This window comes from Musca autumnalis, unplaced genomic scaffold (assembly GCF_047663935.1).
Source record: "Musca autumnalis isolate F117 unplaced genomic scaffold, ASM4766393v1 scaffold_4, whole genome shotgun sequence".
Classification (NCBI taxonomy): Eukaryota; Metazoa; Arthropoda; class Insecta; order Diptera; family Muscidae; genus Musca; species Musca autumnalis.
In genome coordinates this window covers 200564290-200708468 of record NW_027411977.1, presented here as the reverse complement: position 1 = coordinate 200708468, position 144179 = coordinate 200564290, and the positions used below count along the sequence as shown (strand labels likewise).

Sequence of the window (144179 nt, the reverse complement as noted above, 5' to 3'; positions counted from 1 at the left end):
GGATATGTTATAGTGCTTTAATTTTGAAAAAAAAAAACGAATTAAAAATAGGAAAATGCTTTTCCTTGTGCTCTTGGCTGCGTAGAAGATACCAAACTGAGAAAATATGCATTTTTTGCGTTTTAACTTTTTGGTTTTTCACGCAAGTTCGTCCCTCCGTATATTCTCATAGCAGAAGTAGACATTAGCTGGGGTTACTCTATCACCTGGCAATTGCACCTTGAGTGGAAATGTGAAAATTAAAACAAACTTTCATAAAAACGAAATGAACTCCAAATTGCGACATTAACTTCCATCGCCATCATTTGATATATGTAAATCATATAAAAGTTCGGATTATTATATATATAATAGAGGTAAACCCATAGTCTTATCTAGGGTGAACACAGGCATCAATGCAAAACACGACATAGTGTACAACAAGACCAGAGCCAATGAAGACAAAAACCCAAAAAGCCAAAAAATATGAACCATGACTATTTTCACCATTTTTGACATAACTCAAAATGCGCAAAAAACGGCATGGGGTTTTAGCGGAAAATTAAAGGAAACAATCAAGAGAAAAATACAACGAATTTTTTAACGACCTTCTTGACACTCTTTTTTCTATACTCTAATATATTTCAAAATTATGGAAAGTTTGGTCATATTTTGACGACTTTTTAGGCATGTTTCTACAACACTTTTGTTAAACAATTTTTTTCTAAAATGTTGAGAAATATGATATATCCATACTAAAAATGACATTTTTATATATCAAAAAATATGTTATCGCCGTTCACAACCACAAAAATGTATGTTTTTTTACATGTTCGCAAAAACTTGAAAATTTTCTCAACTTTGACACAGTGCAACAAGAAAAGTAAACAACATACGACATTCCTATTTTGTGTAGCGAGCTAGAATTTTGTACTCTTTAATCCTGTCAAGACAGATTATTAAAAAAGTATGTTTTGATTTTTCAATTAAGCGCCGTTTTTCGAATTTTAACCCTACGTGCGTCGTTCTTATTTGGTACATACAGTTGTGCAAAATAATAGCAGTGCGGAACTGCTATGTACGAAAATTGCAATAATGCTGCTATAAATTCTTAAAGCAATTTAGTTATCTGCACCGGGTGCCAGACCTCACGTTCTAAAATATTTTACGTAAATATGCAACTATTAAGAAACACCATTAAAGTTTTCTGGTCAGGAAAGTTTTTTCGTGTACAAAATAATAGCAGGACAAGTAAGCCTGGTAAAATGAGCGTGTTAAAAGCTATCATTTATAACTTTTAAGGGTTGAAAAGTATTTTGGAATGAAAACAAGACGAAATGCGGACAATATGTGTACAAACGTGAATCGTCACTGCTTTTAGTGCGCCACTTAAAAAGTCATTAAATTTAAAAATCTGATTTAAAGGCATGTCTATAATATAAAAATCGTTGATATCGATGTTTAGAGGTAACTAGTGTAATCTGTCTGCACTAACTGCCTGGTCACTTTATGGCTTCATCTACATTCGGCTAATCTTAGTTTATGTTTATAAGTTGTTGGTGTCATATCTCGAAATCCGATTGGATTTTCATTTTGGGATCTTTGGCAAACTTGTAGCTCTTGTTCTGGGTAACAAAAATGAAGGCCATGTCAATCCATAAAAGTGGTTAATTTTCAAGTTTCCAAAAGATTTGGTATTATTCCCACACTTTATCAGATTATTTTACATTAAATTCCAAAAATATGTTGTCGCTGTGAACAGCGACACTAGGAGTACATTCAGTAAAAATTTCCAAAGATACTAGAACACATGAAAATAAATGTTGAACATTTGTGTAAGTGGTACCACAAGGGGTGGACCGATAAAGTCCACTTTTGAACATAAACTAAGTTTGGACACATTATATAGAGATCCCATGTTTGGACCAAATCGGACGGACAGCGTTTATGATATTTCGAACTTTTGTGGGGTAGTTACTGGAAGGAGTGGACCTATAACCACCACCTTCGAATTTCATTTAATATGGAGTGTGTGGACCAACACTGAAAGAAAAAGCTTCATAATATAAACGAAATATAAACGAAATCTTACGTTCCATCAATGAAATTTTTCATTGATTTTGAACCAACGTAGAGCTTCACTGAATAAGCGAAAAAAGTTTTATTGAACTAAAATATACGAATATGTTCATTAATGCAATGAAACTTTTTCAGTGATGCAATGGAACTTCTTTATTGATGCAATGAAATACTTTCATTAAGACAATGAAATACTTTCATTAGTATAATGAAATACTTTCATTAATACAATGAAATACTTTCATTAATGCAATTAAATACTTTTATTAATATAATGAAATACTTTAATTAATGCAATGAAGCCTTACGTTGGTTCAAAATCAAGGAAAAAGGGTTTGAACTTTCTGCCAGAACAGACGTATTTTCTTCAAATAAATTTAAAAAAAAAAATTAAAAAAAAAACAATTTCAAGGAAATATATAAATTTTTCCTAAACCACAAGCTTTTGTCAGCCATTTCGATAATGGACAATCAACTCCCGCCCATGGGCAACATTGAGCATAAGAAGCCGCCGGATAAGTTTTCAAACGGTCGAAATAATCCAAAAATGGCTACAAGAAGTCTAGTTAGTAAAAAGGGAGGCAATCTTCAATTATCATCTGCTTCAAGAAAAGAAGTGTCTGCTATTTCTAAAAAAGCCTTATCCGAACGGTCTGATACTGATAAATTTAAGCTATCTGCAACAAATTCTGGATTAACAGCTCCCAAGGTCACAGAACATAAGCAATGCCCGTCGGTTATTCCTTCTGCACTATCTTCTTCAATGGTGTTTGCTGTAAGTAATAACGAAAACTTTACAGATGCCGAGAACTTAAGAAATCCACTAGATGCTGTTATGGAGATTTCGATAAAGGACAACCAATTGCCGCCCAAGAGTAGCATTGAGCAAAGGAAGTCACCCGATAAGTTTTCAAACGGAAAAGAAGTATCTGCTATTTCTAAAAAAGCCTTCTCTGAACGGTCTGATACTAATAGTTGTAAGCTATCCACATCAAATTCTGGATTAACAGCTCCCAAAGTTACACAACATAAGCAATGCCCGCCGGATATTCCTTCAGCAGAGAATCAAGCACTATCTTCTCCAGTGGGAATTGTCGGCACCAATGACGAAAATTTAATAGAAACTGAGAACTTAAGAAACCCTCTTGATGTTGTTTTGGAATCGTCGTCCGAATTTGACTGCGATGCGGATGATTTTCAACTTGTGAATAACAAAAGGAGTAAGAGAAATCAAATCCACGATCAAATTATAGATTTTACTAAACTGCCTTCCCTAAATATGAATGAAACTTCTGCAAACCTGACACAAAATCAAGGTACACAAAACAGATTTTCTATACTAGGATCTTTAGATTTAGAGAGAGAACCGAACATTTCCGCAAGGGATGTGGGAGTGAATCGGGAACGAGTTGCGCATCCTAAGAAAGTAAAATTTTGTCCGCCAATCTTCTTATTTAATATAAATATAGGACGTATGATTGAGGAGTTGGATTCCAAGAAGATTATATTCAAGATAGTAAATAAGAGTAGATCTAAAAGTAAGTTGTATGTTCAGGACCCAGTAGTACATGCTGAGGTAATGGGAATTTTAAAAGAAAGCAAGTTTGAAGCATACACGTACACGCCGAAGGAATTAAGACATGTAAATGTTATTTTGCGGGGACTATACCATGGCACCGACCCAGAAAAAATTAAGTCACGTTTGGACCAGGAAATTCCTAACACAATTCAAAAGGTAACTAAATTTAACACTAAACATTCCAAAATGAATAATTATGATACCGGACTCTACTTATTATCGCTGTTCCCCGGGAAAACTATATCTGATATTTCACACATCAGGTACCTTTTAAAACAAAGAATTTATTTTGAAGCTCCTATAGCAAATATGAAAGCCCTTCAATGTTGGCGTTGCCAACAATGGGGTCACGTTTCCTCAAATTGTAGTCGAAATCGTGCTTGTGTAAAGTGTGATAAGTCACACGAACCTGGGCAATGCGAGTACGTACAGAAAAATGATAATAAACCATTCTGTGTTAACTTCAAGGAATTTGGTCATCCAGCTAGTTACAGAAAATGTCCATCATACCTCAAATACTTAGAATTAAAAGAAAGAATTCAGACTAACGTTAAAGCTAAAAGAAATCAGGTGGCTAAAGGGGTTTTCAACGCCATCAATGAGGTTAATATGATTCAGTCTGGAAAATCTTTTGCAGAATGCTTTGCTGGTCCCCCGAAAAATGACAAATCCACTGTATCACCAATCATTCAGGAGTTCCTAGGAATAGCAAAAACTTTATGCCAATCTGAGACTCTTTCCCTTGAAGCTAAAATTGAAAGATTTATTAATAGCTACAAAAATACGACTTTAAACGAAGCTAGACAGCAATGTCGAGCTTTATTGAATGAGTTAAATAGTCATTATGATCTTTAAAAAGATGAATTTGTTGACTTTTAATGTTAGGTCTCTCATTTCCGTGGGCCGTAGAATAGAATTACTTAATATATTGTTGGCTAATAGAATAGATTTTGCTTTTATTCAAGAGACTCACTTGAAGGAAAATCATAATATACTTTTAGGAGAATACACACTCTTGGAAGATAGAAGTGGGGTTGGTGTAGCTTTAGCACTGAAGGCTAATATAGATTACACAAGAGTTGTGATTCCTAATCTAAATTCCCCAAATATTTTCATTTCAATTAATACGTCAGTAAATGGGCAAAGGATGTGTATCCTTTTAGGTTCAATTTATTTTGCAAATACCGCTGGAGAGTCTGTGGTATACAATAGCCTTTCCAATATTAAAAATTTCGCAAGAAACTACGATGGGATCATTCTAGGTGGTGATTTTAATTCAAGAAATGTAGTATGGGGAGATACGTACACTAACGTAAATGGAAGAGGTCTTTTGAAGTGGGTAGATGATCACTCACTAGTCAGATTATGCGATTCTAAACCTTCGTTTCCAAATAGTAACTCATTTCTTGATCATTTTTTGATAAGTCCAAACATAGTTAATGTACTCTGTCAAAATTTTAATATTGAAAGTTTGTCAACGTTCTCTGACCACTATGCACTGAAATTGGGAATTTTATTTTATAATGTTGAATTTATTATTAGGCCCCCAGTGGAGTATAGTTCTTATGAAAAAACAAACTGGAACCAATTCCAATCTGATTTAAACAGAGAACTTGAAGTTCATTTTCCACCAATAAACATCAATCTTACTAATGAAGAAATTGACAACTACATTGATGACTTCACTACAACAGTGAATTTTGTAACATCGTTACATTCAGAAAAGGTCAACATTAAAAATAGAAAGTATATGGTTTCAGAAGATATTAAAAAACTTTATAAATTAAAACACCGAATGCAAGCAGATTTGAAGCGATTATATCACAGATACATGAACAGACAAAATCCAGAATATATCTTATTATCAAAACAAATTCAGCTTTTGAAAATAATAATCAAAGAAAAAGTAGAAATGGAGCAGTTACGATTATTGGACGACAGATTGCGGAATATAAATCCGGGTCCCAATGCATTCCGACAAATCAATGGTGTATTGGGAAAAGCAAAAAAATCAACCGATATTAACTTATCTGTGAATGGAGTTCCATTGTCTGACGAAAGAGAAAAATTAGATTGTCTGCAAAATCATTTTGGAGAAATCTACAACGGACCAGCTCCAAATAGAGATCTAAATTTAATTGAGACAGTAATTAATGATACTTTGAGACAGGTTCCCTACAATCTTGTCGATTTTAATGCACTCACAAGCTCCCTTAACACTACTATAGACTCAAAATTCACTACTGCAGAAGACGTGAGCAGATTAGTATCTACGTTAAATAACAAAAAATCATCCGGGCAAGACGAAGTATCAAATTTTCTGCTTCGGAAATTTCCACTTGTAGCAATTCGCTATCTGGTAGTTTTATATAACAACTGCTTAAATAATTCTTATTTCCCAAAAGCTTGGAAGATTGGGAAAATTGTACCGATAAAAAAGAAGCAAAATTCATGTGACATTAATAATTTAAGACCCATTTCTTTATTATCGAATTTGGGGAAACTCTTCGAAAAAGTCTTGCGAGAAAAGATGGACGCTGAAATGCAGACAGACTATATTCCAGCATATCAATTTGGATTTCGGAAAGGTCATTCGACAGAAGATGCATTATCAAAGTTTAGTAATGATATTGTGACTAATTTACGAAAAAAATCATGTACGGTGGCTGTTGCTCTAGATGTTGAAAAGGCATTCGATCGTACATATCATGGTGGTGTGGTTTATAAACTGATTCAATTAGGATTTTCACCTCATATTGTAAAAGTTTTAAAAAGTTTCTTTTCGGACAGACATTTCTTCATTCAGCTTGGTACTTTAAAATCTAACTTAAGTATAGTTTCGCAACTATGGCAATTTTAGCTACAATTTTTAACATAACTAACTGTAATTTGACATTTGAAGGTTGTAGTGGTCACCACACATCCGTACCTTAGCTTTATTTTTTGGACGAATTTTCTGTAATTTGAAATTTAAAAGTCAACAAAAATTGTTCATTTAAGTTCATATTTTCGTATAGCCCAGATACCTCCGAACTAGCTGTTAATGACATTTGAAGTTCCCACGTTATGTACCGATTTTCGATATTTTGAGGATTCTAGCTAAATTTTTTAACCGAATTAGGAGTTATTTGACATTAAAGGCTCCCATCAAAAACTGTCAACATAGGCCCATGTTTTATTATAACCCCTATATAACAGTACCTCCCAATTTCTAGCCCACTAAAATTGTCAACAGTTAGATATAGGCACCATAAAAAAGGGCCTCCCGAATGAAGCATTTTATGTACATTATCTGACATTTTAACGTACTCACTTAAAGTTGGGGACAGGAATGAATATTTTATGGTGGAGGGTATGAAAAGTTCGGCCCGGCCGAACTTAACGCTTTTTTACTTGTTAATATCTCAGGTATTAACTACATACATTAATGATACCATTGGGCTTTGTCATCTGTAATCGAAATTGAATGAATAAACAATTTGTTAACCAACTAACTGGTTTTCTAAACAATAACTTACCGTAATATTTTGCTGCTGAGTCATCCCCTGTGTACGTCGATGATGTTGGGATACAACATACAAAATTCACATAAAACAACTGAACATGAACAACAACTACATGAAAGAGATTTAGTTTAATATTTGTATTTTCTTTTCACATTAAACACTTCATACCTACTTTCAACGAAGGTTATTATCCTATTGTCTTTGAAGGTAAAATTGAGAATCATAAAAAAATGTTAGTGATTTATTTGTCTTTTGTCGCTGGACGTCAAACTCTGGCATTTTCTCCGTCATTCCATTCTTCTTTTGATTTTCTATCGCTTGCATCTTTTACAAAAAAAAAAAAAACAAATAAATGAAAATTCATTTAACTATACAAATGGACGCATAACAAATAGTTTACATACTTACTTTTCTAAGTTAAAAACACGAATCGTAAAATCGCTTTTTATTCATCCACACTTGGTGGTGTTATAATGTCCACTAAAACAATGTTGTTGAAAATTTGCTGATCAACTTAAGCCAGCGCTTATTGTTGTGACAGAGAGAAGGTTTGTTTTGCCTAATCGTATTTTCTGCTTGTTAAACGTAGATTCTCGCCACACAGCTTGAATTTCATTCATAACAAAAAAAATGAAATAAATAACAAAGAACAACTGAGAATAATATACAAAGAGAATTAGTCTTGATACACAGTAGAAAAAATGAGACAAACATATTTTAATGAGAATCAAAAAAAAAAAAAAAAAACAAGTAAGAAAAGCGTTAAGTTCGACCGGGCCGAGCTTTTTATACCCTCCACCAAAAATTTAAGCCATTTCGGTGGATTAATGTGACCACAACCTTCAAAAAACCGAAATTCCGAAGGTACCGTTCTATGGGGGCTATATGGCATGGACCTATACCTACAAATTTCTGGGGGAAAGTTTTATAAGCCTAAAGAAGACTAAATACCAAATGTCAGCCATCTCGGTGTGATACGGAGGCTAAAACCTTCAAAATATCGAAAATCGGTAGATATCGTATTAAGGGGGCTATATCAACACGTGGACCTATATAAACATTTTATGGTAGAAATGTTTCTTAGCCTCTGGAAACACAAATTCGATGGTAAAATGGGACACATATCTTAAAAATTCCTTAAAACGACGACGCGTCACGCGTCATTTTGTATGGGGGCTATACGAAAGCGTGGACCTACATAGCCCGCTTTCAATACCAAAAGTCCTACGTACATATAATATATTTTCCCAAAGTTTCATCAACCTACGTCAATCCGTTCGGACGCTAGAGTGATTTCCACAGACGGACAGACGGACGGACATGGCTATATCGATGTAGAATTGCACGCTGATCAAGAATATATATACTTTGTGGGGTCTACAATGATTATTTCGAGTAGTTACAAACGTAGTGACAAACTTAATATACCCCCATCCTATGGTGGAGGGTATAAAAATCAACGAAACCCGTTCATTGATACAACGAATCATTTTTCTTTCAGTGAACGCAGTATTCAGTTCGAGAGTTGTCGTGGGCACCAGCCAGTACACATGCTGGCCGTAGGGTTTTTTTACAGCTTTCGGGTCATTTTCTCAAGAAGTATGGACTTGCCACTAAAAAAACGTGTACCATTGTAAATGTGGCTTTGATCGCAACATGTTGCAATAAAAACATCTTCTGGGAGGTACCAGAAGATGTAGACACATGTATTCTAACCGGTCTATGTCTCGTGGAAATATTACGATTTTGCCCGTATGAAAGTGTAGTATATACCCTCGTTGGGATAGATGTTTAGGGTATAAAAATGGGTTGAAGCCAACGTGTCTTTGTTTGTTTTCTCTCGATTTGTTATTAAAATACACTTTTCACGATTTTCCTGTCAAAGTAAACGCCAACTAAATAACGATTATCTCATCAATGTATGACATTTTGAAGCAAAAGTTTAAGTGTTTTTTAATGTTCTTCCAATTTCATTCCGCAAAAATTTTTCAAAAAATCACGTATATGTAGAACTCGCGATTCTGAGTTATTTGATATGTGTATCCAAATGCGGAAATTTTGTGCGAACATTTTTCTAAAAATCTAGTTTTTCGGGCCTAATTTCCGCAAATGTCATTCGATTTCGTTGTACTTTAATGTAAATTTTAGATTTCTACGATCCGGATCTAACAAATCTTTACTCGTGAGAATCCATCTACTAAAATGCGAGATATAAGAAAACTAAACTTGTTTTTGAAAATATGCCTAATTTTATCGAGTTTTCTGCGGGTCGTTTCCACTGCAATGAAAAAAAAAAACTGGTACAGCATCTTCGTTTTTGCGGCCGGGCCGAACTTAACGTCGCTCTTAATTGTTTTTTTTTTTTTGCCATAATAGAATTTGCCATAATTTCATCATCTGGATTTAGTAATGTAGGCTATCAGTACACTAAGAACCCACTGTCTTATCCTAATCATTTTCCGTGTTCCAATGGGGGGTTTATTTTCTCTTTTCTTTTCTTCAAATAAGTAGGTAATTAACCGACCCAAGGTGGTACTGGGGCTGCCAGCTCATAGATGATATCGCACCTGTTCAACAAATGTGTAGTAACTCAAAACTTTCTATTTTTCAGTAGAGACACACAACTTTTTATGTTAATGTTAAATGTATATTATACGAAAAACTATACCATCGTAAAGATATCTTGCTGAAAACATTACAACACTGAATGTCGTTTTATATCGTGTTTAGTTATATTTCTAACCAATTTTCGAGTTACTACCATTTTGTTGAAAAAATCTTTATTTTAGTGGAGATATTATTTCGACTTACTACCCTTTAACAGAAAATATGGGCGGCAATTGATAACATGAACAGGGAGAAATTAGAAATACTGCTTTGTTGTTGAAAAATTGCGCTCTAATGCCTGAAACACGTGGGAGCAACCAGAAATAAGTCTCCTTTTTTGATACATAGTACTTACTCTAAAGACATGAAGAGTGACTTTTTACAGTAGGTGAAGTTGATCTATCTATTCTCTGATAAAAATTTAATTTAACATTTTGTACGGAATTAATGTTTTTTGTGGAATTTCTTTGGTTTCAGTCGGAGTTTTGTGACCTTTTTTAAAGAAAAGAATCCCACCTTTGCGCAGATTCCAAAAAGTTTGATCTAGCTGCACACATCTCGGATATATGTCCTAATGATTTGATATTTTGATTAAAACTTATTTTTTTTCAACTGTTTTCTAGATGTCATAACTTCTGAAGTAGCCTGTATATTTTAATAAAACGAATTCATTTTGAAATATTGGATGTTTATCCTTACAATTTTCCCATTTTGATGGAAAATTTACACCAACATTTGAAAAATATATCTATTCATAGGACTGTACGGTGATGGTTAAACTCATCCGATAATATTTCCTTAACCTGACCGTATATTCAAAATTAACATGGAGGCGTTTGAAAGAGGAGATCTTCTGCGTTACGAGTAAGGGTTGGGATAAATTTAGCTGGCAAATTGAGATTACTTATATTTCAATGGATCTTTTGACCCACATTTGTGTTTCTGTTTGATTATTTTGAAAGAAGAACATCCCATGCCTACAACAATGTAAGTTATCGTAACATATGTAGCTGAGACACGACTAAGTCCAGATTAATATTAGGTAATTTTCCTTGCGGCAATTTCCAGTCTGAAGGAGAGAGAGGTGAAGCATATGACATCCCCTTCCCTCTCAACACCCTCTCTCACCGACAAACTCAAAATTGCCTAATATAAGTATGGACTTACACAAGCAAGTTATAAAAATTGACGACGATTTTGATCGTTTGAAAAAATATGACCACCTTATTGGGAACCACCTTCTTCGATAGAACTGACGCTTATATTTATAGTGATTTTAAGGCAACATTTGCACAAAAAGTTGAAAACAGTTTTTTTGGAGCGTTGCATTTTCATATTTTAAAATATCAGAAATTTAGATTCCATTAAAAGTTTCTTTACAAAGGAGGTCATCTTATGAATTCAAAGGTTTGACTTTACATCTCGCGTTCACTTTTAAAATCATAGTGGTGTAGGATATTAAGTGGTCGACCCCTACCGTATATAACCCTTTCTACTTCTTTTTATACCTTTCACCATAGTATGGAGGGTATATTAAGTTTGTCATTCCTTTGGTAACACATCGAACTAATCATTTGCTACCCTATAAAGTATATATATTCTTGATCAGGATAAAATTCTAAGACGATCTAGCCATGTCCGTCTGTCCGTCTGTTGTAATCACTCTAGCGTCCGCAATAATTGAGATAGAGTGCTGAAATTTTGCACCCGAGGGTCTTTTTTCCATAGGCAGGTCAAGTTTGAAAATGGGCTATATCGGTCCACTCTTTGGTATAGCCTCCATATAACGGTACCTTCGGATTTGAGGTATTTTGACGTTCTTCGCCACATTTGCAGACCGAATTAGCTATAATTTGGCACTTAGGGTTCCTAGTGATCAAGAAACTTATATTCCAAAGATATGGGCATAGGTCCATGTTTTGGTATAGTACCCATATAACTGTACCTCCCAAATTCGGTATTTTGAGAATTTTAGCCACAATTTTTAACCGAACTAGCTGTAATTTGCCATTTGAGGTTCTCAGTGGTCATGAAATATCTCCACCAAACATCGTCAACATAGGTCCATGTTTTGGTATAGCCCCCATATATCGGTACCTCCCGATTTTCGGTATTTTGAGAATTTTAGCTACAATTTTTAACCGAACTAGCTGTAATTTGCCATTTGAGGTTCTCAGTGGTCATGAAACATCTCCACGAAACATCGTCAACATAGGTAATTTTTTTGCTACAGCCCCGATATATCGGTAACTCCCGATTTTCGGTATTTTGAGAATTTTAGCTACAAATATTAACCGAACTAGCTGTAACTTGCCATTTGAGGTTCTCAGTGGTCATGAAATATCTCCACCAAGCATCGTCAGCATAGGTCCATGTTTTGGTATAGCCCCCATATAACGGTACCTCCGGTTTTTCGGTATTTTGAGAATTTTAGCCACAATTTGTAACCGAACTATCTCCAATTTGACATTTGAGGTTCTCAGTGGTCATAAAACATCTCCAACGAAACATCGTCAACATAGGTCCATGTTTTGGTATAGCCCCCATATAACGGTATCTCCCGATTTTCGGTATTTTGAGAATTTTAGCTGCAAATTTTAACCGAAATAGCTGTAATGATCGGTATTTTGAGAATTTTAGCTACAATTTTGTCTATTCAAAAATAATCGTCAATATAGGTCCATGTTTTGGTATATCGTCACGGAATTTCTTCACTAAAATTCGTCAACATGTGTCCATTTTTGAGGGTCTACATTGTTTTGATGAAACTACCCTCAATTTGACTCTTGAAGTTCCCTGCAGCTATACAACTTTTTCGCCAAAAAAGGTTGACTCTATGATATAACCCCGTAGGTGGTACCTTTCACCTAGCTGAACACATTTTTTTAGATTAGATTAGATAACACTCTGCAACGAAATGGAGGTGAAAGTCTGGGGCACGGAAAATTCCTCTAGGGGAAGAAAGGCCTTGGTGAGTATATTATGAACCCCGAACTTCCGCGTTATGGCGTGATGAAATTTTTGTTAGAGACCCTGTGGGCCATCAGGAATTAGCGTTATATCTTTGTTCACTATTGCTTAAGTGCTCTACAGAAACAACAAACAAAGATATAATGCTAATTCATGATGGGGTTTTTAATATACACACCAAGGGCTTTCATCTCCAAAAGGAATTATCTCTGCCCCAACATTTGTGTTCACTGTATAATTTAAGCAATAGTGGGAGGCAGTTGGAGTCTATACATTGTCGAAAAGTTCTTCCACATAAAATTGTGAAAGGACCCTAACTATTCCATTTTAATTAAGACTATTTTATGGTGGAGGGTATAAAAAGTTAGGCCCGGCTGAACTTAACGACTTTTTACTTGTTTTATTTCTTTTTCTACAAGATCCCATGTCAATAATCTCACATTAAATCTTCACTCCTAATTCATAAACATTTCCACATATTCAAATTCAATAATGATTTAACTCCATTTATCATTTTTCATTTGAAAATTCCAAATATAACTTCAATTTCCTACACTTCTATTTCTATAATCCTTTAATGGACATTATTTCCAAAATTGTTATAAACAATTTTTGTAATTATTTGCGGTGACAAATTCCCCATTACTTTATGCAACTGTGTGAATGGGGGGGGATAATTACTTTGTGACAGTACAACGAACACATAATTGCTACAAATGGAATCTATTTTTGCTACAACAACAACAAAAACAACATTTGAATGAATTGCAAGAGGGATGGCCTGTAAATGTTCACAGACAACAAGTCATTAAATGCAAAACTAGAGGAGTTCATGTGATATAGTAAATGCAATACTATGTTTGGGTTTATCAATTCAATATTCCATTCCTCCCTTCTTATTTCTTCCTAATTGCAATATCTAGAACACAAAATTACTACCGTCTCTGTGTGTAACATTTAAAAATCCAAAGATTTATTTTGTGTAACATTTTTGAACAAATTATCATCATTTTGTTGGCAACAAAAATCTTCTTGTTGTTGTCGTCGTCATTGTCCATTCGATTGCATTTCGTTATTGTATTGTTTTGTTGGCTTTTTCCTGAAATTTCTGCTAAATTAAACAATTGCTGATGATTTGATTTTAAATCATTCCATAACCAGCCAAACGATTACCATTGAATATGATAAACACACACACACTCACACAGACACACACACACTGATAGTCAAATAAAGGCAAGTGCCAGATGTGTTCCTTTATTCTCCCCTCTCACTCACCACTTGTTTCAAATGATGGCTGCTAAAGTGACATGCCAGCTTTGCCCAGGCAAGTAAAAGACCAGTCACAAGCTTTGTACTATTACAATTTTCCTATTGACAACTATCCTAAATGGAATCCACCTTCTGTAACGTGTGGTATTACGGTAGTTGCTTAATAGGGTTGCTAGAAGTTTATTTAAAAAACTTTGAATTTGACAAATATGAACGACTATACCCACGCTGACGATCGGCAACTGTAGAGCGATTTCTGACGCTGGAGAGGTGTAAAGCCTCAAGGGTATTTGATACGGGTGACAAAAGCGAAATGGGTGTGTACAATTTATTAAAGGTGTAAAAAACCGCTATGGCACCATACATATGTATGTTGTGACTGGAGAGCACGGTAACTCTCGAACTAATCAACTGATCTTGAACAAATTTGGTTCAAACTTTGGATCACCTAATATTTTGTCCAAATTTGGTTTAACTTCTAAAATGGAGATACTTTAGGGTACCTCTGTGATAAGCTATTCGGCGGCAAGTGTGGTATGTAGTTGACGTTATTTGTCAGACCGGGTGACATGATGGTTTTATCTGGCGAACTTTGATACTCTCTTCTAGTTATGGTGTGGGCGTCTTCATTGATTGTGCAAAAAGTAGAGGTATCCATCTGCTCAGTCACCACTATATCCCTCTGGTCATTTTCGAGCACAGAATGTCACAACTCATGGTGAGCATTAAAATCCCCCAAGACAAGACGGTTATGGCCTTCCACAAGCGGGCTAATGCTAGGCTTATAGTCAGGAGTATAGATATTTGCAGCCTGGAAGTATATGTTAAGCAAATCTACCCCGGCATTTCCTCACCTGACTGCTACCCCCATACATTTCATGTACCGGTCATTAGATCCGGTCTCAAATAAGATAGGTCTGTATTGAACAGACTAGTGCAATAGTCTGTGCGTTTAAACTATCACAACGCTGTAAACTGCAGTTTTTGTTGAGCTCGATTTTACCTTGGAGTCCAATGCCTTGAAATTGCAAAAAGGATTTATGTTCAGATATTGGAACAACAACGACAGAGTTAAGTGCTGCGTGCGCGGTTGCTGTTGGTGGGGAGTCGCGCATTCTGATGACGATGATGACTCCCTGGGGGCTGTGTTCACAGAGTAGCAAAATATTCCAAGAGCAGAAAAATATTCTCTGTGCTAGTCCCTCACATGAACGAGTTTAGATCAACCCCTGAAATGTACCTACTCCCGGCATCTATTGCATCACACAGAAGCTTGAGTGTGTTGCATGCGGATGTGACAAATTGAGCACATTGATCATCGGCACGGGCGAGAAGAATCCGGAGCACACATCCCGGGATATGCTGCTCCCAACACAGAAAAACAATACAAACACAAACATGTGTACACTGAGGTGGCAGCCGCTGGTCGGAATCGAAGAAGCGTTCGTGTCGCATCCAAGGATGTTGCCTGGTAAGTCAGGGACCTCGTACGACATGTAAATCGTCTACTTGTTCCCATTTGACAGCGTGTAGGCCTTCCCGCTCCCACTCACCTTATTATACCCTCCACCATCTGGAGTGTATAATTAAATTTGTCATTTCGTTTGTAACACATCGAAATATTCGTCGGAGACCCTATAAAGTATATATATTATTGATCAGCATAAAATTCTATGTCGATTTGACCATGTCCGTCTGTCCGTCCGTCTGTCTGTCTGTTGAAATCAAGATACTGCTCGCAATTTTAAAGATAGAGAGTCAAAATTTGGTTTTAGCTTCATTATCACACCGAAATGACTGAAATTTGGTACTTAGTCTACGTTGGTGGTATAAAACTTTCCCCCATAACTTTGAACGTTGTGGCCTCAATATTCCACCAAAATGGCTGAAATTTGGTATTTAGTCTTCAATGTGATATAAAACTGTTCGCCAGAAATATGTCTGTACATGTCCACGCTTTCATATTGCCCCATTTCTGACTAAAATTCGTCGGTATAGGTCCACGTTTCGATATAGTCCCCATAGAACGGTACCTCCCGATTTTCGTAATACTGAAGATTGTGAAGTCAATATCCAACCGAAATGGCTGAAATTCGTTATTTCGTCTTCCATGAGTAATAAAATAATCCAGAAGAGTATTATCAGTATAGGTCCACGTCTTCCTATATCCCCATAGAAGCGTACTTCTTGATTTTCGGTATTTTTTAAGTTTTAGCCACATTATCTTACCGAAATATATGAAATTTGGTATTTAGTCTTCTTTGAGCCTAAAAACTTTCCGTAAGAAATTTGTCGGTATAGATCGACGTTTTGAAATAGCCCCCATAGAATGGTGCCTCACATTGTTTTACCGAAATTGCTGAAATTTAGTATTAAGTCTTCTTCATACCCGAAAGGAAACAAATTATTCCATTTTACTTCAATACAACTTGTGGTGGAGGGTATAACAAGTTCGGCCCGGCCGAACTTAACTCCGTTCTTACTTGTTCAATCTTGCCCCAACGTGCGGCGCCTCATCCAGCTGTTTCAGCAGTACTATGGAGATTCAATCAGGTCTCAACGCTTTAAATGATTTAGGGTTCCTAATGGTAATTACAACATCATATGTTGTTTTTTTATTTAAAAATGTTGCCTATTAGGGCGAAGATCGTTTCTATACCCTCAGCATTTATGCTAACGAGGGTATATACACTTTCATACGGGCAAAATGTGCCTTTTCGAAATAATGGTTTTACACCCCAAGTTTGTTTGGACGAAATCTGTTTCAGACAATTTGTAGTCGATTTAGCAATGTCTGTCCATCTGTCTGCCTGGCTGGCTGGTGCGCACGATAACTCTCGAACGGATGAACCGATTTGGTAAAAAATTTGGCTTTCGTAATATTTTGTCCAAACTAAGTTTAAGTTCGAAGATGGGTTATATCGGTCCACTCCTTCCGGTACCTCCCCCACAAAAGTTCAAAAATGTTGTTGAAGGGAGTAACTGATTTGGTCCATACTTTTCACATCGTGAAATTTCTACCAGACTTAGATAAGGTTTCAGTATGGACTCAATCGGTGCACTCCTTCGGGTACCTTACTTAGTTACTTAGTTGGCCCATTACAGAACATTTGTTCCATAGACCGATATATTCATGTCTTTGTATAGCTTATATAGCTCGTGGTTCATAGATCTTTCGAAGAATTTTCCTCTCAAACACACCAAGCACTGCCTTATCTGCTTGCGCAAGTACCCATGCTTCGGAGCCATACATTAACACGGGTAGTATCAGCGTTTTGTATAGTGTTATTTTTGTTTGACGAGATGTGGCTTTGTTTTTAAATTGCTTACTTAGACCATAGTAGCATCTGTTGGCCAATACAATTCTTCTTCTAATTTCACAACTGATGTCGTTTGTTGTGTTTACGGAGGTGCCGAGGTAGACGAAGTCTTTTACTACCTCAATATTATAGGAACCAACTTCTACAGTCGGTCCGAGCTCAATGGACGCATTGCGCGTCGACACCATCAACTTGGTCTTCTAACCGTTTACCGCCAGATCCACTTTAGCAGATTCTCCTTTGACCTTTATAAAGGTATCAGTTACTTCTTTTACTGATCGGCTCATGATGTCTATATCATCAGCATAATCAAGTAACATGTGACTATTGGTGTAGATTGTGCCACTTCTTTTGACGTTTGCCTCTCGTATAACCTTTTCTAGCAAGATGTTGAAGAAGTCACACGAAAGGCTGTCTCCTTGTCTGAAACCTCTTTTGGTACCAAACTCTTCGGAGAGGTTCTTTCCTATTTTAATTGAGGTCCTCGTGTCAGTTAAAGTCATTTTACAAAGCCGGATGAGCTTTGCGGGAATACCAAATTCAGACATGGCTTGGAATAACTTTGAACGCAGCGGGCTGTCGAAGGCTGCTTTATAATCGACAAAAAGGTGTCGATCTGCATCTCTTGGGTCTTCTCCAGTCGTTCGCAAAATATCCCTGACACGATCTTGTAGGCAATATGGAGTAGACTTATGCCCCTATAGTTAGAGCTTATAGTGTTATCTCCCTTCTTGTGGACGGGGCACGGGATATTCAGGTTCCAATCGTCGGGTACTCGTTCTTCCTTATCAGCGTGTCGCCTCCGGTTTTGAAGAGCTCGGCTGGTAAGCCATCGGCCCCTGCTGTCTTATTATTCTTCAACCGATTTATTGCTGTCTTTACCTGATCTTGGCTGGGTGGTATACATTCAATACCATCTTCTGGGATTGGGACTGTGGTATCTTCGTCGTCTTCGCTGCTATTGGATACCAACAGATTTGAAAAATGTTCTTTCCATATCATGAGTACACTATCTGTATCAGTTACCAAATTACCTTGCTGGTCTCCACAGGAGGATGTGCCTGTACCAAAGCCATCAGTTTGATGCTTGACTCTTTGGTAGAATTTCCGGACTTCATTCTGGCTCCTGTACATCTCGATTTTTTCACACTCCCGCTTCTCCATCTCTCTCTTTTCCCTGCGGAAAAGACGTTTCTCCTCTCTCCTTTTCTCCCTGTATCTCTCTCGTGCGCTACGCGTTGCTACGGATTGTAAAGTAGCTCTATATGCCGCATTTTTCTCTTCGGTGGCAGCACGACACTCCTGATCATACCATGGATTCCTTGGTGGAGGTCTCTGGTATCCATGTATGGATTTTGTGGCTGTTTGCATGGAGTGGGCAATGCTTTGCCATTGCGCCGATATGTAATCGGGATGAGGAGTGCTTTGATTAAGCAATTGGGCTAGTTGAGTTGAATATGCTGTGGCTATCTGTTGTGATTGCAGCTTACCGATGTCTAACTTTCGTGTTGTGTCTGTTCGTGCTTTATTTGCAACGTTTAGACGGGTACGTACCTTTGCTGCAACAAGGTAGTGGTCCGAATCAATGTTTGTGCCTCGGAACGATCGTACATCCAACACGCTGGATAAATGTCTTCCATCTATCACAACATGATCAATTTGATTACTTGTTCTTTGATCTGGAGACAGCCAGGTGCCCTTATGAATATCGAGATGATTAAATCTGGCACCGCTAACTACCATGTTTTTTGCAGCTGCAAAGTCTATCAGCCTCATACCATTGTCAGATGTTTCACAGTGGAGACTGGAAATTCAGTCTGTTGGGCCAAAGATATTCTCCTTTCCAATTTGGGCATTAAAATCGCCTAGAATGATTTTATTGTCATGGGCAGGGCAACGGTCATATGTTTCTTCTAAGCCCTCGTAAAATATATCTTTGGTCTGTTCGTCCTTTTCTTCAGTGGGAGCATGAGCGCAAATAAAGCTGATGTTGAAGAATTTAGCTTTTATTCAAACGGTTGTTAAAGGCAGTTCCCCAGGTGACACCTCCCAGTGTCAGTGTCCACTTGGGATGAAAGAGGGACCAATATAAATCCTGGGCTTTGCCATGTTAAAACCGGTCAGGATCGTTGCTTGGTATCTTCCATCCCCTACGTCACCCGAATCACTTTGATTTTTATTGAAGCAACTTGCATTCGCTGCCTGAATTACCACGGTGAAAGTTTTGTTCAGGGGAAGTCCATACTTCTTGAGAAAACAGCCCGAAAGGTGTAAAAAACCCGCTATGGCACCATATGTTGCGACTGGAGAGCACGGTAGCTCTCTAACTGATCAACTCATCTTGAACAAATTTGGTCCAAACTTTGGATCACCTAATATTTTGTCCAAATTTGGTTTAACTTCTAAAATGGAGATACCTTAGGGTACCTCTGTGATAAGCTATTCGGCGCCAGTGACATGATAGTTTTATCTTGCGAACTTTGATACTCTCTTCTAGTTCTGGTGTGGGCGTCTTCATTGATTGTGCAAAAAGTAGATGTATCCATCTGCCCAGTCAGCACTATACCCCTCTGGTCATTTTCGAGCACAGAATGCCACAACTCATTGTGAGCATTAAAGTCCCCCAAGACCAGACGGTTATGACCTTCCACAAGCGGGCTAATGCTAGGCTTATAGTCAGGAGTATAGCAATTTGTAGGCTGGAAGTATACGTTAAGCAAATCTACCCCGGCAGTTCCTCAGCTGACTGCTACCCCCATAAATTCCATGTACCGGTCAAATAAGATAGTTTAAGTGCAATAGTCTGTACGTTTTAACTATCACAACGCTGTAAACTGCAGTTTTTGTTGAGCTCGGTTTTACCTCGGAGTCCAATACCATTAAATTGCAAAAAGGGTTTATTTTCAGGCATTGGAACAACAACGTCTGTGTTAAGTGCTGCGTGTGCGGTTGCAGTTTGGGGGAACTTCGGGGGAGTCGCGGATTCTGATGACGATGACGACTCTCTGGGGTCTGTGTTCACAGAGTAGCTAAATATGCCAAGAGCAGAAAAATATTCTCTGTGCTAGTCTCTCACATGGACCAGTCCTGAAATGAAATCCCGGCATCTATTGCATCACACAGAAGCTTGAGTGTGGTGGATGCGGATGTGACAAATTGAGCACATTGATCATCGGCACGGTCGAAAAAAATCCGGAGCAGATGTTCCGGGATATGCTGCTCCCAACACAGAAAAACAATACAAATACAAACATGTGTACACTGAGGTGGCAGCCGCTCTCTGGGGGCTGTGTTCACAGAGTAGCAAAATATGCCAAGAGCAGAAAAATATTCTCTGTGCTAGTCTCTCACATGGACCAGTCCTGAAATGAAACCTCGGCATCTGTTGCATCACACAGAAGCTTGAGTGTGGTAGATGCGGATGTGACAAACTGAACACATTGATTCTCGGCACGGGCCAAAAGAATCCGGAGCAGGCATTCCGGGATATGCTGCTCCCAACACAGAAAAACGATACAAATACAAACATGTTTACACTGAGGTGGCAGCCGCTGGTCGGAACACTGATGTGGTGTGGTTCCGGGTAAATCCGGTATCGAAGAATTCGCCGCCGTGGGATTGCGCCAATGAAAGTGGTAAGCGTTCGTGTCATATCCAAGGATGTTGCCTGCTAAGTCGGGGACCTCGTACGACATGTAAATCGTCTACTTGTTTCCATTTGACTGCGTGTAGGCCTTCCCGTAAGCCCACTCACCTTATTTTTGTACAAATTACGTTCCTTGACTAGGGCAATGTCGATATCTGAGGTCGAGAGGGTTCGCGAGAGTTCGGCAGCAGCTTTGAAAGCTAAACTCTTGCTGCTTCTCTTCTATCGGCGATGTTGATATCTGAGGTCGAGAGGGTTTGCGAGAGTTCGGTAGCATCAGCTTTGAAAGCTAAACTCTTGCTGCATCTCTTCTATTATTGCTTGGGAGGGATTCAGAAGCATAACCTTCCTAATCCGAAATTTGGCGACCCCATCGACTTCTTAGATAGACTTCTGGAGCATTATCGTTGGCAAACTTCATAACACGCCCACCAAGGAATTTAGAATCCTATAAAATCCCATGCGAATATCCACGTTCTGCTTCTCGACTAACTTCAGTATCCTCTCTAGGCACCGGTAATTATACCCTCAGCCTTTAGGCTAAGGAGCGTATATACACTTTGATACGATGAAAATGTGCCTCATCGAAATAATGGTTTTAGACCCCAAGTATGTTTGGACGAAATGTGTTTCAGACAATTTTGAGTCGATCTAGCCATGTCCGTCCGTCTGTCTGTCTGTCTTTCCTGCTGGCTGGAGCGCACGATAACTCTCGAAGGGATGAACCGATTCGGTTCAAATTTTGGCTATCGTAATATTTTGCCCAAACTTAGTTTAAGTTCGAAGATGACCTACATCGGTTCAATCCTTCCGGTACCTCCCCCATAAAAGTTCGAAAATGTTCGGAAAGCTTGTGCGCACGATAACTGTTGAAGGGAGAGACCGATTTGTTCCATACTTTGTATAGAGTAAACCTTCTACCAGAGTAATATGAGGTTCCAATGTGGTCTCAATAGGTCCACTCCTTCGGGTACCTCCCACACAAAATTTCGGAAAAGTTCAGTTTAGGGCCATCTCTCGAATCGCTTTGTTTTTTGTTTTAGCAACTAGTATTCACTGCCCTCCATACGACGGTACAAGTTTCATCAGGGGCAAGTCCACACTTCCTGAGAAAATAGCCTGAAAGTTGCAAAAAACCCTATGACACCGTGTGAGGTGGTTGGAGCCCATGATAACTCTCGAACGGATCTGCCGATTCGGTCCAAAATATGGCCTTAGTAATATTTTGTCCAAACATAATTTAAGTTTGAAGATAAGCCACATTGGTCCACTCCTTCAGGTACCTCGCCCACAAAAGTTCAAAAATGTTCGGAAAAATTGTTCGTACGGTAACTCTTGAAGAGAGTGGCCGAATTGGTCTATACTGTACACATCCTAATATATCTACCAGGTTCACGTTCAACTATGGACTACATTTGTCTACTCCATCTGGTACCTCCCAAACAAAATTTCGGATGAGTTCACTTTATGACCTCATATCGAATCACTTTGATTTTTGTTGAAGCAACTTGCAGTCGCTGCCTCTATTACGATGGTAAAAGTTTTTTAGGGACAAGTCCATACTTCTTGAGCAAACAGCCCGTATAGTGTAAAAACCCCTTATGGCACCATATGTTGTGGCTGGAAATCCACTTCCATAACGGTCAATGTCGATCCATTCCTTTTGGTATCTTCTCCGCAAAACTTTTGATCTTTAATCCTAATCAACATTTTTGTCGGTTCAAATGTCCAAAATTTTCAAAACCACCCATACGTATTTTGGGAAAAAATTTTTTCAATATACACAGGCTGAGGGTATATCTCTGTCGGAAAAGCCGACTGATACTTTTTTACTTGTTTTTTATACATTTTTTGTAAATTTTACTCACAAAACATAAAATTTTGTCCGATGGGCCCCCTCCCCGAAATGGTGTCAAGATGCATATCTGACTACTTCCCTCTGTCCAGCTCTATGAAAGGGGGAAGTATACTGAGTTTATCACCTTAGCAATAATTGCTGCCTTCCCAAAGTGATTCAATGCGTTTAACTGCCCACATAAGAAGATATATTGATTCTTCGACCCTGCAACTAATGACCTTGAGTCCTAACCGATTAACAGCCAATGACTATCAAAGATAGTCCCAATGGGATAAGCCTTGCCAAGGATTGCCATCCTGAGATCACTCGGGACAGTACGCCACTCACCATTGTCAACGTTCTTCTGGTTAGACATGCAAGGCCATTGCTGGCCTTTGAATACGTACAAGGTTTCTGCGAAGATGAACTAACTGAAGAAATTTTGGTCTTTCTTCATCTTTCTAACCATCTTCGTCACCGAGGCATATGATAGAGACGAATGGACCGCCTGTGACAGTGTAAATTTTTCGCTCAGAATGATGTTCCTCGGACTACCCCATACATTTCAATTCCTTCAACATTCCATCCGAATATCGACGTTCTGCTTCTCGATTAACTTCAGCGGCCTGTCCAGTTCTATGAAAGAAGGGGATATACTGAGGTTGTCAGCCCATACAGAATCTTACTATTTGTTACTGCCTTCTGAAAGTGGTTCAATGCTTTTAACTGCCCGCGTAAGATGATCTATCGATTCTTTATTCTCGCATTAAATGCCCTTGAGTTTTTTGTAAAGTGCTGAGTGGCTGATCCGCACTTTGCCCTGAGACTGCCCTCGACTAACAGCCAGACCCATCATAGCTCCGTCGGCTCGCGTAACACATAGGTCCATATTTGTGATAGATGGGGAGAGTGAGGTTGATGCACTTGTGGAAGTGAAGACAGAGGCTGTCGACCACCCACGCCTATATCAGTCGAAGATTAATTTTCGGGTCCTTCATGGGGTTTTAGTAAAAGTTCATATATATTGATTTGTGGAGAGACTGAGGTCGATCGAGCGACTAAGCCTATTACTTTTTGCGGCACTTGGTCACTTAACTCCACGGTGTTAGAAGATCTGAATAACCTTTAGTAGCTTAAAATTTTTTTTAAACCAAAACAATACGTCAAGATTTTTACCCCTGGCGATAGGAGCACTAAATGTTGAGGTGAAGTAGTATATTCAACAATATCGGAAACTCCTATATTAAGGGCGTGTTCGTTCATCCATGCATTTATGGTTCATCCACTACATTGACAATTTGTGATACCTTTTTCGCGGTATTAATACTACTTAAGTTCGCTAAAAGTTATTACTAAATGAGTTTATTATAATATCCCCTACCACGTTCCTACCCATTACACATAACTCATACATAGACATTGCTGATAGCCAAGTTTATTATAGTAGTTGATTTTCCAAATAGAAAATTCAATATGGATTACTCTATTCATTTGAAATGTTAAGCTGCTTGTGTGGCATTTTGTCATTTTGATTCTGTGCCATGATGGTGGTCATGATGCTACAGTAAAGTATAGACTGAGAGGCAGACACACAGATAGAGAGACAAGTACACCTTTACTACAATTCGCAATTGCCCAATTTCAGGCCAACATTTCAACCATACTCCAACACATACATTTATACTTCAAAATTGTACCGAGAAAACTCATTTCTATTTTCGTTATTGCCAAAAGACAATAAATTCCATTTGAATGGTCGGCAAAAATAACAAAAACAATAATGGTTACAAAAATGTGAAAAATAAAATATTCAAATGAATCAATTTTTGGGACATGGAAAAAAAGAAACATCCATACAAATCTGAGGGGTTACTGCCAAGCCTAGTCATTCATTGCATTCCTTTGTAACCGCTTAACCATTCAGGCCCGTCCTTTTGACTCTCGCTCTTGTTACTATAGCTTTGTTATAGAATGCATATGTAATATCTGGACCTCTGTGTGCATGCATAAACATGTTGTTTTTAGAATTGCAACTATTGCATTGCCATGCAATTTTTGTATTTCAAATTCATATAGTTTTTCGTTCGTAACGAAATTTTAGCAAAAACGACTGAGCAAAATGAAAAAAAAAAAACAAAAAACTTTGAATAAATTTCAAAAATAAAATTTGCACAAATTTTTCTCATATTTCCACACCAAACGAAAAAAAAAACAACAACAAATTGGATAAAATGTAAAATGGATTTCTTTCAAATTCACTCAGTGATGAATAAATCTAAAAAGATTTGATGTGTTGATTAGGGACATAAGTCGACATATTTTTTATTTGTTTTATTTATTCATTTTTGGAGGAGTTCTGAGCAAAGTGAAGGTGGTTTCAGATTTGGGCCCTGCATATAAAAACCTAGTTGTTGTTGTTGTCGTTGAATCAGCATGAAACCTACGTAGAAGCATAGGTTTGATACTGTTTTCCGGTCAATCCGGTACGAAAGAACATGCTGCCGTGGGATTATGTCATAAAGTTCCGACATAAAAAACCTAGTAGGACAAGGTGGTTGGCCATGGGGACTTGGAACCAAAATTTGTCATAAACTTTTTGGTTTACTTGCCTGAACTGAATTTCTGGTTAAGTTAATTCATGTCGACGGCATGAGTGAAAAGCCCGACAGAAAGAAATTACAGTGTCAAAGCCACAAATCTTCTTCAATCACTTCAAATTTTAGTATTTCAAATAGAGTATTTTGATTTTTGGTAATTACCTTCAAATCTCGGTGAAGGCAGTCTTTGAACTTTTGTTACAATTACACTGTGTTACAAGATTATTTTTTTTTTTTGGTACAAAATTACGGACAAAACCGAATATGTTATGAGAGTAGATCCAAAAGCATGTGGTATGTATAGAGGAAGCTTGTCGTTACAATAGGAATACCCTTTTGGACTTCTATAAAAAACGTGTCTGTCCTCTATGGCAATAACTGCTGGCCTTCTATAAGAAGACGTACCGGTCTTCTATAAAAAGACTTCCTGTTGCTGTACAAGAAGATACTTTGCTCTTCTACAAGAAAACCATTGGTATTTTACGCTTTGGCCTTATACAGGAAGACCCTTTGGTCTTCTTCAAGAAAACCCTTTGGTCTTCAATAAGAAAACCTTTTGGCCTTCAATAAAAGTATTCTATAAGAAGACCTCCTGGTCTTATATAATTATACCCTATTTTCTTTTATAAGAAACCCTGTTGGTCCTCTATAAAAAGACCTGCTGGTCCTTTATAAGAAGGTATTTTAGTATATCAAATAGAGTATTTTGATTTTTGGTAATTACCTTCAAATCTCGGTGAAGGCAGTCTTTGAACTTTTTTTACAATTACACTGTGTTACAAGATTATTATTTTTTTTTTGGTACAAAATTACGGACAAAACCGAATATGTTATGAAAGTAGATACAAAAGCATGAGGTATGTATATCGGCGCATAGGACACTTACATCGGGAAGTAATCAAAATCGAAGGAAGAAATTCCCTTATTTCTGCATTTTTGGAAATAAGATCGTCTGATAAATCGTCAAATCGTCAGATCGCCAGAGACAAACCAAACTGGGGATTCAGTCGGAGTAAGACCTTTAAACCGGTAAGAACGAGGAAACGATCAGTTAGTGCACAGCGGTCGACCTGGATACCAGACCGAAGAGGTAAAGCGAAGAAAACGAGTGATTTTAATAGATTTTCCCCGCGAAGTTCAAGAACCGCCATTGGTCTGAACTTAAGAATTTAAGTGATTTTAACCAATTTTCCTCACGAAGTTCAAGAACCGTTGTTGGTCTGAACTCAAGAATTTTAATTGATTTTAATAGATTTTGTCGAGAAGTTCAAGAACCGTCGTTGGTCTGAACTTAAGGATTTAAGTGAAGGATTTAAGTGAAGTTTATTTTCCCGCGAAGTTGGTCTACACTTAAGGATTTAACAGATTTTAATAGACTTTGTCGCGAAGTTCAAGAACCGTAGTTGGTCTGAACTTGAGAGTTTAAGTGATTTTAATAGATTTTCCTCGCGAAGTTCAAGAACCGTCGGTGGTCTGAACATAAGAATTTAAGTGATTTCGATAGATTTTGCCGCGAAGTTCAAGTACCGTCGTTGGTCTGAACGTAAGGAATTAAGTGATTTCAGTAGATTTTGCCGCGAAGTTCAAGAACCGTCGTTGGTCTGAACTTAAGAATTTAAGTGATTTTTAATAGATTCTGAACTTAGGAATTTTAGTGCTTTTTCCAGATTTTCCCCGTGAAGTTCAAGAACCGTCGTTGGTTTGAACTTAAGAATTAAGTGATTTTAACAGATTTTCCCCGCGAAGTTCAAGAACCGTCGTTGGTCTGATCTTAAGAAATTAAGTGATTTTGATAGATTTTGGCGCGAAGTTGAAGAGCCGTCGTTGGCCTGAACTTAAGAAGAAAGTGTACGACAACCTGTTCGAGAGCCGTCGTGGGCAAGAACATGAGGAAAAGTTATCGAAATCCCGTTCAAGAGCCGTCGTGGCCAGAAAATATAAATTAAATGATCGAATCTCGTTCAAGAGCCGTCATGGGCCAGAACATACGGAAAAGTGGCCGAAATCTCGTTCAAGAGCCGTCGTGGGCCAGAACATACGGAAAAGTGGCCGAAATCTCGTTCAAGAGCCGTTATGGGCCAGAACATAAGGAAAAGCGACCGACACCTGGTTCGAGAGCCGTCGTGGGCCTGAACATAAGCTTGGTTAAGAGCCGTCGTGGGCATTGACGCCAGTCTTTACCGAGGGAGCTGACACCAGTACCGTCGTGGGTCTGGTGAATCGCCGACTACAACACCGACATAAGCCGCATAGCCGACGTCATCCCCGCCGCCACAGCAGCGAAGCAGCCCACATTCAAGACGATCCAGCCGTGCCTTGCCCAGCGCAATATGATAAGTAGTTTAAGATAGCGTAGCACATTGAGTTCTTCAATAAAGTGTAACCACAGAATTTGTAACCAAAACTCTTTCTTTCACTCTCAGCCACTTCAATATAAATTTTTTGTGACGAACCCTATCCCCGTGGGTCTATCCAAGCAACCAGAGGAAACCTGTCGTTACAATAGGAATACTCTTTTGGACTTCTATAAAAAACGTGTCTGTCCTCTATAGCAAAACTTGCTGGCCTTCTATAAGAAGACGTACTGGTCTTCTATAAAGACTTTCTGTTGCTCTACAAGAAGATACTTTGCTCTTCTACAAGAAAACCATTGGTCTTTCACGCTTTGGTCTTCTACTAGAAGACCCTTTGGCCTTATACAGGAAGACCCTTTGGTCTTCTTCAAGAATACCCTTTGGTCTTCAATAAGAAAACCTTTTGGTCATCAATAAAAGTATCTTTGGTATTCTATAAGAAGACCTCCTGGTCTTCTATAATTATACCCTATTTTCTTTTATAAGAAACCATGTTGGTCCTCTATAAAAAGACCTGCTGGTCCTCTATAAGAAGGTATTTTGTTCCACTATAAAAATACATTTAAGTCTTCTCTAAATAGACCCTCTGTTCCTCCATAACGAGACCCGTTGGTCTTCTAAAAGAAGACCCTTTGGGCTTCTAAAAGAAGACCCTTTGGGCTTTTACAAGAAGACCTTTTGGTCTTCTATAGGACGAGCTTCTGGTCTTCTATAAGAAGTAATTTTAGTCTTCTACAAGAAAACCTAGTAGTCCTTTAATAGAAGATGTTCTGTTTATATCTTCAGCGCGGAACAATTGGCTACGAAACGCGAAAAACGCGCATGTGTGCGAGCACATGGTTTTGGCAACTAATGAATTAGGATGTTCTCTTCGAACATTTGGTGCAGTCAAACTACAACATATGGCTTTTTGTCGGAATTCGCGCTTCTGGTATCGGTAACAATCATCACAATTGACCCCTACAAGGTGAAGTCATCTAACACATTCTGGAGACCTTCTGGGATTGTTTGAGCTTTTCCATCTTTGAACTAAATTTCTTTAGATTCATGCTTGACAGCCACAGCCTGATATTCGAAGCTTCCAAGGTGTTTGTTGCCAAAGTTTATGCTTCACTTATCCAGATAAAGCGTGCTTACAAAGGAGTACTTCAACCCAGCAGCTTCCTTCCAGATATCCCTGTGTATTCCAGACTGACGTGGGGTTGGGATTTCAATGTCTTCAGCGGAAAGCTGCTGGAACATCGCTGTTGCTTTATTGGACGACAGCGTTGAGCTTGTAGAGAGGCGTCGTGCAATGCCTGGTGGGTTATGCTTCCTTTTCCAAGGACTGATGTCGGATGAGGCGGAGCTGTTTTTTGGAACAATCAGGTATCGCTGAGCTGAAAAGCTTGGACACATTCACTCCCATTGCTCTCCTTCGCTCGGTAGGGAATAACCCACGCCGCTTTTACTCTCAATTTGCAGCTTTTAGCAGTTCTCATCCTCTTTGCACATCCATTTGTCTATTACCTTGGTCATGTTTCGTTTTTTCTACAGCGCTCGTATACTTCCAGAAGTGTTGTTAGCTTTGGCTGAATGGTTTTGTTCGATATATGCGGGAAGTTCAATATTTTACTCAAAAGGACTTTAAGCTGTATAACTCTATAGCGATCCTAGACGACCTTTGACAGTGGACTGTAGTAATTTGAAGCGTCCAATGATGTGTATCTTCAAGGACAATCGACTCCGTTCACTCAGTGATTTTTCCACAATTCAAAGTGGTTTGTGCGTGATCTTTTTATACACTCAGCCTTTACGCTAATGGAAATAATAGTTTCCAATTATGTTTAGACGAAATCCGTTTCAGACAATTTAGAGTCTATTTAACAATGTCCGTGTGGCTAAAGACATTAAATCCACAGGGGGCTATCTGCAAGGAAGTTGTTCGGTTAATGTACTCCTTTGTAAGCATGTTTTATCTGGATAAGTGAAGCATAAACATTGGCAGCAACACCTTGACAGCTTCGAATATCAGGCCGTGGCCATCAAGCATGAATCTAAAGAAATTAAGTTGACTGCGCTCAAATTGAAAAATGGGAAAGCTCAAACAATCCCAGAAGGTCTCCAGAATATGTTAGATGAGTTTATCTTGTAAGGGTCAATTGTGATGATTGTTACCGATACAAGAATCGGGAATTCTGACAAAAAGACCTACAAAGCATGTCTTTTTGTCAGAAAATCTTCTGACAAATGTTCTCTTTTTGACTGCAGAAAATGTTCGAAGAGAAAGGTTAAAGTGGGTATAATTTCGGTAATTAACGAAAATTTTCGGTAAGTTAACAAACCAAAATAAAGCTGTTGCTAAATACAACCGATAGCAACAGTGCTGTCAACTTTTATTCATAATATTGCGTTAAAATGTTACCGATTTTTTGTCGGTAACTCAAAAATGAGTTAGAGAATTCCACTTCTTCTTAGAGAAAAACATCACATTTTCCTGTGGAGGACCGGTACGTCTTCAGAACTCACTCCAAAAAATGTATAAAACAAATATAACAAGTGAGCCAAGGCTATAGTCGGGTCGGGGCCGACTATGTGATACCCTACACCACTACCCCTGTGCATAAGCTTTTGACTGGTAAAATTAAAAATATTAAAATTGAATAGCTTAGTGCCTTTGCTCTGAATGTCTTCATTAATACAGGTCAATTTTGTTAAAAAACAGTTAAATGCATTGTCAGTACAACTCAAATAAAAAATGGAAAAGTGGGGATGTCCGCTAACCATCAATAGGCTTCTTTCCCTGTGAGACCCCCATCAACCCCCAAAATTTCGTGAATTTTTCTCCAAATAGGTTTTGTGCCCATTCCGACCCCTGAATATTATCCGATCATTACCAAAACCATTTCCACTGTAGGACCCCTAATAACCCCCAAAATTTCGTGACCCCTGAATACTATCAGACCATCACCAAAATCAATAAGCTTCTTCCCCCTCCGGGACCTTCATCAACACCCAAAATTTGGTGACGAACGGATTAAAATTGCGACCTGTAGCGTTATTACAAGGTTTAGGTGGATAGGTGGACGGACACACATAGCCAGATCGACTCAGCTCGTCGAGACATTAATTTTGGTATACATATGTATGGGTCTACGACCATTATTTCGATGCGTTACAAACTTTTTGGCCAAAACCAACTTATAATACCCTCGTCACATAGTGGTGTAGGGTATAAAATGTACATATGTCCCTAATCTGCACATCAAATCTTTTTAGATTTATTCAACACTGCGTGCATTTGAATAAAAAACCATTTTGCATGTTATCCAATTTCGTTTTTTTCGCTTGCTGTGGAAATGTGAGAAGAATTTGACAAATTTTATTTTTGAGAGACAGTTACGCAGACAGTACAAAAGAGTACTGCATCGCCAGCAAAGATTTTTGCTCAACAAAGATACATCAATGGTCACGAAATTTTGCACCGGGTAAGAGTATAGGTCGAAAAAGATGCCTACAATTTTGAACGATGATCTGATATTCTTTAGCGGATGAAATGGACCATTACCTTTGTATGCAAAATATAATTTTTTTTTGGTCGATATTTTAATTCCTTGAGGACATATATATTTCGCAAAGTATCCTACATATGGAAAAAAACTACTGACCTTTCCTCTGATGTAAATTGCAATAAAGTGTTTGCTAGATAATGGGCCTACTGCCTAATATATAATGGGTTCTGTGTAGAGAACCACATTTTTATCCCATGCTACATATTGTCTCTCCAAAAGTTTATGTAACACCACGAAATATTCATCCTAGACCCCTTATTTGGTATGCCATTATTCATATCTCGACGAGATAAAGACCGATTGTAACGAATTTTTTAAGGAGGTTGGGTTCGGGCCAGAATAGAAATTATTAGTTTTTGGTGATGATCGTGAAATGTTCAGGGGATGAAATGGATCAAAATAATAACCCGCAAAATTTTAAACAAAGTTTGAATTTATGATGAAGAAGAAGCGTACAAATCAACGTGAAGATCAGATAATACTTAGCGGGTTAAATGGACTGAAACTTTTGTGTGAAATTGGTAAAAATTTAGCGGTTAAACAACGGAAGTAGTAGTACTACATAAATGTGTTTCATTACATTTTAGTTTGTGTGAACTAAATTTTCCATTCCTGCTACAAAAATGTCTTTGTCATGCTAAATAAATTTTTGGTTTTGATCATAAGTATTATACATTACATCTCGGATATTTGATAATTAAATTTTCACAATCATTGAAAAGAAGTTCCGTGGAGAGCGATTGTCCAGGGATAGTGGTATAGGGTATCCCATGGTCGGCTCCGTCCGACTATAGACTTTTCTTACTTGTTTTAGGAATAGCTTATGTTCTTCCGTAAGAAAACCCGTTGGTTTTCTTTAGAAACGTCCCTGTCTTCTATACGAGTAAGTAGACTTTCAGTTCCTCTATAAGAAAACCTTTGGTCTTCTACAAAAAGACCCTTTGGTCTACTATAAGAAGTCCATTTGGTCTTCTATAAGAAGACCCTTTAGTCTTATATAAAAATACCATTTTGTACTTTTATGAAAAACGTGTCTGTCCTCTATAGCAAAACCTGCTGGCCTTCTATAAGAAGACGTGCCGGTCTTCTATAAGAAGACTTTCTGTTGCTCTATAAGAAGACACTTTGCTCCTCTACAAGAAAATCATTGGTCTTTTACGCTTTGTTCTTCTACAAAAAGACCCTTTGGATTTATACAAAAAGACGCTTTGATCTTGTACAAGAAGACCATTCGGTCTTCTACAATAAGACCCTTTGGTCTTCTACAAGAAGACCCTTTGGTCTTCTACAAGAAGTCCCTTTGGTCTTCTACAAGAAGACCATTTGGTTTTCAATTAGAAAACCTTTTGGTCTTCAATAAAAGACCCTTTGGTTTTCTATAAGAAGTCTATTTGGTCTTCTATAAGAAGCCCTTCTATAAGAAGATCTTCTATAAGAAGGTTTTTTTTTTGTTCCACTATAAAAATACCTTTTGGTCTTCTCTAAATAGACCATCTGTTCCTCTATAAGAAGACCCTTTGGGCTTCTAAAAGAAGACCTTTGGGCTTTTACAAGAAGACATTTTGGTCTTCTGTAAATAAACCTTCTGTTCCTCTATAAGAAGACCGTTTGGGCTTTTACAAGAAGACCTTTGGTCTTCTATAAGACGAGCTTCTGGTTTTCTATAAGAAGCAATTTTGGTCTTCTACAAGAAAACCTAGTAGTCCTTTATTAGAAGACCCTCTGTGTCTCTATAGATGTTCTGTTTATATCTTCAGCGCGGAATAATTGACTACGGAACGCGCATGTGTGCGAGCACATGGCTTTGACAACTAATGAATTAGGATGCGGAATACCAAGGTGTTTTTTGCCAATGTTTATGCTTCACTTATCCAGATAAAGCGTGCTTACAAAGGAGTACTTCAACCTAGCAGTTTCCTTGCAGATATCCCTGTGTATTCCAGACTGACGTGGGGTTGGGATTTCAATGTCTTCAGCGGAAAGTTGCTGGAACATCGTTGCTGCTTTATTGGACGATAGCGTTGAGCTTGTAGCGAGGCGTCTTGCAATGCCTGGTGGGTTATGCTTCCTTTTCCAAGGACTGATGTCGGATGAGGCGGAGCTGTTTTTTTTGGAACAATCAGGTATAGCTGAGATGAAGTTTGGACACATGCACTTCCATTGCCCTCCTTTGCTCGGTAGGGAATAACCCACGCCGTTTTTGCTTTCAATTTGCAGCTAGTATCAGTTCTTATCCTCTTTTGCACATGCATTCGTCTACTACCTTGGTCATGTTTCGTGTTTTTCTACAGCGCTCGTTACTTCCAGAAGTTTTGTTAGGTTTGGCTGAATGGTTTTGTACGATATATGCGGGAAGTTCAATATTTTACTCAAAAGGACTTTAAGCTCTGTAACTTTATAGCGATCCTAGATGACCTTTGACGGTGGACTGTAGTAATTGTGATGATTGTTACCGATACAAGAATCGCGAATTCTGATAAAAAGACCTACAAAGCATGTATTTTTGTCAGAAAATGCTCTGACAAATGTTCTCTTTTGACTGCAGAAAATGTTCGAAGAGAAAGGTTATAGTGGGTATAATTTCGGTAATTAACGAAAATTTTCGGTAAGTTAACAAACCAAAATAAAGCTGTTGCTAAATATAACCGATAGCAACAGTGCTGTCAACTTTTATTTATAATTTTGCGTTTAAATGTTACCGATTTTTTTTCGGTAACTCAAAATTGAGTTAGAGAATTCCACTTCTTCTTAGAGAAAAACATCACATTTTCCTGTAGAGGACCGGTACGTCTTCAGAACTCACTCCAAAAATGTATAAAACAAATATAACAAGTGAGCCAAGGCTATAGTCGGGTCGGGGCCGACTATGTGATACCCTACACCACTACCCCTGTGCATAAGCTTTTGACTGGTAAAATTAAAAATATTAAAATTGAAAAGCTTAGTGCCTTTGCTCTGAATGTCTTCATTAATACAGGTCAATTTTGTTGAAAAACAATTAAATGCATTGTCAGTACAACTCAAATAAAAAATGGAAAAGTGGGGATGTCCGCTAACCATCAATAGGCTTCTTTCTCTGTGAGACCCCCATCAATCCCCAAAATTTCGTGACCTTTCCTCCAGATAGGTTTTGTGCCCATTCCGACCCCTGAATATTATCCGACCATTACCAAAACCACTTCCACTGTAGGACCCCTAATAACCCCCAAAATTTCGTGACCCCTGAATACTATCAGACCATCACCAAAATCAATAAGCTTCTTCCCCCTCCGGGACCTTCATCAACACCCAAAATTTGGTGACGATCGGATTAAAATTGCGACCTGTAGCGTTATTACAAGGTTTAGGTGGATAGACGGACGGACGGACACACATAGCCAGATCGACTCAGCTCGTCGAGACATTCATTTTGGTATACATATGTATGGGTCTACGACCATTATTTCGATGCGTTACAAACTTTTTGGCCAAAACCAACTTATAATACCCTCGTCACATAGTGGTGTAGGGTATAAAATGTACATATGTCCCTAATCTGCACATCAAATCTTTTTAGATTTATTCAACACTGCGTGCATTTAAAAAAAAACCATTTTGCATGTTATCGAATTTCGTTTTTTTCGCTTGCTGTGGAAATGTGAGAAGAATTTGACAAATTTTATTTTTGAGAGACAGTTACGCAGGCAGAACAAAAGAGTACTCCATCGCCAGCAAAGATTTTTGCTCAACAAAGATACGGATGTTGCAGTCGTCGCAATTCGTATTGATCTCGCATTGGCAGCACCATACGATACGCTACATTTGTTGATCAGCCTATCTAAATTTAATCTATTCTTTATAGATTCAGCCAGTTCAGGGTGCAGAATTTTTGAATCCAGAACCAGAACAAGATAACTAACACTATGTACTACACAACAGTATAATCCACAACGGAGCGTTGTTTAAAAACGCTATTTTGTTGATTGCAGATTTGAAAGTCATTTAAAAAAATTAAGAACTAAACTTCATGTTTATCTCAAAAACTATTTTTTTTTTTTTGCATAACAACCCTACTTTTTCACAACTAATTTGTTCTAAACCTAATTTTGTTTTATCACATTTTGCGAATTTTTTCATGTACAAAACCATTTTTGCAACTCCAAGGTCAGTATTTGGAATAAAATTTGGAAGCAAACCATTGCTGTGACCAAAGGAAGTGCGGTGATAAAGCAAAGCATTTTTTGCGAAATTAACTAAGCAATGAATTTGAAATTCTTTGTGTTTTAGAAATAAATGAAATGTAGTTCAAGCTCAAGCTCAATAAGAAAAAAAAAAAAACAACAATAATAAGCTAAACTTAAGATAAACACAAAATTAAAATGAGAAATAATTTTTTAATCTAGACTAAGAATTTGTGTGCAGTGTGGTTGAGAGAGAGTGAGAAATGTTTGAATTTTGAAATATACACTGGACTGTGTTTTAAGTAAATTTTGAATTTTGTGGTTTTTGGTCATTTGTATGAATTTTCATAAGTGGTACGTTTCATTGTTTCGAAATGTTCTTCTGAGACCTTTTTATACCCTCAGCCTTTAGGCTAAAGAGGGTATTTACACTTTGATACGGCCAAAAATGTGCCTCATCGAAATAATGGTTTTAGACCCCAAGTATGTTTGTACGATATCCGTATCAGACAATTTTGAGTCGATCTAGCAATGTCCGTCCGTCCGTCTGTCTGTCTGTCTGTCTGGCTGGTGCGCACAATAACTCTCGAACGGATCAATCGATTCGGTTCAAATTTTGGGTATCGAATATTTTCTCGAGATTTGATTTAAGTTCGAAGATGGGCCATATCGGTCCACTCCTTCAGGTACCTCCCCCACAAAAGTTCAAAAATTTTCGGAAAAATTGTCCGCACGATAACTCTTGAAGGGAGTAACCGAATTAGTCCATACTTTGCACATCGTGACATTTCTACCAGACATATATGAGGTTCCAATATGGACCCTATTGGTTCACTCTTTCGGGTACCTCCCACACAAAATTTTGCTTAAGTGCAGTTTAAGGCCTGCTCTCGAATCACTTTGATTTTTGTTGCAGCCACTTGTATTCACTACCCTCATTACGACGATATAATTTTTTTTAGGAGCAAGTCCATATATCCTCAGAAATCAGCACGAAAACTGCAAACAACCCATATAATACCATGTGTCGTAGTTGGAGTGCACGACAACATTCGAACGGATCAACATATTTAGTTAAAATTTTTGGGTCTTTCAATATTTTGTCCAAACTTAGTTTAAATTCGAAGATAGATCATATCGGTCCACTCCTTCCGGTACCTCCCCCACAAAGGTTCAAAATTTTTCGCCAAGATTGTGGGCATGATAACTCTAGGAGGGAATAACCGAATTGAGCCAAACTTTGCTATTGGTAACATTACTTTCAGGCATAGATCGAGTTCTAATATGGACTATATCGGTCCACTCATTTGAGTACCTCCCACACAAAATTTGGAAAAAAGTATAGGTTAACAACTCCTCTTTGATCTTATTAATTTGTGACGCAGCAGGTTGCACTTGCGGCCCCTGTTACGACGATGTAATTTTTTTTTCGTGGGAAAGTCCATACTTCCTGAGATAATGACCCAAAAAGGTCCAGAAAATCCTACCGGCACCACCTAAACTGGCTAATGTGTGAAATAACCCTTTAAGAGAGAAATCGATTTAGCTCAAACTTTGTAAATTGAAAAGTAAAATTGTAATATATTTAAATTCAGAAAATTAAGTACAACATATTTAATTATATAGTCTGTAGGGAAAATATCCATAGACTAATAAAGAAAAAAATATTTCCTACAAATTTGTAGTAGGTCCGAATATGTACTACATCGGATCACTCCTATGGGTACACCCTACATAAAGTTTGGAAAAAATGCACTCGTCTTGGATCATTCTGAATTTTGTTGCAACATGTAGTTTTTTGCGGCCCTTTCCATCCTGGAAAATTTTCCCAACAGCTAAAAAACCTACAGAAGTATTGTGTTAACTTTTTTTGTTCGGGTACGTGGCTGAGGGTATATCTCTTTCAGCTCAGCTGACTGATACTTTCTTACTTGTTGAAATAAATATTTTTGATCAGCAAAATTCTAAATCCACCCACATGTTATGTACCTGATGGACGGAATAACCACCATTCAATTTCGCAGGACATAAATGTTCTATTAAAAAAAATTCTAAGTAAATTAAATCATAACCGCTTGTAGGTCAAGCTTGTGTCTCTATTTGTGGAGATATTACTCCTAGGATATTTTGTATTGCAAATTTTACATATCGATTCATGCCTTGATATAGATCCCCAATAAAGTAACTAGCCAATTTTATAATTACCTCTCTATGAATGAACTGAAGACTACCCGTTTGTTTCTTCTTTCATTGCTTCAAACAATTCTTACAACTTGAAATTGAGAACATCTGAAAATTAATGTTTACACATCAGAGGTCCGCAAAATGCCACTCGCTTTTAATGCATATTCGCGATTTCGTGCTTTTTTCATTGCTTGCTATTGCCATCTCTGTTTAATGCTATTGCTTGCTTTGCATTTACTTTCATGAGTGTGTGCCAATTGCACACACACAACACACTACAAGAGCTCGTTGCCTTTTTTTTTTGCACGCTGCCTTCGAAAAAGCACGTTGCATTACAAAAAGCAGTAGATATTTCTGGTCAAATTTACATGTTAATAAACATAAAAAAATTAATGTTGAGACAATAAAAACAATTACTAGTTTAGTTTATCCTATTATTAAAGAAACTCAAAGAAAAAGCGAAATTTAGCAAATGTATTCATTTATTCAAACAGTAGATGGTACAATACTGTGTGGTGGTATGCAGTATTGTGCATACTGCATTTGCGAATCGTGTGAATACAAATGTAAAAGCAAGCAAGCATGCACTAAAGCAGTGAATCATTTTTTGGGGTGAATCTGCTTTTTGCACATTCATATTTTTTATATGCAAGGCACTTCACTATTCGCTTTTGGGAAAAGGCAATAGAGTGTGCCTTTTATATGCATTTTGCGGACCTCTGTTACACATATCAAGAGAAGAAAGTTAATCATTAAATGTGAACCCCAACAATTCGTTGATATCTAATCCGAAAACAAAACACTTTCATTCATTCATTCCACCCAATTTGAGTTTTTTAATTATCAGCTTTTTCATCTAATTGGCCTATTTATTTAGTAATTAGTCAACATTTAGTAGACGATTGTAGAAATTGAAACAAGTGTTTTCTATTAAAGAGTAAACATAAATGACGTTTAGATATTCTGGAAAACAAATAATGGAAGACATTAACCTTTAAATATGCATCACCATTTAAAATATTTCGTCACAGTATTTTGATGATATGAATTTTCCCATCATAATACGTTTTCTATTATTGAGGTCAAGACTTGTTGGCATTGACATTCTCACATCACAAGGTCGGAATTGTATAATTACCGACGAAGAAGAAGAACCCGCCATTTGAAATATTGTTCTAATACGACTTATTCAGCTGACTGATTGGTGGACATGTAGAATTTTTTTATGTGAATGACACGCAAGGCCTAGAAAATGCACTCGTTAATAACCTAAAAACGCTGCTCTCAATAAAATCACACAGCGTTATAGAGTTACGAATCATAGGCATACATTCAAAGGAAACTGAAATTCCAAACATTTCAAATATAGATTTGTCTCATTTTGTATGATGTCTCCGGAATACTATAAAATCTACTTTCTGCTAAATAAATCCCTTATAAAGTATTTGAAATTATTACCAAGATTAGATTTAGTTCTTATTGTCAATATGAGCTACAGGATTTGACTTTCTTCTAGACTACTCTGTCCAGTTAAGCGCAGAGCACATCAACGATTCTTTTTACATTTCGAAAAAAAATTCTGGTTTAAAATCCGTTCGCGTTCACAAAAGTGCTTGATGCGCAAAAGTTTTAGTGGTTTGTATTCACTTATAAAGAAAAAAATATTTTAAAATGTATTTGACAAAAATATTTCTAAAATATTTACAGTGTTTTATATATAAATAACTCGCTTTGGTGTTTGTTTAGATCAAATCTAGTAACTCATTCTTACCACAGTTGCAGTTAACCAATCGAACTGAAACTTTGATAATTTTCAGATTTGGATGACAATACATGAATATGAAACCAAAACCAATATGGGTGATTTTTTCCAACAGCCCCCATATAGCGGTACTACCCGATTTAGTTCAAATCTAGTAACTCATTTTTAACACAGTTGCAGTTGACCAATCGATCTGAAACTTTGCACACTTTTCAGATTTGGGTGACAATACATGAATTTGAAACAAAAACCAATATGGGTCCATTATTCCTATAGCCCCCATATAGCGGTACCACCCCTACCAAAAATTGTGGACATGGGTCAGATTTTGGCGTAGCCCCCATATAACGGTACCACTCGATTTCAGACAATTTAAAGTTTTTATCTACATTTTTCGGCCTAAATTGACTGTAATTTGGTTGTGGTAAAAAAATGGTAAGTGGTCAAAAAATTTATTTACAAAAAAATTAAAAATAAAAAATAATTAAAAAATTAAGTTAAAGTGTTTTATTTATAAACACACTTAAAAAATTATGGAATCTCTTAAATAAAACGCTCGCCGCTTAACATTGTCACAATTTTTAATTCAAATGCAAGCGTTTTATTTGAGATATTCCACCATGAAAAATTATTTTCTAGTTTTAAGTGCATTTATAAATAAAACACTGTAAATTATTTTTTTTAATTATTTGTTATTTTTTCCATTAATTGATCATAAAATGTTTTTTAAAAAAATGCTTTTGTTAAAACAAGATTTTGATGTATTCAATAAGCCCACAAAAATAGATGAAGACTAATTTCAGTCATTTCGGTTGGCTAAAACTTTCAAATTCCCAAAAATCGGGGTGGACGGTTTTATGGGAGCTACATATATTAAAATGTGGACCGACCATCACAATTTTTTGTCTTCGACAACTCTTTTTACATTTGCTCACAGTCAATGGCTTGGAACAGTGTGACGCTTCACTTTATATGGAAACAAAAAATACCAAACTACAAAAAAATCGGAGTGTGGACTGGTCTAATACCTTCAAAACTACTTAAAGTGTCGACGCGTCACTTTGGATTGTGGCCATACCAAAACGTAGACCTATATAGATCATTATACCCTACACCACTATGTGGGGAGGGTATTATAAGTTGGTTTTGGCCAAAAAGTTTGTAACGTATCTAAATAATAGTCGTAGAGCCATACATATACACTCCACGTCAGTAGAATAGAACACCTAAATTTTTGTTAATGTTAGCTTATTAACCCAAAACGAATGAATCTGCGTTTTTAATCTTGTGGGGATTTAAAGTCAATGATGTTCCGTATCAAACACAGAGTTCTAGTTCTTCGCGAAATGATTTTCTGATCATTTTTCAGATAGTACTATGAAAAATAGGCATTTATTTTTGGTCATCAGGATAGAACATTCATTTTATTTTCCCGAATTTTTGAGATATTAACGCCGAATTTCCTTTCAGTCGATAAAACAAGGCTTTCTAATCATTTTTCATCAAAGAAAACCTATAAATAATTCCGCGGACGCCAAAATAACAGCGTAAACGGGTTTAAATTGACAGATAATAGAAACATCTCGGAATATCAATAAGAGTCGCGCAGCTTTGTATTATTTCTTCACAATAAGATAGAATATGACACAGACAACCTCGACGGATACAATCGAGTGCTTCGGATGCTGATAAGATGGAACATTTTCAAAATAATTATGAAAAACCTCAAAGTTTCTTGTAAAAACCCTGATGTTTTGTTCAATAAAACGGATTTTCCGCGAACAAGTCTGCCGTTCAACGGTTTGGAAATATGCTCCAGATTTGGAGGACGATAATCTGATACGAAAACAACCGTTATTTTAAAACACTGAGAAAAATGTTAGTACTTTTTAAAATAACATACGAAACCTAAAACCTCAATTTCTATGACTGTGTTTTTCCGCGACAACGCACAGTGGAAAAAAATACCGATCTAGCGCGCCAAAAGTCAAAGAAATCACATACGCCAATTTAAAAATGATTGTTGCAGTATTAATCTAAGGTGTCCACAGAATGCAACTGCATTTAAAATAATTTGTTTTGCATCAGTCTAAGTGGAATAACGGTCTGTTTTTGGTTGACATTTTTTAAACTAGTTTTCATAAAATAGTTTAGTAGTAAATTTGTGATCCTCGCATGCACTCTTCCTACAAAGTAATTTTAAAGCTTTATTGAATTTAATATTTCGTGAAGCAGGTGATTTAAAAAATGTTGAATATTAGATGTTATTTATTGCAACTCGGATTTTACACTTAAAACATGTGACATCCGATTTTTTCCCAAATTGAGCACTTTGTTAAAGCTATTACTAAGGAGTGTCGCGGGATGGCGCGTAGATTTTTTATTTTATTTTTAGTACACATAGTTCTTAACTAATTTGTAAAATTTTAGCTGCAACAAATTGCAACATTTTATTTTATTACTATTTTTATTAATATAATTTTTTATGTAAAAATGCTGAAATTAGAGCGGTACCTTTCTATGGGGGCCATATTAATGCGTGTACCTGTGCCGAAAATTCTCCGTCGGAATATTTTATACCACCAACGAAGACTAAATGTCAACTTTCAGCTATATCGGTTGGATAATATGGCTAAAACCTAAATAATTACCGAAATCGGTGGTACCGGTCTATGGGGGCTATATGAAAACATGGTCCTATACCGAAAATGTTTATAGGAGTGTATGCATACCCCCCACGGAGACTAAATACCAAATCCTAGCGGTTTCGGTTGGATAATGTGGTAGAAATCTTTAAAATACCGAAAATCGATAGGTAGCATTCTACGGTAAAAATGCAAATTTACCAAATATATTAATAAATGAAGTAAAATTGTCAATTTATAGCTGTTCATATCGAATTTATGGACAAACATACAATAAAACATAGACTTTTACTTTTGGCGCGCTAAATCGGTACTTTTTTCCACTGTGCAACAGGGCTTTTACATTTGCGAGTTCAGGTAAAAAACCACTAATTCGTAAAATCCGGTATGGAGAGCATAACCTGATCCATTTATATTGGAGCATAACACTGTTGAGAACAGTCGCGGACACCGAAATAAGAACACATATAAAATTCAAAGTCCAAAGGGTGTGTTCAATTTAAAAATGTGCTAAAATTTCCCTCAGTGTATTAAAATAGCGGTTGTTTTAATATCATATTATTTTCCCTAAATGAGGAGCATATTTCCAAACCTTTAAACAGCAGACTTGTTCGCGGAAAACCCATTTTATTGAACAAAACATCATGGGTTTTATAAGAAATTTTGACGTTTTTCATAATTATTTTGAAAATGTTCCATCTTATCAGCATCCGAAGCACTCGATTGTATCCGTCGAGGTTGTCTATGTCATATGCTATCTTATTGTGAAGAAATATGACATAACTGCGCTACTCTTATTGATATTCCGAGATGTTTCAAATATCTGTCAATTTAAACCCCTTAACGCTGTTATTTCGGTGTTCGCGGAATTATTTATAGGTTTTCTTTGATAAAAAATGGTTAGAAAGCCTTGCCTTATCGACTGAAAGGAAATTCGGCGTTAATATCTCAAATATCTAGGGAAAATAAAATGAATGTTCTATCCTGATGACCAAAAATAAACGCCTATTTTTCATAGTACTATCGGATAAATGATCAGAAAATCATTTCGCGAAGAACTAGAAACTTAACTTTTTCTGTGTTTTATACGGAACATCATTGACTTTAAATCCCCATAAGATTAAAAACGCAGATTCATTCGTTTTTGGATAAATAAGCTAACATTAACAAAAATGTAGGTGTTCTATTCTACTGACGTGGAGTGTATATACCAAAATGAATGTCTCGACGAGCTGAGTCGATCAGCCTATGTGTGTCCGTCCGTCTGTGCATCTAAACCTTGTAATCACGCTACAGGTCGCATCTAAAACCTGTTAATGACAGTAGAAAATATCACCTTTACAACGATGTATAGTAGATTGTCGTAGGTGGTCAAACAACGAAGATATTGCAATAGTCGCTAATACAACCCAACTTTTCATTTTTACGATTTTAATTATAATGACGAATATCACAGCTTTGGTTGGGAAGCTTCCAAAAGCACAGCCATACTTTGAAAGTAGAATATCCAAGCTTTACAACGTTGCAAAGTAGGCTGGCGTAGGTGGCCAAATAACAGAGATATAGCAATAGTCAGTAATACATCCCATTTTTCAATATTTTTCCATATCGCGCTACAGGTCACAATTTGGATCGGATCGTCACGAAATTTTGTGGGGTAATGGAGGTCTCACAGAGGAAGAATCCTACTGATTTTGGTGATGGTCGGATAATATTTAGGGGTCGGAATGAGCAAAAAATATATTTGGAGAAAAAGTCAACATTTTATTCCAAAGCAAATATCTCATCGTCTATAAGGGGTATATGCTAAATTTCAAATTTCCTTTACAATTTCATAGAAAAAAATTAAAAACTTTTTTGGCGAGCACATCCGCCATTTTTGGTACATGGGTTACGAAAAAAATCGTAGTTTCAAATCTGTTCGCGTTCACAAAATTGGATGCTGCACTCAAAAGTTATATGCGGTTTTGCTCTCTTGTAAAGAAAAAATATTTAAAAATTCCTATTGTGTTGTAATAAGAACATGTATATATGAATCGTTAGCAGCATTTGATATCTATCCGTACATGCTAAAATAGTTGCTAAATTTATTTTTATTTTCGCGGAAAATCAAAAAATATTGAAGAAATCTTGGAATAAATTTTATTTATTCTAAATCAGAGTCCAAAAAATCTCTAAAAAAATAATTTAAAAATACGTACAGAATCTAGACAACGCGTAGAAAAATGTGAGACCAACATTATAAAGATCGCGTTTATAACTTGCATATTACAGCAACAACAAAGAACGGAAACTTATTGTTGGAAATTATTTCAAAAATATATTTTTGGTTAAATACGAAGAATTTGAAAAATTAATGTTGGGAGTTATTCTATTATTTCGCTAAATTTCGATCCAAATCCTGAAGTATTTTGCTTAAACTTCTACGGTAAAAGTGATTAGTCATCGTGAAAGTATATTTGCTTTCTGTGATAAGCAATAGAAATAAGAAGTAGAGACTAATATTGAAATTACAATCAAAGAAAAAACATAGAAGTTAAAAACCGTATAATTCGCGAATTGGTTTAAATCGGTTGAGGTGCATGTGCTTTTCGGATACAGGGAGTCCATGTCTATCAATATGCATGGATTTTCCCATGTTTTATTCAGCGGCCAAAGTGTGCCATCAGTTGCATCTTACTATTCAGAAAACCTTCAAGTGGGCAAAAATTACGTGATGTGCATATGATTACAAGGTGCATCCGATATCAATGGCCGCCTATTAAAAATACGTCAATATAAATTATTTTAGACAGATTCGTCAAGAACTGCAGATGTGCCACCGCATTCTATTTTGGGATAAATAGGGATATTTTTCCTGAATCTTTGTAATTTATGAAACACCTTTTTGGCAAATATTATAGTCGCGTATAAAGGATTACATTTATGCAAAAATAATCAAAGAAAATCGCGGTTCAATTCGCGGAATTGTCAAAATATATTTTTGCAGATTTTCCTACTTTCAAGGTATCTATATCCGGCGTTTTAGTGGATGGATTCGACCGCGGAAGAGCTCATTAGATCCGTCACGTAAAAAAACTAAAATCACGCGGGGTTCAGGGGTACCTGTACGACAGTTGTAAATTTTAAAGCCAAAAAATAGGTTTTTTCAGAAAATTTACGCACCAAATTTTCGCCTTTGGACTCCTATTACTAGGAAGCTGTACGGAGCACACTCATGAGATATACATCGAATGACGTGAAATCGCGAGTCCTACAATCCTATAAACTAGTTTGGATTATTATCTAGTTGCACCCTCTAATTATAAGAAAAATTCGAAAAACACTGAAATCAAAACTTCAAAATGTCAGCATCGATTTTAGGGGGATGCAGTGTATATATCCAAAAGTCATACACTAGAACCATGTTGCCCAAGGGGTATTGTTTAGTTCTTTCTTTGAGCACAGGTTCGAATTTTGCGTGGTTTGGCCAGAAATAAAAAAGAACACAAAAAAACATGTTTACTTCAACACATTTTTCCCATTTTTTTATATTACCACCAACGCAGCTTCCACGAAAATTATTTGTTATGGTCCATATTATGAGATCGTGGCTAAAACACTTCAATTAATATAAATATATTCATATTTTATAAAATATATTAACAGTTCGCGACTTATTAAATGGTGAACCTCAACTTCAACGATTGAAAAACTTTTTTGAATATTACCATATCGTCGGTGTCATGCTTAAGTGTTCCATACGCCATTTGCCTGATTCGAGAAAAACTCAAGTTAATGTTTAAGGCCATACAGGATAAAAATGGTGCAATAATCCAATACTTTAAGAGCTCAGTTCTACTTAACTAAACTCATAGAATATATCAGTATTTATTTTAGTCAGATATCTGTGATAGTCTAGAAGTTATAGCAAATTTTTATAATTGCAATAAGTTGCTGAATTGTTCCATGGAATCTTTTTTTCATGCTTTTGGCAGTTTGTGTCACATGGAACATGTTTTGTCATATTTCAACCAAAACACTTTTTATTAATCGTGTTCCACCTCCCTTATATGAAGTGCTACTGTGGAGTTTAAAAATCAGGACTTTAAATGAAACATTTATTTTGCTCATATAATTACAATAAGGACCATTATTATAGGTTTCCTTAACATTTATTTAAGGGATTTCCTCCACTTATCAATATTTTTTGTGGTAAAAATTTAGATCGGACAAAACGGATTGATATTTTGCATTTCTAAGGTAACATAAAACATTTAAACGCTATTTTCTTATAATACCATTTTTGTAGTCGGTTAGCTTCAAGTCGAATGAACGTTTTTGCGTATATTTTTGTGGACTTACATCAAAATTTTGTATTTTAACAAGTGATTTTTTGTTTAAACGATTGATAAATTTTCGTTTTCATATAACAATACAATATTCAAAAATATTTGAATTTAGAAACTATTATTCTTCAGTTTTTAAACCAAGTCCTTTATAAAAATTTGTTCCATACGCCACACTTTTCCGTAACTTGGCAAAAATGGGCAATTTTTTGTTCCAAACGCCATCATTTTTGGTGCGGAACAATTCGTTTTGAACTAAAAAGTTCAAAGTTGTTTTGTTCCATACGCCAGGCTTTATGGATATGGAACAAAACTACAAGATTTTTTGGGTCACAAAGTGGATATGGAACATACTGGCATCTGAATATCTCAGAAACTATAAGAGATAGAGAAAAACCGACCATAAAATCCGAAAGAGCATGGTTCAAAACCTTGTAAGGTACCTTTATCTCAAAATGTCAAAAATGGCGTATGGAACACTTAAGCATGACACCGACGATATGTATACTTTGTGGGATCTAAAATGATTTTTTCGAGAAGTTACGAACGGGTAAAAATGAACCTACAATTAAATTTGACTATTTTTCACAATATTATATCAGGAAGTGGGGGAGGCAATGAACCGAGGTGACTAGGAATCTCGTATGGCGAATTTATTTCCGCATACGAAATGCCCGCATAAAAATCAAGTAAACTATATTTCATATGGAAGGGAAAGGCGTATTTCGTCTCGAAATCAGTCTACTTCAAGATTTGAAAGGCAAGAGTGGGCGATGAAGAGAATGCCAAAACCACCACCCAGGAGGTCAAACCACCAAAAGACACCCAGGAGGAAGGAGCAGAAGAGGAAATCAGCGACTCCCAGGAAGCCAACCTACTGGAGAACCAATGATTGAGGTCATCTAGGTCAACCTCCATCGGGGCGAGACTTCAACACTAACTAAAGGTAATATACATATTGGTTTAATCCAAAAACCTTGGACCATAAAAAACAAGGTTTCTGGGCTGAACCATATAAATTATCAAATTTTTTACGCAAATACTCTACGATCCCGCCCGAGGACCTGCATTATATGTATGCCACAAAAACTTATGCTTTCTTTTTTTTTCTAGAGTTGTCATCGTCGGACGTCACAGTATTAAAGCAGGGGAAAGGAAATATATACCTAGCGTCATTATACCTGCCGTTTGACTCCCCGACATTACCACCTTCGTCGGAATTGTAGCAACTGGTGAGAAGGATCGTGGGGTAGTACTAACTCTAACAAAAGGAGTCAAGCCCTTATAGACTACTTAAATACTAACGACCTGATTACACTTAACACAGGAAATACACCAACCTTTGTTAATAGAGTTAGGGAGGAAGTACGATATGTTCAGAAAAGCTAGGGCTTTGTAGGAATACTCCTTCTCAGACCATAGGTATATTAGATTTAAAATAGCGAGGCCACCGCCAAACCCGATAATCTTCCGAAACAAATCCAAAACAAATTGGACTAAGTTCGGAAAACGAGTAAAAGAACGACTAGGGCAAGCAGATGAGCAATGCCTAAGTAAGGAGGACATAGATAAAAATGTCCAAAAATTAACAGAGGCACTAGTAAAGTCATTTGAAACAAACGAAACTCCTGGAAGCTAACGACGTTTCGAAAATTAAGATGTTTATGTCCAAAACCCATACACAGACCGAGCAAATGGTCGTAACGGGAATAGGACGGAAACAACAGAAGAAACTCTAGGCCTTCTGATGAAAACACACTTTTCGTCGAATACCACGGCTAGCACCGAGGCATCTACTGAGTCGGGTTACTCATCAGGAGATGCACAAAAAATTGACAGCTTGATGGTCAAACAAGCCATCACGAGGTTTTCATCATACAAAGCAGCTGGACCAGACCAGATTTTCCAGTCCCTATTAAAGAGGGAAGTGGACCTTATTGCGTCAAAACTGGTCGGGATCTTCAACGCTGGTTTAAAATTTGCTTACACCCTGCTAGTCTGGCAACAGGCAAGGGTACTTTTTATCCTTAAACCTAGCAAGGCAAGCTACGCAATACCAAAATCTTATCGCCCGATAAGTTAAACTTCGTTGTTAGTGGCATTAGTCTTAGTCAAGACAATTAAACAGAGGTCGACGCCATGATAAAGAGTAGAATCCCTAACGATATGCTTAAATTCAAACAACACACATACGTTAAAGGCTGATCAGTGGAAACCTCTTTACATGAGGTAGTAAATCATATAGAGAGAACCTTTGAATTGAAGATGTACTATACACTTGCTGTATGCATTGATATCGAAGGCGCTTTTAACAACGTCAGCACCGAGAACCTGATCCAGTCTTTAGACGAGTTTCAGGTAGATAGGGCCTTAAGGAACTGGATTAACCATATGCTAAGGAATAGATGGATAAGCTGCGGGCTATATGACGTCAAAATAAGAGACACAGTCGCACAAGGAACGCCTCAGGGAGGGATACTATCACCTCTTTTGTGGGTTACTATCATAAACAGTCTCTTAAGGACCTTAACCGTAGAAAGATTTGACCCAGTCTGTTACGCAGACGATGTTATAATACTTCTAAGGTGAAAGGATCCGAACATACTTTGCAGAAGAGCAGAAACGGCTTTCAAAAATGCATACAACTGGGCCAGACCAAGGGGTCTGAACGTTAACTCGGAAAAAAACGGAAATATGTCTATACATTTGGAAAACTAAAGTGGGAAACTTCGAGGAACCAGTTTGCCTAAATAAAACAATAAATATTTCCCGCACAGTTAAATATCTAGGAGTGATTCTGGATAGGAAACTTAAGTGGAAAGACCATATTCAAAAAAGGGCCGACAAGGCCCAAAGTTGTTAGTCAACATGTAGGAGGGCAATAGTCACACTGGCTATACATACGCGTAATTAGACCAATCTTAGCATACGCGTCTGTGGTATGGTGGACAGCTATGGAAATAAAATTAATGTGAAGTTATTGCAAAAAGCCCAAAGAACATGTTGCCTAAGCATTAGCGGAGCAATGAGGACCGCACCGACTAGGGCTTAAGAAACAATTTTGTTTGTACAGAAATTAAGGTAAGGTATGAGGCAGCCATCGCAGCACAAGGCTAAAGTCGATGAGTGAGTGGATCGGTAGAGACCACCAAACATACCAGCAAAACATACTAAAGGTCACAACGGGTGAATCTATAATCCAAATAGTATCAGACCGCATACCTGAAACTAGTGAAGTAGCTTTGTGTGAAGTTTTAATACCAGACAGAGACATGTGGATCGATGGAACTCTAGCACATATTCCCGTTGGAAGCTGCGGGTTTATGGATGAGGCTGTGCTAGAGGGGAGAACCGGGCTGGGTCTATATATCATGGAACCGGAAACCAAAATCTCCCTCCGACTGCCGGACCATAATACGATTCTTCAGGTGGAAGTCCGAGCGATAACAGAGTGTCTGAACTGGTTTGACACTCACACAAAGCCTACAACTGCGAACATCCTTACGGACAGCAAAGCAGCCATCACGGCTATAACGGCCAAGACAGTGAAATCTATAACTGTCTTGGAATGCATGAAGTCTATTAGTAGCTACACCCAACATGGTACGGTAAACATTATATGGGTACCAGGGCATATTTGGATTAGGGGTAATGAAATAGCAAACTCCTTAGCAAAACAGGCCAGGGAGCAACCTACAGTCAGCCTAGATAACGCCAAGGCCTTAAAGGCGACGCGTATATAACTAAGGGCATGGGCAAAAGATGCACATATATCCCTCTGGAATTGAGAAGAGAAGGGAAAGAACACAAAAATCCTATGGGGGAACCCAGACGAGGACAAAACAAAGGGACTACTTTACTAAGTAAAAATACATCAGTAGACTGACGGGCATCCTTACAGGACACCTGGGGCTAGAAGCGCACCTGCACAAAATAGGTTGTGCAGAAAGCAGTGAGTGCAGGGTATGCGGAGAGGACGACAAAACGTTGGAACACTACCTCTGTCGCTGCCAGGCCTTCATAATACAATGACTCGACCATATCAGGACAATCGAGCTCGAAACATTATGAGACTATGTCAATATGACAGAAATCGTAGACTAACAGACTAACAGACAATAGAATAATCAGGAATTTTAACTAATTCATACGCTTAATATACAACTTCATCCTGACCGCAAATTAGAGCGCACAACAGGCTTCCTTTATGGCTAAAGTGTATGTCCACACGGACATGTGGTGATCCTGCATCACCCTTCTTTTCAACCTAACCTAACCTAACCTAACCTACCTGTAATATAATATTTGATGTTCCCAATGGCCACAAAACATCTACACCAAAAACTGTTAATATAGTTTCAAATTTTTTTCCACATTGCTTTTTAAGGAATTTACTGTAATTTAACATTTGATATATCCAGTGGTCAAAAAATATCTCCACCAAAAATTGTTAATATAAGTCAAAATTTTGGGTAGCCCCCATATAACGGTACTTCCCGTTTTTCGGTATTTTGATGATTTCAGCTACATTTTTTGACCGAACTATCTATAATTTGACATTTGAGGTTCCCAGTGATGACAAGACGTCCGCACCAAAAATGGTCACCATAGGCCCCTGTTTTGTTATAGCCCTCATATAACACTGTACAACATTTTTAAGGTAATCTTGTGGAAACAATTTGAGCTGAGGATTTTTGGCAAGTACAGACCCAAACGACAAAAACCCTAGTTGGGTTTTGTTGTGTCAGATCCAGCTAGGATTCCATGGCCCCATCTAAACATGGTTAAATATTGACATTTTAAAACAATTCTGGGCTATATCTCTGAAACCTATGGGAAGTTTCATTTGACCTCTGAAGCAAGTTTGTAGATAATTTCAAAATATTATTTGGAAGCTGTTAAGGCTGTTGTGGCCATTTTCAGATCTTCAACTCTGGGGAAAAAAAGAAAAAATTGTATAGATTCTTAATAATGTAGGAATGCCACATAGTATCCATGGATATCATAAGGAATAATTTTATTCTATTAAGTAATATAATTGTTTATTGGTAAATTCTTTCTTAACAATTTTAAAAGAATGGAAATCGTGTTATATTTGTTTAATGCTTTCATAAAATCAACATCCATCTGCTATCTTTTTGTATAATTTTTTTCTCTCTTCGTATAGAATTTTTTCGTAGATTTAAAACAAGCTGAGTGGCTTATGTTATTCTAAAAATAAGCTGTGGTTACGATAAACGCTCTCCTGAAACACTGTTCAATTCAATACGAAGCTTAGCATATTTGTGATAAAAAACAATATCAAGAGCACGCTTGCTATAAAAGTCTCAACAGTGAGATTTTGAAATCACAGTGCGGATTAAACCGTTCGTTAGTAACGTTGTTCCGTACAAAACGGCAGGGAATTTAAATATTATTTTTTGTTGAAAAAATTAAAAAAAAATCAAAGGATACTAATAAAAATTATTTTATCCTTTAAACATTGTAACAATAATAAATTATTGTTGTTATTTTAAACAACTATATTAGTGAAGAAAGTGTTTTAAGAAAAAAATATGAAATAATTAAAAAAGATTATTGTGTTTGTGTAAAAAAAAAAACAATTTTAAAGTGTTTTTAAAAATAAGAACAATTGCCTTATAATGGCGAAACTTTATTTTTATATTGGAGTGTTAATTTTAACTGGTGTGGTTACGGCCAATGTTGATGATGGCGACATCGTTGAGACTGAGGATATAAAGTGAGTGAAACATGTGTAAATTCAAATAATTAAGAAATATATTGCAAAGTATAGTGTAGTGGGAAAAATTAAAATTTAGTCATAAAATATTCTCATATATTTTGTAAATCTTGAATTCATTTCATTTTAAACAATATAATTTCAGTATGATTCAAGGAGTGCGAGGACTGTGAGGACTGTGTGCTTAGTTTTTACTTAACTCCTATCATGTATTTAAAAATATTAGCAGTTTTCAAGTGATAAATTATGTTTTATAACATTCATTTCTATTTTGCTACAACTTTTTCAATGATAGGAAATCAAAATTTAATTTTTTTTTCGTGATATATTCGTTGAAAATTCCATAACAAAAATATTCTAAGAACAATGTATGGCAAAACAATTGCTGTGAGGTTGTATCCTTTCACTAACCTAGAAAAAATCAGCATGCAAAATCTAAACTTAATTTTTCCAGAAGCCTTTAGCGTTTTTAGTTTTTTAATGACTTGTCTCCTCCTAGGCCTAAAAACTTTTCAAAAGTGATATGTTTAGAAAACAATCAAAATTACATTAAAATGGAGAAAATTCAGAAAAAACTTGTGTGTATATTTTTAAGATAAAGGAGACTGCAATTTCGGATAAAAATATTTTATTTCAGCAAGAATGTGGTATTAAATGTTCCTGAAAATTTCCTGCAAATGGTATTCTGAGCGACTAGAGCAGCTAGCTAAAACATATATCTAGATTGGTCCCCGTTTCGATGTATCCCCATATTGTAATATAAGGAGGCGATACAGCCAATCCATTGTCCAAATTTGAACTTCCATATGTCAATAACGGTAAAAACTACGATGATATCATAAAAGTCAATCTTGTAGAGAATTTTTATAGCTACAGCATTTTATTTAGCCCCATTTCAATAGAATTTGCAGTTTCCAAGCAAAATCGTGAAAACCTTAAAAATGTCAACTTATATCGCGATTTATTTAAAAAGCGCTCGGGCGATTTTTTGTTTGTTTTTTATCTTTCTCATCTATGAACATTGTAGTTTCAGAATCCTCAAAAACTTCCCAGGTGTAAGCAACTTCCATTTAAATTTAGTTCAAGAGCACAGTGATTTATGTTAATTAGAAATCAATTTAAATACAAAAAAATCGTTTAAATAATTTGGACCAGAAAGTTGAATTTGAAACCAGTAGTTGAACAATTTTTTCATTTTCATTTTAAAGGGGAAAATGTCAGAAAAAGCTTTGCTTATTTTATTTTTGATAATTTTACTAAATAAATTCTAATATTTGGCTGTCACTTGTCATTTTGCAATTTTCTGAAGTATCCTTAACGAAATTTGTGGACATGGTATATTTTCAAATAATATGTTAAAAATTTCAGAATTTTTAAGGAAATTTTAAAACTTTAGAAAGTTCCATCTCACAGCAGTCAGATATTGTGCCAATTTGTCAGGAAGTATGGACAACATGTTTCCAAAAATTTAAAAATTATACCAGGAGGTACCCGCAACAGTGGTCCGATGTAGTCAATATTCGGACATAATCCGAGTCAGTTAGAAATAATACGATGTACAACGTTTGAATCAAATCGGTTTCTCCCTTCGAGAGTTCTCTTACGTACGTATTACCCAGTTTAGTTGTTGCTGCCAGGCTTCTTTGGAGCTTTTGGGCCATTATCTCAAGGAGTATGGACTTGCCCCCCGATGGTTTTTAAATGCGGCGTTCTTATCCATATATAGAAAGCGTCTACGAAGAATCAGGTCTGTATGATATCTGGGTCTATGCTATGGAAGCCTAAATTATTACGAATATAAACTGCGAACAAAAATTAGTTACAAACCAGTAAGGAAAAGATTATAGTCGGGCGGGGCCGACTATATGATACCTACACCACTGCGAATATGTAAAATATATATAGGAGGTATACACTCCGGTTAATCTGAATAGAACCAGCCAATATTTGTCTACAAATACCGTTATATCTGACGAAAGGAGAGGAATTGTAAATTATAATTTTGTGGACATGTAGAGTATATAGTAGCCGATATTTTCAATACCTAACATGTTTCACATATGCGTTATAACGGTACTTTTTACTCGCTTTATTAAAAAATGTCTAAATATTATCATGTTTTAATGGTTCACCAGGATAGAACCACCCTAAGAATTTACACAAATCCTTTGTTAGATGTGGTAAACTTTAACAAAAAACTATTTATAATTATAAATAAATGCCGTGAGTGTTAATTGCTATCAAATATTGTGCAAAAATTTGTATTAGGGTCTTGAAATTTGATGAAAATCGATGCTTGGAGCCCCAAAAAATATTTTTATGACGAAATCGGTAGAAACAATTTATAAAGACAAAATTTTATACTGAATTATGTTCAAAATTTTCAAGACTACAATAAAATTACAAAAAAGTCAAATTTGATAGGTTTATGAGTCCGAAACAGAGGAAATATGGTAAAGATAATTCCAAATTCTACCTTTCCAATCCAATATTTGATATTTTATATCAGGAAAGTGAATGCAAATCGATGGGTTTCACCCAGTTTCGTTGGCTGTAAACATATACAGGTCAAAAAAAATAAAGAAAATTCCACCGCCGAACGCTCCATGTCACCATCAAGTCCTTGGAATTTCAAAAGGTTCTAAGTCATTTGATGTGAAGAAACAGCTTAGCGATAGGGGATGGCAGACGTTAATTTTTTTTCGAAAGGAAGGTGTTTAATTTTGATGGTTATGATGTTCACACATCTTTTACTCATAGTATAAGTACCGAAAAAATATTTCTGATCCGTCATTGCACAAAAAAGAGCGCCTTCGTTTCTGTGCTTTCCATGTCATGCGACATCTTCTAAATCAAAGCCCTTGATGTTGACGTGAAGCGTTCGGCGGTGGGAATTTCTTTATTTTTTGGACCTGTAGATGTTCACAGCCAACGAAACTGGGTGAAACCCATCGATTTGCATTCACTTTCCTGAAATAAAATATCAAATTTTGGATTGGAAAGGTAGAATTTTGAATTATCTTTACCATATTTTCTCTGTTTCGGACTCATAAACCTATCAAATGTTACATTTTTGTAATTTTATTGTAGTCTTTAAAGTTTTGAACATAATTCAGTATAAAATTTTGTCTTTATAAATTGTTTCTACCGATTTCGTCATAAAAATATTTTTTGGAGCTCCAAGAATCGATTTTCATCAAATTTCAAGACCCTAATACAAATTTTTGCACAATATTTGATAGCAATTAACACTCACGGCATTTATTTATAATTATAAATAGTATTTTGTTAAAGTTTACCACATCTAACAAAGGATTTGTGTAAATTCTTATGGTGGTTCTATCCATTAAAACATGATAATATTAAAACATGATAATATTTAGACATTTTTTAATAAAGCGAGTAAAAAGTACCGTTATAACGCATATGTGAAACATGTTAGGTATTGAAAATATCGGCTAATATATACTCTACATGTCCACAAAATTATAATTTACAATTCCTCTCCTTTCGTCAGATATAACGGTATTTGTAGACAAATATTGGCTGGTTCTATTCAGATGAACCGGAGTGTATATCAATTTTAACTGATTTCCAAATTTCACCAAAATCGGACGTATATAGCGCGTGAAATCGGACGAAAATATATATGGGAGCTATATCCAAATCTGAACCGATTTCGATGCAATTTGGCACATTTATTTTTAGACCGAATTCAGTCACGCATTCCAAATTTAATCAAAATCGGACGTATATAGCGTGTTTTTGGTGCAGCAAATACGTCAAATCGGCCGAAAATATATATGGGAGCTATATTCAAATCTGAAACGGCTTTTACCAAAAGCAATAGCGTTCTTCCTATGGCAAAGAAAATTATATCCCCCAATTTGCAGCTGAATCGGACAAAAAATGCGACCTGTACGTTGCGAACAAAAATATATGGACAGACGGACAGACGAACGGACGGACATGCATAAATCGACTCAGAAAGTGATTATATGTATATCCCCAAAAGGAACTATGGGTCTATTTCGTTTCCTTTTGTATGTTACATACAAATGCACAAATACATAATACTAGAGTTGGGCAATTGAAAGACCTACTTCACAATCTAGTTCAATGGACACCGGTCGTTTGTATGAACAAAATGCGTGTACTTAATATCTCACGTTAGTTTTTATGAGGTTACTCACACGTTTTTGAACTAGGACAGTGAAATTGGTCGTTCAATTGCCCAACTCTACATAATACCCCTTACCACAGTGTGGTGTAGGGTATAAAAACAGGGAGTTAGTCCATATTCAAACCAGATCTACCATATTCAAACCTGATCTATGTCCGGAAGCAATACAACCGTAAGCAAAGTTTTCAAAAATTTGGTTACTTCCTTCGAGAGATAGCGTGCGTACCATTTTAGCGTAAATTTTGAACTTTTGTGGTGGATGTATCGGAAGGAGTGGATCGATATGACCTATCTTGGAGATTCTGAACCATTATGTCAGGATGCAGGGTCTTGCCCACGAAAAACGTTATACCACTATAAACAGGGCCACAAAGAGCACCATAGGCAAAAAAATCGAAACAATCCTCCACCAGCCCTTAAACAGTACTTGAGCTAAAAATTTGGACTTTTCTTGGTGTTGTCCGATGTATATCTTCGTGGAACTTGATGTACGTTTAGAAAAAAATGTTACGGTGTGTCGATACTCAGTATGTAAGTTAAAGAGGTTTAGTTGGTGCTGGAAGGGGGTTTTTCGAGCTTCAGAATTATCGACGGAAATATAAACTTGCATCCGAAAAAAGTATCATCGTAATAGGGGCTGCAGCAACAACAAGCTGCACAAAATTTAAAACTACCCGAAATTGGTCCTCAAACTGATGATAAATGTCAAATTATAGCTAATTCCATCTGAAAATGTACGAAATGTAGAAACGGGTGGAATCGTTACATGGGGGCTATACTAAAACATGGACCTAAGTATGTCCATATTTTTTAGTTACGTTTTGTCACCACTATATACACAAATTATAATTAATTCGGACTGAAAATGTGGATAAAAACGACAAAATACCTCAAAACGGACGGAACAGTTATATGGGGTCTATACCAAAAAAAGGAACTTTGTCCATAATTTTTGGTAGATAGGTTTTGTGATCATTATTGACCTGTTTATCGATACAGAGTCGGCGAAAAAGGGAACTGATGAAGTTGTTTGGTGTCAACTGAAACTATAGTATTCCCTACCCTTCGCCCGCAACTAATCAATTTCATATCCACTTTAAAATATTTTCTTGTTATTCAAACAATTGAATTACAACAAAATATGGACTCAAGCTGAAATAAACACAAAGATCATTAAGAACCCTAATTCAGATTGCAAATGTTGCTAAAAACTTCGAAATACACGAAATCGGGTACTGTTAACAGGGGGCTAAACAAAAAAAACGGACCTATGTCCATCATTTTGGTAGATAGATTTTGTGATCAATAGGACCCCATATGTGACATAATAGCTAATTCAGGCCGAAAACGTGGCTAAAAAACTTCAAAATACCTGAACACTATGAACTATAAATGCCAAATTATAACTAATTCGGTCTGAAAATCCGGTTAAAAACGTCAAAATACCTGAAATCGGGTGGGATGTTTGTATGGTGGCTATAAATTTTTTGACCACTAGGAATCCTAAATGCTAAATGTTAGCTAATTCGGCTAAATACGTCAAAATATATCAGGTGGCTAATTCGGCCTGAAAATGTGGATAGAAACGTAAAAATACTTGAAAGTGGGTGTAACCGTTATATGAGGGGTATACCAAAACTTGGGACGATATAGTCCATCTCCGAAGAGACGTAGAGACGGACTTGCATAAATCGATTCAGACTCACGAAGAATATATAAATACATACAGGGTTTAAAATGCTAACGCCATATTAGCAAAAGCACCGAATATTTGCAGATTTGCCTGCTAAAATTTCTTCGAAATATGTTTAGCAACAATGAGCAACGGCAACATATAGCAACAAATTTCACAAAAATATTGCTAGCGATGCTGATGCTATTTGATATTGTCGCTATAATAAAATACCATCGGACCATATTTCGCAGCACACATGATGAACACATATCAGAAAAGACAATAAGCAGCAAAATTTCAACGGCTTAGTCAGGTTTTCAGCAAACAATTGTTTTTATAGCCTCAGCATTTATGCTAACGAGGGTGTATACACTTTCATACGGGCAAAATGTGTCTCATCGAAATAATGGTTTTAGACCCCAAGTATGTTTGGACGATTTAGAGTTGATTTAGCCATGTCCGTCCGTCTTTCTGCCTGTCTGGCTGGCTGGAGCGCACGATAACTCTTGAACGGATCAACCGATTCGGTCCAAAATTTAGGATTTCGCAATATTTTGTCCAAACTTAATTTAAATTCGAAGATGGGTTATATCGGTCCACTCCTTCCCGTATCTCCCTTGGATGCATGGTTGTTGGATGCAGAATATAGAATTGAAAGCTTTTGCTTTCGTTTTTATACCCTCCACCATAATATGGAGGGTATAATTAAATTTGCCATTCCGTTTGTAACACATCGAAATATTCACCGCAGACCCTATGAAGTATATATATTCTCAATCAGGGTGAAATTCTAAGTCGATATAAACATGTCCTCTGTCCGTCCGTCTGTTATCTTGATTTTAACAGCTAGCAATTTTTAATTTCCTAATTTTCTAAGTTTCTATTACTTCTAGGATGTTTAGTATTGCAAATGAGCTGTATCGGTCCACGTTTTGACATAGCCCCCATAGAACGGTACCACCCGATTTCCGGTATTTTGAAGGTTTTAACTTAATTATTGCACCGAAATGGCTGAAATTCAGTACATACTTTGGGGTATAAAACTTCCCCCCAGAATTTTGTCGGTATAGGTCTACGCCTTCATATAGCCCCGATTCGGTACCTGCCGTTTTTTTTGGTAATTTGATGTTTATGTCCCCAATATTGCTCCGAAATGGCTGAAATTTGGTATTTAGTCTTCGTGACGGATACAAAACTTTCCTTCGGAAATTTGTCAGTACAGGTCCACGCCCTAATATAGCCCTCATAGAACGGTACCTTTCGATTTCCAGTATTTGGAAAGTTGTGGCCTCAATATTCCACCGAAATCGCTGAAAGTAGTTATTTAGTCTTCATTTGAGTTATTAAACATTTCTTATGAAATTTGCCGGTATTGATCCACGCCTTCATGTAGCCCCTATAGAACGGTACCTCCCGATTTTCGGTAATTTGATGGTTATGGCCCCAACATTGCTCCGAAATGGCCGAAAGTTGTTATTTAGTCTTCATTTGGGTTATTAAGCATTTCTTATGAAATTTGTCGGTATAGGTCCACGCCTTCATGTAGCCTCCATAGAACGGTACCTCCCGATTTTCGGTAATTTGATGGTTATGGCCCCAATATTTCTCCGAAATGGGTGATATTTGGAATGTAATCTTCGTGACGGGTACAAAACTTTCTCCCGGATATTTGTCAGTACATGTCCACGCCTTAATATAGCCTCCATAGAACGGTACCTCCCGATTTTTGGTATTTTGAAGATTACGGCCACAATAATCCATCGAAATGACTAAAATTTGGTATTTAGTCAACGTTCGAGGTAAAAACCTTTCCGACTGAAATTCGTCGGTAGAGGTCCACGTTTCGATACTGCCCCAAGAACAGTACCTCCCGATATTCGTAATTTTGAAGGTGGTGACGTCAATATCCCACCAAAATGATTGAAATTTGTTATGTAGTCTCCAATGCGTTTATAAAATATTCCAGAAGAGAATTATGAGTTTAGGTCCGCATCTTTCTATATCCCCTATAGAAGTACACCTTTGATTTTCGATATTTTTTAGATTTTAGCCACTTAATAATAATTGTTCCACAAATATCCCAGGCGGGACAAGGCCACATTATCATACAGAAATATCTGAAATTGGGTATTTAGTGTTCTTTGAGTCTAAAAACTTTCCTCCAAAAATTTGTAGGTATAGGTCGACGTTTTGATATAGCCCCCATTGGACGGTACCTCCTGAATTCCGGTATTTCGAAGGTTAGCTACATTGTTTTACCGAAATTGCTGAAAGGAAAAGGGAAAAGGAAACTAATTGTTCCATTTTACTTCATTACAATTCGTGATGGAGGGTATAACAAGTTCGGCCCGGCCGAACTTAACGCCGTTTTTATTTGTTTAAAATTATAATTGGCACACAGAATTCATTTTAAATTTTCTTAACAAAGTCGTTTAACAATTTTTCTGGCAAATTCCTTATACAAAATTCAGGGAGATTGCTCCTACAAATTCTAGGCAATATCCTATTGAGGTTGCAAGCAGAGTTCTTATAATAATCTCAGGTATATTACTTTTATTTCAATTTTAATTATAAATTTTAAAAGTTTCTGACAATATCCATTTTCTTAATTAACAAACCAGGTCGAGGGCAAGAATCTTTGAATCTAGGATTCATTACTTGTAGTTGGATGGGTAAAGCAGTGACTAGATAGAAATTTTAGATCATAGAGTCAAATTGCTGAGGAAATTCTTATAATTAACTCAATTTAGTTTAAAAAATGGTAGTTTCAAATTTCTCTCCAAGTGACACTAAGAGAAGGATAGTGTCCACTTGATATGAAAGAGATACCAATGTAGATCATAGACTTTGAAATTTTAAAGTTTCACTGATCGGCTTCTACTTAGCATCAATCCACTAACTTAAATTCGTCAATTTCGTTAATTTTGCATGTTAATTTTAAATTTTAACCACAACATCATCTTTATATTCAATTACATAACAATAACACAATGAAAACAATTATAAAGCCTACATTGCTCGCTCGTAGGAAGTACGTTTTGTGATAAACTGACCGACCTTACATTTAAAAAATGAAAACTTTATTTGCGTTCTTATCGGCAGACTTAACACACATCGAGAATAAAATGTAGTTCAAGCTCAAAAGCAATGTGATAAAAAAATAAGCAAATTTCATTAATAAATAATAAATTATAGTATTTTTTTCATATCGTGTGACATTGAATTTCCAAGAATTGTAATTGTGAAAGCGCAAAAAAACGATATTACGAAATGATAATAAATAATAACAATAAAGTATTAAACAAAAAGCTTTGAAAGTGTTTCTTATTCGAAAATTAGGCAATTAAAAAAAAATAATAAAAATTTTAAATTTTTAATTTTTTTGATTTATTATCCTTTCGTTTATTTTGTTATTGTTCCTTATTGTTTATTGCTTTTACTATTTTTTTTATTTCCTAATTTCTAGCCCCCTTGAAGTCCTACATGAAGCCCATGACAAGGAACGTGATGAACGTGGCATTTTTGATGGCTTGTTCAAAAAGGAAACACCTGCAGTAGCATCACCACCTCTTAATACGTAAGGCATATTTTATTTTGCACAGATTCTGGCTTCTGGAATGTTAACATATATTATCTTCTAATTTTTAATTTAGCGGTTATGGCTATAAAACTTCCTATAGCAGTTCTTATGGCGGAAGTAGCGGTGGCGCCGGTGGTAAAACTTATGGCTTAAGTGAGATTTTACCAGAACTTTCATTGGGTCTTAATGGTGGTGGCGGTAGTAGCAGAAGTGGTTACGCCTCCAATACTGGTTATGGTGGTTACTCCTCCAATACCGGTTACGGCAGCACTGGTTCCTCTCCCAACACCGGTTATGGCTATAAAACGTAAGTGGAATATTATGCATTTGTTTTTCAAAATTTTACAAAATTTATGTTCGTAAAATAAAGCAAATATTATATATTAAAATATATATAAATTTATCTAAAGTGGCGGTGACGGTTGAGAGAGTTACGTCAACGTGTAAGCTGTAAAATCCTTTAAAATTTTTGTTGATTTAATATGTGGCCCAAAAAATTAAAAATAAATGAATACACCCATATTAAACGGAAGCAATTTAAATAATGGATAAATTTAAATATTTTTAATTAATTTGTAATTTATTTAATAAAATATTTTTCTTATTCTGGTGACTGAAAATTTTTGAAAGTGATTGCCATGGTGCTCTTGAAGCAAATTTAAATGGAAGGTGCTTGCACCTGGGAAGTTTTTAAATAAATCGCATTTTAAATTGGCAGTTTTAAGGTTTTTTTAGGTTTTCACGATTTTGCTTAGAAACCGCAAGTCCTATCAAAATAGGACTAAAGAAAATGTTATAGCTATGAACGTTTTCTAAGGGATTGACCCTTATGGTATTCTCGTCGGTTTTACCGTTTTTGAGATATAGAAGTTAAAATTGGGACAATTCAAATTCAATTCAATTCTGTATCGCCCCCTTATAAAACAATGTCATGACTGCAGCTTTAAGACTTTCTCACGTCCCATATCGATAAGACTTGCCGCATTCAAAAAAAAAAAAAAAAAATCGCGAAAAACTAACAAAAACCTTAAAATGTAACCTGAGTTTCTTTATCTCAAAAATGGTACAACCTGGGAACAAATCATAAAGGTCATTCCTCTAGAGAATTTTCACAGCTACAACATTTTTCTTAGCACCATTTCGATAGGACTTGCGGTTTCCAAGCAAAATCTTGAAAACCTAATAAACACCTAAAAGTGTGAATTTTGACAGCGATTTATTTAAAAATACCTACAGCAATTTTTTCTTGTTTTTGGATTTTTCTCATCTATGAACATTGCTGTTTCAGAATTCATAAAAACTTTCCCTGTGTAAGCGGTTTTCATTAAAAGTTAGTTAAGGCGCACCCTTCATGACATTGTTTTATAAGGGGGCGATACAGTCAGTGTATTGTCCCAATTTGATCTTCTATATCTCAAAAATGGTAAAACCTACGAAAATACCATAAAGGTCAATCTTGTAGAGAATTTTGATAGCTACAACATTTTGTTCAGTTCCACTCCGATAGGACTTGCGGTTTCCAAGCAAAATCGTGAATACATAAACAACCCCTAGAAATGCCAATCTCGATTTATTTAAAAAGCGCTCCGCCGATTTTTTTTTTGGTTTTTTGAGTTGGTTCATCTATGAACATTGTAGTTTCAAGATCTGCAAAAACTTCCCAGGTGCAAGCACCTTCCATTTAAATTTATTTCAAAAGCACCGTGTTATTAGATTTTTAAGGATTTTACTGCTTCAGAAAATCAAGTTTAACAAAATTCTTCCAATAATGTACCCGCCACTCTGCACCTATAAATAATATTCATCTGCTTTTCACAAACAATAATCTAATCGCATTATAAAAATTTAGTCATCAGCATGGTAGTGGTTATCGTTCACCTTATGGTAGTAGCCAAACCCGCTACAATTATGGACATTACCAACAGGGTACCAATCCAAGCAACATGTATAAACAGGGGTAAAATATAAATGAAAACTGTTTTGTTTTTTATTAAAAGAGGATATTTTGTAAATAAATTAATCTATTTTATAAATTCAAAATTCAAGCACGAAAAATAGCTAAAATGTACCGATTTATCCTGGTGAAATGTCTCTTTGGAAGAATGGAATAATTAGTTCTCTTTTTGTTACTTCAGTACAAAGTTTTCTGACCGCACGGAATCCTACATTCCAATTACAGAAAATTTGGGTCAAAACTGTAGATAAAAACTTCAAAATAACTGAAATCGGATGGTACCGTTATGTGAGGCCTATTACAAAATATGGACGTATTTTCTCAATTTTTGAAAGATGAATTTTCTGAACACTAGGAAATTACCTGAAAATGATTTTCCAAAACGTTGATCTATTTCCACATTATTGGGTAAATAAATTGTTGATAAGTTTGGTTACGGTTTAATGCTATTTGTTCGCTGATAGTTTTGTCAGTGAGACTGACAACATTAGATATACTAAAACACAGCAATAAATCTAACCCAATCTCACTTAAATTACTTACTTACTTAGATGGCTTTTATACTAAACAGAATGTCTTGTTCCATAAGCCGAACTAAGAATAGATTTCCAAACGCACCGATCTTTTGCCTTACTTCTCCAATTTTGGACGCCATGTTTTGTGATATCTTCTTTAACTCTGGTCTTTCCATCGGAGTTTTGGCCTTCCTTTGGGGCGTATACCGTCGAGTGGCTCGTATTCAAATGCATTTTTGGCGGGGGCATCTTTATCCATCCTGCTGACATGGCCATACCAACGCAATCGTTGTAGTTCGATACGTTTTACTATATCGATGCGGGTCGGCTGGTATAGCTCGTGGTTCATACGACGTCGGTATTCACCTGCAACGCATATTGGTCCATAAATCTTTCGAAGAATTTTTCTCTCAAACACACCAAGTTCTGCCTCATCTGCATTCGGCGTAGTATCAGTGTCCGGTAAAGTGTAAGTTTTGTTTGACGAGAGGTGGTTTTGCTTTTAAACTGTTTATTTAGACCAAAGTAGCATCTGTTGGCCAATATTATTCTTCTCTTCATTTCAAGGCTTATATTGTTGGTTTTATTTATGGCGGTGCCGAGGTAGATAAAGTCATTTACTATCTCAAATTTATAATTATCAACATCCACAGTTGGTCCGAGTCTACTGGACGACTTGCGTGTTGATAGCATAAACTTCGTCTTATCGCCGTTGACTGCCAGACCCACTTTGGCAGACTCTTTTTCAATTTTTCCAAAGGTTGCTGTTACGGCTCGCGCTGATCTACATACCTATTATGTCTATGTCATCTGCGTATGCAAGCAACATTACATCTTTATTGTATATCGTGCTGTTTTTGTCTCTGGCCGTATATACATATATTCGCATCTCGTATGACCTTTTCCATTAGTATATGAAATAGGTCACACGATAGACTGTCACCTTGTCTGAAACCTCGTTTTGTGTTGAAAGGCTCGGAGAGCTTCTTTCCTATTTTAACCCTCTGATCTTGTGTCAGCCAATGTCATCCTGCATAGTCGAATTAGTTTTGCAGGGATGCCAAACTCAGACATGGCTTGAAACACCTTTGCTCTAATTGGGCTGTCGAACGCGGCCTTATAGTCGACGAGTAGGTGGTATGTGTCGATCTATCTTTCGTGGGTCTTTTCCAATATTTGGTGCAGTGTGAAGATTTGGTCAATTGTCGACTTACCAGGTCTAAAACCGCATTGGTATGACCCGATTATTTCATTGACCATGGGTTTTAACCGTTCACACAGTATGCTCGACAACACTTTATATGCGATGGGAAGGAGACTTATACCTCGGTAATTTGCACAAACCGTTTTGTCTCCTTTCTTATGTACGGGACATAGTAGGCTGAGGTTTCAATCGTTGGGTATGCTTTCTTCCTGCCAAATTTTGCAAATTAGCTGATGCATACTCCTTACCAGCATTTCGCCACCGGTCTTGAACAATTCGGCGGGAAGTCCATCAGCTCTTGCTGCCTTATTGTTTTTCAGCCGATTAATGGCTGTCGTTACCTCGCTTTGGCTAGGTGGTAGACATTCAACATTGTCATTTACGATTGGTTCTGGGGTATCTTCATCGCCATTCATATTCGATACCAAAAGCTTCATAAAGTGCTCCTTCCAGATCCTCAGTACGCTATCTGTATACGATATCTGTATCAGTTACCAGATTCCCTTGGTCATCTTTGCAGGAGAATGTGCCTGCACCATATCCTTTAGTCTGGTATTTTACACTCTGGTAAAATTTTCGGACTTCATTATGACTCCTGAACATCTCGAGTTTCTCACGCTCACGTTTTTCTTGCTCCTTTTTTTTCTCCTGAAAATACGCTTTTCCTCTCTCCCGATAAGTTTCTTCGTTTTTCGTGTTGCTACTGAATGCAGTGTTGCTCTATATGCCGCGTTCTTTTCTTCTGTAGCTTTACGACACTCCTGATCGTACCATAAATTTTTAGGTGGAGGTTTTTGGTACCCAAGTATGGTTTTTGCGGCAGTCTGAAGGGAGTGGGCTATTCTTTGCCAATGTGCTTCTACATTATCGGGGCAAGGAGTGCTGTTTTCCAGCATGCGAGTCAGTTGAGCGGAGTAGGCTTGTGCTGTCTGTTGTGTTTGCAGCTTCCGTCCTGTGTTAGATCGCACTTTTGCCGCAACATTAAGACGAGTGCGTACCTTGGCTGCTACAAGGAAATGGTCCGAATCGATGTTCGCACCTCGAATCGATCGGACATCTAACACACTGGACGAGTGTCTTCCATCTATTACAACATGATCAATCTGATTTTTTGTTTTCCCATTCGGGGATATCCACGTAGCCTTGTGTATGTCGAGGTGTGGGAATCTGGTGCTGCTCACTACCATTTTCTTTGCCGCTGCAAAATCAATCAGCCTCATTCCGTTGTCGGATGTTACCTCATGAAGACTGAATTTGCCGACCGTGGGACCGAATATATTTTCCCTTCCAATTTTAGCATTAAAATCTCCTAGAACAATCTTAATGTCGTGGCCAGGGCAGCGGTCATATACTCTCTCTAGGTGCTCGTAGAATATATCCTTGATCTGTTAGTCTTTCTCTTCGGTCGGAGCATGGACGCAGATGAGACTGATGTTAAAAAACTTTGCTTTTATACGGATTGTGGCAATTCTTTCATTAACAGGAGTGAAGCTGGATACAAGATTTTTAAGCCTCCGGTTTACCATGAATCCAACACCTAGCTCATGCTTTGTTTCATGGCAGCTATAATATATTGCGTAATCGTTTGTGATCGTTACGTCTGCCCGATTCCTTCGCACTTCCTGTAAGGCGATAATATCAGCATTGAACTTGTCAAGTACATCCGCCAATGCGTAAACTGCACCTACTCTGTAAAGAGTCGCAGATCATGATCCTTAATACGTTTGCGGGGGTCGTCAACTTTAGAGGGGTTTGTTTTTCTTCTTTTTCTTTGTTTTTTCATAGTAAGCTGTTTTGACGGGGTGAGTCACTAGCCCAACGTCCAACCCAAGTTTTTATCGTTCTTATGGCTGAACGCGCGGCAAATGTAGCCCACTACCTTTAACGAGCATTAAAGACAGCTGCCCAGGTGACACCACGGGGAGGTCAGTTTCCACTTGTGAGGGACCAAGATAAGTCCTGGGCTTTGCCATGTTAAAGCCGGTCAAGACCGTTCCTTGGTATCATTCATCCCCTACGTCACCCAATCTCACTTAAATACCGCTATAAAAACAGCTTTCCGATTATAGTTTTCCCTATCTTTATCGAGTTTGCAGTAATGCAGCAAGGTAAATGCCCTAAATGCCAAATTTTAGGTAATTCGGTCTGAAAATGTGGTTAACACGTTAAAATACCTCAAATCCGAAGGTACCGTTATATGGGGGCTATTCCTAAGTCTTGAATATAAGTTTTGGAGGATAAGTTTTCGGTCAAAAACATGTTGCTCAAACCATCAAAATATCTAAAATCGGGAGGTACCGTTATATGGGGCTATACCAATTGGATCCACACCAATGACCACAATTGTTGGTGGAAAAGGTTTTGACCACTTGGAAAATGGAATGCCAAAAATAGCTAATTTGGTCTCAAAATGAAGCTAAAAACGTCAAAACACCTGTAATCGGGTGACACTGTTATATTGGGGCTATTTCGAAATGTGGACCTATGTCCACAATTTTTGGTGAAGTTTTTTGGCCACTTCGAGCCTTGAATGCCAAATAATAGCTAATTCAGTTTGAATATGTAGCTCCAAACATCAAAATACTTAAAATCCGGAGGTACCAATCTATGGGACGTATGTCCACAATTTTTAGTAGATAAGTTTTTTGACCACTAGGAACCCTAAATGTCAAAATATAGCCAGTTCGCTCTGAATATGTAAATTCTGCAGTGACTTGTAACTATACCTACCGTTAATTTCAGTTCAAGGAAGATAGAGATTTTGTTCTTCGCTTGGAGATGATTGTCCTGCCTCCGATACCTTGCAGCTTGGTTTTGCTGCACCAAATCTGGCTATGCTTATCCCCATATCTTTGTTCAAGCAGCCGCATGAAGATGCACAGAGTTGGCTTGACTGAATTTTCGATTGCAATATTATTTGATACCGATCCGAGATATGCTAAGGGTTTTAAACTCTTCATATCGTTCTTGCAGTCCAAATGTACCGAAGACTTGGCACAGTTTGGCCTGACTATCCAATAATGCCTCTTTTCATATTGCTTATCAATCAGTATGAATTGAGGCGGCTACACAAACCGGATCTCAATTGCTCCAAAACAACTCTCGTTTGTCTTGGTTGCTCTGATCTCCGTGTACGGTATTCATAAGATAGACTCTTATAGCCTCGGCGACTACTTCAGTATGAATTTCCCACCTGCCTGATAAGCGCGTTGATCTAAGGGTTCTCTTTTGTGTCTTTGAATCTCCCCACTCTATATCACAAAGATCTTCCCTGACATTCCTGGACGGGGGAGCGGTACCTATCCACTAAATGCTGATTTGGATGATTTTTCATATGGCATCCAATCACACATTGCATCGACAGCATCCTGTTGTCTCAGCTTATCATGCCTGACCCTAGCAAAAGCCTTAGTCAGGTCCAATGTTACCATCACAGCATCCTGTTGTCTCAGCTTATCATGGCTGACCCTATCAAAAGTTTTAGTCAGGTCCAATGTTACCATCACAGCAGCCTGTTGTCTCAGCTTATCATGGCTGATCCTATCAAAAGCTTTAGTCAGGTTCAATGTTACCATCACTGTTCTGTCCTGGTTGAGACCTCGATAAATATACGTGAAAATGGCGTACAGCGTTGATGTTCCGCAACAGCATAACACGGTCCGATGCTACTGGTGATAAAAGTGAGATCGGTCTGTATGATTCATCTTTGCTGGCATACATGCATACACCTTGCACATTTTCCGGGCTTCTGAGCAAGGTCGTCAACCTACCTTGCTCAGATACTCGACGCGTGATTTATCTAGCGGCTTTAGCATCACCATTGAAATTCCGTCTGGTGCAAGCACATTGGGGGATTTTGGGCCTCTGATAACATCACCCATAGTAAATTTTCTTCCTAGGCTGAAGAGATCGCAAACGACGTAAAACACTCCTCTTTGCCCTATCGATATCGGGGTGTTCAATGAAATGTCGGCTAAAAAAAATCCGCGCATCTCTTCGGATCTGCCATTACTACATCATGTGTTTGTAGTTCTGATAGCAATGTGACCGTATTCGGAGCTGCTTCATTAATCAAGCTCCTAGGATGAGGATCAAGAAGCACATTGAGGGTGACCTATGAAGTGCTCTTCGTGGGACCGGCTATTAGGATTGATGTCTTGATCTTGTTTAATTTCCGAAGCCTTGTTCAAAACATACTACCACACCAGAAACCCATAGGCATGAATTTAGAGTACAATGGTTGAGAAAGTCCAATGGATTACCAATTAGGATTGATGACACCTGGTCGAAAAAATCCAATGGATGCGCTTTCACTCCCCAGCTCTTGCAGGAATACATAGCTATTAGACCACTCTTGGCACGTTCCTCGATATGCATTTGCCACCGTAATTTGCTGGTCCAGAATGATGCCAAGGTACTTAGCTTCTAAAGGATGACTCTAATCAGCATTGGTAGTGTTAGTGGTTTGCCTTTTGTCTTGTTCGTGAATTCAATCAGCTAAGTCTTTGAACGCAGTAAAGTTCATTCTGGTGTTCCTTTTTCGGTAGTTTGATACTAGAGCTCCGATACTTTCTGTATAAGTTCGATACATTGGTTACGCCAATGTATATGTTCGATACGTTGTCTCCCCTTCCCAGCATTACAATTAACTACGTTAATTGGCCGCTCTTTGAGCTCTATGGGGAAATCTTCTCTGCACTTCTTCCAGGAGCCTTATTCGCCTAGTGCGGATTGTAGGAGAGAGTTCGCTCTTTTCTACTACCTCTCCTGGAAAGCTTATTCGCATAGTTCGGATGCAGAGGGGCGCTTTCCAATGCTGCGGTCGTAGTTGATTGTCACGGCCTTATTATCGTTATTCTGCCCACCTGCAACTACACTTGTTTTTTCGCTCTTGTCGTTAACACACACCAAAGGTAAAGTCTTGTTTCTCTGAAACCCACCAACTTTACAATAAAGATTTGAAAATAAACATACAACAAAATTACATACACCAATTGTTTTTATTTTTCTTTCTTTTTGGGTTTCAAATACACTGGTATCACGCCAACATTTTGGTCCAATCGAGCCGGATCATTTACTTGCAATCTTGTGGAGTTGTTGCTAATTGTGTTTTTTTCCCTATTTCAAAGGAGAATAATAATCATCACCAACATCCCCCCTCATCAGTGCGCTTCATCTCATCATTATCCTCATCCAAAATCATCCACATAACCAAAACATCAACAAACAACATCATTTACTAAAAGGTACGTAATTCAGTTTCTTTTATATTGAGCATACCGCGAGTGTTGTTGTTTTTGCATTTTTCGGTTTTTAAAAAAAAGTGATTTTTTGATATTTCGTTCGCTACGTCGCGTACTGGTCGCCCTACAATTGCCTTAACGCGTGTGTTATTACATAGAAATCATCCCACAGTCCACTAATTGTCGTACAATTTGCTAAATAATCGTATTAAAATAACCAATAATCCCAATATTGTGCTTTTATTTTAATACCTTCCCTGATTATTTACAAAAATCTAAATTATTCTAATTTAATTTCTGCTTAATTTGCATTTGTTCGCATTCTATTGCTTTAATTTGTTTGCCGGTGATCGATTCTGTAGTGCTTGTTTATTATTTCTACCTAAGGGCTTACATACACACATTCCCTTAATCGTTGAAATTGTCAGCCACTAGTGAGAAAATACAATAACAACACTACTATTCTCCATCGTGCCCTTTTTCTTTGCAATTCTAAAAACTACCAACAATTTTCTAATCGTTCCAACGTTTGGGTTTTTGTCGTGCAATTGCAACAATAATAATACCCAAATATTCCAAGCAGCATCGTTCGTCGATCGGTCTATCATATACAAGCTACCAACAAATTATTCCTCTCCCCACCACTAGTGCTGGTTCGTTGTCGTTGGTTGGTCTGTAGTGTGGTGGCTGACGTTGATAATTTGCTTGTGTTTTATTTTCCTTTGTTATTTATATTCGTTGCTGGTTGTCGCACCTTGGGCACCAGTGTAAAAAATAATATTTTTTTGTGTTAAATTTTTTTGTTATTTTTTCTCGAATATAATTTCGTGTCGCGATTCAATATTGATTGTTCGTGATATTATTCGGATAAAGCACCCTACAATCGGCATTATTCCTATTATTTATAGATTAAATTCGTATTTTTATTAATTTTTTGGAAATTATTTATAAATATTCATTTATAAATTCAATTTTAATTTTTTTTCGACACATTTTTTGGATAAATTCGTTTTTACCACATAGTGTGACGTGCACCCTACTGTCGGTAATAGACGATTTTCTCATTATTTTGTCAAAAACTTGTGATTTTTCGAAATTTTTCGTACTTTTTTTTAAGCATTTCGTTGCTATTAGCCATCGTGCTTATTTCTCCCGATCTTTTTCGGCAAATTAGACAGTGTGCACCCTACATTCGGTTCTAATTGACTTTCTAAAATAGTAAAAAAGTGATTTTTGAGGATTTTTCGAATTTTTGTTGATATTTTTTTTGGGTTTTTCATCCTTTCAATCATGTCGGTCACACCTGTCACCCAATTCATTCGTGCTTCTGACAATGTTGTCAAGTTCATTGCTGGTTTTAATCTGATTAGGCCAGAAAATCACAATATTTTCAATCTTGAGATTCGTATCACGGAACTTCAAGATTTGTGGAAGAAAGTGAAGGATACTTATGATAAGTATCTGGATCATTTGCTTTCCGTCGAGGGTACTAATTCTGAGGACATTTCTTCAGCCGACGCAAAGTTTCAAACTACTTGCGAAAGCTACGTCGCTTGTTTGTCGACAATTAAAGAAAAACTGGTGGAGCTTAAGTCAGTTAAGTCTACCCCTGCTTCCCCATCTGCTTTGCTCATTACTACGCCTCAAAACAGTCAATCTCAAAATAGTTATCGCTTCAATTCTGCGATTCGTGGGTCCAATATACCTAATATTGGCCAACCACCAGCATCTAATGGTGGCAATATCTCTATTCATAGTTCTATTTCTCCACATTTATCGAATACTGCCTTTCCCGATGTCCAAAACCCTTCGGACATTTCTATTGCTAATTGGAGCTTACCACCATACGTTTCGAACAACATGCATCATCTTCATTTACCACCGTGTGACATTGAAGATTTCCATGGTGACTTTTTATCGTGGCCCACTTTCCGGGATCTTTTCTCAGCCATGTTCATTAATAACGCTGGACTAAGTGACATTGAGAGGCTTTGTCACTTGGTACAAAAAACAAAGGGGGAGGCTAGGGAAATCGTGGCAAAGTTTCCGCTCACCCATAGAAGTTTCGCTTTAGCTTGGAAATCGTTAAAAGATACGTATGATAATAAACGCATTCTGGTCCATAACCATCTTAAGCTCCTATTCGACCTTCCGGTGTTCGAAGCTGAGACAAGTTCTAACTTGAAAACCTTGCAGCGTGGAATCAATAGTTGTATTTCTGCTATGTCAGTTTATGATGTAGTCACGGATCACTGGGATCCTATTTTGGTATTTATTTGTCAACAGCGTTTGCCTAAATTAACTGCAACTTTGTGGGAACAGAGTATTAGAGATAAATCTTCTTTATCCTCGTGGGACGAATTAGATAAGTTCCTAACAGAAAGAATCCAAACATTAGCTTGCCTTAGGGACATGAGAGGTTCTTCTTCTATTTCAATTCCGAAAAGTAGAGTCAAAACCAATCTTGCTACTTCTTCGGTCAAAGATAAGTCGAAATCGCTATGTGTACTTTGTCGCAAAGAATCTCATTCATTGCGTTCTTGCCCTAAATTTAGAGCTCTTTCTTTTGAAAAGAGATTTGAGGCCGCTAAAAAGCAGGGTTGTTGTCTAAACTGTCTTTCGGTGGGACATTCTGTCCGGGATTGCTCGAGCACTCACAATTGTAATGTTTGCAAAGGTCGCCATCATACTATGTTGCATAGGCCTCTTCATCTTCTTCACCTAGACCATCCACATCTCTTTCGTCGTTGACCAATAGCCATCCTCCACAAGTAGATGGAAACATAGCTTCTACTTCCACCGGCGCTAATCCTAGAGCCATGAATAGTCAAGTGTTCCATACATCCCAAGATCGGAATGTCTTGCTAGGTACTGCGATGGTCAACGTTGTTCATTTAGGAGTTTCGTATCCTGCTCGGGCTCTTATAGACCCAGGTTCAGAAGCTTCTTTTATTACTGAACGTTTGCAAAAGCGCCTTAAATTACCCACCCAGTCAATCACTGCTACTGTTTCTGGTGTTAATAGTTCAACATATGCCACTTCGAAGAAAAATTGTTCGCTTCGCATTGGTTCTCGTTTCGATTCCTCCTTAATTGTAGAAACTTGTGCGTTTGTTCTTCCAAAAATTTCCGGAAGCCTTCCCTCATGTCCCCTCAGTTCAAACATCACATCTCGATTGCCTAATATTAGTTTAGCCGATGATCGTCCTTTTGATTCACGACCTGTCGATTTATTGTTGGGGGCAGATTTGTATCCACAGATTTTGCGGGAAGGGACGCAAAGAAACATTCTGGGTTCTATGTTAGCCCAAAACACGATATTTGGCTGGATTCTGACTGGTCCCATGCCTTCTTCCTCAGTCCAGGTCTTCACGACTGTGTTTGGATATAGCTGAGGAAGAATCTCTCAACGAAACACTACTCCGGTCACCATCGGACATGTTTCGTGAGAGGAATTATCGTGCCACGACCGTGCGAGATTCGGATGGTCGTTACACCGTAACGCTTCCTTTTAAATCCGGATTTCCGCAAACATTGCAACTGGGGGATTCTCGTAGAAAAGTTTCGGAACAGTTTTGTCGGTCGGAAAATTCTCTTCTTCGAAGACCTCGGTAAAAATCGATTATGTTAAATCCCCCCAAATCTAATTTCAGTTCACTCGCTTGCTACATTCCACATCATCTTGTCATTAACCTTGACAAATCGACCACAAAACTTCTCGTACTATTCTATTTTTTCAACAAGTCGTCCAATGGTATTAGTTTGAATGATCTTCTTCCAACTCTTCAGGTAGATGTAGTTCTATAGATAGCGTCGATCCCAAGCATTTTCCCTTCCAAATAATTTTGTGTAGAACTTCTCCTTCTGACCCTATTCAAAATTTAAGTTGCAAACGGTCACATGTGGGATATACTGTGCGCCCTTCCTCGCCATTCGCACACCTTTTCAATTAGCAGATGACACTCAGTCTCATTATTCACTCGAAGCTCACATTCTTCGTCGATGATTATCCATCACAAACTTTGAACTGAGGAAGTGGACATCAAATCATATTTCCACGTTGTGTCGCTTTTCTCCTGGTAAACTGGTTATATCCACGTTTCTTCCTTTGTAGAATTCAGCAGTGTCAAGCAATTAGGACTTCGATTAATGGCTAATTCCGATTCTTTCATTCTCTAGATACTTCCGAAATAAAAGCGAGCAAGCTCCGTTTAGTAATTCTTGCCCAAAAATTATATTTTGCTGAGGCTAAAAGCTCACTTCTGTCCTAAACCTTCGTTTGGACTAAGACCCTCGTTTGCGTCTTGTTAAGTTTCCAACACGGTCCTACACTGAGCGCCACCCGATTTTATTGCCGTATCGTTGTCGATTTGTTCGTCTTCTTGCAGAATTCGTTCACGCTATTTCCATTCATGGTGGAAATCAGTTAATGTTTCGTATACTTCGTATCGCATATTGGGATCCTCTTCCTTTGATATGAAGACATTTACGGGTAAAGCGTGTCGAATTACCAAAGGTTACGTACTTGTCTTCACCTGCTTTTTAACTAAAGCAGTTCACTTAGAAGCCACTTCGGACCTATCTGCTGCTTCATTTCTGGCATCTTTCGGTTTTATTTTCATCGTGGTTGCCCTAGGACATTGTTTCATTGAAATTTCATTTAAGAGTTACGACTATCCTCGCACAACGAACAATCAATATCTTTCCGATGCCGTGTAAAATGCAAAATCGCGCGTCATGGCTCAACCTTGTTTGCCTGGGTTATTTCCGTCGCAGTACACCCCTAAATGGAAAAAAATCATGCTAGTTGAATTAAGTAAAAATTTAATTACACCTAAAATGCTCAATAGAAACTGAACTACGACACCTCTCACTTGCAACATACTCCACTACTAACTCTAGTTTAAGTTTGCTCGCGAATTAGTCTAACCATGTTGCCTTGCAGATAGCGCGTCAAGGTGGGCGGCAAATGTATAAGTTCGATACATTGGTTACGCCAATGTATATGTTCGATACGTTGTCTCCCCTTCCCAGCATTACAATTAACTACGTTAATTGGCCGCTCTTTGAGCTCTATGGGGAAATCTTCTCTGCACTTCTTCCAGGAGCCTTATTCGCCTAGTGCGGATTGTAGGAGAGAGTTCTTTTCTACTACCTCTCCTGGAAAGCTTATTCGCATAGTTCGGATGCAGAGGGGCGCTTTCCAATGCTGCGGTCGTAGTTGATTGTCACGGCCTTATTATCGTTATTCTGCCCACCTGCAACTTCACTTGTTCTTTCGCTTTCGTAGAAATCACACGCATAAAGGTAAAGTCTTGTTTCTTTGAAACCCACCAACTTTACAACAAAGATTTGAAAATAAACATACATAAAATTACATACACCAAATTGTTTTTATTTCTTTTCTTTTTGGGTTTCTCACACTGGTATCACGCCAACACTTTCGAAACCGACTATACTATTTAGTATTCTAATTACTCTACAAATGATGGATCGTCCATAAGATTCTTACTCCTGCAACTGCTCGAGGCGTAGAATTTTTTAGTAGGATGTTATTGGGGGTTAGGTAAAATTCATTGGGGAAATTATGAACCCTTAGCAAAGCCTCGAACCTCCTGTGGCGAAAACCTTTACTACTACTGTTTAGTTTTGCCATTACTCTATAGATGGCACTTTTGTGGATAATCCATATTATTTCCGGGGGCTGATCGAACCTTTGTGTTAGTAGAGTACAGAGTAAAGTAGACAAAGACGGGCTACATTAAAAAAAAAACACATGCAAAAAAGAATCCAATTCTTTTTTCAACATGATTTAGTTACTTCAGCTTTATTTATTTATTTCAAATATTTATTATAATAAACAATTACAATAAAATTATATAAAAAATAGCACTAGCATCTAAGGCTATCGGCTAAACTTCAGCTTTGGTTACAACAAAAGTTTCAAATTTTTGCTAGAATTAAATTACAAAATATCCTCAGTTGTCCATCTAACAAGCTCTTTTTTCCAAATTCTAAATTACAATAACAAAAATACAAACGAATTGGCCATGAAAATTATTAAAAAATTCGAATTTTTTCCAATATCTAAAAATTCAAATAAATAATTAAATAATTCCCAATCCCGCTCCAGGAACCGTGCACAAACCAGCAGTTTCCTTAATGCCGAACGTGTACTGCAATTGCCAAAATATGGTCGGTGTGCAGCCTACACCTTGCCAGCCAATGTTATGCATAAATGTCGCAATGATCAATGTGAAGTATCATGTCCACCACTCTACACTTTCCCCAATGGTGGAACTAGTTTGAAAATGGTCTGTATTGGTGACTCGTGGATTATACGCGATTCGGAATATGTTAGTGTACCACCGTGTCAGGCAACATGTAATCCACCATGTCAAAATAATGGTATTTGTATTGAGGCTGGTATTTGTAAGTGTCCTGAGAATTATTCGGGTCCTCTGTGTCAGCACAAGAAGTCGGTGTGTGCTGCTAAAGTTCCGGTGCCTAAGAACTCTAAAGTTAGCTGTATGAATGGGTAAGTGGGGATTTAAAAGAACGTGTACGCATTGTAAATAGAAAATTGTTTGCGGTAATTGTCACTGTATTGATGAGAGTATTGACAGGTTATGGATTCCCATATGCCTCAACTCTCTCTCTCTCTCTGTCTCCAACAAACTGATAATTATCGCAACGAAAAATAGTCCAATGCATTTCAGGACTTTCCAATTTATGGAAATAATTGTTTTTCTATTGGAAATTTTTTTTGTAGTATTTGCAATGCTGAGTGTTTCCGTGGCTTCCAGTTTCCCGATGGCAGTTCCATTACCAACATTGAGTGTGTCAATGATCAGTGGATTCACAAGAAAACTGGTTTGAACAAGCCACCAGATTGTGGACGTAAGTGTTTAGAAAATATTTTCTCTGAAATTCCATATACATATGTATATAAAATATATATAAAATCTTTCCTCTTTCCTACAGCTATTTGTGATCCTCCCTGCGACAATGGTGGCCGTTGCATTTCATTCAATGTCTGCCAGTGTGGCAAAAATTATCGCGGTGATCATTGCCAGCATAGCATCAGTTCCTGTAATGTTACCAAAACCAATTTCAATGGCAACTATAAGTGCTCGTATGACAATGAATTGGCCAAATGTACCTTCAAATGCCCTGATGTTCCTGGTCTTAAGGTTGAGGGTGGTAGTTTAAATATTGAGTACAGATGTAAATATGATGAAGGCAAATACTATCCTTCACCTTTGCCCAAGTGCATATATCGTAAGTAGCGGAGACTTGGAAAAAAATTGGAAAGGCATTTGAATGTTTTTGTTTCTATTTTAGCCTCGGGTTATACCATACATGCCGGTTCGAAGTCTTCCCAATATACTCAACAACAGTCGTATGGTGGTGCTGGTAGCAGCAGTGGTGGCACCCATGGTTATCAGTACATGACAGAACGTGAAAAGATTTTGGCAATTGTTGCCAAATATAAGGAATACGATACAAGAAGTGTAAGTATGGAGTTAGGAGGTTTGTCGCAGGTCACACTAGAGGGATTTCATTAAATGTCATAAAATTAGGCGATCTTAGATCCAGTTCCCCACTACAGTAATTGCATGATATTACCCTAGTGTGGAACTCCCTTTCAACATTGGGTTGTTGTCCTTGATTTAATTTTAGTGTAGCAATTTTCCAGCAGTTGGCGTATTTTCATGAGACCGTCATGAGGAATGTTGCAGGCTTTTGTTATATGCTAAGGCCGACTATTATACATTCCTCTAACCCAGAGAAAATACACCTCTTCTCCCTACTTTCACTCAATAATGTATGCATCTTCCCTTTTTTTAGGAATGGTGGTCATCGGAAGAAGCAAATGTTATACCCAGCAGTTATTCTCTTTATGAAAGTGGTGATATCAATGTGATGATAGATCGTACACCCAAGCCGGCTTTCTGTACCACATGGGGTGGCATAAATATGAAGACATTCGATGGTTTGGTATTCAAGTAAGTTAAGAATTTCAAAGAGAAATTGTCAAGAGAACATCAATGCAATCTAAACTATTTACAGGGCTCCTTTATCATGTTCCCACACCCTGATCAATGACAAACAAGATGCCACCTTTGGTATTACCCTTAAGGGTTGTCCATATGGTTCCGGTTATGGCTGTTCACACATTCTGGTGGTATATTGGCAATCGGTTTTGTATACCTTCAAGAATCTAAGTAAGTTTCAGAATAAAAACTGACCTTTAAATGTCGATTTTTGTAAAATCTCTTTTTAATCTTTTTTTATAGATGGCACAGTGGTCCTTGAAACTCCCACAAAACGTCTACCCATTCCCGTCCAGGTGATGGGCATGAAAGTTGTTCCCGTTGCCCAACACCTGCAAATTGATTTGGAATCTATTGGCTTGAAAATCGATTGGGATCGTCATCAATATGTTGGCGTACATGCCAGTCCTGCTCTGTGGGGTCGTGTTGGTGGTTTGTGTGGCTCACTGGATGGTGATTATAAAAATGATCTTATGACCAAAATGGGTAAAGTTGTTGCCACCGTAAAATCATTTACCGATTCATGGCGTGTTGAGGACAATTCGGAATTGTGTACCATGGAAAATAGTGCTGAAGTAGAATTTGATTCGAAAAATTGTGATCCCAGTAAGCGTAAAAAGGCCGTCGAAGTTTGCGAACGTTTGTTGACTAATGAGAAGTTGGGTGAATGCATTAAGGCGTTTAATTTTGAAGCTTTGATGCGAACCTGTGTAGATGACTATTGCAATTGTCCCAACCAGGCTCATCCAGAGACATGTAACTGTGATGCCATCTCCATGTTGGCCAAGGAATGCACCTTTAAGGGTATTAAACTGGAACATGGCTGGCGCAATTTGGAAATTTGTCGTAAGTATTTTGGGAAAAATAATCTTGTTATATTTCGAAAATAATTTTATCAAGTCAGAATTCAATTCAAAATTTATTTTAAATTTGTAGATAGGTTGGTTTGATATTTTCCAGTGAAATTTTGAAAAACGGGGTGACATCTGTCGTACTGTAACAATTGGCCATAATCGTCATTGGGTATTTGTCTCTGCTTAGATAGGGTAGATTCGGCACGATATTGCATACAGCGTATGTTTATGCTTACTGTCGTGCAAAACTACGGTTCTGCCCAGCGATAATGTTATAGAAACAGGGTAGTTCACTTAACTTAATTTATATTCTGTTTAGCTGTGACAAACACCTTTTCTATATGCAGATTTACAGGCAAACAAGGTGTATGTTCCTGTACACAAACGATTTTAAATCGTCTCCAGTTTATACTCAGGGCAATCATGAATATTTCCTTCCGCACCGAAATAATTTTGAAGATTGAAATTGTTTTAAAAGTCAATGTTTTAAAACATTGACAACTGCTATTTTCACTTAATTATCGACAAAATATTCCCTTTTTGGACATAAATTTGAAAATTAAAAATTGTGAACTTGGGGAAAGTGAACGAACCATGCACGGAATTTTTATTCATGATTTCCCTACATATTTATACTGTTCTGATATGAGTTTGAGTGAAAATTAATTACTAATTGGAATTTCCTGCTACTTACATTACAAATTAAGAAGTGCACTTCGTTTTGTCCGTCTAAAAGAACGAAGGTTTCTTGAGATCTGTGCCAATTGCCCATACTAGTCTTTGGGTGTTTGACTTTTCGTGCAGATTTTAGCTGCAGCAAATACCGTATACGACATTCAATTATGCTCACTGTTGTGCAGATCTAAGGTTCGGCCCATGAGCAACAGGGTAGCTCAATAAAAATGTTTTAAAAATTTGCTTAGCTGTGACAACACCCAGTGTATTTTTAGGGGGTGTTGATCTTTACTTTAATGAAAATATGAATTTCCGAAAATCCAGCCGTATACCGCACCTACAGTAACGCTCTTGAAAAAATTACAAATCCTAGCTTTTTTTATTTTTTTCTGGGTGTTGATGTTATACTTATGGTACAGTATGTTTTTCCATGCCGATAATTGAGCGATAAAGCCCAAATTTAAGTTTTTCAAACTTTATTTTCTTCCTTTTTCTCTTCGGCAGATTTTTTTCTTTCGCATTTATTTTTCAATATAGTCTGGTTTGATTTTAGCTGCACTATTTGATTGGGAGTCACCTAGTTGCACTTTTAAGCATGTCCGGGTTGCACTCTGAAGTTCTGCGGTTCAATCCCTGGCCACAACATCAAATATTGGCTTACATTTCTTGAGTATTTTAGCCATGAACAATTTATCTTTAAGTGGTTTCGTAAGACACTTCGTCCGGACTCGGTGATGAAAAGTAGGTCCCATATCATTGAGCCAATATATCGGAGTGCATTCATTGATATGAGAGAAGTCTCCCTTGTCCCTTCGGGGATGTTGTGGGAATATATGTATGTATCCGGACATTTAAGATCAATCAGCCAGTGAGTCACTTATTAGCAAAGAATTTTATGGATATAGATAATATGCACACCCTATGTTCTAACAGAATGATTTGACTTTAAGTGCACTATCTACATATATTTTTCAGTACAATATACGACTGTACTGTACCGTGAAATATAACAGGGCGTCTCAGCAACCAAAAGACAATTTTTAAATTGACTGAGCATTGAAGATCAATCAACTAGTGAGTCATTCAGTAGCAAAGAAGATATTGATACTATTCACTCCTTCCCAGCAAAAAGTTTGCATCCGCGGATGCAGTTGAATCACTACAAGCGTACAGTACAAGTGCCGTTGGAGTATTTCTTTTTCTTTGAATTCACTTATGAATTTTACAAGGGAGCGCGCAGCTAGGATGCACTCCATTTTGCTTCCACAGCACACAGCTAGGATGCACTCCATTTTTGATCCAAATCACAGCTTTTGATGTAGTGTTTTGGATTGAATTTAAAGACTCTCTTTGGATTGCATTTTTTGTCAATCTTAAGATGCAATACAAATTCAAGCCATTGCGAAATATCCCAGAAAAAATAAATTGAATTTATTATTTGTGTAAAACAATAATACAAAGAATTTCATTATATTAACACAAATTAAAAAAGTTTCCATTAAATTCAATCACATTTGAGTTTATTTTCTCCGTTCTCCAATTAATCCAAGGTCATCCGATTTCGCTTCATCATCCTAAAAGTTTTTTATGTTGCCTTTCCATCACTAGTTCAGCTTTTGACATGGACTCCACTCCACTCTCGTGAATTACCGCAGAAATGTTCGCAACTTAAGTTTTTATTTCTTTGTTTTATAACAAATTCTTAGAAACGTATACACTCTCTCTTATTTTTAGAATAAATGATTTCGCCAGCGGCGGGTAGGTATCAACCAACTGTTTTTTTAGGGTATGCTTTTAAATTGTATCCAACGGAGTGCATTTTCATAACTCCGTGTGGACTGCATCGAAGGATGTTATTAAATCATAACTCCACATGCACAACTTCCAACATTTTTTGTTGGGTTATTTTCTAACAGAATGATTCGACTTAAAGTGCACCATCTGAGACGCCCTGTTATATTTTATAATACAGTATATGATTGTACTGTACTGTGAAATATGACAGGGCGTCTCAGCAACCCAAAGACATTTTTAAATTCAGCGAGAGATGAGTAGCATCCTGTTTCCGAATGCCATCTATCGTAGTTTGCAAACGACTCTTCCATATAATTTGTAAATGTCTAAGCTAATTTGTTTCAGGTGTTAGATGGCATGGACAATTCATTGTCATTAACTCAAATACCTCTCTTCCTCTCCCTTTTACAGCCATCAGTTGCGGTTTTGGTCGTGTCTACTTGCCCTGCGGCCCCGATGTAGAACCCACTTGCGAATCAGCCGTTACCCCCACCAAAGGCAAATGCAATGAAGGTTGTTTCTGTCCCGAGGGTACTGTACAATACAAAGATGCCTGCATCACTCCCGAGTTGTGTCCTTGCAGCATGCGTGATCGTGAATTTAAACCTGACACCACCATTAAGAAGCAATGTAACACCTGTACCTGTAAGAGTGGCCAATGGCAATGTACCGATAAGCTGTGTGGTGCCCGTTGTGGTGCCATTGGTGATCCCCATTATCAGACATTCGATGGCAAACGTTTCGATTTTATGGGCAAATGCTCCTATTATCTGTTGAAGACCATGAACCTTTCGGTGGAGGCTGAAAATGTGGCCTGTTCAGGAGCTGTTTCGGAAAATTTGAATATTGCTGCTGCCGAAAATCCTTCATGCACGAAATCGGTGACTGTAAGAACTGTCCTAAAGAATGGAGTGCCCACCACAATTAAACTGGATCAAGGTTTAATCGCCATGGTCAATGGCAAAGAGCAGACAAAGTATCCCAAAGTTTTGGGTGACCGTGAGATATTGATACGCAAGGTTAGTTCTTCCTTTATGACTGTGGAATTCCCTGATGGTATACGCATATGGTGGGACGGAGTTTCCCGGGTTTATATTGATGCTCCACCTACGTATAGGGATAAAACGGCGGGTCTTTGCGGTACCTTTAATTCAAATACCCAAGATGATTTCCTAACACCTGAGGGTGATATTGAAACTGCCATTGAGGCATTTGCCGACAAGTGGCGCACCAAGGATACTTGTGATTTCTTGGGTGAGACAGCCATTAATCCTCATCCATGTACTGCCCACCCGAATAAGAGAGCAGAGGCAGACAAATATTGTAACTGGCTTTTGGATGATATTTTCCAAGATTGCCAATGGACTGTGGATACTGAACAATATTACGAAGATTGCTTGTATGATGTTTGCGCCTGTAAGGATGATCCGGCCAAGTGTTTCTGTCCCATTTTGTCGGCCTATGGTGCAGAGTGTATGCGCCAAGGCATCAAGACCGGCTGGAGAATGACTGTAAAGGAATGTGCAGTCAAGTGCCCAATGGGTCAGATATACGAAGAGTGCGGCGACAGCTGTGCCCTTACCTGTGAAGACTTGGAAACCAAAGATACCTGCTCCAAGGAATGTGTGGAAGGTTGCCGCTGCCCCCATGGCGAGTATTTGAATGATCAGGGTGAATGTGTACCTCAAAGCAAATGTCACTGTGCCTATGATGGCATGACCTTCCGTCCGGGTTATAAGGAGGTAAGACCAGGACCCAAATTCATTGATCTCTGTACCTGTGTTAATGGCCTATGGGAATGTGAAGAAGCCGAACAAGGTGATGAACAGAAATATCCTCCCTCCTCTGAGTTGCGAGCTGAATGTGCCAGCCGTCCCTATGCCGAATTCACCAAATGTGTGGCCAAAGAACCCAAGACATGTAAAAACATGCACGACTACAAACCCGATTTGGATGAATGTGTGCCCGGCTGCCAGTGCATGGAGGGCTATGTATACGACACCGCCCTGAAAATGTGCGTTTTACCCGAAAAATGCTCCTGTCATCATGGTGGCAAAAGTTATGCTGATGGCGAAGAAATGAAAGAAGATTGCAATACATGGTGAGTAGATTTTCGCATTTCATTGCATTGCAATTCGCGTTGGCCTTTGAAACAAAATTCAATATAAAACGTGCCACACTTTTCCACCAGATTTTCTTTGCTAAACGTTTTTCTGTCTCTCTGTTGTTGTTGTTGTTTTGCTTTTGTTTAGTGTGTGTCAAGCGGGTAATTGGAAATGTTCATCGAATGGCTGTGAATCCACATGTTCCGTATGGGGTGATTCGCATTTCACAACATTTGATCAGCATGACTTTGATTTCCAAGGAGCCTGTGATTATGTCCTCTCCAAGGGTATGGCCAACAATGGTGATGGCTTTACCATTACCATACAGAATGTTTTGTGCGGCACAATGGGTGTTACCTGTTCGAAGTCTGTGGAAATTGCCTTAACTGGTAGTGTCCAGGATACTTTGATACTAAGCAGTGATGCTTCGTACTTGGATATACCCAATAAATCCACCATCAATAGTAAGTTTTATTTTCCCGCATCATTTGGTAAATTTCACAAATCTTCTTACATTTCCAACAGAAATTCGCGACACCATTAATTCCAAATCCCATGGTGCTTTCAATGTCTACAAGGCCGGTGTCTTTATTGTGGTCGAGGTGCTGCCCCTACATTTACAAATTAAATGGGATGAAGGAACTCGTGTCTATGTTAAATTGGGTAACGAATGGAAGAACAAAGTTAGCGGCTTGTGCGGCAATTACAATGACAATGCCATGGATGATATGCAAACACCATCACAGGCATTGGAAACAAGTCCTTTGACTTTTGGCCATTCGTGGAAGGTGCAGCAGTATTGTGCTATGCCCACAATACCAATTGATGCCTGTAAACAACATCCAGAACGTGAAACATGGGCTCAATTGAAATGTGGCATCTTAAAATCGGATCATTTTAAGGTGAGTTCGTTTTGTTTTTTTATACCCTCCACCATAGTATGGAGGGTATATTAAGTTTGTTTTTCCGTTTGTAACGCATTGAAATACTCATTTGCGACCCTATAAAGTATATATATTCTTGATCAGGGTAAAATTCTAAGTCGATCTGAGCACGTCCGTCCGTCCGTCCGTCCGTCTGTGGTAATCACTCTAGCATCCACAAAAATAGAGATAGGACGCTGAAATTTTGGGAAAATGCGTCTTTTGTTTGCAGGCAGGTCAAGTTCGATGATGGGCTATATCGGTCCACGTTTTGGTATAGCCCCCATATAACGGTACCCCCCGATTTACGGTATTTTGATGTTTTTAGCTACATTTTCAGACCGATTTGGCTATAATTTGACATTTAGGGTTCTTAAGTGTCAATAAACTTATATAACAAAAGTTGTGGACATAGGTCCACGTTTTGGTATAGCCCCCATATAACGGTACCCCCCGATATACGGTATTTTGACGTTTTTAGCTACATTATCAGACCGATGTAGCTATAATTTGACATTTAGGGTTCTTAAGTGTTAATAAACTTATAAATTAGAAGTTGTGGACATAGGTCCACGTTTTGGTATAGCCCCCATATAACGGTACCCCCCGATTTACGGTATTTTGACGTTTTTAGCTACATTTTCAGACCGATTTGGCTATAATTTGACATTTAGGGTTCTTAAGTGTCAATAAACTTATATAACAAAACCTGTGGACATAGGCCCACGTTTTGGTATAGCCCCCATATAACGGTACCCCCCGATTTGCGGTATTTTGACGTTTTTAGCTACATTTTTAGACCGATTTAGCTATAATTTGAAATTTAGGGTTCTTAAGTATCAATAAACTTATATAACAAAAGTTGTGGACATAGGTCCACGTTTTGGTATAGCCCCCATATAACGGTACCCCCCGATTTACGGTATTTTGATAAGTTTAGCTACATTTTCAGACCGATTTAGCTATAATTTGAAATTTGAAGTTCTTAAATGTCAATAAACTTATGTGACAAAACTTGTCGACATAGGTCCACGTTTTGGTATAGCCCCCATATAACGGTACCCCCCGATTTACGGTATTTTGACGTTTTTAGCTACATTTTCAGACCGATATACATAGCTATAATTTGACATTTAGGGTTCTTAAGTGTAACTAAACTTACATAACAAAAGTTGTGGACCTAGGTCCAAGTTTTGGTATAGCCCCCATATAATGGTACCCCCGATTTACGGCATTTTGACGTTTTTATCTACATTTTCAGACCGATTTAGCTATCAATTGACATTTAGGGTTCTTAAATGTCAATAAACTTATATAACTAGTGGACATAGGTCCATGTTTTGGAATAGCCCCCATATAACGTTACCGCCCGATTTCAGGTATTTTTGAGAATTTTACCAACAAGTTTTAACCGAATTATCTGTAATTTGAACATTCGACATTTGAAATTCTTAGTGGTCACCACACCTCTCCACCAAAAATTGTCAAGAAAGCCCCTATATAACGGTACCTCCCGATTTTCAGTAATTTGATGATTTTAGCTACAATATTAAACCGAACAAGCAGTAATTTGACATTTGAAGTTCTTAGTGGTCACAACACCTCTCCATCAAAAATTGTCAACATAGGTCCATGTTCGGATATAGCTCCCATGTAACGGTACCTCCCAATTTTCAGTAATTTGGCAATTTTAGCTAAAATTTTTAACAGAACTAACTGTAATTTGACATTTGAAGGTTGTAGTGGTCACCACACATCTGCATCAACAATTTTCAACATAGCCCCAATATAACGATACTTCCCTATTTTCGGTACTTTGAGGATTTTACTTAAAATGTTTAACCGAACGTAGGTCCATATTTTTGTATAGCCCCAAAACAAACCTCCCGATTTTCCGTACCTTAGCTTTATTTTTTGGACGAACTTTTTGTAATTTGAAATTTAAAAGTCAACAAAAATTCTGCAACAAAAATTGTTAATTTAAGTTCATATTTTCGTATAGCCCAGATACCTCCGAACTAGATGTTAATGACATTTGAAGTTCCCACGTTATGTACCGATTTTCGATATTTTGAGGAATCTAGCTAAATTTTTTAGCCGAATTAGGAGTTATTTGACATTAAAGGCTCCCACCAAAAACTGTCAACATAGGCCCATGTTTTATTATAACCCCTATATAACAGTACCTCCCAATTTCTAGCCCATCAAAAATTGTCAACAGTTAGATATAGGCACCATAAAAAAGGGCCTCCCGAATGAAGCATTTTATGTACATTATCTGACATTTTAACATACTCACTTAAAGTTGGGGACAGGAATGAATATTTTATGGTGGAGGGTATGAAAAGTTCGGCCCGGCCGAACTTAATGCTTTTTTACTTGTTTTTTTTAATTTTAGGGGAAATTGAGAAATGGAGGGAAAAAAGCTTTGGATGTGGTAGGTGTTATTTTGAGGTTGCGTTGTTTAGATAATAAATACATACACGCACAAAACATGATGCGGTTATGGGGAAAAACAATGATGTTTCAAATCAATATCAATGAAGAGTGATAACGAGGTGCGTACATCGAGACCTGGCATTCAGATGAGTCGGCATTGTTGGGAAGTTAGAAAGGTGTAGCGTATTGTATGACCTGGCTCCACAATACAGAGCTAAATTGTGATAATACCGCTCTTGCCAGTCTTGGAAGTTATGCTTCCTCTGGATGCTTCCAATGGATGACGGAAGGACTCACAGTAAATTATTAGCACGACTATTTAATATGTGAATAACATTTAGTACTGCAGTATAAGCATTTTGATCTAGAGGTTCTATCTTGTATCTCTTAACATTCTTCTCTCTCGATGCTTCTCTCTCTCTCTCTCTCTCTCTCTCTGAATATCGTAATGATAAAGAGTTTACAGAGTTTACTACAGGCCCGCCTAAAGCTTTATACTATTTGATCAATAGGTATCCTCATCTCCACCGAAGTGCTTCCAGCTAGCGACTTGTTTCGGTTCCTTAACTTGTCACAGAGAATTGTGATATTTACTTTTAGGGACCTACCATAAGGTGAAAAGTGTGGATATAGATTTATCTGCTGGTATTAGGGAATCCTTTGTCACTCTACGGGGTTTGGACTTCTCGATCCTGAATTCCATCGCACATGTATTTTAAGATCTAATATTTCGAATTTGGCTGAAAGTATTAATGTCCTCAAGCAGAATTTTACTTTCCGAATGACTAGACTGCCGAATGTGAACCTTAAAATCTTGAGGTTATTTATGGCCGGAATTCTTACACCGTAGATCTCTACTTTCAAGGACCTACATATATACGCCGTCCAGAAAGTGAAAAGTGTGGACATAGATTAATCTGCTGGCATTACCAGGGGAATTTCCTTTGTCACTCTACGGGGTTTTGGACTTCTCGATGCTGAATTCCACAGCACATGTAGTTTAAGATCAAACATTTCGAATTCGGCTGATAGCATTACTGTCCTCAAGCAGAATGACGTGGCGGATTTTGCTTTTCAAATGACTAGACTGCCGAATGTGAACTTTAAAATCTTGATGTCATTTATGGCCGGAATTCTTACACCGTAGATCTCTACTTTCATGGACCTACCTATCTACACCGTCCATAAGGTGAAAAATGTGGATATAGATTTAACTGCTGGTATTACCAGGGGAATTTCTTTTGTCACTCTACGGGGTTGTATTTCTCGATCCTGAATTCCACCGCACATGTGGTTTAAGATCCAACATCCAGAACTCGGTCCTCAAGCAGAATGACGTGGCTGTTTTTATACCCTCCACCATAGTATGGAGGGTATATTAAGTTTGTTTTTCCGTTTGTAACGCATTGAAATACTCATTTGCGACCCTATAAAGTATATATATTCTTGATCAGGGTAAAATTCTAAGTCGATCTGAGCACGTCCGTCCGTCCGTCCGTCTGTGGTAATCACTCTAGCATCCACAAAAATAGAGATAGAACGCTGAAATTTTGGGAAAATGCGTCTTTTGTTTGCAGGCAGGTCAAGTTCGATGATGGGCTATATCGGTCCACGTTTTGGTATAGCCCCCATATAACGGTACCCCCCGATTTACGGTATTTTGAGGTTTTTAGCTACATTTTCAGACCGATTTGGCTATAATTTGACACTGAGGGTTCTTAAGTGTCAACAAACATATATAACAAAACTTGTGGACATAGGTCCACGTTTTGGTATAGCCCCCATGTAACGGTACCCCCCGATTTGCGGTATTTTGACGTTTTTAGCTACATTTGTAGACCGATTTAGCTATAATTTGAAATTTAGGGTTCTTAAGTATCAATAAACTTATATAGCTAAAGTTGTGGACATAGGTCCAGGTTTTGGTATAGCCCCCATATAACGGTACCCCCGATATACGGTATTTTGACGTTTTTAGCTACATTATCAGACCGATGTAGCTATAAATTGACATTTAGGGTTCTTAAGTGTTAATAAACTTATAAATTAGAAGTTGTGGACATAGGTCCACGTTTTGGTATAGCCCCCATATAACGGTACCCCCGATTTGCGGTATTTTGACGTTTTTAGCTACATTTTCAGACCGATGTAGCTATAATTTGACATTTGGGGTTCTTAAAAGTCAATAAACTTATATAACAAAAGTTGTGGACATAGGTCCACGTATTGGTATAGCCCCCATATAACGGTACCCCCGATTTACGGTATTTTGACGGGTTTAGCTACATTTTCAGACCGATTTAGCTATAATTTGACATTTAAAGTTCTTAAATGTTAATAAACTTATGTGACAAAACTTGTGGACATAGGTCCACGTTTTGGTATAGCCCCCATATAACGGTACCCCCAGATTTAGGTATTTTGACGTTTTTAGCTACATTTTCAGACCGATATAGCTATAATTTGACATTTAGGTTTCTTAAGTGTAACTAAACTTATATAACAAAAGTTGTGGACCTAGGTCCAAGTTTTGGTAAAGCCCCCATATAACGGTACCCCCGATTTACGGCATTTTGACGTTTTTATCTACATTTACAGACCGATTTAGCTATCAATTGACATTTAGGGTTCTTAAATGTCAATAAACTTATATAACTAGTGGACATAGGTCCATGTTTTGGAATATCCCCCATATAACGTTACCGCCCTTTTTCAGGTATTTTGAGAATTTTACAAACAAGTTTTAACCGAATTATCTGTAATTTGAACATTTGACATTTGAAATTCTTAGTGGTCACAACACCTCTCCATCAAAAATTGTCAATATAGGTCCATGTTCGGATATAGCTCCCATGTAACGGTACCTCCCAATTTACAGTAATTTGGCCATTTTAGCTACAATTTTTAACAGAACTAACTGTAGTTTGACATTTGTAGGTTGTAGTGGCCACCACGCATCTGCATCAACAATTTTCAATATAGCTTCCCGATTTTCGGTACTTTGAGGATTTTACTTAAAATGTTTAACCGAACGTAGGTCCATGTTTTTGTATAGCCCCAAAACAAACCTCCCGATTTTCCGTACCTTAGCTTTATTTTTTGGACGAACTTTCTGTAATTTGAAATTTAAAAGTCAACAAAAAATCTGAAACAAAAATTGTTCATTTAAGTTCATATTTTCGTATAGCCCAGACACCTCCGAACTAGCTGTTAATGACATTTGAAGTTCCCACGTTATGTACCGATTTTCGATATTTAGAGGATTCTAGCTAAATTTTTTAACCGAATTAAGAGTTATTTGATATTAAAGGCTCCAATCAAAAACTGTCAAGATAGGCCCATGTTTTATTATAACCCCTATATAACAGTACCTCCCAATTTCTAGCCCACCAAAAATTGTCAACAGTTAGATATAGGCACCATAAAAAGGGCCTCCAGAATGAAGCATTTTATGTACATTATCTGACATTTTAACGTACTCACTTAAAGTTGGGGACAGGAATGAATATTTTATGGTGGAGGGTATGAAAAGTTCGGCCCGGCCGAACTTAATGCTTCTTTACTTGTTGCTTTTCGAATGACTTCTGCAACTTCATCTCTGGATAACTGTGCCGGTTCAACTTCGTATGGAAGAGTTCCAATGCAATACAAAACTCCTTTTCCGATGCCCACCTTATAATATCGTTGCCAAATATTTGGGGCAACAGAAAAGTCAGCTCGTTCTACTACCACGGTTGGAAAGCAATTGACTAAGTTCTCCAGTACCCGTGCTTAAAATGCCGCTCTAGTTAGGTGTTCTAGTCATTTGTTTTTTGTGATCGGCTATCAACCTATTGATCGCGAATATTAGTTCCGTGGCTCTTGGACCACCTGGGTTGGAACGGCGGAGTTCATATCGTTGCGCACCGATTTCTGCAGCTTTTGCTGACAAATTAGGTATTATAAGTCGGTACCAGGCGAAATTAACCTCTGAAGCAACTCGAGCGTCTGAGGTTGAATGAGTTTGCTTTCTGAAAGATTTCTGCAACTTTAGCACTAGTGAACTATGTCGGTTCATCTTCGCCTAGAAGAGCTCGAATGTGAAACTCTTCTCTTTGTCCTATTATTATTCGTGCTCCACAAACGGCTTGTTGAATCGACAAGCCTACCTCTACGGTTCTGTCACAACTTGTTTGGCAAATATGAAAGATGTCCATTCGTTCCTCCTACCAGGGTTGGAAAGCGATTTAACCGCCGGGACCTGTCACAAAATTATCACCAAATATGACAAATGTCCGGTCGTTTATCCTATCTTGGTTGGAAAGCGATTTAACCGTTGAGAATAGTTTCTCAGTACCCATGCTGCAGCTCCTCAGGTGTTGTAGGCATTTGTTTCTTTTGTGCTCGTTTACCAACTTATTGACCGTCACTTTCCTGACTCTTGGATCAACTGAGTTAGTATGACGGTGATCATCCCCTTCAACGACGTTTTCTGACGCCTCTGATGGGAAGCAAAAATTTTATCTCGGTTATTTTAGTAGGTGGATTTTAACCTCCAACTGCAGGATTGATGGTGGTTACGAGAAATTTCTCAGCGGCCTGAGCTTATTAGGGAATAGTAGTTCCCTGAAGCTATTATCACTGACCGCTCTGAATTCTTGCCACATGACTTTATTAAAATTTTAATGCGACGCGAAGCACTAAGCACCTTTCTGTTGCACCAAAAATCGTCTGTTTAATCGGGTGCCACCGTGGTGCAATAGTATGCACACCCGCCTGGCACACATAAGGTCGTGTGTTCGATTTCCCTCAGTAATGTTGGCGACATTTCCTGAGTATTTCAGCCATGGAAAACTTCTCTACAAAGTGGTGTCTTAGACACGCAGTTCGGACTCGGCGATAAACTGTAGGTCCCATATCATTGAGCTAATATGAATCGAGGTGCACTCATTGATATGAGAGAAGTCTCTCTTGTCCCTTATGGGATGTTTGTGGAACAATTATATATAATCGACAGGGGGCAAAATTTGACAGATGTCTGATCGTTCCTCCTACCAGGATTGGAAAGCGATTTAACTTTTGACCATAGTTTCTCAGTAGCCGTGCTTAAGTTGTAGATAGGAGTTCTAGTCTATTGATCTCGAGCATCAGTCTCTTTGACTCTTGGATCACCCGGGTTAGTAGGACGAAGATCATCTCGTTCCACGAAGATTTCTACATTTCTGCAGCTTCTACTGGGAATTTACAGCTACAGAATTGAATGTTGTTTCTGAAACAATTCTTAGAGACTCTATCTTCTGAGGTGATAGCCAATGACATACAACATCCCCAAAGTGATAAGGGAGACTTCCCTCATATCATTAACCTGCCTTTTTATCGCCAAGTTCGAACGGCGTATCTTACGAGACCACTTGTAGAAAAGTTGTTCATGGCTGAAATAATCGGGAAATGTAAGCCTACATTACGCTTAAGGGACTTGCCATCGCCGATGTTGTTGATGTTCTGGTCAGGGATTGAACCGCAGACCTTCTGAGTGTTTGCCACGGTGGCTCTTTCGGTTTCCTCCCACACAAAATTTCGCACAGGTGCAGTTGGTGGACATGTCTCGGATCGCTTTGACATTTTTGCTGTAGGTTGTTCTAGCGGCCCCTAATACAACCGAACAATATTTTTCGTGGGCAAGTCCATACTTCATGAGATAATTACCCATAAGTAAGCTAAAAAATCCTGCAGGCACAAACTAAAATTACTGATGAGCGCGATAACTTACGATGTGCCAAGGCGAGTAGGTCGAAATTTTGAATATCGTATAATTTATTCCAAACCTTAGCCCAGTTCCAAAAAGGTCTTTAAAGTGCAACACCTTCCTCTTACAAAAGTTTAAAATTTTCGCTTAAAAGCATCAGCAGGGAACCGTTTAGAATTGTTCTACCAAAGGCACTGCTTATCTTTAGAACGATATGAGGCTCTTCTGTGGGCAAGTCCGTGCTTTGTGACATAATGACCAAAAATCTCTAAAAAAAATCCTACGGTGACCAACTAATAGGAAAAGAAGGACTCCAAAAGTTAGATCCACTTCGAAGATGGACTATGTTGATCCACTTCATGAAGTAACTCCTCCGCAAAAGATGTAAATTTTTGAGTTTTTTTCTATTCTAAGACCATTTGTCGGATCATGTTGAAGTTGTTGCTAGTGTAAGGCAATACTTCCTGAAATATGGGCCCTTCCACTTCTTCATACCTCTCGTGGTCTTGTGGTCTTTTATAACGCTATAAGTTTGTTCTCCATACTTCTCTAGATGATAGTTCGAATGAACCAAAAACCCCGCCCAGCATTCATGCAAATCGTATACTGCAGGATAAAGTTCTAAGCCATGTTCGTCTGCTGTAATCACTCTAGCGCCCACAATAATTGAGCTAGAAGACTGTATTTTTGCATCCGAGTGTCATTTTTCCATAGGCAGGTCGATCTCAAATATGGGCTATATTGACTAGGGATAAGTAATGGAAAGCAATAATCGATTTTTCGACTTTTCGGTTTTGGTCTAAAACCAAAAATGCGATTTTTCGTTCTTGCGATTATTTCAGTTGTTTAAAACTCGACTTTCGACTTTTCCATAAACACAGAAAATCGATTATAATCGACTATTCGTCGGGTTTCGAGTTTTCTTTTCAAACTGTAAAACCGCGAAAAGTGTAAAACCGCCAAGTCAACAATATATGGGCAAACTCAAAAATCGATCACAAGATAATCGATTATGCGATTTTCCCTCCAGACAAAAGTCGACTACGATTTTTAGATTTTTGACTGCAAAAAGTCGATTAGTCGATTAACCGAAATTCGACTTACCAATCCCTAATATTGACCCACATTTTAGTATAGTCCCCACTTATCGATACATCCCGATTTTCGGTATTTTAAGGATTTTAGCTACAATGTTTAACCGAACTGAGTTTAATTTGACTTTTGAGATTCCCTGCAGTCACAAAATTTCTTCACCAACATTTTTCTATATGGGTCCATGTTTTGGTCCATAGTAAAGATAACGGTACCAACCGATTTTCGGTATTTTGAGGATTTTAGCTACATTTTTTGACCAGATTTTAAATTCCCAGTGGTCGCAACACTTCTCCACCAAACATTGTCTATGTAGGTTAATGTTTTGGTATAGCCCCCATGTAACCGTAACTCCCGATTTTCGATATTTTGAGGATTTTAGCTAAATCTTTTTACCGAACTACCTGTTATTTAACAATTAATGTTCCCAGTGGTCACACAACAAAAAAACCTATGTAGAAGATCTTGTTTTGGGGGTATACCCCAAATAACGAGACCTCCCGATATTCGGTGTATTGAAGACTTTAGCTAAATTTTTTGATCGAACTACTTCCTATGTGACATTTGAGGTTCTCAGTGATCAACAAGCTTATCGACTAAAAATCGTCATCATAGATCCATGTTTTGGTATAGCCCTGATATAACGGTACCTTCCGATTTTCAGTATTTCGAGAATTAAAGCAAAATTTTTTTGGCCAAACTTCCTAATAATTTGATTTGTGGTTCCCAGTGATCGCAAAACTTCTAAATAGCAATTTTTAAACATCGGTCCATGCTTTGGTATACCACCCATATAACGGTAAATCCCGATTTTTGGTATTTCGAGTGTATATTTTTAACATATTTGACTGAAATTGGGACAAGGGGGACTTATCTCAGACTCCCTTGTCCATTCTGGGGTGCAGTCACGAACCTTTTACATAGAAATTGTCAACATAGGTCTATGTTTAGGTATAGCTTCCTTATAATGGTACCATCCGAATTTCGGTATTCTGAGGGTCTTGGCTACATTTTCTGACTGAACTACCCGTAATTTGACATTTGAGGTACTCACGTTTTTGTGTACGCCCTATGTAACCGTACCTCCTGATTTGCGGAACTTTGAGAATTTTAGCTGTATGCCTTGACTAAACTAGCTTAAATTTGACGTGTGACGTCGCAACACTCCTCCATCAAATTTGTCAATATAGGTTCATGTTTTGGTACAGGCCCCATATAACTGTATCTCCAGATTTTCGGTATTTTGAGAGTTTAAGCCACATTTTTTAATGGAACTAAGCATTAGGAATTTGGAGTATCCGTGGTTGAAAAATTTTGCCCCTAAAATTGTGGACAGGATAGGAAACTAATTATTTCATTTTAGGTAGAATACCCGGCCGAACTTAAAGATTTTTGTTTGTGTTATTTATTTCTTTTTTTATACCCTCAGCATTTATGCTAACGAGGGTATATACACTTTCATACGGGCGAAATGTGCCTCATCGAAATAATGGTTTTAGACCCCAAGTATGTTTAGACGAAATGTGTTTCAGAAAATTTGGAGTCGATTGAGCAATGTCCGTCCGTCTGTTTGTCTGGCTGGAGCGCACGATAACTCTCGAATGGATCCACCGATTCGGTCCAAAATTTGGCTTTCGTAATATTTCGTCCAAACTTAGTTTAAGTTCGAAGATGAGTTATATCGGTCCACTCCTTCCGGTACCTCACCCACGAAAGTTCGAAAATGTTCGGAAAATTTGTACGTACGATAACTCTTGAAGGGAGTAACCGATTTGGTCCATACTATGCAAATCGTGAAATATCTACCAGACTTAGATGTGATTCTAATATGGACTCAATCAGTCCACTCCTTCTGGTACCTCCCACACAAAATTTTGGATAAGTTCAGTTAAGGACCTGCTCTCGAATCGCTTTGATTTTTGTTTTAGCATTTTCTATTCACCGCCCCCTACACGGTGGTAAAAGTTTCATCAGGAGCAAGTCCATACTTCCTGAGAAAATAGCCTGAAAGTTGCAAAAAAAAACCCCTATGACACCGTGTGAGGTGGTTGGAGCGCATGATAACTCTCGAACGGATGAGCCGTTCGTTCCACAATGTGGCCTTAGTAATATTTTGTTCAAACTTACTTTAAGTTCGAAGATAAGCCATATCGGTCCACTCCTTCAGGCACCTCCCCCACAAAAGTTCAAAAATGTTGGGAAAAGTTGTGCGCACGATAACTCTTGATGGGAGTTACCGATTTGGTCCATACTGGTCCACTCCTTCGGGTACCTCCCACACAAAATTTTTGATAAATTCAGTTTAAGGCCTGCTCTCGAATCACTTTGATTTTTGTTGAAGCAACTTGCATTCGCTGCGTCAATTAGGACAGTAAACGTTTTTTCAGGGGCAAGTCCATACTTCTTGAGAAACTGCCCGAAAGTTGTAAAAAATCCCCTATGTCACCATATGTAGTGGGTGGATAGCTCGAACCAAATACTGCGTTCGTCCACAGTTTGGATATTGTAATATTTCTTCGAATATAAGATGAAATTCGAAGTTGGTGTTTATAGGTCCACTCCTTCCGGTACCTCCCCCACAAAAGTTCAAAAATATTCGCTAAAATGGTACGCGCGATTTCTCATAGACGTAGCAACCGGTTTTGTCCAAACTTTGGATCTTTAAATATTGTCGAAACTTAGTTTATATTCAAATTTGGGACCTATCTGTCCAATCCTTGTGGTGCAACCCACACAAATGTTCAACATCTTTGTGCGGTTAAGGGTCTGTTCGAGGATCCTTTGGACATTTTTAACGAAGGTTTTTTTAGCGGCCCTGTTTACAGCGATATTATGCTTTTCGTAGGCTAGTGTGATAAAAAAGCTCTATCTATCGATATCCCCGCAATTTTTTGAGCTTTAATCCTACCATACTTTTGTCGGTTTTTTGGGAAAAAGTATTTCAATCCACACAGGCTGAGGGTATATCTCTGTCGGCAAAGCCGACTGATACTTTTTTTGCTTAATTTTTCTGATGGCTTAAATATTTGGATATTCATTTAAAATGATTTTTGGGATACGAGAGTATGTCTTTAAATATCAATCACGTAGTGCTTGTCTTAATCTGATATAATCCATTCAATATTTATTCAAAAATTAAATTTTATTGCTTTCTTAAAGACTATCATTTGAATTCCAATACAAAACGTAACGATATTTCCTTCTTAATAGAATTTAATTTGATAGCCCATTTAAACGACAGCTGTTGCTGCAAAAAATACTTCCTGCTAACATCTGCCGCCAATACATTTACATTATCGAATATTAATTAATATTATAATCTCCATAAGAAGCTTTAAATATTTTACTCAAACAATAAAATTCATTCATCTGTTATGTTCACTTTTTGGATTGTAATGTAATTAAAATTCTTTGTTTTCAACTTCTTTTTCGCCCTTTTTCATTTTCTTGCCACTCATCTTGCTGAACTGAACCGAATGAATGGAACAAACGAACACCTATGCCACATATGGTGATTGTGAAAATTCTTGCTGATGCCATTTTTGTGACCACCATTTGGATATACTATGTATGCTGTGCCTTGTATGTTTCTGCCGCGCTGTAGGATTGCCATGCTGAAGTGCCTGTTGAGAAATACTTGAAACGTTGCATATTCGATACCTGTGCCTGTGATCAAGGTGGTGATTGTGAATGTCTTTGTACCGCTGTGGCAGCCTATTCGCATGCCTGTTCGCAAAAGGGCATACAAATTAGATGGCGTACACCACACTTCTGTCGTAAGTACAATTACAACTACAACAACATACACTGCTCCGCTCTGCGGAAGGATATAAACTGAATGCACTCCATACATACTTTAGTTCTATACTCATTTATAACGATTTACTGTTGTTCATTGATTCGCAGCCATTTATATTGCAAAAGAAGAAGGCACACACATACCGAGGATAAGTAAAGAATTTTTAGCCAGTTCATATGGGAAATATGCTTACTTATGCACAGCAACTCTCACTCCCCATCCCTCTTCCTTTTATATTTTTGACAAGTCTTTTTGGTATGTTAACCATAGCTCCCCAAAAACATGTTGCATGCTTACCCAGTTTTTTTTTGGAATGACTAAAAAGACCCTTCTTGGCACACAGCATTTACCTCTAACCTCAAAGCCAGCCATTGTCATTGCTGTTCTAGCTACTCCTAGTATTGGTACTCTCCACTCATCTTCATATTGAGCTGCTGTTTTGTACCCACTTCAGCTACAATTTAAAGTCTTGTCGTCATTGTTAAGAACTTTGGTGATGATTTTGTGTGTGTGTGCTCGCCTATTGTTTTCAATTATTCATTATGGAAAATCGTCACATACTTGTCGTACGTACACTTCATATGTTCATTCACTACAATCGATATGCCAACATGAAGTAAAAATAATAATTTCCTTGCCAATGCCGAGGGTCATATGGGAAGTTGGAGGAAAACAACTGAGACCTTTTGGGTGGTCATCTATGGATAGGAATCTCTTCAGAGGTATTATATGTAGAGAATGACTTTTGGACGTCCTCCATTTGTAGACGAACTGGGAAGTCTTCAGTGTGTAGAAGAGCATACTAAGATCTATGTGTGTAAAATCATTCAGACACTATGGAGGTCTTTTCCGTATAGATAACTTTTTGGAATTCTTCTGTGCATAGAAGGTACTATGGGGGGTCTTCTATGTACAGAAGACCCTTTGTAGGTCTTCCATGTGTAGAATACTCTTGGAAATCTTCTATGTTCAGAAAACCGTTTGGAGGTCTGTTTTTTTTTCTGGAGGTCTGCCTTTGAACTTATAGAAGTTTCTTTGGAAATCTTCTTTGCACAGAAGGCTCTTTGGACAGAAGGCTCTTTGGAAGTCTTCTATCTATATTAGACCCTTTTGAGTTCTTCTAGGTATACAAGGCCATTTGAAGGTCTTCTCCGTGTGGGAGACCTTTTGGAGGTCTTCTCTGTTTATGAGACTCTTTAGAGATCTACTGCGTGTAGAAAACTCTTTAGCGGTCTCTTGTGTGTAGAAGCCCCTTTCAAAGCCTTCTACGTTCTTTGGAGGTATTCTACGTCTTGAGACCCTTAGGAGGTCTTCTATTTAAGGCAGACCTTTTGAGGTCTTCTACGAACAGAATAACCTTCTGGTGTTTTCTACTAACAGTAGACCCTTTGGAGGTCTTATTCTTTATACGGAAGATCCATTGGCTTCCTCTACAAATAGAAGACCCTTTGTGTATTTTCTTCTTTATACGGGGGACCTTTTCTAGGTCTTCTATTTTGTGTGTCTTCTAGGAATAGAAGACCTATTGGAGGGCTTCTCCTTTCTACGGAATACCCTTTTTGTGTATTTTACGAATAGAAGATGCATTGAAGGTCTTCATCTTTATACGGAAGACACTTTGTATGTCTTCTACGTATAGAAGACCATTTGGAGGTGTTCCTTTTTGTACGGAATGCCATTTCGGTGTCTTCTACGAACGCCCTTTGAAGGTTTTCTCGTTCTCGTTGGGAGTCTTAAAGGTCTTCTTTGGCCGTGTCTTCTAAGTGTAGAATAGCTTTTGGAGGGCTTTTTGGGGTTTTGGGGTTCTTCTACGAATATAAGACCACTTGGGTGTCTTCTACGAAAAGAAAGCCCTTTGGAGGTTTTCTTCTTTTTACGGATGACTCTTTGGAGGTCTTCATTTTTGTACAGACACCCTTTGGGCATAGAAGATCCTTTGGAGGTCTACTTCTTTGTACGGAAGACCAGTTGGATTTCCTCTACTATTGGAAGGCCCTTTGCAGTTTTTCTTCTTTGTACGGAAGATCCTTTGGGTGTCTTCTACGAATATAAGGCCCTTTGGAGGTTTTATTCTTTTTAAGGAAGACAATTTGGGTGTCTTCTACGCATAGAATGTCCTTTGAAGTTCTTCTTATTTCGATCGAGGGAGGGCTTCTTTTTTTGTACGGAAGGCTCTTTGGCTGTCTTCTACGAATAGAGGGTCCTTTGGAGGTTTTCTTCTTTGTACGGAAGATCCTTTGGGTGTATTATACGATTAGAAGCCTCCTCATCTTTGTACGGAAGAACCTTTGAGTGTCTTCTAGGCATAGAAGATCCTTTGTTAGCCTTTTTCTTCATACGGACGAACCTTTGCGTGCGTTCTATAAATATAATAACTTTGGAGACCTTATTCTTTTTACGGAGGACACTCACGGTGTCTTTTACGAATAGAAGGACCTTTGGAGGACTTTTTCTCTTGGGGTCTTCTTTGTACGAAAGATCACTTGTGTATCATCTACCTATATGACTTTTTGGAGCTCTCCATTTTTTGTACGGAAGACCCTTGGGTGTCTTCTATGCATAGGAGACCCTACCCATAGAAGATCTTTGGAGATTTTTTCCGCATGAAAGACCCTTTTCTGAAATAAAGGGTGTTTCTATACAACCTTTCTAAATGAAAGAGTGCTTCTATGTTATATTCTGTACTAGCTAAACCCGGTGCGCTTCGCTACCCCGAATAAGGTACATAATAAAGCAATGCCAATAATTAAATTCCCTTTAAATTTTACAATTTTTTAAATATGTCAATGCATAAATATATGATGGCGGCGTTTCTACCCGTTCAGTGCTATGTATGGAGCTTAACATGATATTTTTGTATGGTGCAGGAGGTAACGCTCCTCTTAAATCCTTTCGGACTATAGGTACTCCTACGTAGGTCACATTTACAAATTATACTCTTATGTGGTATGTGGTACTTAGTATGTGGTATTTAGTAAATGTAGTCTTGGTTAATTTCTTTCTGACTATAAGTACACGCGAACTATAATGATGGCTTTTACTGACATCAAAATCGCTACTTATATGCTGTTTATATTATAGGGTTTTGCAGGGTTAACCTTCTTTATGAGGATTTATTTGACGTAAAGGTAATGGAAATGATATTTGAAACCCGCTGGGTTTGTTAAATCCGGTCATATATAACCGTACTATTAAATAACGAATCAGAAATTCAATATTTTATATTTGATATTTTTTTAATAATAGAACAAACTGAAATCTGAACTGACTTCACAATAATTTTGCACATATTTTACAAATTTTGACAATAATTTCAATATAATTTGTCAAACTTTATTGGACATATTTACATAGCGTGTTTCATAGATCACATACATGAAATCGGCCGAAAATACATATGTTCGGTAGCTGACTGACTGACTCGATTTCAATATATATTAGGAAATTTTTTGGACATGTATAGAGGGTTTTTTTGCAACAAATATATAAAATCGGCTGAAAATATATATGAGAGCACTGCCCAAGTCCTAACCGATTTCAACAAAATTTAGCAAATTTATTTGTTTGAAAGAAATTGGATATTTATATAGCGTGTTAATATATATGGGAGCTATATTCAAATCTAAACCGATTTCAATATAATTTGGTATACTTATTTCTATACCAAATTCCGTCTCACAATCCAAATTTGATGTTCAGTGCATCAAGTACATGAAATCGGCCGAAAATATGTTCAGTAGCTATATTCAAATCTGAATCGATTTTAATATAATTTGCAAATTCTACAAATACCCAATTCCATCACACATTCGGAATTTCATTAAAATTGGACATACATAGCGTGTTTGAAGCATCAAATACATCAAATTGACAGAAAATATATATGAAATCGAAATCTGAACTCATTTCAATATAATTTGAAATTTCATTGAAATTGGATAAACACGCTACGTTTTTAGTGCATCAAATACATGAACTGGATCTAAAATATATGAGGCGCTCAGCGCGAAAATGGCTCACTGTATCGCGAGTTCATATTAACTGTGGCCAAAAATAGAAGGAGTTATCGTAGGTGCATCAATTTTGGTACACGTACCTATTATTGCCTTACAATCTATAGGATAAAAAATTGGGATGGTCGGTCCACGTTTTGATATAGTCCCCATAGAACCGTACCTCCTGATTTGCGGGATGTTAAAAGTTTTAGGCATAGTGAACAACCGAAATTACTTAAACTTGGTGGTTAGTCTTCGGCAGAGGTATAAAACATTCCAAAAGAGAATTGTGGGTGTAGGTCCACGTTTTGATATCGTGCATAGGTCCACGCCTTCATATAGCCCCCCCATAGGAAAGTAACTCCCGAGTTTCGGTATTTTCGACGTTTTTGCCTGATTAGCACACCGAAATGGCTGAAAGTTTGTATTAAGTCTTCGTTGGGGGGCTTATAACTTTCCACAAGAAATCTGTTGGTATAGGTCCTCGTCTTCCTATAGCCCCCATAGAACCGTACCTCCCCATTTTCGGTATTTTGATTGTTGTGTCCTCAATATCCACGCGAAATGACTGAAATTTAGGTTTGTTTTGTAAACATATTGAATACATCAAACTCTTGTCTTTATATATGAGACATTTCCTTTAAAAAATGTTTTGACCGATTAATGGTAAAAAACGGTCCATTTTTTGCAAAAAATCGAATTTTGACTTTCGCTGTTCACCATTTTTTAAAAGTCTCTCGTATTAAAGCAATGTTGTTAAGTACTTAATAACCCCACAAAAATATATGATGATCGGTTCATATTAAAATAAAACAAGTAAGAACAGACTATAGTCGGACGGGGCCGACCATGTGATACCCTATACCACTATCCCTGTGCACTAGCTTTCCGGGCTAGCTTTTGATAAATGATAACTTTTATTTAAATGTATACACAAAAGTTTTGATCAATTTAACCCGCTAAATATTATCCGATCATACCGTTGACTTGCACGCTACTTCTTCATCTCAAACCAAAACTACGTTTAAAATTTCGCGCCGATCGGACTATTATTGCGACCTACAGAGCGGCTACAAAATCGAGCAAAAATTTTGTTTTTGGTCCATTTCATCCCTTTAACATTTCACGATCATCGCCAAAAACTAATCAGTTCTATTCTGGTCCAAACCCGACCTCCATACTAAATTTCGTGACAATCGGTCCATAATTGCGGCCTCTAGCTTGATTACAATTTTTAATGGACGGACAGACGGACGGACGGACGGACGGACACACATCGCTAAATCGCTTTATCTCGTCGAGATATGAAGTTTGGTATACCACATGAGGGGTCTACGACGAATATTTCGCGGCGTTACATGAATTTTTGGGAAAACAAACTTATTATACCCTTTTCCACATTGTGGTATAGGGTATAAATATTTTTAAACCACATTCCAAATTTCAATGAAATTGGACATACATAGCGTGTTTGTTTTATCAAATATATAAAATCGGTCAAAAATATATATGGGAGCTATATCCAAATCTGAACCGATTTCTATGGAATTTGACATATTTATTTCCACATCAAATTGCGACATACATAGCGTGTTTGATGATACATCAAATCGGCCGAAAATATATATGGGAGCTATACCGGAATCTAAGCCGATTTCAATATAATTTGGTATACTTATATCTAAATTACTTTCCGCCACAGACCCATTTTTTGGAGACTAAATCTATTACCGTTCAATAGATATCCGCATACAACTTTTAAATTTTTTGGAGATACCTCCGATCCCGATACTGTATCTCCAGTTCAACGTATATATCAAACATTTATATATCCAATGTTACTTTCAGGCGATGAAGCAATATTCTCTGAAAATCTTTCTTCAAAATATATTTTGGCAAATTTTCGAGGATTTTTCGCGATGTCTCAAAAATAAAGTACGTCAGATCCTTCCTTAGATAAATATGAAAATTTTGAGACAATATTCTCTTAAAATCTTTCTTCAAAATATATTTTTGAACATTTTCGCGGATTTTTCGCGATGTTTCAAAAATAAAATACGTCGGATCCTTCCTTGGATAAATACGAACATTTTGAGAAAATTTTTTCTGACAATCTTCCTTCAAAATATATTTTTGCACATTTTCGCGAATTTTTCGCGATATCTCAAAAACAAAATACGTCAGATCCTTCCTTGGATAAATACGAACATTTTAAGACAAACGCGAAACAAATCGGTTGTAAATTGGTCGAGTTTTTGATTCACGTACGAACGTCATTTGAGTTTTATATAATAGAAGAATGAGGGCGTCTATAACCCCTTTCGGAAGGAAGGTTGCTTCTATAGACACTTTTTGAAAAAAAGTGCTTCTATAGACCCTCTCTAAAAGAAAGGGTGCTTCTATACACCCGTTTTAAGAAAAGGGTGCTTCTATAGACCCTTTCTAAAAGAAAGGGTGCTTCTATAGACCCTTTCTAAAAGAAAGGGTGCTTCTATAGACCCTTTCTAAACGAAAGGGTGCTTCTATAGACCCGTTTTGAAAAAAGGGTGCTTCTATAGACCCGTTTTGAAAAAAGGGTGCTTCTATAGACCCGTTTTGAAAAAAGGGTGCTTCTATAGACCCTTTTTGAAAAAAGGGTGCTTCTTTAGACCCTTTCTTAAAAAAATGTGTTTCTACAGACCATTTCTGGAAAAAGGTGCTTCTATAGACCCTTTCTGAAAGAAAGGGTGTTTCTCTAGACCCATTTTGAAAAAAGGTGCTTCTATAGACCCCTTCTGAAAGAAAGGTTGCTTCCAACAAAAGGTGCTTCTTTAGATCCTTTCTGAAAGAAATTGTGCCTTAATAGACCCTTTCTAAAATAAAGGGTGCTTCCATAGACCCTTTCTGAAAAAAGGGTGCTCTAGACCCTTTTTGGAAGAAAGGGTGTTTCTTTAGACACTTTCTGAAAGAAAATGTGGTTCTTTAGACCCTTTCTGAGAGAAAGGTTGCTTCTGTAGACCCTTTCTGAAAGAAAGGTTGCTTCTTTAGACCCTTTCTGAGAGAAAGGTTGCTTCTGTAGACCCTTAGGGTGCTTCTATAGACTCTTTCTTAGAGAAAGGTTGCTTCCGTATACCCTTATGGTGCTTCTATAGACCCTTTCTGAGAGAAAGGTTGCTTCCGTAGACCCTTATGGTGCTTCTATAGACCCTTTCTGAGAGAAAGGTTGCTTCTGTAGACCCTTTCTGAAAGAAACGGTGCTTCTATAGACCTTTTTTAAAAAAAGGGTGATTCTATAGACCCTTTCTGTAAAACAGGGTGCTTCTATAGACCCTTTGTGAAAGAAAGTGTGGTTCTATAGACCCTTTCTGAAAGAAAGTGTTTTCCTATAGACCCTTTCTGAAAGAAACGGTGCTTCTATAGACCTTTTTTAAAAAAAGGGTGCTTCTATAGACCCTTTCTGAAAGAACGTGTTCTTCTATAGACCCTTTCTGAAAGAAAGTGTTCTTCTATAGACCCTTTCTGAAAAAAGGGTGATTCTTTAAACCTCTTCTGATAGGCGAAGTACTTCCATAGATCTTTTTGAAAGACGAATTGCTTCTGTAGACCTTTATCTGAAAGACGAGGGTGCTTCTGTAGACCTTTTCTGAAAGACGGGTTGCTTCTGTAGAACTTTTCTGAAAGACGACGTGCTTCTGTAGACCTTTTTCTGAAAGACGAGGTGAAGACATTTTTCGAAAGATTCGGTGCTTCTGTGGCCTTTTCTGAAAGACAAAGTTCTTCTGTAGATGTTTTCTGAATGACGGGGTGCTTCTGTAGACCTTTTCTGAAAGACGACGTGCTTCTGTAGACCTTTTCTGAAAGACGACGTGCTTTAATCAAAAAATCTACAAAAATATTTACTTATTTCTATTTTAACAAAAGCCGAAAGAGAATTGATGGTGAAACATTTCACAGTTCTGAGCAGGGCTGGCTTCTATAGACTTTTTCTGAATGAAAGTGTGTTTCTATGGGCAGTTCTGATTGAAAGACTCTACATATACAAATCTCATGATATGAGACCCTTGAAATATTTCCTGCATTTGTTATGCTTCTTACTGTTCATTGTGAGAGGAATATTAAAAAAACCAGAGAGGTTTCAGAGTACAACACATTGTTCAATATGTTGCCATTGTCATTCTTTCTGGCAACTGGATTTTTACAACATACATTTACAACCATTCAAACACAAGTTACACCACTTCTTGCTAAATTTCGGAACGGTTATCATCAGGGTGTTCGACATTTTGTAAGAATTCACATGCATACCTACACCTTTCACTCGCTGTTGTTCATTCATTTATTCACTTCACATGGCTGGCTAGGTGAAAGCGTAGTAATGCACATTACAAGCGACATACATGACTTGATTGGCGTTCATACGTCCACATTGCTTCATTGTTCAACATGACGACGACAACAATGAGACACTGAAGTTTTTCAAGTGTCTCTTATGCCTTTAATAGATCCTTAAAGAGTCTTTTTTCGCAAGGATGGGGGCAGTGGTTTACAAGCAGTTTTGGGGTTGGGTATCCATGGAACATTAGTTGATTTGTATAATCTTATAATCGTTATTGTGGTTATTAGAGATTTGTCACGAGAACGACAAGGAGGACGACATGTATGTAAGCGGTTGTTGGGAGTATGAGCAGTTGGGGGCCAAACAACCAACCATTTAGCTTGTTGACTTAATTCCTTATTGGTAAAGGTTTTGAGGCTATTGAAAATCGTTACAGCAAGAGCAGGGACAGTAGAAGAAGCATCATCATCATCATGCCCAGGATGTTGATATATGGAATAATGGTTGGGATTTTACTTCGGAAATTTGTCATTAAGTTAAATTTGACTTGAAAGGAAGTGTAATTTGTGGATTATGTTGGGAGTCCTGTTCGGTCTCTCATTTCTTTTTTTATGAACAAATATGTGCTTGTTGAATATGTTTGGGTTTGAGGACCAATCTTTTTTTTTTTGTACTGCAGAACCAACGTTAATTGACAATGGAAAAATTGATTTTAAAATATTTGTTTGACATGTTGAATAATCCTTAAAGGATATGTGTGTTTGTATAATTGTGTTTGGAACGGAATTTATTTAGAGCATGTATTTATTTATTTATTTATTTATTTGCTTTGCAATTGAAGCCAATTTTGAGGCCAATTTATATAATTACAAAGAATCCACCTAGATATCATAGCTACTCTAAAAACAATTTCATATATATAATTCATCTTAAACCTAGAAATTGGAGATCTAATTATTTTGGTTACAATTATATTCTTTAATTTTTTTTTTTTTTTAAATTCTTCATTACGTCATAGCTACTCCAATTTTAAAGCAACAGATTGATAATAAGTATATCGTATAAGTTATTAGTTAAATTATGAAATGATCATTAAGAGATGTATGATGTGGTATGCAAATGATAATAAGTTTTCGCGCAGTGATAAAAACTGGTTAAAGCTAGAAAAAATTCTTCATTACATCATAGCTACTCCAATGTTAAAGCAACTTGTAAATTGAATACAAATTAATAATACAATATAAAAAATTTAATGTTTATAATAATCAACAGATATATGATGTGGTATGTATGTAAATGACAATCAATTTTCGTGCAGGGAAAAAAGTTGTTAAAGCTAGAAATTGGAGATCTAATTACTTTAATTACGGTTTGCTCTTCCGTTTTTTTTTTTTTTTTTTTTAGAAAGTTCTTCATTACATCGTAGCTACTCCAATTATTTCATAGCTACTCGGTTTATTGCCTACTCAAAGTGGAAAATATTTATAACAATTTTCGCAAAAAAGAAGCACATAATATACAGATAATCAGTTTAGTCGACGTGACGAGTGGAAAATAAGCTAAAAATGAAACATCAATTATTCATTTCAATTTCAGCAAAATGTTGAAGAAGCTTTCTTTTATAAGTAGAGTACGAGTAGCAAAAAACTTTAAGACTATTCGGAAGTATATTAAACAGCCTAGCTACTCTAACTGCAAAAGATTCATTCATATAAGGTCCAACTACGGGTATGATTAGTTGATTCAATCGAATCGAATTAAAGAAATTAAAGTAGTTTGTTATAAACTGTGGATGTTGTTGTTTGTATATCTTGTAAAACAGTAACAATAGTCTATAGTTTACAAATGATTGAAAGGAACAGCCTAAAAAAGAATTAACACAGGGGGAAATGTGGTCAAAAAGACGTCGAGAATATAGATATCGCACTACTCTATTAAAAACAAGTTGCAGTTTTGACAGCTGCCTTGCATCCGTACCCGAAAATACTTCCAGACAGTACAGAATGTTAGGCATAATAAGGGCATGAATTAGTCTCTTCTTTTCAGTACGGGGCAACACTAAATCTGTATTGTACAACTGCCGAAGGGCAAAATTCGTATGCGCAACCACCGTGTCTATGTGGTATTCAAACGTAAGTTTGTCATCCAATACTACCCCTAAACATTTCATATGATGAACAAATTCTATATTCACTCCCCTATATTTTAATTGCAAGCTAGGAAGGTCTCTGTTTGAGAATAACATTGCAGTAGTTTTAGCAGGGTTTACACAAAGGTGATTATTTAACATCCAATCACTAAGCTTGTTTAAAACAAGGTCAACTTTCGATTGCAGTACATTAATGTATTTGTAATCACCCGCAAAAAGCAACTGCACATCATCCGCATAAGCATAAGGAGTACACCAGCTATCCAAATACGTATATAAGTCGTTTAAATATAGAATGAATAAAAGAGGGCCTAAAACGGATCCTTGAGGAACCCCGCTCTTAACGGCAAGAACATTAGATGAACAGTTTTTAAGATATACAAACTGTTTCCTATCACAAAGATAGGAGTATAACAACTTGCAAGCGGTCCTATTGAAATTATAAATACTGCTAAGTTTTTTAACCAAGTGATAATAATCAACTTGATCAAAGGCTTTTTCTAGGTCGAGGGAAATCAAGACACAACATTTGTGTTGGGCAAGGTATCTTCTCGTAGTATCCGTTAAACCAGACAGCAACATGGATGTTCCTCTACCAATTCGAAATCCACACTGGCAATCATTAAGCATACTCTTGCTTTCAATGTATGAAATTATTTGACCACGCAACACATATTCAACAACTTTTGAAAGAACTGGCAATAAAGCAATCGGACGATATTCGCAACTAGAGGCACCATGATTTTTCTTTCTGATGGGGTTTATTTTTGCAGTCTTCCAGCCACATGGAAAAGTAGAAGTCAATATAATGGTATTGATGAGGTGTAAAAAAAATCTTGAAATGTACGGAAAGACCAACCTAAAAAACTTTCTTGGAAAACAGTCATTGCCCGCAACGTTAGATTTTACTTTGGAAAAAGCCTCCATCATTTCATTGTAGGTTATACCAGAGAATGAGAACCCATATTCATTGTCAGTAAAACTTAGCCAATCATCAACTCGACCTTGAGGATCTAATTGGTTATTAACAAATAATGAATTCATCTCATTAGCATTCAAACCATCATCATTGGAGCAATAATTGTCTTTGTTAATTAAGCCATGATTTCTAATTACGTTCCACATTTGCTTTGGACTACTGCAAGTTTCGAATAACTGTGTATGCGCTTTTCTTTTCAGCTTCCTTTTAATATTTTTTGTTCTATTTCGTAATTTGCAGTATACCTTCCATTTGTCCTCAGACTTGTCCTCGAGATAGGCTTTATACGCCAAATCAGACAAAGATTCATTGTAACGAATATGAGGGGAACGTATCCAATTATCACTGCTGTAATTTACTTTTCTTGTTTTCCTTTTAAAAACACTGTGCACAAAAGTTAGACCTTCCATTAATATGTTCAACTGGCCGTCAACATGTGGAATAGCAAAAATTCGTTCCAAACCTGCATTTGCTGCCTTTTCTTCCAACTCTTCAATACAGAAATCATTGTAGTCAACATATTCGTAAAAGGATTCAGTACGCCTAGGAGGATAGTTCATCGAAAGAAAAATCAATGCGTGTTTGGATATATTCGGACATATAGCTTGACCTGAATGCTGAACAGAGTCATATTGAGGCACTAAAAAATAATCAATCAGAGATGTTGATTGGTGAAAAGTGTCATAGTGTGTCGGACAGTTATTATGTATAATTTTAATATTCATTCTTAAACAGGATTGTCGCACAGCATAAGCCCTTGAAGGGTCAAAGAGATTATTATTAAAGTCACCCATTAAAACGAAGTTACTGTAGCATAACAGGAGGTCAGAAACTTCATTTTCAAAAGCTTCGAAGTTACCATTAGGTAAATATACCACGCCTATTAAAAGTGGGCCAGTTCTCGCTGTAACTTCTATAAATAAGCATTCGACACAGCCAAAATTATTGCCAGCGCAAATAACTTTATATTTTAATTTCGATGAAATCAAAAAGCCAACACCACCCCCTCTGCGATCGGGCCTATCATTTCTGCAGAAAGAATACCCACAGACATTCACCATCTCTGAGGGAATAGACGGCGTTAACCACGTTTCAGAAATACCAACAACGTCCAAGTTACTGTCCTCAACAATACTTTTAATTTCCGACAGTTTTGATGAATTAGGATTAATGTTTAAACTTTGAGAATTAAAATGCATTACATTAAGGTTCTGCTGCAGATTTATCAAATTCGATCGAAAAAACTGATTATCGTGGATAATGTCTCCAATATTGTTTAAGTTCATGGCTATGATTACCTAAAATAAATTTAACATGTAGCTCTAAAAAATTTTAAAGACAAAGAAAACAAAGGCAAAGTGCATAACAAAAAAAATCGATCATTGAGAAAATGTAATAAGCATATAAGTAATACTACTCTGTAACATTCGAAAAACCAATTCACATAGGGCTAGAAGTGGTAGGCACCGCTGACACTCCAAAAGAAACGCCTTGATCCAAAAGATCTGCACACTGCCCCACGTCGAGAGTACCATTGGTACCATTAGGGAATGTCACAAACACTTTTGGGATGTCTGCATTGTAAAGTTTATATTTCTGAATTTTGTTTTCTCTTCTCAATCTACGACATAAGAACAGAAGCTTGGAGGCCGCTTGATGCAAGTGATCATTTAGGTATACTTTGTTTCGCACCTCACCACCAAGAATGTCCGACAGTGTTAAGTGACATCCCTTGTTGTAGTTTGCCATAATTGAGTCTCTGGTATAAACGGAGTTAAATTTAACTAGGACTGATTTCCCCTGTGACATATAACAAGTATGTTGTATATCTGACGGATTCAGATTCACGTTACATAACTCCGCAATTTTAATAACAGGCTCTCTTAAGTCATGTATGGCATTCGGGAGTCCATTTATCACAATATCAGCCCTATTCAGTCTTCTTCGCTGTATATCATTTTGGATTTCCAAATCTTGAATTTTTCTTGCATACATTGCTTCAAATTGTTTACCAACGGCAAAACAATTTTTAACATCTTCCTCAATTTTACGTATTTTAATATTAAGTTCTGTTTTTACTGCATCTAACAATTCGTCCATTTTGTCTTTAATTCGGACTATCTGGCTCTGGATGTCTTCATTCAATGTCGAGTAATTATTTTCAATAGAAGATGAAAATTCAGCAAAACGTTTACGCCATTCATCGCCCAATTCCACAGCGTTATTGCACGACGCATCTGTTGTGTTTTTGGTAGGATTTGCGTTTACTGGTTTGTTGAGACATTTAGGGCATTTATATAAAAACATCTTGCTTTTATGTAGGAAAGAATGTTGTTCTTTTGTAACTTTTGCACACGCAATGTGGTAGAATTCATCACACATGAAGCATCCAATGCTATTCTCATTAGCCTTAACTCGCCTCTGGCATTTGGGACAAGTATATATCTTAACAGGCATTTTAGTAGGCATTATGGGTGGGAGGATGGATATATAAACAAACGTAAGTATTTTCTCAGCGTATGGAACAATAACAATCATTCAGAGATGACGATCATCCACTGGTAATTAGGCAAGGGGTGGATGGGTGATATATATGAGAATATTTCTCTTTATTTGTCTTTGCGTGCAGGAACAACAAAAAATTGTCACATTAAAGACTCCCAAGACTGCACGTAACAACAGCAGCAACAACAACAACAAAGTACAAGCAGCAAGACAACTTTTAATATGCAGACCACCAATGCAGAAAAGCGGGCAGGCATACAAAACCAATACGTTGGAAAAGAGTAAGTTACCAGCAGCACAGCTGCGACTTCCAAAATTAGTTTCTGTTTGAACTTCAACCAATACGCATCAATATCAATTAGATGGCGGCAAATCGTTTTTGTTTATTCCTTTTTTCTTCTTCTTCTTTTTGTGATGCAGTAGCAAGAAAACTACTCTTTTATTATAATACAATTTGAAACGAATTTAATCCAAATTCGATCTGCACAACGTAAATAATGTTCACTTTTAATTTTTTTTAACACGTTGAACTACTATTAAACTTTGTTTTCCAAGTTTTTCTTTAAAATTTTACGAGCGCGAGTTTATTTACAAGTTATTCATTGTAGGGTTGCCAGACAATGTCGACAAATTAATTTGACAAAATAGTCACATGCAGAACGATTGATATAGGATGTATGCTCGGGTTATTGTGGCAAAAGAACTAATGATGTAGTTAACTAAGGTAAAATTTTGTGGAACCCATGGTCTTTAGAACAGATTAAGGGACAGATTGCAGCATTTAGACGCTATCCGATGGTATGGTATCGGGTATTTATGTGGAGGCTATACAAAATAAATGTGTATAATATCCTCAAAATACCTAAAATCTGAATGTATGGACCTAGGTTGACAACTTTAGGTGGAGAAGTTTTGTCACCCCTGGTTCATTCTATAGACCGTTTCTAAAAGAAAGGATGCTTCTATAGACCAATTGTGAGAAAAGGGTGCTTCTATAGACCATTTTTGAAAGAAAGGGCGCTTCTACAGGCCCTTTCAGAAAGAAAGTGTGCTTCTATAGACCCTTTCTCTCAGAAAGGGTGCTTCTATTGACCCTATCTTACAGAAAGGATGTTTCTATTGACTCTATCTTTCAGAAAGGGTGCTTCTATAGACCGTTTCCGAAAGAAGGAATGCTTTTATAGACGCCTTCTTTCAGAAAGGGTGCTTCTACAGACCCTTTCTTTCAGAAGCGGTGCTTCTATAGACGTTTTATTTCAGAGAGGATGCTTTTATAGACTCCTTCCTTCAGAAAGGGTGCTTCTACAGACTCTTTCTTTCAGAAGGGGTGCTTCGGCAGACTCCTTCTTTCAGGAAGGGTGCTTCTGTAGACCCTTTCATTAAGAAGGGGTGCTTCTATAGACCCTTTGTTTCAGAAGAGGTGCTTTGGCAGACCCTCTTTCAGAAATGGTGCTTTTCTAGACCCTTTTTAGAAAGGGTGCTTCGGCAGACCCTTTTTAGAAAGGGTGCTTCTATAGACCCTTTCTTTCAGAAAGGGTGCTTCGATAGACCATTTCGTTAAGAATTGCCTCTTCTATAAACCATTTCGTTAAGAACTGCCTCTTCTATAGACCATTTCTCTTAAAAAGGTTGCTTCTATAGACCATTTGTTTTAGAAAGGGTGCTTCTATTGACTCTTTCTGAAAGAAAGGGTGCTTCTATTGACATTTTGTGAAAGGAAGGGTGTTTCTACTGACCCTTTCTAAAAGAAAGAGTACTTCTATTTGCCCTTTCTAAATGAAAGGGTGCTTCTATTTGCCCTTTCTAAATGAAAGGGTGCTTCTATTGACCCTTTCTGAAGGGAAGCTTGCTTCTATTGACCCTTTCTGAAGGGAAGGTTGCTTCTATTGACCCTTTCTGGAGGGAAGGTTGCTTCTATTGACCCTTTCTGAAGTGAAGGGTCCTCCTGTTAACCCTTTCTGTAAAAAGGGTCCTCCTGTTGACCCTTTCTGTAAAAATAGTCCTTCTATTGGGCCACTCTGAAAGAAAGAGACCTTCTGTTGACTCGTTCTGAAAGAAATTACCCTTCTGTTGACCCTTTCAAAAAGTAAGGGTGCTTGACCCACTGTGAAAGAAAGGGCCCTTCTATTGATCCACTCTGAAAGAAAGAGCGTTTCTATAGACCCTTTCTGAAAGAAAGAATGGTTCTATAGACCCTCTCTGAAAGAAAGAGTACTTCTATTGACCCTTTTTAAAAGAAATTGTGCTTCTATTGACGCTTTCTAAGACAAAAGGCGCTTCTACTGACTCTTTCTGAAATAAAGGGTGCTTCTGTTGACTATTTCTGAAAGAAAGGGTGCTTCTATCGACTCTCTCTGAAAGAAAGGGTGCTTCTATTGACTCTTTCTGAAAGGAAGGGTGCTTCGATTGACGCTTTCTGAAAGGAAGGGTGCTTCTATTGACGCTTTCTGAAAGAAAGGGTGCTTCTGTTGACGTCTTCTGAAAGGAAGGGTGCTTCTATTGACCCTTTTTGAAAGAAATGATGCTTCTATTGACCCTTTTTGAAAGAAAGGGTGCTTCTATTGACTCTTTCTGAAAGAAATGGTGCTTCTATTGACGCTTTCTGAAAGAAAGGGTGCTTCTAATGACCCCTTTTGAAAGAAAGGGTGATTCTGTTGACCCTTTCTGAAAGAAAGGGTGCTTTTATTGACCCTCTCTGAGAGACGAGGTGCTTCTATAGGCCCTTTTCTGAAAGAAAGGGTGCTTTGATTGACCCCCTCTGAGAGACGAGGTGCTTCACTTTGCCCTTTCTAAAATATAGGGTGCTTCTCTTTGCCCTTTCTAAAAGAAAGGGTGCTTCTCTTTGCCCTTTCTAAAAGAAAGGGTGCTTCTCTTTGCCCTTTCTAAAAGAAAGATGCTTCTCTTTGCCCTTTTTAAAAAAATGGTGCTTCTCTTTGCCCTTTCTAAAAGAAAGGGTGCTTCTCTTTGCCCTTTCTAAAAGAAAGGGTGCTTCACTTTGCCCTTTCTAAAAGAAAGGGTGCTTCTCTTTGCCCTTTCTAAACAAAGGGTGCTTCTCTTTGCCCTTTCTAAAAGATAGGGTGCTTCTCTTTGCCCTTTCTAAAAGAAAGGGTGCTTCTCTTTGCCCTTTCTAAAAGAAAGGGTGTTTCTCTTTGCCCTTTCTAAAAGAAAGGATGCTTCTCTTTGCCCTTTCTAAAAGAAAGGGTGCTTCTCTTTGCCCTTTCTAAAAGAAAGGGTGCTTCTCTTTGCCCTTTCTAAAAGAAAGGGTGCTTCTCTTTGCCCTTTCTAAAAGAAAGGGTGCTTCTCTTTGCCCTTTCTAAAAGAAAGGGTGCTTCTCTTTGCCCTTTCTAAAAGAAAGGGTGCTTCTCTTTGCCCTTTCTAAAAGAAAGGGTGCTTCTCTTTGCCCTTTCTAAAAGAAAGGGTGCTTCTCTTTGCCCTTTCTAAAAGAAAGGGTGCTTCTCTTTGCCCTTTCTAAAAGAAAGGGTGCTTCTCTTTGCCCTTTCTAAAAGAAAGGGTGCTTCTCTTTGCCCTTTCTAAAAGAAAGGGTGCTTCTCTTTGCCCTTTCTAAAAGAAAGGGTGCTTCTCTTTGCCCTTTCTAAAAGAAAGGGTGCTTCTCTTTGCCCTTTCTAAAAGAAAGGGTGCTTCTCTTTGCCCTTTCTAAAAGAAAGGGTGCTTCTCTTTGCCCTTTCTAAAAGAAAGGGTGCTTCTCTTTGCCCTTTCTAAAAGAAAGGGTGCTTCTCTTTGCCCTTTCTAAAAGAAAGGGTGCTTCTCTTTGCCCTTTCTAAAAGAAAGGGTGCTTCTCTTTGCCCTTTCTAAAAGAAAGGGTGCTTCTCTTTGCCCTTTCTAAAAGAAAGGGTGCTTCTCTTTGCCCTTTCTAAAAGAAAGGGTGCTTCTCTTTGCCCTTTCTAAAAGAAAGGGTGCTTCTCTTTGCCCTTTCTAAAAGAAAGGGTGCTTCTCTTTGCCCTTTCTAAAAGAAAGGGTGCTTCTCTTTGCCCTTTCTAAAAGAAAGGGTGCTTCTCTTTGCCCTTTCTAAAAGAAAGGGTGCTTCTCTTTGCCCTTTCTAAAAGAAAGGGTGCTTCTCTTTGCCCTTTCTAAAAGAAAGGGTGCTTCTCTTTGCCCTTTCTAAAAGAAAGGGTGCTTCTCTTTGCCCTTTCTAAAAGAAAGGGTGCTTCTCTTTGCCCTTTCTAAAAGAAAGGGTGCTTCTCTTTGCCCTTTCTAAAAGAAAGGGTGCTTCTCTTTGCCCTTTCTAAAAGAAAGGGTGCTTCTCTTTGCCCTTTCTAAAAGAAAGGGTGCTTCTCTTTGCCCTTTCTAAAAGAAAGGGTGCTTCTCTTTGCCCTTTCTAAAAGAAAGGGTGCTTCTCTTTGCCCTTTCTAAAAGAAAGGGTGCTTCTCTTTGCCCTTTCTAAAAGAAAGGGTGCTTCTCTTTGCCCTTTCTAAAAGAAAGGGTGCTTCTCTTTGCCCTTTCTAAAAGAAAGGGTGCTTCTCTTTGCCCTTTCTAAAAGAAAGGGTGCTTCTCTTTGCCCTTTCTAAAAGAAAGGGTGCTTCTCTTTGCCCTTTCTAAAAGAAAGGGTGCTTCTCTTTGCCCTTTCTAAAAGAAAGGGTGCTTCTCTTTGCCCTTTCTAAAAGAAAGGGTGCTTCTCTTTGCCCTTTCTAAAAGAAAGGGTGCTTCTCTTTGCCCTTTCTAAAAGAAAGGGTGCTTCTCTTTGCCCTTTCTAAAAGAAAGGGTGCTTCTCTTTGCCCTTTCTAAAAGAAAGGGTGCTTCTCTTTGCCCTTTCTAAAAGAAAGGGTGCTTCTCTTTGCCCTTTCTAAAAGAAAGGGTGCTTCTCTTTGCTCTTTCTAAAAGAAAGGGTGCTTCTATTGACCCTTTCTGAGAGAAAGGTTGCTTCTATTGACCCTTTCTGAGAGAAAGGTTGCTTCTATTGACCCTTTCTGAGAGAAAGGTTGCTTCTATTGACCCTTTCTGAGAGAAAGGTTGCTTCTATTTACCCTTTCTGAGAGAAAGGTTGCTTCTATTGACCCTTTCTGAGAGAAAGGTTGCTTCTATTGACCCTTTCTGAGAGAAGGGTTCCTTCTATTGACCCTTTCTGAGAGAAAGGTTGCTTCTATTGACCATTTCTGAAGGGAAGGTTGCTTCTATTGACCATTTCTGAAGGGAAGGGTCCTCCTTGTGAACTTGTTTGTACGAAAGAGTCCTTCTATTGGGCCACTCTGAAAAAAGGGTCCTTCTGTTGACCCGTTCTGAAAGAAAGAGTGATTCTATTGACCCTTTCAGAGAAGAATGGTGCTTCTATTGACTCTTTTCGAAAGAAAGTGTGCTTCTATTGACCCTTTACGAAAGAACTGGTACTTTTATAGGCCATTTCTGTAAGAAATGTCGCTTCTATTGAACCTTTCTGAAAGAAATTGTGCTTCTATTGAGACTTTCTTAAAGAAATGGTGCTTCTTTAGACACTTCCTAAAAGAAAGAAAGGGTGCTTCTCTTTGCCCTTTCTAAAAGAAAGGGTGCTTCACTTTGCCCTTTCTAAAAGAAAGGGTGCTTCTCTTTGCCCTTTCTAAACAAAGGGTGCTTCTCTTTGCCCTTTCTAAAAGATAGGGTGCTTCTCTTTGCCCTTTCTTAAAGAAAGGGTGCTTCTCTTTGCCCTTTCTAAAAGAAAGGGTGCTTCTCTTTGCCCTTTCTAAAAGAAAGGGTGCTTCTCTTTGCCCTTTCTAAAAGAAAGGGTGCTTCTCTTTGCCCTTTCTAAAAGAAAGGGTGTTTCTCTTTGCCCTTTCTAAAAGAAAGGGTGCTTCTCTTTGCCCTTTCTAAAAGAAAGGGTGCTTCTCTTTGCCCTTTCTAAAAGAAAGGGTGCTTCTCTTTGCCCTTTCTAAAAGAAAGGGTGCTTCTCTTTGCCCTTTCTAAAAGAAAGGGTGCTTCTCTTTGCCCTTTCTAAAAGAAAGGGTGCTTCTCTTTGCCCTTTCTAAAAGAAAGGGTGCTTCTCTTTGCCCTTTCTAAAAGAAAGGGTGCTTCTCTTTGCCCTTTCTAAAAGAAAGGGTGCTTCTCTTTGCCCTTTCTAAAAGAAAGGGTGCTTCTCTTTGCCCTTTCTAAAAGAAAGGGTGCTTCTCTTTGCCCTTTCTAAAAGAAAGGGTGCTTCTCTTTGCCCTTTCTAAAAGAAAGGGTGCTTCTCTTTGCCCTTTCTAAAAGAAAGGGTGCTTCTCTTTGCCCTTTCTAAAAGAAAGGGTGCTTCTCTTTGCCCTTTCTAAAAGAAAGGGTGCTTCTCTTTGCCCTTTCTAAAAGAAAGGGTGCTTCTCTTTGCCCTTTCTAAAAGAAAGGGTGCTTCTCTTTGCCCTTTCTAAAAGAAAGGGTGCTTCTCTTTGCCCTTTCTAAAAGAAAGGGTGCTTCTCTTTGCCCTTTCTAAAAGAAAGGGTGCTTCTCTTTGCCCTTTCTAAAAGAAAGGGTGCTTCTCTTTGCCCTTTCTAAAAGAAAGGGTGCTTCTCTTTGCCCTTTCTAAAAGAAAGGGTGCTTCTCTTTGCCCTTTCTAAAAGAAAGGGTGCTTCTCTTTGCCCTTTCTAAAAGAAAGGGTGCTTCTCTTTGCCCTTTCTAAAAGAAAGGGTGCTTCTCTTTGCCCTTTCTAAAAGAAAGGGTGCTTCTCTTTGCCCTTTCTAAAAGAAAGGGTGCTTCTCTTTGCCCTTTCTAAAAGAAAGGGTGCTTCTCTTTGCCCTTTCTAAAAGAAAGGGTGCTTCTCTTTGCCCTTTCTAAAAGAAAGGGTGCTTCTCTTTGCCCTTTCTAAAAGAAAGGGTGCTTCTCTTTGCCCTTTCTAAAAGAAAGGGTGCTTCTCTTTGCCCTTTCTAAAAGAAAGGGTGCTTCTCTTTGCCCTTTCTAAAAGAAAGGGTGCTTCTCTTTGCCCTTTCTAAAAGAAAGGGTGCTTCTCTTTGCCCTTTCTAAAAGAAAGGGTGCTTCTCTTTGCCCTTTCTAAAAGAAAGGGTGCTTCTCTTTGCCCTTTCTAAAAGAAAGGGTGCTTCTCTTTGCCCTTTCTAAAAGAAAGGGTGCTTCTCTTTGCCCTTTCTAAAAGAAAGGGTGCTTCTCTTTGCCCTTTCTAAAAGAAAGGGTGCTTCTCTTTGCCCTTTCTAAAAGAAAGGGTGCTTCTCTTTGCCCTTTCTAAAAGAAAGGGTGCTTCTCTTTGCCCTTTCTAAAAGAAAGGGTGCTTCTCTTTGCCCTTTCTAAAAGAAAGGGTGCTTCTCTTTGCCCTTTCTAAAAGAAAGGGTGCTTCTCTTTGCCCTTTCTAAAAGAAAGGGTGCTTCTCTTTGCCCTTTCTAAAAGAAAGGGTGCTTCTCTTTGCCCTTTCTAAAAGAAAGGGTGCTTCTCTTTGCCCTTTCTAAAAGAAAGGGTGCTTCTCTTTGCCCTTTCTAAAAGAAAGGGTGCTTCTCTTTGCCCTTTCTAAAAGAAAGGGTGCTTCTCTTTGCCCTTTCTAAAAGAAAGGGTGCTTCTCTTTGCCCTTTCTAAAAGAAAGGGTGCTTCTCTTTGCCCTTTCTAAAAGAAAGGGTGCTTCTCTTTGCCCTTTCTAAAAGAAAGGGTGCTTCTCTTTGCCCTTTCTAAAAGAAAGGGTGCTTCTCTTTGCCCTTTCTAAAAGAAAGGGTGCTTCTCTTTGCTCTTTCTAAAAGAAAGGGTGCTTCTATTGACCCTTTCTGAGAGAAAGATTGCTTCTATTGACCCTTTCTGAGAGAAAGGTTGCTTCTATTGACCCTTTCTGAGAGAAAGGTTGCTTCTATTGACCCTTTCTGAGAGAAAGGTTGCTTCTATTGACCCTTTCTGAGAGAAAGGTTGCTTCTATTGACCCTTTCTGAGAGAAGGGTTGCTTCTATTGACCCTTTCTGAGAGAAAGGTTGCTTCTATTGACCATTTCTGAAGGGAAGGTTGCTTCTATTGACCATTTCTGAAGGGAAGGGTCCTCCTTGTGAACTTGTTTGTACGAAAGAGTCCTTCTATTGGGCCACTCTGAAAAAAGGGTCCTTCTGTTGACCCGTTCTGAAAGAAAGAGTGATTCTATTGACCCTTTCAGAGAAGAATGGTGCTTCTATTGACTCTTTTCGAAAGAAAGTGTGCTTCTATTGACCCTTTACGAAAGAACTGGTACTTTTATAGGCCATTTCTGTAAGAAATGTCGCTTCTATTGAACCTTTCTGAAAGAAATGGTGCTTCTATTGAGACTTTCTTAAAGAAATGGTGCTTCTTTAGACACTTCCTAAAAGAAATGGTGCTTCTTTAGACACTTCCTAAAAGAAATGGTGCTTCTATTGACCGTTTCCGAAAGAAAATGTGCTTCTATTGACCCTTTTCGAAAGAAAAGGTGCTTCTATTGATCCTTTCTGGGAACCTCAAATGTCAAATCACAGGTAGTTCGGTCAAAGAATGTAGCTAATATCCTCAAAATATATTGAAAATATGATATTATAAAGCATTCCAACCCCTCAACCCCCCAGATTATCGCTAAGAATTTTCGGTTGAACTTTCCAAAGACTTTTAATCTCAATTTGCCCCTTATCTCTCTCTTTCACAGCCATGCAATGCGACTCCCATTGTTCCGAGTACAAGTCATGCACACCGGCCTGCCCCGTCGAGACCTGTGACAATTTCTTGATGCAAGGTGGCGAACACATGTGCAAGAAGGAAAATTGCATGGAAGGTTGCCAGATCAAACCATGCGAGGAGGGCTTAATCTATCTCAACGATACCTATCGCGAATGTGTACCAAAATCTGAATGTAAACCAGTTTGTATGATCAAGGATGGCAAGACCTTCTATGAGGGTGATATAACTTATCAGGATAATTGTTCCACCTGTCGCTGTTCCAAGAAAAAGGAAATCTGTAGTGGCGTTAAGTGTTTGGAATCAGTCGTACAAAACAGTCCTATTGTTATTGAAGGTACCACCTCCAAACCCATGCAGACCGAAGAACAGCCGAAATGTGTTAAAGGCTGGACCAGATGGTTCGATAATGATCCATACCCCTCGAACAGTGTTATCCGTTTGGATGATAGTGAAAAGCTGCCACGTTATGATCGCATGGAATCGATCTACGGTACATGTAAAAAGGAATATATGACGAAGATTGAATGTCGTGTTGTGGGTAGCCATGAGTCGTCCGATTTCATGGATGAAAATGTATTCTGTAACTTGGAAAGTGGTCTTAATTGTGTGGGTAATTGTCATGATTATGAAATACGTGTGTTCTGTGAATGTGATGCTGAGCCCACAACAACGCCTAAACCTACGGAGAAACCTGAAATTGGTCTGGCCTGTGATAGTGTTATAGCAGAATATAAGGAATATCCTGGAGATTGTCATAAATTCTTGCACTGTCAACCCAAAACGGATGGTAGCTGGCATTATGTGGAAAAGACCTGTGGTGAAACAATGATGTTCAATCCCATCATGAATATTTGTGATCACATTAGTAAGGTGCAGGAATTGAAACCGATGTGTGGTGTTTCCGAAGATCGTATCGTACCTATTTTGCAATGTCCTCCCGGACAAATTTGGTCTGATTGTGCCAATCAATGTGAGCGTACATGTCACTATTATGGAATGGTAAGATAAACATGCATTTCTAAAAATCAGAATCTTATTAATCTCCTACCTCCTAGGTCCTCATCAAACGTGGCCTTTGCCAAAAAGGTGAACACTGTTCGCCTGGTTGTGTACCAGCTACCCGCCCTGAATGTGCTGCAGGTCAATATTGGCGTGATGAAAACACTTGCGTGGAAGCTGATGCTTGTCCTTGCATGGATAAAACGGAGCAATATATTCAACCTCACATGCCATTTGTTGGCGAATGGGAAGTTTGCCAGTGTCTGGATAATGCCTACACTTGCTTGCCCAATAAGATTGAGGAAACGGTTACCGAACCACCAGTAGTGACAGTAGAACCGGAGTCAGGTTTTGTTACATTCCCACATACCGTTTCACCACCCAAGAAATGCAATCCTGATTTGTGAGTTTTTCCCGCAGGAATTGCGGAGGAATTTTGTAACTGATTTTCTCTTAATTTTTTGTAGAATGGTTCCTGTCATTGAGGGCGAAGAACCTTTACCTGATACCGTGTTCAAGGCTAACTCTTCATTGGGTCCCAAATATGCTCCAGAAACGGCACGTTTGACCGACAGTCCATCGGGTGCCTGGTCTCCCATGATCAATGATCAAAATCAATATTTGGAAATCGATTTACCACAACCGGAACCACTTTATGGTGTCATCATGGCCGGTAGTCCGGACTTTGATAACTATGTTACACTGTTTAAGGTAAGACACGAACTAAGAATATGTAGATACTTTATCCACGTTATGAAAATAACGTAGATACTTTTTCCACATTATGGAAATAACGTAGATACTTTTCCACGTTATGGAAATAACGTAGATACTTTATCCACGTTATGGAAATAACGAAGATACTTTATCCACGTCGTAGAAATTACGTAAATACTTTATCCACGTTATGGAAATAACGAAGATACTTTATCCACGTTATGGAAATAACGAAGATAGTTTATCCACGTTATGGAAATAACGTAGATACTTTATCCACGTTATGGAAATAACGTAGATACTTTATCCATGTTATAAAATTCACGTAGATAGTTTATCCACGTTATGGAAATAACGTAGATACTTTATCCACGATATGGAAATAACGTAGATACTTTATCCACGTTATGGAAATAACGTAGATACTTTATCCACGTTATGGAAATAACGTAGATACTTTATCCACGTTATGGAAATAACGTAGATACTTTATCCACGTTATGGAAATAACGTAGATACTTTATCCACGTTATGGAAATAACGTAGATACTTTATCCACGTTATCGAATTAACGTATATACTTTATCCACGTTATGGAAATAACGTAGATACTTTATCCACGTTATGGAAATAACGTAGATACCTTATCCACGTTATGGAAATAACGAAGATACTATATCCACGTTATGGAAATAACGAGGATACTTTATTCACGTTATAAAAATAACGTATATACTTTATCCACGTTATAAAAAATAACGTATGTACTTTATCCACGTTATGGAAGTAGCGTAGAATCTTTATCCACGTTATAAAAATAACGTAGATACTTTATCCACGTTATGGAAAAACGTAGATAATTTATCCTCGTTATGGAAATAACGTAGATAATTTATCTGCGCTATGGAAATAACAAAGGTATGGAAATAACGTACCTACTTTATCTGCGTTATAAAAATTACGTAGATAGTTTATCCACGTTATGGAAATAACGTAGATAATTTATCCACGTTATGGAAATAACGCAGATAAATTATCCACGTTATGGGAATAACTTATATACTTTATCCACGTTATGGAAACAACGTAGATAATATATCCACGTAACGGAAATATCGTAGATAATGTATCACCGTTATGAAAATAACGTAGATACTTTATCCACGTTATGCAAATAACGAAGATACTTTATCCACGTTATAAAAATAATGTACATACTTTATCTACGTTATGAAAATAACATAGACACTTTATCCACGTCATGGAAATAACGTAGATACTTTATCCACGTTATGGAAAAACGTACATAATGTATCCTCGTTATGGAAATAACGTAGATAATTGATCCACGTTATGGAAAAAACGAAGATACTTTATCCACTTTATAAAAACAACGTAGATACTTTATCCACGTTATGGAAATAACGTAGATACTTTATCCACTTTATGGAAATAACATAGATGCTTTATTCACATTATGGAAATAATATTTCCACGTAATGGAAATAACGTAGATACTTTATCCACACTGTGGAAATAACGTAGATACTTTATCCACAAAAAACGTCTTTCGTATCTCTCAACATCTTAACATTTATCTTTTACAGATCTACTACAGTAACGATGGTGAAGCATATCACGCATTGAACGATGAAACCGATAAGCCGCAATTATTCAATGGACCACAAGATTCGCGTACCCCAGCCAAAACTCTTTTCAAAATTCCCATTGAAGCCAAGTCGGTGAAAATTTATCCCCTCAAATGGCACAATTCCATTGCTATGCGTGTTGAATTGTTGGGTTGTAGCCACAGCGAAGTTACCACTGTAAAACCAAAGACCACACCCATTACTGAACATCCCATACATTTGGTCGATGAGCTGGAATGTACCGATAAAATGGGTATTGAAAATAATGAAATGAGTCCAAGACAAGTAAAGGCCAGCACCGTGTGGAGTCTACCCAAACCTGCCAAGAAACCTAAGCTAATAGATTTATTGAAACTGTCTTCGCCAGTTGGCTGGAGACCAGCATTGAATACACCAAATGAATATGTTGAATTTGATTTCTTGGAACCACGCAATATATCTGGTTTCACTACCAAGGGCGGTCCAGATGGTTGGGTTACTGGCTATAAGGTTATGTTCTCAAAGAATAAACTTATATGGAATAAGGTGTTGGATATTGATGGTCAACCTAAGATCTTCCCTGCTAATCATGATAAGGACACCGAGCAGACCAATTACTTTAAGACACCCATATTGACGCAATACATTAAACTGGTACCGGCTAAGTATGAACAGAATATTAATATGCGTATTGAACCTATTGGTTGTTTCGAGAAATATCGTGAGTTTATAGTGATATATTATCGGAATTTGTGCTAAATTTATCCTTCTGTTTTCAGCCATTGTTAGTGAAAACATGGTGGAAGTTGAAACTCCCAAAGTCAGCAAATGTTTGGTGTGTGAAGGTATTACTGACACCTCCACCACAGATGGTAATTGCAAGTGCAAGGACAGCTTATTCTGGGATGGCAACAAATGTGTACCAAGCAATTTGTGTCCCTGTGTTGAGAATTATATACCGTAAGTCAAGAAGCGCCCTCCTTCCCTCTTGTATGCCCCTAATATTCTTGTTGTTTTATGACAGCTACCCCATTGGCTCCACCTTTGAGAACAAGCTTTGCGAAGAATGTACCTGTGTTTTGGGTGGCCATAGCAGCTGTAAACCCAAGAAATGTCCACCATGCAAAGAACCCAATCAACGTCCCATTGTGGGCACTGGCTGCTATTGCAAGTGTGAACCCTGTCCCAAACATCAAAAATTGTGTCCATCAAGTGGTGATTGCATTGCTGAGACTTTGTGGTGTAATGGCATTAAGGATTGTGCCGATGATGAGGATGAAACCTGTTCCAACACCATTTATGTTAACAATAAACCCAATGTTACAACCACGGAAAGTAAGTTTGCAACTTCAAGGAAGTCAGCGGAAAATATATTTACAATTTTCTTTCATTTTAGCTGAAATGATTTCCTGCCCTGTGCCTGAATGTCCACCCAAGATGAAGATGAAAATTACGGAAAAGAAACAAAGAAAAATGTCCAGCATGTTCTCGTCAACGTAAGTTCCTTGAAATAGAATCCCAAGGAAGTTTAATTACAATCTCTTCTTCATTCACAGTTTCACCAAAAAGGTCACCGTTAACCGCGACGAAGATGGCAAGGTTACCAAAACCAAGGTTATCACTTCCTCCGAAGAATTCTTGGATCGTCCTTCGAATGAATTGGAAATTGTCAAAGAAGAGGACTGTGCAGAATTCACTTGTGTACCTATCAAGGAAGTTGTGGTGCAGAAGAATGTCACCAAGACTTGTCCACCACCTGTATGCCCCGACAAATATGCTGTCGAACTGGATATATCTTCGGTTAAGCCAGGCGATTGTCCACCCTATACTTGTGTCCTGAAACCCAGTAAAGATGATTTCTGTGAAATTAGCGGCAAAATGTTCAGAACCTTTGATGGTACCGAATTCAATTATGAGACCTGCAGTCATATTTTGGCACGTGATTTGTTAAACTCATCGTGGGTAATTTCAGGTAAGTTTGACGGAGGTTTATGTTAAGGAAACATTAGAAGAAATTTATGTAAGGGCTCCTTGAAGGAGCACCACTGACCCGAAGAAATGCTTGAGCAAGGATAGTGAAATGATACAAGAGGGTCTCTGTTGGTGGAACGTGCGATATAAGACGAATTTTTGATATTACAAATCATCTACACTTCAACTCAACATATGAAGTATTTTTAAATCAAGACCGCTCTTCTTTGCACTTTAAAGCAAGAACTTTTCCTTTATTTAAAAAAGAAAGTTAAATAGAGACTGAATGACTGACTCCCTGAAGGATCACCAACGATCTGAAAAAACGCCTTCGGAAAAAATTTCGACAAGTTCTGCTATAGGAAATAATTCCAGTATAGGAATTCTGTAACTTTTATCGATTCGAAAGATGTTAAAATTTCTTTTGTTTTTGTAACAACTACAAAACAAACAAATGAAATTGTTGTAAAATAAACAATGAGTAAAGTTGTTAAAAAATTACAGAATAGGCCCCCTGTAGGCATATGCTGTAACTTTTATCGATTGAAAAGTTGTTAAAATTTCTTTTGTTTTTGTAACAACTACAAAACAAAATTTCTTTTGTTTTTGTAACAACTACAAAACAAACAAATGAAATTGTTGAAAAATAAACAATGAGTAAAGTTGTTAAAAAGTTACTGAATAGGGGGGCTGGGGGCCTATTCTGTAACTTTTTAACAACTTTACTCATTGTTTATTTTACAACAATTTCATTTGTTTGTTTTGTAGTTGTTACAAAAACAAAAGAAATTTTAACAACTTTTCAATCGATAAAAGTTACAGAATAGGCCTACTGGTTGGCTCTTATTAAGAACGCCAACTTTATTTCAACTCAACAATAGAAGTTGTAAATATTAGAATTTGATTTAGCCTAACTAAGACTAGTAAAAGAGAGAAGGAGAGTGAAAAATTCGTACAAACACGTTTGCCATAAATCTTATGGAGAGGTCATAAAAACACTCACTTATCTCACATATGGCAACTACGCTACACATGCAGACTAGATTAGATCCTATGATCTAACTCAGACGTATGTACGTCTGTAACAATGTAAAGTCTTATCACATTTTATTCTCCTACAATACACTATCTTCCTTCCTGTTGTTTATTTTATTCAGGTGGAATTTTAGGTGTATTTCCTTTCATCTTTTGCCATTCCAATAAGGCTTTGCCTTTTAGATTGCTTTGTTTAGCTCGCTAGTACGATGCGCTTTCTCCAATAATTTATCTTTAATCGTAGTGTCTTCATTGGCCTAGTTTGCCCCGATTCAAACACTCTCTCTCTCTGAGCCAGCCAATTCTTCATCTAATTTCATTTTTCATCTTCATAACCTTATTCTTCCCCTTGCTTAGCCAATAGTAAATCTTCTACCCTACCCTGCTACCCAGGTTTTCTCAGCCACACGCAGAGCATTGTGGACGTGCTTCTGTAGAGTCTTGGCAAGCTTGAGCGCATATTTCATTGTCATGACATCTGCTTGCATTTTCTTCATGGCTGCCAACGCGGCATTGCATTGCATCTGCTCGTCTTCCAATCCGTCTTTCAGGCCACGGACTTCCTTTTCGGCGCGGATTTAGCTCTCTGTATTTAATTTTTTAACCTTTGTCCTCAAAGTCTTTGGCTTGCGTTCTGTCTCCTTGTTAGCCCCTAGTAATTTTTCCTTGGCTACTTGGTTTCCCAAGACTCTCTCAAAGCATTCTTCATTTCCTTAGAGTTTTGGCAAGCTTTACGGCGTATTTTTTAAATTTTTCCAGTGCCGTGATGTCAGCTTGCATTTTCTTCATGATCTCCATCGCATCACACCGTTATCTAATTCGTCCTTCAGGCCACTGGCTTCCTTTTTGGGTCGGATTCAGCTGCTCTTTGTGAGCCAATCAGTTGTGCATTTAGTCTTCTCACCTATGTCCTCAAAATCTTGGCCTCGCGTCCTGCCTCTTGGTTAGCCGCTAGTAGTTTTTTCCTTGGTTTCCACAGCCCCTCGTAAAGCATTCTTGAACTGCTACTTTAGAGTCTTGGGAAGCTTTACTTCATAATCATTTCAATTGCCTTGATCTGACCTCTCATTTTCTTCATGGCCGCTACTTCGGCATTGCGTTAGCCGCCAGTAAATCTTGCTACCCATGTTTTCTCAGCCACACGCAGAGCATTATGGACGTGCTTCTGTAGAGTCTTGGTAAGCTTGAGCGCATGTCATTGTCATGAAATCTGCTTGCATTTTCTTCATGGCTGCCAACGCGGCATTGCATTGCATCTACTCGTCGTCCATTTCGTCTTCCAGGCCACGGACTTACTTTTCGGCCCGGATTTTGCTCTCTGTGAGGTAGCCAATTCTGCATTAAGTCTTTTCACCTTTTTCCTCAAAGTTTTTAGCTTACGTCCTGTCTCTTTGTTAGCCGCTAGTAATTCTTCCTTTGCTACTTGGTTTCTCCCAGACTCTATCAAAGCATTCTTTACTTGCGCCTTTAGAGTTTTGGCAAGCTCTATAGCGTCTTCTTCTTAAATTTTTCCTGTGCCGTGATATCAGCCTGCATTTTCTTAATGACCACCATCGCATCATTCCGTTGCATACGCTCGTTATTCAATTCGTCCTTCAGGTCACGAACTACTTTCTTGGCTCGGATTTAGCTGCATGCCTTGCTTTTTGTGAGAAATTCACTTGTGCATTTAGTCTTCTCACCTCTGTCCCCAAAATGTTAGCCTCGCGTTCTGCCTCTTGGTTAGCCGCTAGTATTTCTTTCCTAGGTTCCCTCAGCCTCTCGCAAAGCATTCTTGAACTGCTACTTTAGAGTCTTGGGAAGCTTTACTTCACCATATTGTCTATTGCCGTAATCTCACTTTTTATTTTCTTCGTGGCGCTACTGCGGCATTGCGTTTTATCTGTTCGTTATCCAATTCGTCTTTCAGACCTCGGACTTACTTTTTGGCTCGTATTCAACTACATGTAGCACTCTCTGTGTTGTAGTCAATTCTGCACCGTTGCCCTGAAAGTCTTGAGATCGTCTTGGCCTCGCGTTCTGCCTCGTGATTAGCCGCTAGTATTTTTTCCTTGGTTTCCTCAGCTTCTCGCAAGGCATTATTGACTTGCTGCTTTAGAATCTTGGCAAGATTGACTGCATCTTCTTTTCCAATTTGCCATTGCCATGATATGAGCTTGCATTTTTTTCATGTCCGCCACCGCGACTTTGCGTTACATCCGCTCCTTGTCCAATTCGCCTTTCCATGCCACAGACTTCCTTTTTGGCTTGGATTCAACCGCATGTAGCGCTGTCTGTGATGTAGTCGATTCGGCATTTAGTCTTCTCTCCCCATCCTTCAAAGTCTTGAGGTCGCCTTTGCCTTGGGATCTGCCCCTTGATTAGCCGCTAGTTCTTCTTCATGGGATACCATGGTTTGCTCAGGCTCTCACAAAGCATTCTTGACATGGTTAATTAAAGTCTTGGCAAGCCTGACGACATCTTATTTTTAAAATTTTACGTTGCCTTGTTTTGACCTTTTATTTTCTTCATTCGTCCTTCACAAGACAGACTCCTTTTTGTCTCGGATACAGTTGTATTACCGCGTTTGCACTTAATCGGATTTAATAAACCCACTGGGTTTCAAATGTCAACTCCGTAGCGCAAACGCCAAATAAATCCTCTTAAAAAAGGTTAACCCGACAAAAAGCTCTAATGCAGACGGCGTTTATGTCGCTTTCTCCATTAAGTCTTTTCACCTCACGAGTTCTGCCTCTTGGGTTAGCCGACAGTAAATCTATTTGCCTACGATGGTTACCTCAGCCTTTCACACAACATTGTACACATGGTCGTTTAAAGTCTTGATAAGCTTGATTCCATCTTCTTGTTCAACATTACTGTTGGCTTGATCTTACCACCGCGTCCAATTCTTTAGGACACGGACTTTTTGGCCTCTACATCGTTAATGCGTAGATGCCGAATCATTTCAAACTGAGAACTCATTTTAGCTTCATGGCTTGCTTTAGCCTTCTATATTACTTTCAGTCAATGTGAATCGTCTTATTCATGGCCATCAATTTCGCCAATGCCCGTTCAGATTTTTATCTCGTGGTGACAGATTTCTCTTTCGCGCGTACCATGATTGGGGTAAAACGGAAAATTAAACTTTTTAAATTTTTTTTGAAGCTTCAGCTCGGTGGTTTTCGACATACCAATATGTCTCTCCCGATTTTTACCGCCGTTTCATTCTGACGCAGCATGGTGAATATCCCTTTTTATACCCTCAGCCTTTAGACTAAAGAGGGTATTTACACTTTGATACGACCAAAAATGTGCCTCATCGAAATAATGGTTTTAGACCCCAAGTATGTTTGTACGATATCCGTTTCAGACAATTTTGAGTTGATCTAGCAATGTCCGTCCGTCTGTCTGTCTGGCAGGCTGGTGCGCACGATAACTCTCGAACGGATCAATTGATTATGTTCAAATTTTGGGTATCGAAATATTTTGTCCAGATTCGATTTAAGTTCGAAGATGGGCCATATAGGTCCACTCCTTCAGGTACCTCCCCCACAAATGTTCAAAAATTATCGAAAAACTTGTGCGCACGATAACTCTTGTAGGGAATAACGGATTTGGTCTATACTTTGCGCATCGTGTAATTTCTACCAAGCTTGTATGAGGTTCCAATATGGACTCAATCGGTCCACTCCTTCGAGTACCTCCCACACAAAATTTCAGAAAAGTTCAGTTTAGGACCTGGTCTCGAATCGCTTTGATTTTTGTTTACGCAAGTTGTATTCGGCGTCCTCTATACGACGCTGTAAGTTTCATTAGGGGAAAGTCCATACTTCCTGAGAACAGGCTATTTTCTCAGAGTTACAAAAAACCCTATGACACCGTGTGTAGTGGTTGGAGCGCAAGATAACTCTCGAACGGATCTGCCGATTCGGTCCAAAATTTGGCTTTCGTAATATTTTGTTCAAACTTAGTTCAAGTTCAAAGATGGATTATATCGGTCCACTCCTTCCGGTACCTCCCCCACAAAATTTCGAAAATGTTCGGAAAATTTGTGCGTACGATAACTCTTGAAGGGAGTAACCGATTTGGTTCATACTTTGTACATTATGAAATTTCTACCAGACTTAGGTCAGGTTCCAATATGGACTCAATAGGTAAACTCCTTCGAGTACCTCCCACACAAAATTTCGGAAAAGTTCAGTTTAGGACCTGCTCTCGAATCGCCTTGGTTTTTGTTGTAACATCTTGTATTCACTGTCCCCTATACGAAGGTACACGTTTCCTCAGGGACAAGTCCATACTTCCTGAAAAAATAGCCTGAAAGTTGAAAAACAAAGCCTATGACACCACGTTTATGGGTGGAAGCGCCAGATAATTCTCGAACGGAAATGCCGATTCCGGCAAAAATTTGGTCTTCGTCTTGTTTCCAAACTTACTTTAAGTTTGTAGATAAGCCATATCGGTCCACTCCTTCAGGTACCTACCCCACAAAAGTTCGAAAATATTCGGAAAAATTGTGCGCACGATAACTCTTGATGGGAGTGACCGATTTGGTCCACATTCTCATAATATCTACCAGATATAGATCAGGTTCGAACATGGACTATATTTGTCCACTCCATCCCGTACCTCCCACACAAAATTTTGGATAAGTTCACTTTAAGACCTGCTATTGAATCACTTTGATTTTTGTTGAAGCAACTTACATTCGCTGCCTCAATTACGATGGTAAAAGTTGTTTCAGGGGCAAGTCCATACTTCTTGAGAAAACAGCCCGATGGGTGTAAAAACCCCCTATGGCACCCCCATGGTCTATTTCGGTCCATTCCTTTAAGTACCTTTTCCGCAAAATGTTTGAACTTTAATCCTAATCAACATTTTTGTCGGTTCGTACGACCAAAATTTTGAAACCCCCTAAATACATAAGTTTTTTTGTGAAAAAAGTGTTTCAATTTGCACAGGCTGAGGGTATATCTCTGTCGGCAAAGCCGACTGATACTTTTTTACTTGTCTTAAGGACAATTGTCCTCTACATCTTTATTGAGTAAGTCTCGAATCATTTCCAACTAAGTACTTACTCCCGATTCAGTGCTTGCTTTATCCTCCTCAGATTTCAAGGTGAAATGTCTTTTTCATGGCCCTCTACTTGGTCAATGCTCGTTCATATTTGTCTACCTTCTGGTAGCGGATTTCTCTTTTACGGGCCTTCCCATGTTCTTCTTCCTCCCTTGACAGGGATATAATGGAAAATTTATTTCTTCAAATTTTTCGGTGCGCCAGCTTGCTGATTTTCGACATACCCATACGTCTCCTCAAATTCAATCGTCCAGTTTACAAGGCCAAGAAATCTCTACCAGGTGACAACATTTTTACGTAGTTAATATATGGATAGAATGTTTCCTGATTTCGATCGCCCTTTAGAGGGTAATTACTTCGCCCTTGCGGGGGCCTTTTCCTGTTAAAGGTTTTAACAAGACCCTGTAAGTATGAACTACCTCTAGTTTATTTATCCTTGAAGACTCTGTGGATTTTCCAGTAAGATTATATATTCGTTTAAACCTGAATACAAAAACATTGGCTACCGTCCCACAAAGTTGACGTCGCGTCATCTACCGTTGATTAGTAACAACATTTCTACGTAGTTAATCTATTATTTGAGTCTTTACTATTTTCGATTTCCCTTTAGAGGGCGTTGGCTTTCAAAGCTTTCAAAAATACCTTGGGAGAACCAAATAACTCCGGTTTTGGAAACTTTAAGTATCCGAGTTTTAGTCCTGGCTATCTCATGATACTCCAATGTAAATTTGATGATTATAGTAAAAAAGTCCTCAAAGTTGTTTTTTTTTTAATTTCCTAAAAAAATTTTCCAATTTCCATTTTCAGTTCATCTTGAATGCACCGATGCCACCCGTAAAGTTTGCCGCAAGACCATAACCATCAAGGACACAGTACGTGGTGCTACATTGATTGTTAAACCTCGTAAACGTTTGAATTTCAATGGTTTCGATTATACCGTACCGCAACTGATCAACTCACCCATTTGCAAGGCTTCATTTGTTGTCTCACAAGTTGGTGATACTGTGATGGTTGTCTCTCCGGAACGTGGTTTCTGGGTACGTTATGATGATATTGGCTATATTCGTATTGGTGTTTCGTCGAAATTCATTAAAACCGTAGATGGTTTGTGTGGTTACTACGATGGTAATGGTAGCAATGATAAACGTTCACCTGACGGTACGGTTATGACAAATACAGCCAAATTTGGTGAGAGCTGGTTTGACAACAAAACACCCAAGGACGAATGTTATCCACAGACATGTCCATTGAAAATGCGTACACAGGCATTGACATTGTGTAATTCCATTAAGTGAGTAGATATTAGGAGGTGAACAGAGATGGTGACGGATTTGAAAAATCTTGATTTTGTTTTTGATATTTTCTCTCTGCAGGTTTGATGAATTCATCAATTGCAAGAAATCCGTTAGCTATAAACCGTTCGCCAGTAAATGTGTGGAAACAACTTGTGAATGTTTACGTGTCCATAATGGTGATGTCAAGAAGTGTCGCTGCAATCTCATGGAGGATTATGTTAAACAATGTTTGGCTGTTAATCCCAATGTACAATTGGATACATGGAGAGCTAAGCATCAGTGTGGTAAGTTAAATGAAATTTCGAAGAATCAGAAAAAACACAATGGACCGCTGGTCTTCGTATTCCTTTAAGCTAAACTATCTTAAGAGAGGCTTTTCATTCTCAAAATTTTATTACTTTTTTGTACAGAAATTGCCTGCCCTGCTCCATTCGTCCACTCCGACTGCTATAAGAGACGTTGTGAACCATCCTGTGATACCTTGAATACCGATGATTGCCCTGTCATCCCAGATGTTTGCTTTGCTGGCTGTTATTGCCCTGAGGGTACAGTACGCAAGGGTGAAACCTGTGTTCCCATCTCTGAGTGCAAGGATTGTGTCTGTGATACAATTGGTTCCAAGAAATACTTTACTTATGATCGCAAAGATTTTACATTCAATGGCAATTGCACTTATTTGTTGTCCAGAGATATTGTCCTGCCTGGTGTCCATACATTCCAGGTGAGTAATTATTTAAGGTGTTATAATAATTCGGGAGGTGCCGATACTTGTAAGAGTTTTGAACCCACAACAATCTTTCGAACTCCCCACACAATAAGTAAATCGCCGCCAAAGTATAATTAGACACGCCATCTACTGAGAAATTAACCATAGTAGAGTAGAGCTGGGGCAGGTCTAGAATGAAATATTGGATTGATATGATCATCATAAGGCAAAGGCTATAATTATATTTGTCATTCCGTTTGTAACACATCGAAATATAAGACGAAGACCCTATAAAATATATATAACGATGTCCGTCTGTATCCTGACAGTTCGAAATTTATAAGATATTGCTTTATAATTTGGTACAGAAGCCTCTATTACCCCTAGGATAATAAGTATTGAATATGGGTTATATTGGTCCACATTTTGATAAAGCTCCCGTAGAACCGTACCTCCAATTTTCGGTGTCTTTAAGTTTTTAGCCTCATTACTCCTCCGAAATGGCTGAAATTTGGTATTTTATTTTCTTTGAGGCTACAAAACTTTTCTCCAGAAATTTGTTAGCGCAGATCCATGCTTAAATATAGCCCACATAGAACCGAACCTTCCGATTTTCGATATATTAAAGGCTTACGCCTCATTATCCAACCGAAATGATTGAAATTAGTATTAGTTTGTCTAGAGGTCGCAACACTTCCCCACCTAAAACTTTGGACAGGAAAGGAAACTAAATATTCTATTTTAGTTTAGACTTTTTCACGGTCGTGGCTATAAAAAGTTCAGTCCGGCCGAACTTAGCTAGTTTTTATTTATGTGAATATCTAAAGGACCTTAGATCTTATGATTTCAATCGATGTATGCCATTTTATATCCACTCTTCTCTCCCTCCAGGTCTATGTAACCATGGATGATTGCCGTAAGTTGGGTAAGTTGAACGCTCCCGAACATTCAAGCTGTGCCAAATCGTTGCACATTCTCAACGGTGACCATTTGATACACATTCAACGTGAACCCAATAAGCCAAAGAATTTGGAAGTCATTGTCGATGGTTTCAAGGTGAAGAAATTACCCTATAAGGATACCTGGATTAATCTTAAGGATATACCCGGCAAAGAATTGGTACTCAGTTTAACAGAGGCCCAAGTGGAATTGAAGGCATCTTTCGATGATTTGATATTCTCTATTGGTGTGCCCAGCGTTAAATATGGCAGTAAAATGGAAGGTCTATGCGGAGTTTGTGATGGTAATGCCAACAATGATTTGCAACCTAACCCTGCGAAAAAGAAGAAGAAGGGTGGCAAGAAGATTGGCAAGGAATTGGTTGATGTTATCGATTCATGGAAGGCTGAAGAACCTAAATTGGGTCTAGGAGCTGATGAGTGTTTGAGTGAGACGACTGTTGAGGAGGACTGCTTGCCACTGCCACCAGAGAAGGATCCTTGCATGTTGTTGTTCGATGAAAATATCTTTGGAAAATGCAATATGATTGTGGACCCATTGCCATATATATCCACCTGCCAACAGGATATGTGTAAACCGGGTAATGATCAAAAGGGTTCCTGCGAGTCTTTGGCTGCCTATGCCAAGGAATGTGCCAAACAAGGTATCTGCCTGGATTGGCGTAGCCCCACATTGTGTCCCTATGATTGTCCTGCCGATATGCATTATGAGTCGTGCGGTTGCACCAAGACCTGTGATAGCCTGGAACGTCTTAATGAATTCCAAGCTGTTAATATCAACACGAATACTATGGTAAATACCTTGGGTACGGATGAGTTGTGTGCACCCAATGAACGTTATGAGGGTTGCTTCTGTCCACCGAATAAGGTTATGGAGAATGGTAAATGTATTAGTGAGGAAATGTGTGTTAAATGTGAAGATCCTGATCATATGCCTGGTGAGAGATGGCAAAAGGATAAGTGCACGGAGTGCTTGTGTGATAAGCAGGGCAAGACCCAGTGTATGGAACGTAAGTGTTTGGTGGAGGAGAATATTTGTGCCGAAGGATTTGTACAGCAGAAGATTGCCGATACTGAGGATCAATGTTGTCCACGCTATACTTGTGTCCAGCAACCCCAAGTACCACCAAAACAAGATTGCTTGGCACCCCTAATGCCCCTGTGTGGTCCTGATCAATTCAAGAAAATCAAGACTGGTCCAGATGGTTGTCCTCAGTACATTTGTGGTGAGTATTGCTAAAGGTAGAGGCAATATTTCCAGAGCTGTAAATTAATTGTGTGTGTTTTTTCAGAATGCAAACCCAAGGAAGAATGTGAACCTTTGAAGGAACCCGAAGCTCTCAAACCTGGCGAAAAATTGGTCAAGGAAGAAGCCGGCTGTTGCCCAACCCAAAAGATTGTTTGCGACACCTCCAAGTGTCCCAAGAAACCCGAATTCTGTGTTGAGGAATTCTATGAAGTGTTTACCAAACAGGAACCCACCGACTGTTGCCCCGTCTACTACTGTGCTCCACCCAAGGATGAGTGCATTGTGGAGGACAAAACCACCACTCAGAAATACACCAAAAAGATATCCGATATGTGGACTGATCCCAAAGATCCTTGCAAGATTTTACAATGTACTTATGGTCCTCATGATACGGCCAAGCTTCTAACCACCCAGGTCACCTGTGATACCAAATGCGGTCCTGGTTTTGAATATACCCGCAAAGATTTGAGTAAATGTTGTGGCGAATGTGTCCAAACACAATGTGTATTGGAGGGCAAACTCTATGAACCTAATCAGGAATGGAAATCGGATGATAATTGTACCACCTTCGCTTGCATCGAAAAGGGTAATAGTCTGATTGTAAGCTCTGTAAGGGAAAGCTGTCCAGATGTTAGCAATTGTCCGGAACATTTGTTGGCCGATCAGGAGGATAGCTGTTGTAAGATATGCAAAGAGGAACCAAAGAAGGAGGATATGAGTAAGTTCAAAGATTTGGGGCGAAATTTGTTTCCTTACTTATTATCTGTAAACTTTTATAGCAAATTGTCTGCCCGTATCCCTGGCTGAATCGGAGACTAGGAACTTGGTTAAGGTTAGAGCCATGGGCCATGGTATTTGTGTTAACGAAAAACCAATACAAGGTTTCACGGAATGTGTGGGTTCTTGCAACTCTGGTTCGAAATATAATAGAGGTAAGTTCGGTATTCCATGGTCTCTATTCACATATAACAATTGTTTCTTTTTTCTCTTCCAGAAACTTTGCTACAAGACAAGATTTGCCATTGTTGCAACATCAAATCGTACAAAACCATTTCGGTTCAATTGACCTGTGAAGATGGTAGCAAAATCTCTAAGGAATTGGAAATACCCTCCTCATGTGGTTGCCAACCTTGTTCGGATTCGTCGGAATATCAAACGGCTAGTGGTGTTGATGTACGTGTGCAACCTTTGCCATTGGCTAAAATGATTGAAATGAAAAAACTCTTGAATGTTTAAGTAAATGATTTACTTTACTTTCGTATTTTTATTGACTCGGGCTTTAGTTTTATAGGTACATGCTATCCATTAATTTTATAATGCTATAAATAATATATAAGTTACAAGATAAGTTTCTTTTATAAATAAACAATTGGAATGTAACTGCAAAAATTTTGGAGTGCAGAATTATTTCGGGAAATTGGGATATCATGTACACACTTGTTGACATTTGTGACGACATATTTCCTCTTAGGTTGAAGGAGCTAGTAGGGTTCCAAAGGTCAGTACAGAAATGCGTTTGGGTGATAGAGAAAGACAAGAGTTTCACTTACTCCTATTTAGAAAATATATAATTTAATGTGTTTTTACTAAAGCTACAAGTCTTCGGTCCTCCTCCCTGGAATGAGATTCTTCGATAGGCCGTATTCTTCGACTCGAGATATGGATAAGTACTCGTGCCAAGGGACGAGGAAGTTGGGGTGTGGTAAACCAGCAACTTGACTATGTACTCTAATTCTCACAAGGAAATGGGGAGGGTTTCTACGGGATACCTCAAGCAATACTAACACAACAATGGTTCTACTGCATGAGATACAGGATGATTCATGACTAGTTTGCATGCTAGACACCTTAAAAATTACTCAAGCAGGATCTACAAGGACATTCAAGGCAACGTCTGCGAGGAAATGCAAGACTAGGTCTGCGAGAGTCATCAATAACTAATAAAGTAGGATCTACAAGGAAATGTAAGGCTAAGTCTTCGAGATACCTTACTACAGCAGGATCTTTCAAGGATATGGAGAGGGTGTCGCCGACATACCTAGACCTACCTCAGCAATGGTACTACAGTACACTACTAGACGAAATCCAGGATGATTCGTCCAAGGTTACAGGATGCGTTTTTATATGACAATTCGTAATAATTATCCAAGCAGGATCTACACGGAGAAAGCTTAATAACTACTCAAATAGGATATAAATAAAATAGAAATAGAATAAACATACATAGATTCACATTTTGGTGTAACCCCATATAACAGTTCCTCTCGACCGAAATTGTTGTAATTTCATACTCCGGGTTCTCAGACAGGAAGGTAAACAATACCGCCCGATGTAAAGTCTTCTGCAGCATTTTTTCTACTGAAGGGGCTGTAACTTCGTATTTCAGATTCTCAATGACTGGAGTAGGTGTTACCTGGAGGTATATGTAGGTGTTACCTCATTGGTATTAAACCTTGTTTAAAACAATACTTTTTCACTTGTCAGCTTTACCGACAGAGATATACCCGCCCGTGTGGATTGAAATACTTTTTCCCAAAAAAACTAATCCAAAATTTTGGGCGTATGAACCGACAAAAGTATGGATAGGATTAAACCTCAAAAATTTGGGGGGATATCAATAGATAGGGCTTTTTTTATCACACTAGCCTACGAACAACATAATATCGCTGTAAACAGGGCCACTTGGAAAACCTTCGGCAAAAATGTCCAAAGGATCCTCGAACAGACCCTTAACCACACAAAAATGTTGAACATTTGTGTGGGTGGCACCACAAGGATTGAACAGATAGGGCCCAAATTTGAACATAAACTTAGTTTCGGCAATATTTAAAAGATTAAAAGTTTGGACCAAATCGGTTGCTACGTCTATGAGAAATCGCGCGTACCATTTTAGCGAATATTTTCGAACTTTTGTGGGGGAGGTACCGGAAGGAGTGGACCTATAAGCACTACCTTCGAATTTCATCTTATATTCGAAGAAATATTACAATATCCAAGGTGTGTACGAACGCAGTATTCGCTTCGAGCTCTTCAGCCACTACATATGGTGTCATAGGGTTTTTTTTACAACTTTCGGGCTGTTTTCTCAAGAAGTATGGACTTGCCCCTTAAAAAACGTTTACTGTCGTAATTGAGGCAGCGAATGCAAGTTGTTTCAACAAAAATCAAAGTGAGCAGGTCTTAAAGTGAATTTATCCAAAATCCGGTAACTCCCTTCAAGAGCTATCGTGCTCAGAATTTTTCTGAAAATTTTTGAACTTTAGGAATGAACTGATATGGCTTATCTTCGAAGATAAACTAAGTTTGGACAACATATTACGAAGCCCAAATTTTGGACCGAATCGGCATATCCGTTCGAGAGTTATCTTGCGCTCCAACCACTACATACGGTGTCATAGGGGGTTTTTGCAACTGTCAGGATATGGACTTGCCCTTGAAGTATGGACTTGCCCTTGATGAAACTTGTACCATCGTATAGTGAATACAAGTTGTTAAACTAAAATCAAAGCGATTCGAGAGCAGGCCCTAAACTGAACTTTGCGGAAATTTTGTGTGGGAGGTACACGAAGGAGTGCACCGATAGAGCCCATATTGGAACCTCTTCTATGTCAGGTAGACATTTCACGATGTGTAAAGTACGGACCAAATCGGTTACTACCTTTAAGAGTTATCGTTCGCACAATTTTTCCGAACATTTTCGAACTATTGTGGGGGAGGTACCTGAAGGAGTAGACCGATATGGCCCATCTTCGAACTTAAACTAAGTTTGGACAAAATATTACGAAGGCCAAACTTTGGACCAAATCGATGCATTCGTCCGAGAGTTATCGTGCGCACCAGCCAGCTAGACAGACGGACGGATGACTCCAAATTGTCTGAAACGGATTTCGTCCAAACATACTTGGTCTAAAACCATTATTTCGACGAGGCACATTTTGCCCGTATGAAAGGGTATATACCCTCGTTAGCATAAATGCTGAGGATATAAAAATATAGAAAACCCAGATCGGACCCGCTAAATTTGTGTGTTTTTAGTACTTTTAACTTAAATAACGTAGTTAGGATAAGCCATGGTTGCTTATATTGTATGTACAAATACGTGAGAGGTCTATGGCTATGGTCCAGTGAAAATATAGGTGTCTCACATTTTAGATCTACTTTCATAATCTACACAGATTTCCTTGTCATTTTTTGTTGTTGTCACACAGGGTTATACTATTGACTACTCTTCGTATAGCTGTCCTTCTCCGCTGCAGTTAGACTCAATAAATATCCTATCATTTTATTGTATTGCTGAGTGTTTTGGTACGAAAATAAAAATTAATGCAATTGAAGGAAACTATATGACATTTATTTTGTATTTATTTGTCAACAGGAACATAATTTTGCTTCTTCAAACATTCGCATTTCAAAGAGCTTTTTTATGAATATTTAATAAACAGTTGCGACAAATATTCATTCATCTTTATAAACACAAATAAATATTCCATGCAATTTTTCGTATTTTCTTGTACCAGTTCCAAAATGCCTGACTGCATACAAATGTTGGGAAGACATTAATAAGGAATATGCAACTTTAAAGTCACAGAGCTGAAAAACGTTCAACATTTTCCTAGAGCAACAATTTCAAGGAAAATTTAAGCTCACATTATAAAATAAATTTTTTTCTACTAATTTGCAATCATGGGTTTTAAAAAAATTTAAACAACCAAAACTGTAGAAGTTTTTTATTAATATTAATCTTTAGACTGCTAGAAGAAATCTGCAGTAAGAAAGTAAGTAAGAAAGTATCATTCAGCTAAGCAGACGGAGATATACCCTCAGCCACTGAAAAAAAACAACAAAACCAAACCAAACACAATAATTATGCCGATTATATAAGAAGTACCAAACTTCTTCACAAATGCCGGAAATATTAAATTACGTTAAACTAAGTTTGGAAGAAATCTTTGAAAAAGTTTTAGAGTTATCTTGCACAATAGCCATTTTGGTGTGTGCCGGCAGGGATTTGGAGCTTTTGGGCTATTATCTCAGGAAGCATTAACATACTCCGTTGTTGTACTGTTGTAAATGAGGCCGCTATAACAACCTACTGAATAAAAGAATCAAAAGGATGCGAGAGGAGCTCTTAAACTTAAACCCGAAGTAGTGGATCGATATAGTCCATATTCCAACCTGATACATGACGGGATGAAATAATATGATGTGCAAAGTCTGCACCAATCAGAAACACCCTGCGAGAATTGTCTTGCGGGTTTGACATTTTGGTTGGTGTCGTCAGGTTTCTTGGAGCTTTTAGGCCAATATTTCAGGAAGTATGGACTTGCGCAAGAAAGAAATTGTAACGTCGTAAAGGGAGCCGCAAGGACAACCTACTGAAAAAAAATTTCAAAACGATCCGAGAGGAGCTCTTAAACTTCAGTTTATCCGAATTTTGTGTAGGAGGTACCCGAAGGAGTGGACCGTTATAGTCCATATTGGAACCCGATCTGGAAGCAATAATAGGATGTGCATTAGGGCTATAACCAAAAAAATACCACCACATAGCCGTGCAGAGCATGGAAAACTATTATGAAATACGGCGTCAATTTTTCTCTATCGCGAAAAAAGTTTCCGCACCAAATGCATTGAAGTTCAGTAATGCATTTTTTAATTTTAGCTGTTATGACAACATATTTGCTTTTAATTAAAATTTTTATTTTTTTGTAATCTAATTTAAAATCATTATCAAAGCGTTCTGGACCAATTTGTTCTTAAATCGCGCCATTTCGGAGCATATTAGGAACTTTTGATACTATTGCAATTTTGCTTTTTCTTTATAAACTCGTGAATTTTATGTTTATATTTTTTGTACCTACCGGACAAAAGAATATGGGGTCATTTGCAACGAAGTCACGAAAGTTACAGGCTGTTTTTGCTGACTTTGCCTGTGAGAATCGTATATGTTTTTTACAAAAATACAACACCAGTACCACGTGGGGAATTTTGTCCTAATAATGAAAACGCGTTTCTAAGATCGATTCGGTGAAAAAAGTTTCCGCGCCGACTGTAATTACTAAAACCCTTTTGATGTTTTTTCTACTTATAACTTTAAGTTTGCTTTGTTTGAATAAATATTCATAGAAAAAACAAGTAAGCCAAGGCTATAGTCGGACGGGGCCGACCATGTAATACCCTACACCTTTGCCCCAGGGAATTAGCTTTCCACATATAAACTTATTGTAAGAAGTAAATTTTTGGATGCTGGTACCGTATCGCACCAAGCTTAAATAATGACATAATAATTGTTTCACAAACATCCCAAAAAGGACAACGCTCAATGACAGGAACCCACAGCTTATCTCCGAGTCCGAACGGCGTGTCCTAAGACACCATGACTGAAATACTCAGAAAATGTCGCAAACCTTACTGAAGGATATTTTGCAACCGTTGAAAATTTCATTTTGCCTGGCTAGGGAATAGTTTTGAAAAAAGGTGGCAAAGCGACCCATGCTGCAATGTATGTATAAAAATCCAATTGGACAATTAAAACGTTAGGGCACCATGTAATTTGCAATAATGCAACAACTAGGAATGGGAAAATGTGGTTCTCTACACAAAACCATTATATATTAAGCAGTAGGCCCGTTATTTAGCAGACACTTTATTGCAATTTTCACCGGGGGGAAGATCAGTAGTTCTATTTTCATATGTAGTCTACTTTGCCGGTATATGCCCTCCAGGATATAAAATATAGACCAAAACTATTTTTTTTTGTATTTTTAATACAAAAGTAATGGTCCATTTCACCCGCTAAATAATATCAGATCATCATCCAAAATTGTAAGCATCTTCCTCTACCTAAACTCTTACCTCGTGCAAAATTTCGTGATTATTGAGCTATAATTGCGAACTCTAGCGTGTTTATGATTACACTACAAACAAATAACAGGGTATATTAGGCTGTAACTCTGTTATTTTATCATGTACACCAACACAATAGACATCAATAGAAAGGTCAAGCGTTCCTCTTCCTTACTTGCCCGAAATGTCTCTTCCAGGAATAACGATATAAATAAATACAATTGTCATAGGCAAAGTCATTAAAAACTGTCTGTAACTTTCGCGAATTTGTTGCAAATGACACCATATTCGCTTGTCCGATAAGTACAATAAATATAAACATAAAATTCACGAGTTTATAAAGAAAAAACAAAAATTGCAATAGTGTCAAAAATTCCTAAAATGCTCCGAAATGGCGCGATTTAAGAACAAATTGGTCCAGAACGCTTTGGTAATGATTTTAAATTAGATTACAAAAAAATAAAAAATTTAATTAAAAGCAAATATGTTGTCTTAACAGCTAAAATTATAAAATGCATTACTAAACTTCAATGCATTTGGTGCGGAAACTTTTTTCGCGAAAGAGAAAAAATTACACCTTTTTTTCATAATAGTTTTTCATGCTCTACACGGCTATGTGGTGGTATTTTTGATATTTGCAAAAAAGTGTAAAAAGTTATATCCCTAATGTGCATAGTTTGGACCAAATCGATTGCTCCCTTCGAGAGTTATCGTATACAGAAACTTTTGTGAACTTTTGTGGGGGAGGTACCCGTAGGAGTGGACCGATATGGCCCATCTTCGAACTTAAACTAGGTTTTGACAAAATATTACGATACCCAAAATTTAGTTTGCACCAGCCAGACAGACGGTGGGACATGGCTAAATCGACTTAAAATTGAAACGAATTTCGTCCAAACATACTTGGGGTCTAAAACCGTTATTTCAATGGGACCATTTTTGGTCGTATCAAAGTGTATATATAGGGTATATATGGTAAATTTCAAATTTCTTTTGCAATTCCATTGGAAGAAATGTTAAAAAATTTTTTGCGAGCACATCCGCAATATTTGGAACATTGATTAAGAAAAAAGTCGTGGTTTCAAATCTGTTCGCGTTCACAAAATTGGATGCTGCGCTCCAAAGTTATGGGGGGTTTTATTCCCTTATAGAGAACAAATATTTAAAAATTCAATTTTTGCTGTAATAAGAAAATGTATATATAAAGCGTTTTACTGCATTTAATATCTATCCGTAGATGCCTAAATATTTACAAAAAGTATTTCTATTTTCGCGGAAAATCAAGAA

The 144179-nt window shown here is 37.8% G+C and overlaps 1 protein-coding gene across 2 annotated transcripts; it reads left to right on the top strand.

The window, feature by feature from the left end:
- The first annotated feature begins 51722 nt into the window (after nt 1-51722).
- Nucleotides 51723-137438, top strand: Hml (hemolectin). Of its 2 annotated transcripts, XM_073986521.1 has the most exons (30): nt 51723-52116; nt 61441-61551; nt 61628-61861; nt 63404-63511; nt 76604-77008; nt 77243-77370; nt 77455-77751; nt 77815-77984; nt 78322-78479; nt 78544-78698; nt 78771-79373; nt 82262-83951; nt 84103-84419; nt 84481-84857; nt 97739-97910; nt 120404-121434; nt 121491-121837; nt 121902-122145; nt 123759-124500; nt 124559-124739; nt 124804-125114; nt 125176-125275; nt 125336-125751; nt 132648-133131; nt 133214-133419; nt 133546-133856; nt 134733-136026; nt 136093-136767; nt 136829-136981; nt 137044-137438. In XM_073986521.1, the coding sequence occupies exons 1-30, from the start codon at nt 52019-52021 to the stop codon at nt 137283-137285; spliced, it is 11760 nt and encodes a 3919-aa protein (XP_073842622.1). In that variant the 5' UTR covers nt 51723-52018; the 3' UTR covers nt 137286-137438. The 2 variants fall into 2 exon arrangements, with proteins under 2 accessions (XP_073842622.1, XP_073842623.1); XM_073986522.1 differs by lacking the exon at nt 63404-63511.
- The last annotated feature ends 6741 nt before the right edge of the window (nt 137439-144179 follow it).

Excerpts from the sequence above, each read along its gene's own strand:
- Hml (XM_073986521.1), top strand. The coding sequence starts at position 52,019 with ATGGCGAAACTTTATTTTTATATTGGAGTGTTAATTTTAACTGGTGTG. Across the intron at positions 78,699-78,770 it reads GTATACCTTCAAGAATCTAA|ATGGCACAGTGGTCCTTGAA; the intron begins GTAAGTTTCAGA and ends CTTTTTTTATAG. Across the intron at positions 133,857-134,732 it reads CTGGTGTCCATACATTCCAG|GTCTATGTAACCATGGATGA; the intron begins GTGAGTAATTAT and ends CTCTCCCTCCAG.